The sequence below is a fragment of the Cryptomeria japonica genome, chromosome 1 (assembly GCF_030272615.1).
Source record: "Cryptomeria japonica chromosome 1, Sugi_1.0, whole genome shotgun sequence".
Taxonomy (NCBI): domain Eukaryota; kingdom Viridiplantae; phylum Streptophyta; class Pinopsida; order Cupressales; family Cupressaceae; genus Cryptomeria; species Cryptomeria japonica.
In genome coordinates, this window is record NC_081405.1 from 528,434,593 (window position 1) to 528,578,771 (window position 144,179).

General features: G+C 36.8%; 1 protein-coding gene across 9 annotated transcripts; it reads left to right on the forward strand.

Annotated features, from left to right (window-relative positions):
- Positions 1-6,161: 6,161 nt before the first annotated feature.
- On the forward strand, positions 6,162-111,372 carry LOC131059912 (lipid phosphate phosphatase 2). Of its 9 annotated transcripts, XM_059219547.1 has the most exons (10): positions 6,182-6,673; positions 6,780-6,845; positions 7,161-7,620; positions 38,331-38,576; positions 38,799-38,886; positions 38,997-39,106; positions 39,247-39,340; positions 70,096-70,284; positions 70,389-70,448; positions 110,605-111,372. In XM_059219547.1, exons 4-10 carry the CDS (start codon positions 38,361-38,363, stop codon positions 110,928-110,930), a joined length of 1,083 nt encoding a protein of 360 aa, XP_059075530.1. In that variant the 5' UTR covers positions 6,182-6,673; positions 6,780-6,845; positions 7,161-7,620; positions 38,331-38,360; the 3' UTR covers positions 110,931-111,372. The 9 variants fall into 9 exon arrangements, with proteins under 9 accessions (XP_057848964.2, XP_059075530.1, XP_057848969.2 ...); XM_057992981.2 differs by lacking the exon at positions 7,161-7,620 and having other exon boundaries at positions 6,162-6,673; positions 38,306-38,576; XM_057992986.2 differs by lacking the exon at positions 7,161-7,620 and having other exon boundaries at positions 6,743-6,845.
- The last annotated feature ends 32,807 nt before the right edge of the window (positions 111,373-144,179 follow it).

The window sequence follows — 144,179 nt, forward strand, 5'->3', positions numbered from 1 at the left end:
ATTTGGTGTTCATAGTGACATTCACTTTTCAAATATCAAGTGTTCTATTTTTATTTAATTCTATATATGATAAATAATGTGTAGTCTCCAAACATCATGGAATGGACAAAGATGGACATCATGTGAGATAGGGGCTTGCTATATTTTTCAAGATTCCTTAATTATTATGTAAGGGACATTAAATGAGAAGGTTACATAGAAATACTTAGTAAGAAGATAGTTTATATTCGATCAATTTCATTTTTATAACAGAATATGTGACATACTATTTCTAGAGGCATGAATATTTGTTATGGTTCATGGTTCTAGGTCTTACTTTTGGAAAACCATTTATGGTTTTTAGTTTTTAGTTTTTCTATATATTAGAGGTATCAAATGGTAGAATCATATAGTTTTTGCAGGTACACTAATGATACCAAATTATTCTTAGATTGAGGGGATAGTCAAATTATATTGATCTATTTTTTTTTTTAAGTATAATTAAGAGCTTAGATCTTTTTGGTGGAGTTTTTTTTTCTAGACGAGTTTTTTCACTTATATTTGATGTCACGTACATATCTTTTATGAGTTTGTTGATTTCTACTTGCTTCTCTATTATTTCATTGTCAAGGTTTATTGACTTAATCACATGTTGTTTTTAAATAATATATTATTACTGTAGTCACATAAATCTGTCCATTTTAATTAAATGAATATTTCGTATTTATTTGATTAAAAAATCCACTAGCCACCAGTTAATTAAATTAATATTTAATTAATTCATCCCCAAACATTCTTTCTATTAATTAAATAAATTATTCAATTTATTTTAATTAATTCATTAAATCCAATTCCAATCAATTAAATAAATAAATCAGTTTATTTAATTAAAACCCCTTTTCCTCTTTTAAATAAATTAAATAAAACATTTATTTAAATCATTATCCCCACCCCACTTGCATTTTCCTACAAATGCAACTTGCACACATATTTGAAATAAATGAATTTTTATTTTAAATAAAATCCTATTTTCCCTCACCCACCAAATCCACTTGCATGCCTAAACCCCTTCTAGATTCTTCTAAACCCTTCCTAATTAACCTAATCCATCCCCTAAATATTGTCACATTCCTAAGCAAAATGGAGTCACTTCTCAAAGACCCCAAAGTCTTTGATAACCATTAAAGGCTTTCAGCCTTCAACCACTTAATTCCTCAAAGTCTTTGAAAACCATTAAAGGCTTCCAACTTTCAACCACTTAATCCCCAAAGTCTCCAATAACCATTAATGGTTAATTCAACCCTCCCACATGGTTAAAACATTTGTTTTGACTCAACCTCTACCCAACCCAAGGGTCTCATCAAGCTTTTAATGCTTTGACCATGATTATCTCTTAATCATTTGCACAAAGGTTTATCCTTGGATTAACTCCTAATCCATTGGGTAATCCTAATTTAGGCTTGACTCTTAGCCTTTAGATAACCATGAGGTCTTCTCAGGCCTTTAATGCCTCCAACCTCTTCTTTCAACCCAACCCTATGTTGACATTTGTCACCATTTCATTGGTGCAAATTGTGCACATGGATTCCCAACTTTCAAGCTTGACCCTTGATTAAACCTTTCAATCCTGGCCATCCATTTCTCCATTTTTCCTATAAATAGAGCCCATTCCTTCATAATCCAGATCCTGAAAACTTGTATGCATCTAAGCTATAGACATTTTAGAGAGCATTTAGCATAGCATAACTAAATCTTGTCTTTTTGGTTAAAACACATCATTTTAGCATAAAAATAGCTTTTCTTATTTCATATTTGGAGCTATACTACAATCTCAATCCTCCATAAGCATCCATAGTGCAAAAAGCTGCTGAGAGCTACACTATTTTGGAACTTGGAGAGGAGAGGAACAAGGGAGAAGAAGCTAAGGCCATGCTAAGAGACAGTTGGAGATGTCTCATGATCATTTGTTCTATTTATTAGATATATTTAGCATGTCTCTTTTAGTGTCTCTTTTGGAATGCCTTCATGTGTTTGGTTTTTGATTGATTAACTCTAACGTCTTGTGTGTTTTGTGTTGTTTGATCAAGAACTAACCATTGTGCCATTTAGGAGGGCATCAATTACTATTTTTATTTTGTCATTTACACATAAAAAAGTACACATACCTATTACATTTAATTTCCTAGTTTTGAATTAACTACATTGGATTAAACTAGTTCTCATTTGATTAGCTTAGATTTGGGAAAGTGTATTTTCCCCTCTTTATATCTCTTTTAGATTATGTTTTGTTTTATATGTATTAATCATATTAGATTGATATGATTTTAATTTTTGAAAAACTATTTTTTTAACTTAATTATGTCGAGAAGGGTATTACACTCACAATGCACATAATCGGTTGAAGAATTTTTATTAATAAAAACTTCCTGTGATTAAAATTGACACCTGTCCTTGTAATTATATCAAGAGGCATAACTATTTGTCAATTTAATTTTTAAAATATTTTTAAAAAGATTGTCTTAAATATGAATTTAGAAATTTGTCATAATTGAAATATTAGGATATAATTGTTTTAAATTTTAAGAATATTTTATTGTGAATTTTTAAAATAGTTTCTATTTTTCTATATAAATTTAGAAACTTGTCATAATATATAAAATTTAAGATTTTGACATTTATTATTAGTAAATTAGCAATTATTAACTGATTAAGAGAAAAAATAAGCAAATTAAAATTTATAAATTATTTAACAATTAAAAAATGAAGTAATTTAACAAAAAAATTAAATAACTTAAATTAAATTAAATAATTTAAAAGAATTAAATTAAATAACCTATATGAAACTGAATTAAAAAACTTTAACAATCCAATACATAGTGCATGGTCCAATCAACTTATACTTGCTCGGCATTTATTTTATTAAATTTGAAAGATTTCCTTATTAATATTACTGTTAACTAGAAGCAAAAGTATATGTTGCAAAATTTTAAATAAAAAATATATTAACTACTTTCTAATAGTTGCTATTTCTATTTAAAAATAAATAAAATGAACGAATGAACGAAATAGAAAATGATTGACACAGTTGCAACTTTTAAAATAATCCTAAAGTAAATAGTTGCAAGTTTTTAAATAAAAAATAAATTAAATTAAATGGATACTTTTAATATTTGCAATTTTCTACATCTTTCTATTTTTTAAAATTAAAATAATTGAATAAATTTAAAAGTTGGAACTTTCTATTTTATAAAAATAAATGAATGAATTTAATAGTTGCAACTTTTTATTTTCAATTTATGAAAGTTTCCATCTCTAAAAATAATAGTTGCATCTTTCCATCTTTTTATTTTCAATTTATGAATGTTTCCATCTTTGAAAATTATAGTTGCAACTTTGTATTAAAATTTCTAGTTTTTTATATTTAAAAAATTAAAATAAATGAACGAATTTTAAAGTTGCAACTTTCTAAATATACTCTCATCTTCAATTCTCTATATGACATTCATTCATTGCATTCATACATTACATTCAATATTTTGTAGAAAGTAAATTCACTTTCACAAAATTGTAGAATTACACATTGTAGTAGAGCAATCAACCATATAAATAGAGATGTAGTAGACAAAGGTAATTTTCGATGTATATCTTACATTTGTTTTTAACTCGATTGCATCTACAATCTCAATATAACATTCATTCTTGCATTATTACATTACATTTTGTGATATTTTGCCAAGATCTAGAGGCAATGGAAAGCACAAATAAGAGAGAATAAAATAGATGAATAGAATAAATTGTATTCTATGAAGATGCAACATGTGATCAATTGGATCATCAATCAATCGATCAATGATTGCCCGTACAAACAATGTAGATGAGCTTGCTTATATAGGCAAGGCTATATGGATATGTGAGCACAGAAACATGACATGTGGCTCAATAAGAAATAATGGTAGGTATGAAATATGTGTGGTAGGTAGGAGAAACAATAAAATATTCCACATGAGGTGGATCACCCACCGAAGGTGGAGTGTAACAACAAGATCAACACCATAAAAGGTGGAAATTCTCCTACACACACTATCCCAATGTGGCACAAACATCCAAGTGTCTCATACCCAAACTACTATGAAATGCATTATCCTAAGTAAACTTAAGTAAGGTGTAATAATATCCAAGATGAATAATTATTTATACCAACACATTCAATATTTTGTAAGAAACGAATTCACTTTTAGTAGATTGTAGAATTACACATTGTAGCAAAGGAGTTAACCATCATAGCAAAGGAGTAATAGCCAATCATGCCATATTAGGGAGTTTTCCAAAACCTCATTTTTTTTGGAAGCCAACTCTACCAAATAGATGTAATATTGATAATGTACATAATTAATTAAAAACAATCACATAAATTATCATTAATAAATGTATAATTTTCCACCATATAATAATTACTAACTTGGACCTTGCATCGCTTTTTTTTGTTATAATAAAGTGAAACTTTACACATGTTTTTCAATTCTATTTTGTGTTTAACTTTATACATTCAACTTATATTATTCCTTTAGATATGACTTAGATTTATTATATTTTTATTTACAACCACTGTTGTATGGATTTTGTTCATCTGTGTTGTGCATTACATTCTAAAATTTCTTTAAAATACTCCAAATGATCTATTCAACCATTTCAATTCAAACTCATTACTAACAGAATCTCTATTATTATTTATGATTTTTTTTTTCATAATTTGATATCTCTTGGTGTATCTTACTTAGATTTTTAAAAATATAGGTATGCTAGTATATATAAAAAAGAAGACCTCGGTGATCGAGAATCTGGATTCCGAGGAGGACCCCATTGGGGACAAGGAGGAAGAGGACCCTAATACCACTATGGGTGCCCTTGATGGGGATGCTGTGGATGTGAATACGACTAGGGACCCCATAGTTCCGACCACTGTTGGTGCCGTTGACATGGGTAACTCTGAAATGCAAACCCATGACCCCATTGATGTTAAGGATACAACCCCTATGAACACGAGCATTGAGGGTCTTATGGGGGTGAACATTTTCGATAGCAAAGCCTTGGACTCTGGTAACTTGGACCCGAAGTTAAAAATGGTTGAACAAGTGATGCAATCTATCCCCCTGATGGGCCTGGTTAATGATAGTGATAACTTCCTTGCTAGTGGTGTGCCCAAAGAGACCGAAGAGACTACAGACGACATGGCTGCTGAGAACCCCCAGGATGTCCCTACTCTTCAACAAATGGAAAAACTGAGCACAGATGTGTTGGACATCACGTAGAGGATTGAAAACCTCGGCCCTGTGCTTGATTTGTAGTCTATCAAGGATGATGTCAACCGACTCAAGAACAAGATGGAGGCTTGGGAAGCCCAAATTACGAGCCTTAACAAATTCCATGTGCAGGTATTACGCAGCTCTGCGCTCACCCTCTCTTTGCAGAGGGAACGTTGTGCACTCGAAGAGGAGGACAAGTAGGAGGCTAGGGACCTCTACAAGTTCCTGTCCAATGAATGAAACAATGCCTTGGATGCCATCGGGGTGCACAAGGCACCCCTATAGTTTGTTTTTTGTTATCTGATGTTGTTTCTGATTTCTAAAGACTTGGTTCCTTTTTGCTGATAGTTGTTGTTAATTGCTGTTATAGTGCTGTTTCTACACTATGATTTTTAATAGTTTTGCTATGTAAAGGGTCAGTGCCCTTGTTCTCATTGCTTTATTAATAAAAAACACTCTCAATTTTTTTTATATTGAATCAGAGCAAGAAAGTTTACGTAGAGGTAAGCAATATCAAGTTGCCAAAAAAAGAAGTTATAATACTATCAATAGTCTAATACGATCTATAACGACTTACTATAATAAGAGTATAATTCCAAAGCTCTACTGATTTTATGATGTTTAATGTCATTATAATTAAACTACACAAAAAAAAAATAACTTCACATTTTTCAATTTTAAATAAAAAGACTTTATAAAAATAATCATAAACATTGGGAATGTAATTCTTTTATAATTCAATACCAGCACAATTTGTTTTAATATATGAAACTATCATATTAGAAAGACAATAGAGAATCTTTAGCCTGAAAATATTCCCTAACACAAGTAAAAACGAACAAACATTTAAATCAGTGATTCAAAAATAGAGCTTGCGAGACAGGACAAAAAAATTTGTTTCTGGAAGGAAGATTGTACAGTTCCCGTTGCTTGACGGTAACAACCTATTGCAGGTCATGCCTTACCTAGGCGCACGCTGATTTTTGTATACAACATCACAAAACAAAAGAAATAAAAGAAGAATAACATCCTCAAGATTACCTCAACACGTTCTTCGACACCAATCAAAACAGACCCACTTCTTTGAATTCAATGTGAAGCACGCCCATTTGTAATTTCACCCCTATTAATTGACTTCGAGGATATCTGAATATCGTAATTCCTCAGTCAAATCGTTGGTCCTGACAAGGTTGCTGTATCCTCCCAAAGTCCGCTTTCATGGTTTGGAGCATAGTCCGTCTGATGTTGAAATCAACATATTCAACTGTACCCTTTTAGACATTATCTCTGGGTGGATGCGCATTTGTAGGACCAAGAATTGTCTTAAAGTTTCCTGAGAATCTCTTTTTTGATAAAGCAGAAGGCTTCGATTTGGATCAGTGTTCGAAAAGGTATAACCATTTTCACATTCGTGCCATCTTGGTTCCTTTTTAAGAGATTTTTGGGTGTATTTATTACAGTTTGTCGAAGTCCTGAATTTAGTCTGTGTTGGGATAGCCAATTGCTAAGAAGAGCATTTGGGTGCCTCTGATACTCTGGAGGCCCGTCCTCGAAGATTTTCAGGTAAATTTTCTTTTCAATTTGCTAATCTGTCGTCTTTCTCTAGCATCTATTCGTTTTGTTGTTAGACACCTTGTTATTCTCTATGAATTATGTATGCAATTAACTGTAAAGGTAATTAATACTCTATTTAGGTCTGCATCAGTGCCAGGAATATGTGGGCGCATTTACTAAATAATGTATGCCAGTTGCATGTTTAGGACTCTATATTTTAGGAATCCACCTCATTTATTGTTGTTGGGTGCCCTGGGTAGTTATGCATCAGGCGTGCTGTACCTTTTTAATTATATTCTAAGGTGGGTATGTGGATTTTAGCAGTTTTATGAGGTTGCTTAAGGAGCCGTCATGCTTCTAAAAGCATGCAGCTGGGAATGACACGAGTGTTGCTAACCATCTACTCAGAAATAAGTAAAATTATCATCCACGAAAATATGAACGGAAAAGCACTTACAATGGATTACGAGAGGCAGTTACGAAGGGCTGCAGTGTAAGACAAGGCTGCCTGCTATTCAATTTTTTTGGATAAAAGGATGGAACACAAACATTAATGAAGCATCATTCTTTCCTCTGGTGGGAGACTTGAATATTTTTCGAATAGATCAGGCTATGCTGATTAACAATGACTTGCTTACTGCATGATTGCCATCTTAGCAGGCGCCTCTGCCAGGAATTATTGTTTTTGGAAGGATATAGGCTCTTTTAATCTTATGACTGGCTCAGATGTTATCTTTTCTAGCTTTTGTAGTGGAAGATTTTCCATGTAATTCTGTTGTTCACGGTATGTAGCTTTCACTCTATTTTGTTTAGCATTATAGGCATTTGTTCTTAAAAAAGGAGCAGAAGCATTTTGAATATTTATTATAATAGACATTCCTATACATTTTGTGGAATTCTACTAGTTATATGTCATTTAGTATAGCAGGGATTCTCCAAATAATTAAAGTAATGAATGACTGGCTGTCTGCATGTTTCCTAAGAATGTTTCCTTTTAGATCTATAGATGGGCTTTGCCAGCTGGAGAAATTTCTAGCAAAAGGAAAGGAAAGGAAAGGAAAGGAGCTTTGATAGTCCACGATGCCAGCAATCTGTATATGGGTCTATAGATGGGTTAGAGCAATATGGGACTACCTCGTACTCCTTGTGGGAGGCACCTAACTGTGCTACAAACGAGGCGTACATACCCTACCCCTTGTGGGATTTGAACTTGTGACCTCTCTTGCAAGGTTATAAGAGGGTCTATAGATGGGTTAGAGCAATATGGGACTACCTCGTACTCCTTGTGGGAGGCACCTAACTGTGCTACAAACGAGGCGTACATACCCTACCCCTTGTGGGATTTGAACTTGTGACCTCTCTTGCAAGGTTATAAGACATAAGAAATTTTTCTTTAATTGCCCCGCCTGTGAGGGTTCTCAATTTAGATAAAGGGAAAAGACAAGTGATACGGCAGTATGCAGCCATATTGGCTGAAATTTTGAAGGTCTCATGGGAGTTGCTTGTATGCATGCCCTTAGATGTTCTGAATATAAATGGTAGGCAGCAGCAAAGCTAATCCGTCCTACTGCTTAAACAAAGCATGCACCTATGCTCTAAAACTTAAAGAAGCAACATATGCTGGGAGTCTGGGAGGCAAATAGGTGTCCAATTTAATAGGAGTTGACTCACAGAGCTTGTGGCCTGGATACAACTTCTTGAGTTGCTTTTTGTTGTTCCATTGATAAGATAGTTATGGTGGTCATGGAAAAAAAGCTTTTTGAGTTGTTTCTTATTCTTAACCTCTTTATTTTTTTTTTTGTTATGGTGATCATAAATGTATTGAAAAAGATTAATTACATTGTAGTATTGAAATAACGATTTGATTCAAATAATAAGAATAGTAATTGTCTCCTAATTAATCAATTTAAATCATTATTTACGGCTGGGTAATCTCCCCTTCTAGATATAGGCCAGTTTAATAATAATTTATTACTTTCAATACATATATGATTTAAATTGATTAATTAGGAGACAATTACTAATCTTTTTATCCGAATCAATAATTTATTTGTTTCAATACATATATGATTTAAATTGATTAATTAGGAGACAATTACTATTCTTATTATCTGAATCAAATCGTTATTTCAACATGAATGACATAGGTAGGATTAAGGCATACCTGATGTTAGATGAGTGTAGTCTTGTGAGGACAACCTGCACCCAAAAAGAAGACATGAGAGGGGTTGCGTGGGTCTGTTGTCTATCAAGCCCAAGAAATGGTTGCTTCTAACCTCCTTGCTAGACTTGGTGGCCCATGTTGCTTGCCCTTCAAGCCCATTACCCATACACACAACATCTTGCAAGTTTGGCATGGAGAGTGCAATCTGGTTCCTTGACTCCAAGGGTCCTTATGATCACTTGCGAGCCCCTTGTCACCATTGGATTACACCTAAACCTTTTCTCACAAGATGCAGGAAATAGATTGAACCACTTCTTAAGTGCAAACATCTCATATGGAATATAACAACTTATAAATGTATATGTATATTCCTCTAATTAATATAGTTTGCTATATTAACGTTATTGTTATTACTTCTGTTTTTATTATATATATAATAACTCTTATCAATCCTTATAAAATTCTGCTTCTATTCTGGATTATAAATTGTGATTAATTCTTACATAATTCTGCTTTATTAATACATTACAGCTTAACTTTATTTCTCATTAATTATTAGCTTATAATCTTCAATAATGAATTGCTTAAATTATTAAGTAATGCCACATACCTTCCGTATGCTGCTTGCAAGTATAAATCAATTTCACTGAATGTTTGAGAGCCAGACTTATCGCTGCCCTTTCTTGCAGTTGGAATGATTGTCTTATATACTATTCAATGGCAATGAAAGTCATGTTGCAAAAGACATGACTCTTGGCTGTTCATAATCGCCACTTTCCTTGCACCCTTTCACATCTATTAGCCACCGATTATTCTCTTAATTAATTCTCTGTCACACGATAATAAACTGTGCATTCTAGGTTTTGGTTAGATTACAACTTAATCGAATAATCTCTAACATTATTTAGGGTTGGGTGTTTGTCTTAGATAGCAATTCCGATCTCTCTATATATTTATTTTATGCTCCCTTGGGTCTGCTAATGTATATTTTCATTTCACAGTAAATTAATATATTATCATAGAATTCAGACTGTTGTGCGAATGATTGTAACCTTGCTTGTATTATTCTTCTTCTTGCCGATTGATGTCATTCCAAACGTAGTGCCATATCCTTTTTTTCCTCCCCTTCTACCACCCCCGTGTCTTCTTCATATACCCCTTACTTGGTGAAGACGTGGCTTTTGGGTGGGGTCCTTTATTGAGGAGTGGCATCTCCTCATCTTCTTAACTGCCGCAACTTAATTATTTGTTTTTCTTAACAAATTGTGGTGGGTAAATTTTTTAATGTGATCAGTGACGCTGGTGCGACACGTCCTCCGGTACCACGTGGGCTGGGAAGAGACTAGACCTCATGACTGCATGCTTCACTACTCGAAGTTCTCACCAATCAAGCTAGGCCCCCAACCCAGGGACAAGACAGTTAATTTAAAGATTTGACTAATCTAAATTTATCGTTATTTTAATTTATTAAATAAACGGAGTATAGGGCGCTAGTTATAAGTGAAAGATGTTCTATATTAAATGAATTGGGCCTATTTATATTTGGATGCGACAATGGGAGATAAAAAATGGACTTTATTAAATGAAAAGGAAACATTGAAGAGGCTCAAACTTCTTGGGAGAGCTATAAAGGCAATTTTGTGGAGCTCATTTTTGATGCTAAGTTTGATATTTTGATATTGCCATTTCTTTTGGAGGAGATTGCTCTTATTTGGTTTGTGAGGACGAAACCCCTTGTAGGCAACATTCCCCATCTTATTGAGAGACATAATTCGGAGAATTTTTTGGTGTTTTCATTTAGGAAACATAGTGGAGTTCATTGCATTTCAGATTTCAGACATTGTTGAGTTTGGCATTTCTTATTTTGTATGAGAGGGCCAATTCAAGGAGATTGCAGAGGGATTTTGTTGTGGCTTGTGTTCTTTGCCTTGGCCATACTCTTCCTAGGTTGGGCCGTACTACTCTATAGCTGGTTGTACCCTTTGAACAGGCCATACTCAAGGAAGGGACATGAGACCGTTGGAGCTGGGCGTTTGCTGTTGGAGGTGTTTCATTGAGGATTTGGGGATGGTTTGCTGCATTATTTGTCTATCTTCTTCACGCCAATCAAGTTGGGAGTCTTTGTGCTAAGCGATTAGTATTTCTGAGTGTTATTCTTGCTGCAGTCCATTATTTTACATAACCAACAAATGGGCATGTTATATTTATGATTGTAATCAGCTTTGCTCATCTGGGTATCTACAGTTTTGTTTCTGCAATGTACTTTCAGTTATGGCTGATTCTATTCTATTTCTATTTGCTGTTAGAAAATTGTATCTGTTGCAATATATTTCTGCTTCTATCTTCTCTATCAAACATTTGCAAAACACAATCAAAAACAAAAAAAAAACACCAAAGGCAAATAGGGCTGCATATTACAGTGGTATCAGAGCAATGTATCCTGCCATCCTTGAGGGTATAATATGAGAAAACAGTGACACGTCAAGCTGGGAACAATCACCATTTCTGTTGCATTATCGTGGAAACAGGTCTTCTCCGAATATAATTGTAGAAGAAATGGCATTAGAGAGACATACCAAAAATTTGTTGGATGCCTTGGTGAGAGGGCAACAAGCGGTAGAACAAAGGGCACAACAACATAATCAACGTTTGGATCTACTAACAAAAAAGATGGCTCGACTAATGGACATAAATATTGGTGCCAATAATGGAGGTAACAATGGAGGCAATAATGGTGGTGTCAATGGCCAAGGAGAAAACTCAATTCATGGTGGAAATCCAAATCAGCAAACTAGAAGCATCAACTCAAGGCCTCTTATGCCTACCTTTCCACTTAGGCTACCAACACCAGTTGATAATGAGCCTCAGATCACTGGTTTGTAGGATCAGTTCAGACCTGATTGGAAGAGTGGAGGTCCTAAGCTCTAGGTTGCTAAATCATGAGGGACTATATTGATGCTAGAATGAAGCATAGACCCTGCATTGGTGATAGAGCACAAAACTATGATATGTGGAATGTGGTGGGAAAATTGACTTTTTGCTTATTACGATGGTTCACGGAAGACTTCAGCTAGAGCTTGGGTTCAGAAGTTAGACACCTATTTCCAACTCAACCCTATGCTAGAAGAAGAGGCCATTAAGTATGCAATGATACATCTTGATGGTATTGCACATGAGTGGTGGCATCATGAGATGATCACCATGGGACATGATAGGATTAGTTCTTATGTAGATATTACAGAGAGGTTAATTGAGAGATTTGATAAGAAAGATTTGGATTTACATTTCAAAGAGTTGGCATAGTTGAAGCAACGGGGTTCAGTGGATACGCATATTGCAGATTTTTAGAGGCTTGCAATGTTAGTCACTGATATTTTAGAGAGAAGACTCATGGTTCTTTTTAGGCATTGGTTGACAGATCCATTGAGATGTTGGATTAAGGCTCCCAATCCACCTACTTTACAGGAGGCCATAAAAAAGGCTTGACATGGAGGCTTCTACTTCTAGAAACAAATTTCAGTCCAAGGGATTCGCACATAAGGACGAAGACAAGAAACAATTTCAAAGGGAATTAAACCTAATTTTAACTAATGCAACACTATGCAATATCACACTATTTGCTATGCACCTGATAAAACTTTAAGCACATCTGAAGAATTTCCTATAATTTCACCAAGTAAGCCATTTTAATCTAACAATTACTCTAATTAATCAAAACTCATGTTTAGTACATTCTCTGTGATATACTCCCTTGCACATTTTATCAGGGATTCATAATGAACATGATAGAGAACAACACTTAACGTGAAATATGGCCAACAATTTCTAATATTTGGAATAACCACCATAAGGTTTAAAAGAAAAGCCAAGAGGGAGAATTATCAAATTCAACACTAAATCATAAAATGCATGTGATTTCAACAATAATTCAAGTGTGACCAAGGGCCACAAAATGGATAGATGAAGGAGTTTGGTGACTAGACTAGTCATAAGTAAATTCAAAATACAATGCTAGCCCTTACAACGGGTGGGACATTTCATCAAAACTGAAATAAATCATTAAATATGAAACACATTCACATAACTGAGTGACCAACATCAGCCACATCTGAGGGAGTAATTGCTACACGATACCCAGGGATACAACATCCCAGGTGCATTAAAGAACGCACCCAAGCACATCACACAAGCGAGTCGTCTGCAACTACAATACTATACAACATTTAAGCATCAAAACATGCAACTTTGTACTCAACTTGCAGACATTTTCTATTTTGATGCAACGCAATCACTTCATTATGTAAGGAGACATATGCAGGGGTATACTACCACGTCCACATGAAATACACTTAATACAAGGATTAGGCTAACTTAGAGCAACACATTCACGAGGAAGGTTGCAATCACAAGGATATGATACATAGGATCACCTTTATCACATGTTCTCAAAACAAGGCCAAGTCATGGTACATTTAGGCTCTAAGCCAAGGATACTTTACACATTGACTAATATAGAGGATGACTAACATTCAGCCACGCTGAAGTTGCCCACACAAGGGTTATGCATTCACTTTCATCACGAAAGTATCACAGGCTATGAGTAAATGATACCCACATACTTAACAAGGACAACACAATGGAGGCACTAGGCCACCTCAACACAATACTATTATGATGCAAAATTCTCTTCAACACTCAGTTACACACATTAAGCAAGGTAGGGTCAACATGAAACCACGGATCACAAATGTAGGATATACATGATGTAGATATCTTGAATAAACTTCTTCACAATTCCACAAGGCAATGAATCACACAGGTTCTAGTATGAATACAATAAACAATGCAATTTGGGGACGTAAGTAATTGACCCAAATGATCTATTATGATAATTCATGTATCTTTCACTAATCAATACTTTCATTTCACACATGTAACATTACATTCTTATATAGAGCAATGTACAATACACACCGAGCAAGTCTCACAATATCAACATATTTCTATCATCTCATGAACGAGAATCATACGAATCTCTTCATATTTATATGCAACACTCAAGCAATGCAGTTTACAATGCTTAATTCGGAGCCAATCAATAGATATTCAAGTTAAGCTAGGAAGTTCCATTAGTCACACCATCCAAGAGGCACACAAGAGCAAACATATTAGAATAATATCTTAGTTATTAATTATTAATGGTCAATTTTGTATTCTATTGTAAATATTAGATGTTTCTAATTTTGCTTCTGTTATTGATTGTTTCATAATGAAAAGATCCATCTTGTAACTCTATAAATGATTGTTTGATCATTCTTTTAATTCATTCAATTATTTTACCAATTGCCTGTGTAATATTGTATCAGAGTAAGCAAATCTTTTTTGGAAATTTTTTCCAAGTAATTTTTTTTTTCCAAAACTGTCTAAGGTTTTTAGTTTATTTTGGTGCTTGCTGTTGGCATATGTGAACCGGCATGAAGACATGATGACATTGTATGTTGTCATTGATGTCAATATGTTGGAGAGTGAACCGACAATATGCTGAAAAGTGAATCGGCACAATGTGGTGAACCGGTATATGTGCAAAGAAGTGAACAGGTATATTGAAGCTAAACAGTTGGCAAAGTGAACCGGTATAGTGGTATAAACCGGTATATTGAGCAATAGGTGAAGTGGTATGTTTGTCCAAGAGAATCGGTATGATGAAATGTGAACCGGCATATGGAATGTTCTCTATGAAGACTTAACATGATATGACTAACCGGTTGGTAGTCTTAGCTTAAGGGTTTCCGGTTGAAGTGTTCCAAGCCTGTGTGACTCAACTGATGACATTGTGTGATGAGTTAACATTGTAATGAAGATCCGATCATGTTGCCACGTCAGCTTGAGCGCGTGAAGGATCTTGCATGAAGAAGATTGATCCTATCTACCTCGGGAATATGTGAAGTCTCTCTATAAACGGTGGAGAACGCGTGATGGGTTACAAGTCGCCATGAAAGCGGTGAAGAATGAACGATGGAGAATGTCTTGAGATCCAATGCAATGTGTTCAATGGTCAGGATTGAATCGTTTGAATTACTTAATCTAAATGTTTTAGGGTTTAGGGTTTATGCTACCGACCTATCTGTTTCCTATAAGGTCGATGTTGTGTTTCTTTCTGAGGTTGTTGGCAAATGGTGTGTGTGTATCTAAGTGCAGAGATATGTGATTCTTGCCAGACCAGATGAGATAAGAGGATTGATTCCTGCATTGTGTGTGTGCAGAAGGAAGGAACTTAAGCGGATCTGCATTAGGCATTCAGTGCTATTATCAGATCATTGTAATACTTGTTGATCTTTAACCACTTGGAAAATCCCTCAACCGGGTAGCTTTAATCAGCTTGTTGTAAATCCTTTAACAGGGTGACTCAAACTAATTGAGTTCTTGAAATCCTCTAACAAGGTAACCTCTAACAGGGTTTAACCCTTAACCGAGTATTTAGCCATCCCTTAACTGGGTGATCCCTAACAGGATTGATTCTTAGCAGAACCTGTTGTAACAGTCTTTAACCGGACTAGGCTCCTAACAGAGCAGACTTCTAAAGAGTTCAAAAGCAACTTGTGGGTATTCATCCTCACCGTGGTTTTTCCCAGTTGGGTTTCCATGAGAAAAATCTGTGTCATGTGTAGTATTTTTCATGTGATGATTTAAGTGATTTGTGTCTGAAGGTAAATCAGGCTGAGCTAGCTGTTATTATATTTCTGATGATAGATTACCTATTCATGCATAAGGGTGAAATGGAAGTGTAGTATTAAGTTGAGTGGAAAGTTAAGTGATTAACCGGTTAATGCTGTCACAGTCATTCTTAGCTTTACCGGTTGCACTCTGTTTCAGATCGGGGTTATTGTCTGTCAAACATTTGTAGTGTTTGCAGTCAAACCGGTTTGTGAAAAGAATTTGTGACTGTACTGATTCACCCCCCCCCTCTTAGTACCGGTTTGGTACTTATTGTTCATCATTGAGTTATCACTTGCTAGCTCGAGGGTTTTAACGTGATTTTTTTCGCGTTTTTATTTTTTCAAACCCTCTGGTCACGTTCTGTCAATCTCTATTCTTTGTATCCACGCGATTTGTGTTCTGCCGTGTCTGTTCAGTTGACCCAAGCCGCGACCTTCGTCTTCTCTCTGCTTGTGTCGTCATTTGTTTTTGCTTGTGACCTGCGATTTCTTTTATTCGTGTCACGACCTATGTTCGTGGGCGACCTGTAGATTTTTTCCATCCATTTATTTCTGCTCGCGATTTCATGTTCGTGCTTGCATAAAGGTCAAAAGTCCCGATTTTATTCACGACCTGTGGTTTTACCTGCGTGACTTTTGTCTACGTTCCTCCATGTTTGTGTTTATTTTCGACGGCATTTCGTGATTCTGTGTGCTGAGCAACAGTTTTTATTTTTTTCTGCAAACCCGCGCATGTGAATTGCATATTTCATGACGTCCCTATTTTGAGATTTGGTGGCCGTGGTTTTGTGTCTTCAACGCCGAGGGTTTCCAGTTATCTTGTGCGCCTTTTTTCTTCTGCAACCTGTTCGTGCCGTGTAGGGTTTATTTTCGACCCTCTGTCCTTGTTTTTGGCGGCTAGGGCACACATTTCAAGAACTTTTCTTGGGGTTTTTTATCATGTTTGTTTTTTCTTTCAGCAAATTTTTGGGTGTCTGTTAGATTTTTTTGGGTCCTTAGAAATCCATACATTGGGATCCGTGCCCTTTTTTTAAATCCTGCCTCGAAATCAATGCAAGTTTTCTGCCTTAGTTTCGTTTGTTATGCGTCGCATTTATGTGATTTCACGCGTTGACAAACTCTTGCCTCGATAGTTTTTGCCATGATTCAGTCAACCAACTTTGATCTCCATTTTCGTGATGGCATCTCTAATGAATATTCTGCTCGAGGGGAGTTACAAATACAATGACAGAAATTATAATACACGGAAGCAACGGATGCTCACTATTTTCGAGTATCGTGTCATCGATTAGTTGGTTCTTGGAAAAGCCACCCATCCCTTTGCAAGTAGTCTTGATTAGACCCAGTTTGATGAGCAAAATCGTGAAGCTATCATGCTCATCAAGCCCTAGTGACCCACGATCAACTTCCTTAGATACCTATCGGCAAAACAACTGTCGAGATATGGGAGCATCTCAAGACACTGCATGAAACATCTGATAAGAGCAGAGCCTTCTTTTTGAAAAATATGCTCTTGTCTATTGTCATGGATGAGCGTAAATCCCTCCAGGAGCATCTCAATCAGATCAAAGACATCCCTGATTAGTTAGAAGCCATTGGTTGGGATATGGAAGAGGATGACATGGTAGTTATCGCATTGAAGAGTTTATCGAAGCCCTATGAGCATTTTGTCGAAACACTCAACATCACATCGTTCGGTGTCGATCTTAAGTTTGTTGATCTTTGCACTAAGCGTCTACAGCAGGATCGATGGAAGCAACAGTTCGACAGCTGTACCGGCTCATCCTCTACAGAACAAGCTTTTACAGCCAAATCCTTTCATAAGGATAAATGCAAAATTTAGACTTCTCAGTCTTCTCAGTGGAAACCCTTTGCTCCGTCATCAGAAGGCTTGAAGAAGAAAAGTGTTCAGTACAATTATTGCCATAAGTATGGTCATATGAAGCTTGAGTGCCGTAAACGCTTGGCTGCCCAGTCCAAGCAAAGTGGTTCAGAGCCTAAAGCTAATGTAGTGGAGCACACTGAGCAGAGCGAGTCTGCCCTTTACGCCTTCATGGCTAAAAGACCTGCAGACCATGTGAAGTCTTCTGCCTGGTATATAGATTCGGGTGCCTCATGCCACTTCACTCATCTCCGAGATTGGTTCATTGATTTTCAGCCAGCCTTAGATTCAGTTATTTTTGGAGCGAAAGAGTACACTGTTGTCAGAAAGGGCAATGTGCATATTTAGTCTAGAGGGAGGAATTTGATTTTCCTCAACATGTACTATGTTCCAGGAATGGAACTCAACCTTCTCTGAGTCAGTCAAATTCCGAGACATTCTCCTCGGTTCAATGTGACCTTCAGTTCACATCAGTGCAGTATCATTGATCGGGAGACTCATTCTACTACTGCCGTGGGTCTTAAGGATCATGGTCTATTCAGGCTAGTTGACTCTGGTGATTCTTAGGAGCTTGCCATGGCAGCCAAGCGCTCCTCTGTTAGTACACTCTGGCATCAGCTTTATGGGCACTTAAATGTGCAGTATCTTTCTTAGCTTGTTCGGGAAGATCTTGTTATCGAACTGCCAAAGTTCCAGACCCTGAACCTTGGAGTTTGTGGAGCATGTCACGCTGGCAAGCAACATTGGACTCCTTTCTTAGATGGTGACTCCTGGAGGGCTTCTAAGGTACTACAACTGGTCCATGTTGATATCTGTGGGCCTATGGCTACTCCTTTTGTTACTGGTTCTAGGTATTTTTAACTTTTTGTTGATGATTTTGGTCGAAAAATGTGGGTGTATTTCCTTCATCAGAAATTAGAGGTGTTTGTTTTGTTTCAAAAGCTCAAAGCATTAGTAGAAAAAGAGTTTGGTCAACATATTGTTACTCTTCGATCTGACAATGGGGGAGAATTCTGTTCTTCTACCTTCTCCCATTTTTGTGAACAACATGGCATAAAGCGCCAACTCACTACACCTTACACCCCACAGCAAAATAGTGTCGTTGAGCGGAGAAATCATACGATTACCGAAATGGTCCGGTCTATGCTTGAACACAAGGGTGTTCCTAAGAAGTTTTGGGTTGAAGCAGTTAACATTGCAGTCTATCTTTTGAATTGGTCTCCTATTGTGGTTGTGAAGAAGAGGACTTTGGAAGAGGCTTGGTCAAGCCGCAAGCCGAAAATTAGTCACCTGAAGGTTTTTGGCTCCACCGCCTTTGTTTGGATCCCTGATGCTAATTACATCAAGCTGGATGCTAAGAGCTAGAAACTCATGCTAACTGGCTACAATGATAATCATAAAGCCTACCGAGTGGTTGACATCGAGACAAATCGTCTCATCTTGAGTTGTGATGTGGTTTTTGATGAGGAACAAGGGCCATTTGAGCTCTCTCTTCCAGTTGTGGATTCAGAGGATCAACTTCTTAAGCCTCAAGACTTGGGTGTTCGTCTTCCATTAGGTCCACCAGATTGGAGGGCTCTAGCTGTTTCGGTTCCTTCACCTACACCGGTCCCTTCTCCTGCAAGATCACTGTTTTCTAGTACAATTGATAAATTAAATACAGGAAATAATAATGTACATGACAATGCATGCCAGACACGACAGTAAAATATCTTTATTCGCACATGCAATTATTATAGAGAAGAGACTAGAGATGGTCGGCCAAGGATTACAGTAGTCCCGACTATACTATACTACTTCCTTGGCACTACACAACATATTTAAAGAACCCGATGATGGCCGAGAGGAACACAACCGTGAACCAACCGACACATAACTACCAAGAGTGACAACTCACTTAATATAATTAATTAATACATCGGCAGATAACAAATAAAACCATAAGCATTTTATGCCATCTACAATTACCTAGACACGTAGCCGCACCACTTGACTTTCCTCAAGATTCATCTAATCTTCTATTTGATGAACCTCATCCTATTGCAACTCCTACATCCGATGTTGGCACTTCTACTCTTCGGCCTAAATGGTGGGCTAAGATGATTGCTAATCTTGATGATGATGAGCTCATCGAGGGTAGAACTGCTCAAAAGAAGAGTAAAAATCTTGATTATGTCAATTTTGCTCTCATGGCCAACATTCACAGTGTTTATGAACCTCAAACATACATAGAGGCGAAAGGGGTACCTGAGTGGGAACAAGCTATGGCAACTAAGCACCACAGCTTGTTGAAAAATAACACTTGGGTTCTGTCAGATCTTCCTCCAGGGAAGAAACCCATTGGATGCAAATAGGTCTATAAGGTCAAATACAAGGCTGATGGTACTTTGGATAAGTACAAGGATCGTCTCGTTGCTAAAGGCTTCTCTTAGCGTGAAGGAATTGATTACGAGGAGATCTTTGCTTTGACAGCAAATATGAGCACTATTAGATTAGTCTTAGCCATGGCAGCTTAGTGTGGTTGGAAGGTCTATTAGATGGATGTCAAGAGTGCCTTCCTGAATGGTGAGTTACAGGAAGAGGTCTACATGACGCAACCTCTTGGATTCAAGGTTGCCGGAAAAGAACACCAGTTGCTCAAATTGGTTAAAGCACTCTATGGCCTGAAACAGGCTCCTTGGGCATGGTACATGAAAATTGATAAGAACCTCACAGATCAGGGTTTCCAGAGGAGTCCTAACTCAAATTTGTATGTCAAGACTACTGGCAGTGATATCATCCTTTTGGTTATATATGTTGATTATATGATCATCATTGGCAGTTCGACATCTTTGATTCAAGGAATCAAGCTGAATTTATGCCAGTATTTTGACATGATCGACCTTGGGCTTTTGCACTACTGCCTAGGTGTTGAGGTTTGATAGCAGTCTCATGGCATTTTCATCTCTCAGTCTAAATATGGTAGGGCTTTGATAGACAAGTTCCCAATGCAAGAGTGCAAACCTGCATCTACACCTATGGAGAAAGGCTTGAAGTTGTCGGCCAAATGTGGTTCTCCAATTGAGAATGAATCCGGTTTTAGGCAACTAGTGGGCAGCTTAATGTATCTCACTGCTACTAGACCTGATGTGAGCTATGCACTGAGTAACATACCCCGCTTCATGATAGCTCCTACATCAGATCATTGGGCTGCAGTGAGGTGTATCCTACACCATGTCAAGGGCACTTCAGACTTTGGATCATTTATGGACGATGCAAAGATCCTAGACTCATCGGTTTCACAGATTCGGATTGGGCAGGCTCTGTTGATGATAGAAAGTCCACATCCGGGTATGTCTTTAGTTTGGGCATAGGTGTTGTCACTTGGACCAATAAGATGTAGCATGCCGTAGGTCTTTCCTCGACAAAAGTTGAATGTCGAGGATCGGTCAATAAAGCTTGTGAGGCAGTTTGGCTTCAAAGGATGCTTTCAGACATCCAGATGTCTCAAGCAAGTCCTACACCCCTCTTCTGTGACAATCAAGGGGTGCTCAAACTTGCCAAAAATCCAAACTTCCATGAGCGAACCAAGCATGTTGAGCTTCATTGTCATGTCATCTGCAAGCTGGTTGAAGATGGATTCGTGGATTTGCAGTATGTTCATACTGAGGATCAAACTACAGATATCCTCACCAAGTCTTTGAATCCGAATAAGTTTGTTAAGTTCAGGGGGCAACTTGGTGTAGTAGACAAATTGACCATTAAGGGAGGGTATTAGAATAATATCTTAGTTATTAATTATTAATGGTCAATTTTGTATTCTATCGTGCATTAGATGTTTCTAATTTTGCTTCTGTTATCTATTGTTTCATAATGGAAACATCAATCTTGTAACTCTATAAATGATCGTTTGATCATTCATTTAATTCATTCCATTATTTTACCAATTACTTGTGTAATAAAACAGGGCCACTCAAGGGCCACTAAACATATATGCTAAGAATTGAACATCGAGGAAGCCATCACACTAGAAGCCACTCCTTGGCACACGTGAGGGTCTAACTAACCTTTAACTAATGAGACCTTCTCAAACATATCATTGTAGGTCAAACAAGGTAACAACAACATCTGTTGCCAAAAGATTCCACACACTCCAACATGCACGACGACCCAACAAGAGCTCACAATCAAGGAGCAACACAACGACTATTGATCATTGACCACCTCAAGAGTCCAAACAAGGGTTTCTATCATTCCTTGATAGGTACAAAAGGGCCTTGGAAGCACTCTTCCTCTACATCATGCAACTTTGGTAGGTTCACATTGAACTCATTGAAAAGCTACACTAGGCACCCAAGTAACGAGTTGAACAACCAACTCGTAACTCGAGCACTTATACAACTATGCACTAAGAACAACAACTACAAGGGCAACAATATAACCAAAGATCCCAGTGTTGCAACTTGGCTTTGATACTAGTGCAATGCCTCACCAAGGAACCCAAGAGGAAACAAGCCAAGAAACCTAGAATATATTTTTTTTGAAACATTCTAGGACAACTTAGCAACCTTAATGCCAAAGATATGATACATGTCACACTTGTATGGCAACGTGCACACAAGTGTCACAAGGGAGGAGACGACACACAAGAAAATTTACACAAGACCTCACCATCTCACAACAAGGTGACAATAGTGGAAGACTAAGGAATGTGGAACCACACAACCACACAACATGGTGAAATGACATAAGAGAGAGAGAAAGGACAAGTCCTTGATGACGATCGACACACTACGATTGTGTCCACTCACAAATGACACTAGGATGGGATGAGGGACTCATCAACCTCCATTCAACATCAAACTTGGTTGACCAACTCAAGCCCAAACTCTTTTGACACATGCAGGAGTTCACTAGCTCAACTGCAAGCATACGATATCTTGCCGCAACTTGCTAATGCTCAAGCAAAAGTTTGAGCTCTCTAAATGCCAACCAATCATAGAGGAAGGCTTGAGACACCTTAGGGATGGTCAACAAGAGGCTTTGACCCTTACAGATTTTCACAAGAAGTTACAAGGCCCCACTCGACAAACAAGGCTTTCTTTCAGTCATAGGTGCGACAATCGGCTTCCTATGAACACAATCACTCAAATCAATGCAATCGACACCACAACTCATTGACAACACACTTGGACCACCTCAGAGTTTCCCTCGACTCTCCAAGACTTGATAGACAACTTTCGCGAACATGATACTACCTTCTAGGGCTTAGAAAAGCCCACTGACAATCAACTTTGGACTATATTGGCCCAAGTGGACTTGGGCGCTCATCGAGGACACTAGTGTGCCAGGAGGACATTAGCGCACCGTGCTAGAGTCCTTTGGGTGTGTTGTACTCCATTGGGTGTGTTAGTGTCTGTTGATGTGTGTTTTGTACACGACCAAACACAGAATAAAATACCTAAAGGTACCTTATCCTCTCTTGAGCAAAGTTTCTCGACTGCTGAAGATCTCGCCGAAGGATCAGTCAAGGCAACTCCAAGGTTCTTGTTTGTAGGTTCTCTACTCGTGGATAAGCTCTCTGTGGTATGATGTGATTTTGCTGGAATCACAAGGGGACTTACACTTGACTACCTAAACGTTTGATTTGCTTTGAATATTACTGGAACACAGGATTTCACTAGCCTAGATTTTGAAAAAAGAAAAAAGGATGAGGGCGAGGAAAGGATCTAATTCTGACACCAAGAGTGTAAGAGCAATGAATGACCTTTGATGAAATTCTAACTAAGTCTTGTTTTGACATCCCAGGACCATCTCCACAAGGTTAGTGCGATCTTCGGAGGAAAGCTTTATGATGTTCAAATCATCACTACAGGCATAGACACCATCAAGTTGATGCATGTCAATGAAGAAGCGACAATTGAAGTTAAGCTCAAGCTGAATGATTCCAGTTGACTACACAAGGCAAGTCTGCAATCAACAAACTGCTAGTAGTATGGATATACAAATTTCATCATCAATCAAACACATTTCTTCCACTCATCTAATAACATGAAATCAAATCTGAGAAGTATAAAGACCATGCAAATTGTTGAATCGACCCATAGATTTCACCATTTCTTCAATGAATTTTTACAAGTCTTTTACAACAACATCTTGGCAACAATCTTTGCTTTCTCTTCCTATTCTACTCTAACTGCTATTCTATTTGCTATTCTAACCTCTATGAACTAACTATTAACCTTCTAGCTATTAATGACTAACTATCTCTTTACAAATGAGGAGCCAGGGCTTATATAGTGCCCTCAATACAAATCAATGGCTTAGATCAATTTGAGATCAATGGCCGAGATTTTACAATGAAAACCCTAATTAGGGTTTGTTACAACAAACTTAATTCTGACCAATGAAATATTTGCATTATTTGGACACATGTCTTCTCTGGAATAATCGACCAATGGATAACCAGGGTAGGTACATCGAAGTTTGTGCCATTTTGATGAGTCAGGTACATTGAATCTGGACACGTTGAGGCGGACCAATCCGACTAGAGGAGTGATGACTGGGATGCCACCTTGTCTGACACTTGTAACTTGGTAGATATTCAATTTGATGTTGCTGAGAAGCTAGCTTTAATTAACTCTTCTGAAATTGTCTGCTTCTTCAACGAACCCTTGCTTTAACTTCCTTTGTCTTCGATGTGCAGGATGGATGGTGTACCTTTCCTTCGAATGTTGGACTGGAAGAGGTCGTCCCTGATGATGCTGGACCGGAGAAGGTCGTCCTTGTTGATGCCGGACTGGAGAAGGTCGTCCTTGTTGATGTCGGACTGAAGAAGGTTGTCCTTGTCTTGCCCTGGTCTTCTTTTAACTGCAAGACAAACAAAAAGATGATTAAGGACACATAATAAATTCATTTCAACATAGCATTTTATACCTTAAATCATCAACAAGAAGACATCAAAATTAAGTTTGTTCAAGAGTCTTTCCAGTGATAGGCCCTATAAGAATTTTGCCCTGGACCCTCTGGAAGGGTTAGGAACGAATTTTGCATTCCTGGCTCAAATTGTTCTCACTTTGCAACCGTACTTGCCTAGATACATGCCTAAGGACATCCTCATTCAGAACCAACACCAAGCTTGATGTAAATTTGAGGCAAAAATGGAGGTTTTAAGAATTTTGCTCTGGACCCTTTGGAAGGGTCAGGAGCGAAATTCAAGCTTTAGGTCTTAATTCCTCATCTCCTTCACTTCAATTCATCCTACAGGGCAAAGAAACATCATTTCAACCTCAACTACGCCTTAGGACTCAAAGTCTTGACTTGACACAAGGAGAAAAATAGGGATTTTGATGAATTTCGCTCTGGACCCTTTGGAAGGGTCAGGAGCGAAATTCCAATTTTAGCTCAAAATTCGCATTTTTGAAGGTGAAACATCTTTCCCAGGCATTCTAAATAGCTTCTCTCACCCTAGTCCAGGCCTGACTTAGCACAAAATTTGGAGAAAAGGATGTTTTTAGTGTTTTTCGCTCTAGACCGTTTGGAAGGGCCAGGAGCGAATTTCTTGTTTGTAGCTCATTTTTTCATCATTTCAACTTCAATCCACCTCACAAGGCAAGGAAACACTTTTCTTCTCTCATCCAACCCAAGTTTATCTTGATTTTGCAAGGCAAAATAGGTGATTGAAGGATTTTCGCCCTGGACCCTTTGGAAGGGTCAGGAGCGAATTTCCTCCTCTGGCCTAAAATCATCACTTCTGGAGACAACCATCAACTCAAGGGCAATCACAAGGTCATCTTTTACCTTGGTCTAGGCTTGGCTTGGCACAAATTTTGGAGAAAATGATGGGTTTTAGGATTTTCGCTTTGGACCCTTTGGAAGGGTCAGGAGCGAAAATCTTGTTTTAGGCTCATTCCTCCATCATTTCAACTTGAACTCACCTCCAAGACTAAGGACACATTGCCTCACTCTTATCTAGGCCATAAAAATCAAAATGTTAACTTGTCTTGCAAAGAAAGTAGGCGATCCTAGGATTTTTGCTCTAGACCCTTTGGAAGGGTCAGGAGCGAAATCCTTGTTTTGGGCCAATTTCCATCATTTTTTAAAACCAACTAACTTCAAAAGGGCAAGAACATGTCTCCTCGCACCCATCCAAGCCATGAAAACCTAATGTTTGACTAGACTTGCAAGGAAAATAGGTGGTTTTAAGATTTTCGCTCTGGACCCTTTGGAAGGGTCAAGAGCGAAAATCACTTTTTGGCTCAATTCCTTCAATACTTGATAATTATTGACCATTCAAGGACATGCCTAAGGACTTCTTTAATCATGATCCACACTAGATTTGGCATGAAACTAAGGGAAAAGATAGGTTTTACACAATTTCGCCCTGGACCCTTTGGAAGGGTTAGGAGTGATTTTCCTTTTCTAGCCCAAAATCATCATTTTTTCAATCCCAATCTTCTTTGCAAGGTGAAATTTCATCTCTTTTAACATGCCTTGGACATCAAAACTTGGCCAAATAAGGAAAGAAATGAGGTCTAGGAGGATTTTCTCTTTGGACCCTTTGGAAGGGTCAGGAGCGAAAATCTCATTCTTGACTTGATCCTTCATCTTTTCAACTCCAATCTTCTCTGGAAGGTAACAAAACATCATTCTTCACCCAGGAGACAAATATAGATTGTTTTCCACTTGAGGAACCAGATTTTAAGCCCATTCAAGGTAACAAATGAGGATTATAGTGAATTTCGCTCTGGACCCTTTGGAAGGGTCAGGAGCGAAATTCCTATTCTTGGCTAAAATCTTCATCTCATCCACCTTTACTCACCTCCTAAGGTCAGAACATGTCAAAAATCCCCCAAACATGCCTAAGGAACTATGAAATTGGTCTTGACAAGTGATAAATTGAGGTGCATAAGGATTTTCGCTCTGGACCCTTTGGAAGGGTCAGGAGCGAAATTCCTAATCTTGGCCAAAATCCTTCACATTTCTACGTTCCATCACCTCAAAAGTTAGAGACATGTTATTTCCTTCCCAAATTCACCCATGGAACAAGGTTGATATCCAAAACAAGGGAGCAAATGAGGCTTATGAAGAATTTCGCTCTGGACCCTTTGGAAGGGTCATGAGCGAAATTCCTATTTTTGGACAAGATCCTCACTTTTCAAGACAAGGACACATCAAGACTCACACACAATGCCTAATAAACCAACGCCCATCCAAAACAACGAAGGAAAATGAGGGTTATAAGGATTTTCGCTCTGGACCCTTTGGAAGGGTCAAGAGCGAAATTCCTCTCCCAGGCTAGAATCCATCATCCCAAGGTCTAAGATCTCCTCTCCAAGGCAAAGTTGCATCAAACCTTCTCAATTATGCCTCAAAAGTCTACAAACTTGGTCAAGCTAAGGAGAAAAATAGAGGAAATATGAATTTCGCTCTGGACCCTTTGGAAGGGTCAGGAGCGAAATTCACCTTAGGCCATGATCCTGACTTCATTTTTTCGCATTTCTTCATTCAAACAAGTGCTTTTGCCTTCATTCAAGCCTAGGAATGCGTTAGTTCTAGGTTTTGGTCAAAGTAGAATGTCTTATGGAGAATTTCGCTTTGGACCCTTTGGAAGGGTCAGGAGCGAAATTTGACATTTTGGACTCTCCGTCAGGATCATTTTATGGAACATAACATTTAAGTATAAGTTTCTTATATTTAAGTTATATTCCATATATACTTCCAGGATGTTTGAGAGTGGTTTCGGACCTCCAGGAGTTATATTGCAAAATCTAGTTTTTCGAGGATTCTTCAGTTTTCCAGACTTAGCCAAATTTCAGGATCAGGGCATTCCAGACTTAGCCAAATTTTAGGGCATTTGAAGATCAGGATGACATTCCAGACTTCATCACTCGCCAACTTGACCTAGATCGGACCTTCAAGAATAATACCCACTCACAAAGCAAGACACAATTAGCAACAAGAGCAAAACCAGGCCCTAAAGAAGACTCTCAAAGAAACCCTTACCTGGAGCACCTGCTGACTCCCCTGGCTCAAGCAAAGCCTACCATCCTATTGATCCCCTAGCGACACTCAAAATGCAAAGGCTAATAGACAAACCCTAAACACCTAGAAAGCAAACCCCAGAAAGCAAAAAAAGTAGGGGTCCCCATTTGCAATGGGCGATGTTTGAATACATCACAACAGTGTCCAAACTTGGCACTAGTGTCCTTGACAACCTTGCACCCGTGTTGTCATCCTCTGGAGGTGCATCTGTCCTGACTAGTGGGTGAACCAAAGCTAGGGATCAGTCCCCTGGACATCACAAACACGTTGGATAGACTAAAGGCGCCTACAACACTCCAGGAACAGGAAAACATCAGAAAGGATTGGGGAGGAAGAAGAGAGATCGACTCCCTCGGACACTAGATGCCAGTAACTAGCGAAAGGAGAGGATGGGGAGGTGTGTAATGAGCTCACCAACATCCTAAACTCCTACCCTAAGCAAGGACACATAATAACATGGAATTACAACACTTTTTTACATTCACAAAACTTAAAAAGATGCTTTGAAAGGCCTCCAATGGACCCATAATGACTCAAAATGACACAAAAGGCCACAAAGAGGTATGACAACCTTAGGTTGGGTTTCCAACACCCTCCAAGGCAACTTGAAACACCTCTAGGCTCATTTTAAGCCCAAAAGAAGTTTCCCATTTTAAGCCCAAAAGAAGTTTCCTACTAATGTTGTCTTACTTAAACATAAGGATCATAATCAATATACAAGCATTCGTGCTTGATTCCAACATTGAGAGAAACAAATCACTCTACATCCAATTACATAATCCATCCAAATAGATATCTTGTCAAAATAGGGTCCAATGAGTACATTCCATTACAATTCATGAGGAATCAAATGTCCTTTACAATAAGCAATTACATTTCATAGAAATAAATGGAAAGCATAAGCAAAACCATGAGAAGAATTGATTGAGCATGCTTAGTCCAATATCCTTCGGACCTTGACGGTGTATATGTGCCACTCGACCATGTGGAACCAAAAAGGTCCAGTCCCTCCATGCTTCAAGAGTCACAAAGGCCACACGAAAAGCAAGGAAGAGAGATCCAATACTCAATCCAAAGTGCAAAATACAAAGCATCAATGCATGAAGATACATGACATTAAAGCATGAGGTAAAACACAACATCATAGGCCAAACATGCATAGCAAATACATGGTCATCAAGTACTCAATACCAACAAAGAAGGCATATCCATCTTCCACATGCTACTTGTTGTGACCTTTTTCACACATCGCCCCATTGCAAATGGGGACACTCCCTTTTTTCCTGCTTTCTAGGGTTTTTGTTAGTGTTTGGTGGCGTGGCCTTCTGGTTAAGTTTTGCTCAGTTTATCAAGTTTTGAGCGGTTCGAGTCCTAGAGATTGAAAGCTAGTTTTTGCAAGCCAAGTAATACCAGAGTACGGATACAATCAAAGTGCCTAGAAAGGGCAAAGGACAAAGATCGCAATTGATTTGGACGAATTTGAACAACTTTCTATTTTTAGAAAGTTTGCTTTTTTGCTTTTTCCTATTTTTTAGGAAGTTTCGTTTTTGGCATTTTTAGCCCAATCTCCGGTATGGCTATTTTTAGAAAGTTTTCCCTATTTTTTAAGGGATGCCTGCTTTTTGCTTTTTTAGAGTGTGGACCTAGGGTTTGCACTGATACCACTGACCTGCTTTGATCGTGATCCAAAATTTCCAAGTTTTGACCTAAAAAGCTAGTTTGCTACATTTTAAGTGTCATGATGCTTCAGATGGTTTGCCTGGGTATGGATTTCAAATTTCAAGTCAATCTGGTTAAAATTGGTTAAATTGTGGAATTTTGAAATTTTCCAAAAATTTTCCTAAGTCTGGCTAATGGATCATGTTGAGTGTTATGGCAGGTGATGAAAACTCTGCCCAAGAGGTTAGCAATGGAGGTGTCTTCAAAGTCCGCCATGCTTGGTGGAAAGGCTTAAAAATCCGCCTTATGATGGGGATGATCAAAAGTCCGCCATGTTGGAGAGGTGCCTAAAGTCCGCCCTTGGAGATACCTTTCAAAGTCCGCCTTGGTGATGAGGCCATGAAGAGGGAGCGCAAAACTCCACCATTTGGAGGGAGTATAAAACTCCACCATGCTTAAGGAAGGGGCATCAAAGTCCGCCCAAGGAGAACACCTTCCAAACTCCGCCATGTGTTGAGGTCACTTTAAGGTCTACCATGCTTGGTGCATTAGGTCTTCCAAAATTCCGCCCTATGCCTTGAGAAGGTAACCAAAAGTCCGCCCATGATGCTGTGCAAGCCCCTCAAAGCCTCTCTAAAACTCCGCCCATGGAGAGAGCCGTCAAAAGTCCACCCCCTTGGTGATGTCTTTAAACTCCGCCTAGCCAAGGTATGAAGATATTCATGTCATCTAAAAGTCCGCCTTGGTTGAGAGGTGCCTAAAGTCCGCCATGTTGAGAGGTGTCTAAACTCCGCCTTGAGGCCTCTCTAAAGTCCGCCCATGGATGATGCCTTCAAAACTCTGCCGTCCTTGATGTCTCATTAAAGTCCGCCATGCATGAGGTCTTCCAAAACTCCGCCCTTGGAGAAGTCATCAAAGCTCTGCCCTCCAAGCAAGTTGCCAAGCCTTCAAAAGTCCGCCCTCCTTAGGGAAGCCTCTAAAGTCCGCCATGGAGGAAGCACAAAACTCCGCCTTGAAGCATGTCTCTCCAAACTCCGCCCAAGCATGATGATGGAGGTAGTCCAAAACTCCGCCCATGAGGATGTCCTCAAAAGTCTGCCTTAGGGTGAGGAGATAGCAAGCATGATGATGAAGCCCTCCATGATGCCAAGTTGAGGTCTTCCAAAACTCCGCCCTAGTCTTGGAGAGAGCTAAAAAGTCCGCCCTATGGAGATGCCTAAAAAGTCTGCCCAATGTGGTGATGAATGGATGTCTATGAAAGTCCGCCTTGATGAAAGACAACTAAGTTTGGAAATTGGAATATTTCGAGTGATGTCAGCATAATCTTGAAGAATTCGAATTGAGTTCTGAAAATAGAAAGTTTCTTGAAGGATGAATTTTGGAGATTGAGTTGATTTTAACTGGAATTCAAAATAGAAAGTTGCATTCAAAGGAATTCGAACTCAAGGATGATGACTATGCAACTTGAAGCCAAATTAGAAACATTCTCTGCAGACTCAAAAGACTAGGGAAGGATTAGAAACAAGTTTTGAAGAGATTTTCCGAGTTTCTAATTATAAAATCAAACCCTCATACAAATATTTCATTCACTCTCTCATTTTTTATACATGAGGTTCGAATTTCTTGAGCAAGTTGAGAGCAATTAAGAGAGGTTTTCTGCAGGTAAAGAACATTTTGAGAGAAGTTTTAAGAGTTTGGCAAGTTGAAAGAAGATTTTAAGGGTGATTCCAAGTATAAGTTTGAGATTTTCAACCATTTTCAACAAGTTCACATGCAGATTGAAGGGGATTCTTGACTGTTTTGAAGAGAAAATATACATATTTTCTGAAAATTTGAAGGTGATAGGAGTAGTCAAAGTCAAATTTCACTCCCGAACCTTCAAATCGGAGTGTTCACAGCTTGTTAAAAGGTAAAAGTGTTGAGGAAGTGGAGAATTAGAGCACCCTTTGCCATCAAACCTTCAAAGTTTACGCTCAAAATGAGGATTATAATTTAATTTCTTTGGGTTTTGCAGGTTTTGGATGATGGCTGAACGCGATCACATCATTTCATATCTGTGAGGAGTTATCCAGAGCTTTTACCCTCCTCTCGCGCAACATAAATTGGTAGCTGAAGGCGGGATCGTCATAGAAAACACAAATGGAGTTTCGAGCCAAATTCAGAGTTGAAGACAAGTCCATGAGCAAGGTTCGTCCAAGCATAGAGATGTCCAACATTTGGCTAAGTATGAGAAATACTTCATGAAGGGATTCTTCCTAAATTCAAGGCATCAAGAAAGAAAAGTTCCCATACTTGGTGAAAATATAGAATGGAATTGGAGCAATCAGGACTTCTTAAAGGATTTCATCTCCTCCTAATCAGAATCAAATGGTGACAAGAAGAAATCAAATTCCCATACTTAGACAAATTCTTCACACAAATTGGAGAATTTAGAAAAGACATCCAACACGCTGAGGTGGCGCCACGTCATCTTTCGACCAATCAGATTGCTCCTAGTCAACATGCCCAGATTCAATGAACTTGACTTGTCGGAAAAGGAAACTAGGCGCATACTTTAGTGAGAATGGCAACTGTGCCACATGTAATGTTCTCATTCATTCAAACTGATAGAGTTTTGAGAAACCCTAATTAGGGTTTATAACTTTCAATCTGGGCCCTTGATCACTATTTGATCTCGTCCGTTTATTATTTCGTGAGATGCTATATAAGGCTACCTCCTCTCATTTGGAGAGTGTGAGGTTTTTGATATATTGTTGCATGAAGGTCATTTTCAAATAATATATTGCATGTGCGTTTTCTCTTAAGGCTTTGTAATCTCTGTTGTTTGAATGATTAGCATGGTTTCAATTTCCTCAACACATTAGTTAAAGTTAATTTAGATTTGCTTTCATGTTGTTAGAATGGAATGAAGGATTTGATAAGTGTTAATTGACGGTGTATCTCTGCTCATACTTTTGGTGAATGGATGATTTCCATTTCACCGTGCAAAGTTAGTCTGAGCCTATCCTCTGTGCATGCCAATATATCAATCATAAGCACAATCTGTTGAAGATTGCACCCGCTTTGTGTAGTTGTCCTCAGTGTGGCGAAGCAAAGTGTGGTTTCTGGAGAGCACCCAGTTAATACTGTCTCCAGAATTCGTAGGATTAGATCAGCCTTCTGAAACCCTATCCCTTTTTCCTTTTCTTTCGAAAGTCTAAATCCCCGAAAAAAAAAAAAGAAGAAAGAGCCTAAAATTGATAAATCTAAGTCTAGAAGCTTGAACGACACTTGATAACGTAAGTCCCCCTTGAGATTTTCAGCATACACTACCCAAGTAGCTATCCCACTAAAGTTGCTTGTTCGCACATATAGACCTTGGAATCAGCAATGATTTTTCAGGAGAGGATAGAATACCTTTGGGTATCTTATTCTAATGTTTGGTAGATGATAAAACAAACACCAACACTACTCAACTATAGGGCTAGGTACTAGACAAAGAAGAGAGGGGGGTATCATTGCGTAGCTTGAAGGGATAGGTCACACAGAACTGAGTAGTCCTCTAATACAGACGAGGAGACTTGATCTTACCCAATACGACGCTCCACTTGCGAGTAGGTCTTCCCAAGTCATCCTTAGTATATACAAGTGCTCAAGGCATGAGAGAGGCATTAAATTATCTTAGTTAATTTTGTTATCCATGTTTTCATTAGGTATCACTTGATTAACTCCCCACATCGTGATTGTCAAGATGCCACTTTGGGCTAGGGACACGTTGGGAGCTACTACCATCATTGACTCTACTACCCTACCCAACTCACAAATGAGCCAATTTCCTCAATTCCGTTAATACACATGAAACGGGATCTAAATTGATCCAAATCAAAATTCATAACATAAATCCATCATTCCACATAACATCCCTTTGAAATTTCACAAAAAATCCACTTTCAAACTAATTCCAACTTTTATCAAAAGCTAGGTGAATAGTAAATTCCATCATTAAAGGAGCTCAAAAAAACCAAATTTTCAAAGTTAAATTCTAAAAAATGTAAAATACTCTTTTGGTCTATGTGCACCCAATAGGTTTTCACAATAAAATTTACAAATTGCCCATTCAAATAAAAATTGGACATGGTAAGGGCTCAAAACGCCACTTTCGTAAAAGTTCATTCACACAAATGATTTACAAATAAAAATGCATTGTTTTCAACTAATGAAATACAACAAATCATTATTCAATCAATTTGCAATCGTTAAAAATAAAAAAAGAAGGAAAGACTATGAAGAAATTAGGATCTTGTTGTGATGTTTTCATACAAAGCTCCATTGCAAATGGGGACCCCCACTTTTTTGCTTCCTAGGTTAGTTGTAGTCTTTAGCTATTAACCTTGTGCTTGAGGAGGTGTAGTATCTTAGGTAGCCAGGAGGTGATCAGGTCATTTCTCTCCCTTTGGGTGGAATTGTGTCAGTATGGCTTTTCAAGGCTTAGGAAACAAATGATTTAATGATGATAATTCCTTTTGATTATCATCATTGGCTTGCAAAATCAGAGATGAAGTGCTGGAATTTGCCTAAGGCAAATTGTTTTAGAGATAGTAAATGCTTGGAGGGTAGGTTAAGGTCCAAACTATCATGAAGAGGCTTAAGGCAAAATGATTGAGTTAGAAAATTTGACATCTTAAGGTCATTTCCTTTGCTCCCCAAAATTAGCGAACGTCTTGTGGGGTCTCAAATCAATGAACTTCCTATGCGGTCTCAAATCAGCGAACTTCTTCTGGGGTCTCAAATCAGCGAATTCCCTTTGGGGGCCTCAAAGCGCAAACTTTACCTTGCCACTTCCTTTGCTCACCCAAATCCGCAACCTTCCCTCAAGCTCTTCCTTCGACCTCCAGGAACTGCGATCTTTCTCCCATCCACTTCCCTTGACACCTCAAATCTGCAACCTATCTTGGCATTTCCTTTGATGCTCGAAAAGCGTGAACTTTACCTTGAAACTTTCAATGCTCACCCAAGTGCGCGAACTTCCAATATGCTTGCCAAGGTGCGACGTTCACCTTAGTATTTCCTTCGCTTCCACTCCCACTTCTCCCCCATTTCACCTTCTTCCTTCCTTTCATCCTTCCTTCACCTACACCTTCATCCTCCTTGCCATCCATGCTTCCTTTCGCTCCACTTCTACTTTCATCTTCTTTTTCCACTCCCACTTGTATCTCCTACCATTTCCATCTCCTTCCACTTCCTTCCTTACATCCCTAATGCCTTCACCATATTCTTCATCTATCCATCTTTCCTTCCCTTCCCTTCCACCCTTCCATCTTTCCTTCCACCCTTCACCTTTACCTTCAACTCCTTTACCACCCTCCGAAACCCCAATCCTATCCGGAAACCACATCCCTTAACCCCTTACACCACGGTATCCCTCACATCTACAGCCTTTGCACCCCCCTTTGCCATGGCATCTCTCACTGTCAATGCCTCCCTAAAAGTCCGATCAGGTAAGACATGTTCTTGTTTTGGTGAGTTGAATGCTGGTAAGATTCTGGAAGTTATTATTGTCTTAAGATTGGTGAGGTTTCTAAGAAAGGAAGGAAGAAATCACTTTCTTTGCCCTATGAGATCCACAAACATCCTTTGCCACCTGAAACCAATGCAAATCAGGCCTGTCTTAGACTTGAAACCTATCAAATCAGGCACATCAAATTGAGAAATCAGACATAAAGCAGGCCTGAGACACAAAATCAGACTTAAATTGATGAGAATTAGGTCAAAGGGAGAGAAATCAGATTCAAAATCAGATGTTTCCATGATCAGATGTCCTATATTTTGTTATTTTATCATTGTTCAAGCATTAAATGCTTTGTAATGGGTGTAACAAACCCTAGTTAGGGTTTTCTATCTTTTGATCTTGGCCATTAATTGTGAATCAATTTGAGCCACTCAATGTAATGGGAGCACTATATAAGGCTCTACTTCTTCATTTGTAAAGGTTAATAGACAATAGTTCAATAGGAATAGTTTAGTAGAAGACACTAGTTGATAGATGTTAGATAGCTAGAGTAGAGTAGGAAGAGAAGGCAAAGATTGTTGCCAAGACTTTGTTGTAAGAAGCATATAAACTTCATTGAAGATATGGTGAACTCCATATGTTGATTCAACAATTTGCATGGTCTCTACTTCTCATTTAATTTTCATGTTGTTTAGATGAACGGAAGAACTTTGTGCATGATCAATGGTGAAATTCGTACATCCATACTACTAACACCTTGTTGATTGTAAAGTGTCTTGTGTTGTCAACTGGATCCATCATAGCCAAGCTTAACTTCAATTGTTGCCTCTTCATTGATATGTATCGTCTTGATGGTGTCTATGCTTGTATTGGTGATTTAAAAATCATTAGCTATCCCTAGAAGATTGCACTAGCCTTGCGGAGATGTTCGCTGCATGTCAAAACAAAGCTTAGTTGAGTTTCACCAAAGATTGTCCATCACTCGTATATTCTTAAGATTACATTAACTCTCTCAACCTTTTATCCATTTTTCCTTTTTAAAGTATTGTAAAATCCTACTTTCTAGCGACATTCAAGCATTCAAGATTCAACGTAAGTCCACCTTGTGATTCCAACAATATCACATCATAACACTAAGTCTATCCAAGAGCACGTCAAGACTTGACATTCGGAACCTTGGGGTCATCCCATTTGATCACGTAGTTTAGCACTTTGGAGGATTTTGCTCAAGAGAGGATAGAATACTTAGTATTTTATTTTGTGTTGCATTGTGCATGAAAAACACATCAACAAATCCTACGTCAAATTTGCCCAAAATATTCAAATTTTAAATGCATCCAACACGCCAAATGAATCCACGAATTCTTTGAGCTGTGTAAACAATTCCTCAATCCTAATCCTATGCAAAATCCCCACAAAATTCCCATCACAATTCACTCCACAATCATGATTTGATAATTTAGACATAGGGAGGGTTTTTATGCTCTCCAAAATCACCAAAACTGGCTAAGTGTCCAAATGAACTAACTCCCTTATAAAACCCAATGGGCTTTTTGTAAATAAAATAATAAATAAATAGATAATTAAATAAAACTTTAATTCCCACATTCATAAACTCACCCCAATATGTCATACGTTCAAATAAACATAAATAACTAATAAGCCACAATTAAATTATCAAAGCATTAAATAACCATATAAATCACGAAACTCATTTCAACATTAAATTTTACAAAAAACGCAGATTGACATAAATTGCCAGATACTCTTCATGGGTCAATCACATAGGTGAATAAGGTTTTAAGAATCTTACTAAACACAATATCCGTTGTATAATGCTGGTATTAACATTGGAAATCATACTCGAATTGAGTATGCTGGTTTCGAGTTGAACATATTTTGCCAATGTGACATCTCCCCATAACCATTGTTGGGGTATGCTCAGACTTGTGTAGCTAGGTGAAGTCGATACCTTGTACTTGCAACCATTCAACACACATCAAGGGTACATGTGCCTATACATAATAGCCGAAGCACATACAATTTACCCGAACAAGGTTAAATATCACATATATAGCTTTTATTTCATTTAACTAAATTAATCACATTATCATTTAATTTCAACATCAACATTAATATCTCAAGCATCATAAATACAAATCATGTTATCATATCATCTCAACATGCATTTTAATGCCACAATCACATTTAATCCGTATTTAACCAGAATTTTGAACATCATCAAATTTAAGCATACCAATTCAGATAAATTGCCATTACTCGTGTAATAGATAAAATATCATTACAAAAGAGCACATCAGGTCCACACAAGGAACCAGGCACAATAATACACACGCATCTCAATGCAATAACATCAACGACCGGCACGTTGAGTGATCTCCATCTCAAACATGTGGTGGTCCATACACATCATGATACATAAAGGCACCCAATACAAATGGAAGCATAACATAGAATGATCTCATCAAAGCAAATTACAAACACAACCCATGCATCCCTAGATACATGGTCGGAACATGCTGAGCTCTATGCATCTCAAGGCTGCAAACGGGAGAGACATTACATATGCCCATGTAACTTTGAAATTGTGTTGTAATTCATGAATGTGAATTAATAAGATCTATTTTTGTTCTTCAATATATCTGATGAGTTTTGTTGTGTGTGTTTCTATATTTGGCTGTATGGTTGAACAGTTCATAATTGGCCTCTTTGCCTATGCTTGGATCAATGGGCTCAGATTGTAATATTCAATGTGGTTGCATTGGTAACACTGTCATTGGGTATAAATTTTTATATGGAAATAGACAGGTTGTTGATGACGATGCACTTGTTTGATCTTGAGCCCATCCTCCTCTTGTCTACAAGTGATCTAACTTGTATTACATAACAAACACTAGCCATAGCCTTTTGATTTAAATTTTCATACTTTACATTGCTGGTGTGAGTAGTTCTTTTCTGATCCTCCTCTTTCTATTATGGTCTTACGAGAAACTTGCATGGTTGAATAAACCCTTTTCTAGGCTACTTAATTGCTCTGTTGGGTATTGGTTTAACAAAATTATAGATGCTTTATATGTGCTCATATGCTTTTGTAAGATTTGACAGAGTTTAATTTATTCATATTGTTAGAAGATAGAGATGCTTTTCATTTCATCTATTTGTTAAACATGTTTGTTTGGCTTTATAGGATAAAAACACTTTTTCCTGTATTCGAATTACTCTAGTTTGACTCCATGTGGGTTATTGGCATTCTTTTGAGAGTCTGAGGAAGATTACTAATAAGTCAACCACTGAACTGTACTTAATAATATGTATAGCCTGATTACATATGTTACAGTATAATATCTTGTGACTAGAACCTTCTGTATGAATATGGCTGTGCAAGCAATTAAGTTTAAGCATAGTAATGCCAAACAGGAATGGTTTTTTCTCTAATAATACTGTCAAGCTTTATTCTGACTTTGAAAACGATTATGCTGTCTTTGGTTTCTAATCATTCTTTTATATGCTTGATAGTTTCTTCATTTTCATTGAACGGTAGGAACTCAAAGGACACAATCTTCTGTCAAAAATGAGACAGCAGCATGGTTCTAACTACTCGCGAAGGTCACATGGAGTTAAACTCCTGCGATATCATATGCATGACTGGATTATGATCATGGGTCTTTTGGTTTTGGAAATTATTCTGAATATTATACATCCATTTTATCGCTTTGTTGGGAGAGATATGATGACTGATCTTATGTATCCTATGAAAAGCAATACTGTTCCTCTTTGGTCTGTTCCGGTATGTATCCAGATTCAGAGTCTCGAGTCAATTTATTTGTAGTTGCAATTCCCAGCTGATCCAATTCCTTATTATAATTTTAAATGCATATGGACTTACAAGCTGAGTGAAATGTTTACATAGAAAATGATGTTTCGATTAATATGTATTTAATGCTCTTTTGTATCTTTAGTGGTTTAATGATTGCCTGATCAATGGAGAATTTGCTGATACAATGAACAGGTATATGCAGTGTTGCTACCAATTCTCATCTTTTTCGTTTACTATATTCGCAAGCAAAATCTTAATGATTTTCACCACGCGGTATTGGGTAATGTTTCTATCACTTCTCATGTTCCCTTAGTTATCTTTTGCTATGGTTTAGTACGCAGGAATTGCCAGAGGTTCTTTATGATTAAATTAAATGTTTAATCTGTTCAGGTCTTCTCTTTTCTATATTCATAACTGGAGTCATTACTGATTCCATAAAAGATGGAGTTGGTCGACCTCGACCTGACTTCTACTGGCGCTGCTTTCCTGATGGAAATGCAGTAAGAAGCCTTATGAATCCATCTCTCTCATAATTCATTATACAATTTGTTAAGATCATTAGCACTATTGTGCATCAGGTCATTTTAATGTTTTCTTGAATTGATTAAGCCAACTTACTGTTGATGGGGGTTTGTGTCAGACATACGACCCTATTACAACTGATGTCATTTGCCATGGCGATCCAGCAGTCATAAAGGAAGGACATAAGAGCTTTCCCAGTGGACATACATCATGTAAGTAGGGAATGTTTTGCTTCTCTGATACTTATAAATTTGCCTACATCAGATCTCATTTGCGGACATGATTCCAAATCTTATCCACATTCGTTGAGTTTATAAACACTGAAGTGCACATTAAATTCTTAAATATCAGATCAATTGGTTGTTGCTGCTATGTCTTATTTGCCACTTTTGAGAGAATTTTTTTTGTGGTTTATACAAAGGGATGCATCCATTTTTTGGAGATCTTAATTCATTTAAGGTTATAATAGAATTATATACTAGCTATTATGTGTTCACTGTATTCCTTTATGTGCTTACCTAGAAATGTAATGTCATTCGCTTACTGTCTTGGCTTGAATGTATATTACTTAATGCCCATAATGGTTCATGTACAGTCAGGAAATGATTGTGAAATGAAACTGGTTCAATTTTATAACCAAATGATTTGAGCAAGACTTTTGGATTTGCATGCTTCCTTCCATTAAAAGATTCATCATCAAGACTTTAATTTTTAAGCTCTTTCTTTTTATATCATTCACCTGTTATAATTGTTATGCACCTAGGTGCAATGTTTTGATTGTATTTTAAAAATATCAATATATATTTTGGCAAAATTATTTGCTCACTATATTTACAATCCTCTAGTTCCTATTCCTAACAACACAAAAAATAATGCTTGCCATTAATTAAGGTTTTGACTCATTACATGTAATACGCACCCTACTTTTTTTTGTGTTTTAACTTTTTTCTGATATAATGTTCTGCTTCAGCGAATAAGGAAATTAACAAATGCAGCACCTTTACTACTAACTGCTGTTATAGAGGTTACCCGATGACAACTATGCTCAATACATCAAATAGAACAATATTCTTCATAACCCAGATGGATTAATCACATTATTTTTATTCAACCATTATGCTCATGGGCTGCAATACAAGTTTCAGGTCTGATACGATTTATAGCAGCGAATATATAGGTTGTCTAATGCCCAGAAATACATAAACAGCAATTATATTTGAAATAGATACGTTAAATCAAGTTTCTAGATGGTGTATTACAATAACCAACACTTTTAACACATACCCGAAAACTGATTTTTTCTACAGGTCTGAAACAATCTCTTAACTAGCAAACTACAGTTTCGATAATAGCTCCAAATCTCTCCAAATCTGCACTGCTTCCCACAACAACTGATATCCCTGTCTTTGCAAACCCTAGGCATTGCCAATCATGTCAAGAAGCTGTCCAAAGTTCAAACCTTAGGCATTTGGCTCTCAAACTCCCATGTCCCTCCTCAAAGTGGTACGACCAGCCAAGGAGAAGGTATGACCAGCATTAATGGTGGAAAATCTGCATTTTGTTATTTCAAATCTGCTCCTTCGTACTTGTATTATTCACAATAAATCCTTTTTCAAAATGAACTGAAAATACAAACTGAAAATTATGCAAATAAAGCTCTTGAGTGAAACTGCCTCCAAATTCGCCAGGAAAGGTCTTTTACTTTTGCAATGGATGTCCTCTGTGAAGGTTATCAGCCTCACAAAGCCCTTGGAAGAACTCTGTTCAACCAGCAATATCTGTTCATCAATTTTTCAAAACATCATATCTCAAAATGAGCTCCAAAAGTCTTTTATCTCCTCCAAAATCCACGCCTTGCTTGGGAATTAGATGTTTATTTTGTTTAATTTAAACTCCCTTATGTCTCCCATATAAGACATCCCCTTTAAAATAAAACATTAATTTACCTAAAAATTAGCTCCTTATGTCCCCTTAGTGTTCACTTAAGTCACATTTTAATATATTAATAACACTAAATTAAATATTTAATTTAACCTTATAATATTAGAATTAATAAAATAAAATAATATCCATTGATTGAAATTTTGAAATTTTCATCGAATCAACATTAAATACAATCACTGACCATCCCAAATTGAAACCCTTGCCAACTGACCAAGTCGGTTGTTGTCGGCATAAATTGCCTATTGTTATGTTTGATAATATTTGTTATCCGACAAGGTATTAATTAATTGTATTGAGTGGGTTGTCAGTCTTGGGTGGTTATGTGTCAGTTGGTTGACGGTTGTGTACCTCTCGGCAACCATCGGGTCCTTTAATTATGCCATGTATTGTCAAGGAAGGGGGATGGTATTGTCGGATCTAGTGTAATCCTTGGCCGACCATCTTTGGTCTCTTCTCTATAATAATTGAATGTGCAAATAAAGATATATTTTCTGCCGTGTCTGGTATGCATTGTCATGTACATTATTATTTCCTGTACTTAATTTACCAGTTGTACCAGCAAACATTTTGGCGCTGTTGCGTTAAAAGAAATCGGGTCAACCTTGAGTAATTCATGTCCGTAGATCCCATCAAAGGTGAGAAGAGGCCACAAGGTAGTCAAGACCAAGCGATTAGGTGATCTGCAAACCCTCGGTCGGAGGGAGCATAGAGACGAGTCAAAGCCTAGAAGTACTCAGAGTGTTGGGACGCTGGAGGTGGACGTGTAGAGGACATGCGCGTGTCTGAGAGTGAAAGGAAAGCACCGGAACATAGCGGTCGGAACAGTTCACTTAGGTCCGACACACTTGGAAGTACTCAAAGTGTTGGGGACGCTGAATGTGGACGGGTAGAGGATGCCTGCATGGCCGAGAGTGCAGGGAAAGCACCGGAATGTAGTGGTCAAAATAGTCCACCCAGGTCCGGCACACAAGGCGAATACACACGTACCTTCCAAGTGAAAATAATGTTGAACACCCAAGAGAAGCAGAAACTGCTGAAGTTCACGGGAGACAGGTCGGAAGACCCGGTACGACATTGCAAAACATGCATAACCATTTGGGAGGCAAATGGCCATGATGACAGGTACTACTGGCTAAAGGCATTTCCGGCCACCCTTCGGGGGATCACCATTGACTGGTACACAGACCTCGACGTCCAACACAAGACGAGATGGAGTGATCTGAAGAAGGCGTTCCAGGAGGAATTCAAACTCTTGAGGGATGATAATGAGATTGTGGCCGAAATCTATAATACTAAGCAAGGGAAAAATGAGAGTGTACGAGCTTACAACCGTAGGCTCAAAGAACTGTTGAACAAGATGGAAAACCAGTCAGCCGACGGGTTGAAGAAGAGGTGGTTCACGGAGGGATTGATACCCTCACTGCGCAAGAAGATGAAAGTAGTGCCTCCATCCTCATACGCCGATGCGTACAATCGAGCGATGGACATCGAGAGTGAAAATAAAATCTCCTCTCGAGAGAAGAGGAAGACCAATGATGATGAGAGCACCGAAGGTAGTAGTGACGAAGAATCCAAAACCGTACGAGCCCTTCGACGGGATATGTTGAGAATGATGAAAGAATTGAAGGCTGAGAAAGGAACCAACAATGAAGGTAATGAACTATGGTGTATTGAGTGCAAAAGGGAGGGGCACATGAAAGATAATTGTCCTCGAAATATGTTTTGTGAAATTTGCCGAGTGCTGGGGCATTCAATCAAGGAGTGCTCGTACAATTTGAAGATGAGAAGTACACAAGTACTCTTCACACAGGGAGAGTTCAGCCCATCGAAATCACAGGATGTATCGCCAAGTGGTTATGACAATCAACGAGGGCGAAACCAAATACAGTACGACTCCAAAGGACGTCTTATCATACAGTGCCGACAATGTAGTGAATGGGGACACTTTGTGAGATACTGCCATAACAGGAAAGACAACATACAATTATTGTGCAAATGGTGTGGACCAGGTGACCATGAAGACACCAACTGCCCGAATCAGAAGGGTATTAATATGCTGGACATGGAGGAACAAGAGGACGTAGTTTTGGCAATCACAAGAGCACAAACAAAGAAGGCAATGTATTCAAACTCTAGTACGAAAAAGGAACAAGCCGAAGTAGAACAAGTGTTGGCGAAGGAACGAATAACTTCCAATGGAACTGCAAGTATGTCATTGCGGGAGTCAAAGAAGAACATAGTCCGACAGGTGCAACAAACAACCGTACCCATCAAGGTGGCAGACCTTCTTCAAACTATGCCGCAACTGAGAATGGCAATTGCCAACACAGTCGGTGACGACACAGTTTTCCAGAACCAATGTAAGCCACACAAGGAGGAACTGACGGGAAAACCATCAACCAAAGGGAATGAGTCCAGTGATCCAATGTTTATGGTGAGCATCGGAAGGAAGCCGATGATCGTCGAGATGGAAATAGTGGGGAAGAAGTTGACAAACACCATTGTTGATGGAGGCTCGGGAGTAAATGTACTGCCAGAAGACGCATGGAAATGTCTAGGGAAGCCGAAGCTTTGGCCGCCAACCTTCCACTTGGTAGGTGCTGATCAACACGACATCCAGTCGTTGGGAACATTGATGGCACAAAAAGTAATGATTGGGACACAACAATTTTTCCTGGACTTTGTAGTTATCCGGTTACAGAAGAATGCGTACGATGCACTCGTCGGGAGGGGATGGTTTGTTATTGCCAAGGTGAATCATAACTGGAAGCGAAACACTCTCTCGATCGAGAGTGACGGGAGGAAGCACATCATTGACTTGAGGAACTAGGCGGTGAGTGAAAAACTGGCACCCTCAGACTCTGAGTCTGAGGGTGGAGAGTTAGGTATGGACGAAGGAAGGAAAGGCATGAAACCCAACAATGAAGGGGTGCTCAAACCAGAAGATTGCTTTGAAGATGAGACGAGTTCTCTTAATGGATTATTCCACTAGCAGATGGAGGATGATGAAGTTTCCCACCCCGACTATAACATGCTACAAATTGGCCAAATTGAGGAAGTACAAAGTCTGTCGTACGATATTCATCTGTGCACATCCGACGTTGGTGTGTCTGGGCTGTATGAACAGTTACCAAGTGAGCTTGTACCGTATGAACAGAGGCCGCCGAGTGGGAATGGGGAAGTATCTAAGGTGTACGAAGAAGATTCACAAGGTGAGGATTTGAAATTGGATGCTGTAAACCCTGGTGGTGATGCCCCAAAGAAGTTAATACTATATGCTAAACAGTTCACATCAGCCGAAAGCAATTCAACCGTACGGTTTAGAGCAGACAAGAGCAAGTTGGCTCTTGAGGATCCAGGTTGCGTTGATGTGATGAGGTTGCCACACGAAGCGAAGAGCCCCAACTACACCATACAAACTAGAGAAGTTGAGTGTTGGAGATCCGTATGGTCAAGGGAGAGTCGGGGAAGCAGACTTGACAGCAGGACAAAATCGAGAGAGGGAAGGAACATTCCCATCCAGCCACAGGAGAAGTTGAATCCGTACGGTGCAGGTGAAGAAGCAGAAATATCGTACATTGTACGGTCGAAACACGAGCGCGAAGCACCATCCCGTACGACAAGGCGAGGAGTCTGTACGGCGTATGACAGAGCACCATTCTGTACGACACATGACAGAGCACCATTTCGTACGACGCAACTCACATGTACTGCGTAGCTCACCTGTACGACGTAGCTCACCCGTACAACATACCTAGTTCAATCAATCTGTACATTGTAGCTCATTCAACCATTCCGTACGGTGTAGTCCATTCAACCATTTCGTACGGCGTAGTCCATTCAACCGATCTGTGCAGCGCACAACATAAACCACATAGAGAAAAGGGTACGGTGTGCAGTGAAACCGTACGACGGATATTGTACATGAGACATCGTATGACATGCATGAAAGCCATACGAACATCGTGCATGAGTCATCGTACGGTATACAGGGATGCAATTAGGGAGAGGTCGTTCGACCATGCTGCAGGTACGACAACCAAAGGCAGAGGCCATACGACAACCAAGAAAAATCCGTACAGACCACAGGAGAAATACTGTACAGTCAAGGAAGCAATATATCAAAAACTCGAAGGCATCAACTTTGAGTTGGATGAAGGGAGTCTCAAGCCACACACCTATGCATCATACAACCAAGAGAGAAGCACAAGTCTGTACAATAGAACAACTCAGAAAACACAATTCTCGTACGGGAGAATGCACCTTGATCAAAATTTTGACTTCTTTGGCCTTGTTCCCGACGTCTTAAAAAAGCAGAAAATTGATGCACGCCATGGAGTTCCGTGTGGGTTTGAAGGTTGTAATTTGGTGTTGGCGGCGGGGGCGCTGCCCCGAGACCCCGCAAGGGGCGCTGCCCCCAGACCCTCGCAAGGGGCGCTGCCCCTTGACCTCGTTGGGGGCGTTGCCCCAAACCCCCATTTGATTTGGCAGGTAACTACAAGTTGGGGTTGTCCCATCGAAGTCGCTGTTTGTCATTAGTCTTCCCGAATATTACTTGATGTTTGCTTGTTGTCTGGAAGACGACTTTTTCTTTTGGGGGGGATGATGTTGTCGGCATAAATTGCCTATTGTTATGTTTGATAATATTTGTTATCCGACAAGGTATTAATTAATTGTATTGAGTGGGTTGTCAGTCTCAGGTGGTTATGTGTCAATTGGTTGACGGTTGTGTACCTCTCGGCAACCGTCGGGTCTTTTAATTATGCCATGTACTGTCAAGGAATGGGGATGGTATTGTCGGATCTAGTGTAATCCTTGGCCGACCATCTTTGGTCTCTTCTTTGTAGTAATTGAATGTGCGAATAAAGATATATTTTCTGCCGTGTCTGGTATGCATTGTCATGTACATTATTATTTCCTATACTTAATTTACCAGTTGTACCAACAAACATTGGTGCCCAAGTTGGTACTCACTAAAAATAGCAAAAATTGACCAAATGTCAAAAAAATGCTTCAGAAAGTGTCAGTAGGAATCTCCTGATGTTTTGAGCTCAAAGCAACACCTGGAAATGCCAAAGAGGTTGAATTGCAGAATCTCCAAGATCTGAGGAGTTCCTTAAACAGATTATATTACCCTATGGGGAACCTGAGGAATAGGCTAATGGTCACTAACTACCAATTGCTTAGGAAGGGGACATTCGAACACATGATCATGGATGATTTAATCTTTTGTCTCAATCTTTTTCACTTTTGTAATAGCCCTGATTTGTGAAGCAAATTCCACTTTGTATGCTGTTGAAAGAAACGTCCAATTGCTTGCTTCTTGTTTGGAGAAAAACTGTTATTGTTACTCCTAGTTTCCTATCTATAAAAAAGCTTCATTTTGTGAAGAGCATTTTAAGTGGAGGATATAGGATTTCAAATCTAAAAACTTTATTTGAAGGGTGTAGCTTATTGAACTAATTTGGAAGCCATCTATGGTGATTTTATGCATTTTTAGAAGAGCACGGAAGGGATTAAGTGCATAATTGAATAACCTCCTTGCTGCTGGGGTGTTAGAAATGTGATACATCTTGGGATATTACTGATTTTTGCCCTAAAACAACAATTCCAACTTAAGATGAGAATAGCAATATATTAATAAATATAATTTATCAAAACTGAAGACATTTCATTATAATATTCAACTTTTAATTCTAAGAATAGTGCAGAAGATAGAACTTATCTTATGTTTCTGCAATAACTCGCCTTCGGACTGTCTTGTTGAAGCTCAATAAAATTTAGATCAATAAATCATAGCATATTCCTCAGAGCAAATTATATTGTGAATTTCTTAGAAGTACTTGCAAATAGCAATATTAAGGTTGGTCATCCTCAATTTTGCTGAGACTATGTAAGGGGGACCATCCTTCTCCCAGTCCACCTTGGAGGGGGCCTATGCTCCTTGATTAAGCCCAAGAGAACAGAAGGTGGGACAATCCATCCATTCCACCTCTTGGCCTACAAGCATGGAAGGTTGGTCGTCTATTCCATCTTGGGCTGGTGTACTTGATAAGAGCGTGAGAGGGGGGACCATCCTCTCACCTCTCGTTGACTTGGAAGGGGGGCCATCCTTCCTATTTGCAAGACATTTCCTTTAGTTCAAAACTGATTGCTCAAGGAGTTTTCTGGAGCATTGCTGATTGCTTGATTTCCCTTTATCATCATTTCTTGAAGGATTGATGAGTGGATGCTTAAATGATACTTAAATGAATTGATGTTTTAATGATTGATATTCTAATGATTTTAATGATAGAATGGTTGATGTTTGAATGATTGATATTAGAAATTAGACTGATTGAATTGATAGAAGAATTGATTGTTAGTTTGTTTTCTTGATTCCTTTATTCCCAAAGGATGATTGATGGATTTACTGTGATGATTTGATATATTGGCGAATGATGATTGAATTAATGTTGGTTTCATAGAGTGATGAGTGATGATTGAGTGAGTATTGATTTGATGTATTGATGAGTGATGATTGATAAGTGATTCTTGAATGCTTGGAATGATTTCTTCTTTATACTTCATTGGTGAAAATGTCATCACCTTTTATAAGACTTGAGTCATCACCCTCCATTGCTGCCTTTTGAGAATAATAAATCATTTTCCAATTTGTTCTCTCTTGCTTTTCCTCCTCAAATGAAACCTTCTCCCCTTTATATTTTAAAATGTGAGGGAGAAGTCACACCTTTTCATCATACCCTTTGCAACTGTCACAACCTTCCACAATTACTTCCCTTTGAAAGAGTACAACCTTTCATAATTTCTGCCCTTTGAAATAGTCACTTCTTTATTTTCTTCCCATTCCTTTCTATTAATCCTTCCTTGATTCATATGCTTCAATCTTTCTTCCTTCCTCCATATCCCCTTTCATATGAACTCTTCTCCCTTTTATATCTCATGTTTGATGGAGACACTACTGTTCACTTCATGACTTTTGACCATTCATTAAGCTTAATTAAATTTTAATTGTATTATATTATGTTTTTATTTTTTATGTTATAATTTTTTTTTTTTATTATTATTTATTATTAAATCCTATTTCAAAAAGGGGACATTACATGGGACAGGATTTTATCTTTTTTAGTTCCTTAAGTTTCTATATGGGAACATGTGCCTAGAAACCAAAGGGACAACAATGAAATGTATAATACCTTTGGTATATAACTTTGTGGCTGGTTATCACCTTCATTTAGATTGGGATGAAAAAGCTTTCCATGTATCATGCACACAACAAAGATGAGATGTAAAGGACAATGGATGATAAGCCAACAAAAGATTGAGTTCCAAGGAATAAGGCGTTTGATGTCGTAGGCCAAGGAGAATAATGAGAATAAAAAAAGGAAGATGTCGAAGGAAGGCTAGATGGAGGTTAGGATAACATATTTTTCTGTATTAGAGGATCCATGTCAGGTCATTACTTGTGGCCCTACGGGGGATAATCATAAATGCAAAACATTTAAAGCATAATCTTTACAACAAGTTTACAGGGAAAATCTGTCCATATAAAATCCATAAAGGCTAACATCTGAGCACATGCCCTTAGAAGCAAACACTTAACATCTATATGGGAACACAAAATTTTGTATTTGACAATATGAATGGTTGCTACCATGTTATTTGATGTGATGCCCTGACAATTTTTATGGTTGTTGCCATGCTAATTTATCTGATGCCCTTGTTGGTTGGTTAAGCCTTGATGACTTGTCTTAGTAGGGTTCTAACAGTGGCATCAACACCTGCTCATCATAGGCTCACACAACTAGAATCATCAGATTTGAGTTAGTAATATGGAACCTTGGGTAATTGTTGGGCTAGAGAAGGATGTACCATTGATACAGAAATGTTATATTGTGTTAAGATATTCCATGGAGAAAACAGTACGATTTTTGTTGGGTAGGGGACTTTGCGATTTTTTGTATCATGGGAAATTCGCTTTGTTAATTTTAATTGTGTGAAAACATCCAATATATCAGAAGTTGTTTTAGGGATAGACCTTATATTCCCAACAGATGAAACAAGACACACTAACAAAAAGGAATTTAGCATTGATGATTGTACTTTGCTTTCAGATCACTTAAAAAATGTCATGAAACGTACTTAAACAGGGTCACTGGTGGTAGAAACAAATTTTGGAATTTTGGGTGAAAACTTTCATCCATATTGTATCATCACAAGGGCAAAGTTATAAAGGGATGATGCTAGGCCGTTCATTGGTAAAATGGAAAAAATTCAAGTGGTTAGTCCTTCACGCTTTTTATTGCAAGGCTTATGTTTTTATGTTCTCTATTTAGCAATGTAAGCAAGAAATAGTTTTTATTCTTTGGCCAACCTTACAAGCCCCATATACATTTCCCTTCGTTGCAAGAATTAACAGTGCTTTGAATAGGTAATAGAGTATGATAGGCAGCTTTAACTATGCAATTACCATTTCAATCATAAACCATTTATAATGTGTCTTTATGCAAAATATAAACCACTGCAATCATTATGTCTTAGTCAAGTGCTTGTTGCAGAATTTTTGAGGGCACCTTCATTGCCTTCACTGATTTTAAAGTCATTGGTCATCCAAGGGGTTGATCTTAACTGGTCGAAGTATTGAGTTCTCATTGTGGAGACCCAAGTTCAAATCCCAAAAGGTATATCTAATATGAAATTCTGAGTTGTGACTCTTGGTCTTCCATGGTTGGCTTCTAGCATGGAGATAGTTCGAAATAAGTGGATTTGTAAGTTGTGGCTCTTGGTTTTCCATTAGTGGTTTCTACTGTGGTTGCTTGGAAGGAGCTAGTATTAGTCTCATTGTTGCGCTCACAAGTGCTTGCGTTAGTCTCATGTTGATGTTTGTATGAGCAAAATATTTGTAAATGATTATCATTATAAAAAAATGTGATTGGTCGCATGATCTTAGGATCTTGCTTGGCAAATTGGGTTAATGTAGTCACTCATTATGGGTTGAGTTTGATTACCATATTCTGTGAGGCAATAGGACATGTTGTCATTTCTTCTTCCCAGAAGTAGAGATAGAGGGGCTATCTATTTTCAGATGTCTAGTTTATAATGAGATCTGTGGGAGCTATTGCCATGCACAAAGACTGAGGACAGTCCCTTTCTACCTTGTTCTATTCTTTAAACTGAGGTGCTTGGCCTTTACCTTTGAGTCAATTTTAGGCATTGGGCTATATGAGGGATTTAGGACCACCAAATGATAAAATTCTTTCAACCTGTTTCAGCCAATGATGGTGTCATGAACTCACTTTTTCCTGCAGTAACTAGGACATATGATAAGGGATCACTAATGCAATATCCCTCTAAACTGGTTCCCTGATAATAAGATCAGTTTGCCAAGGTTAAAAAATCACATGCAAAATGGCAAGTGCCATCACATGGATGGATTAGGCTTTTTGTTGAGGGTGTCTTGATAGAAATTGTTGGCATCGGCTCATTGAGGGTATAAAGCTAGCTCGGTTCTTTGAAATTATGAACTTAGCTATTGAAGGAGATTATCTAGTTATCATCTTGGATATGAGGAAAGGTCATGCTTTAAATTGGAAGTTGAATAATTTAGTTGGAGAAAGTGACAACTTGCTTGCTCATTTTAATAAAATAACTTTCTTATCTCTCATTACCATAGAGAAGTCAATTAGATTCGGGGCTACTTGGACAACTAAGTTGTTTTGGAAGCAGATCAAGGAGTTAACATTAGCTCTTGTTAAGAATTTGGAACAACCTGGGTGTGTTGATCTTAGGGGATGAGCATGGTCTATAAGAAAATTCTTTGTAATCTGCTATGCATTGAGATATCTTTGGAATGCCTTATAATGTTATTTGTCTCTCATGAACTCTCAATAATGTACATTCCATGTAATTGTGACATCTTGAGGCTTTTTCCTTAGCAAGATTTTGGTATGATGTCACGAGATTTGCCTTGTGTGAATTAACGAGGCTAGGGTGTGTTGAATGTTCTTATGCACTAGACAATTGAGGGGGGGGGGCATGAATTAGTTGTACATACAATTCTAAAATCTTTTCCTTAAATCAGATCCACAACAACTTAACTTTATCACTTACTCCACAGAAATATATGAGCATGGAAGAACATGAAAAACAAAACACATCATACACAATGAAACACCAATTTTTACTTGGAAAACCCTATTAAGGGAAAAACCACGGAGAATGCTATTCTCAATATATGAACACTTGTTAGGGTGACACCGGTTAAAGTGATTTTTACAAAGAAAGGCTCACTGCCAAAGGGCTCACGACCTGAAAGAACAAAAGAAATGCTCACTAGTGGAGGGCTCACTACCCAGATGAAGAAGAATAAAAGAGAAATAGTCCACCACTGATATACCTTTGACTCATTGCTTCCGGTAGCTGACACATGAAAGTCCACACCGCTCAATGCTTTTCACCAACTCAAACAACACTCATCAAATGATTAGGGAGATCGATCCTCTTTCATACACCTTCATCGCATACACATATGCCATGACTCATTCCCTTTCCATTTCACACACAATCTCCATTCTCTATTCAGAGATTCATTGTACACCACACACATACACACATCTCATCCTTGACAAATTATCCTTTATTTATATCATCCTCACATATGCAAAATCTCCCAAGGTTGGCTAAGCATCTCATCCAAACACAACAAATTAGGTCGGCACTAAACATTCCTGCGGTGGAAAAGAATGTAAAGTGGACCACAACACATTTTAATTGAGACCAAAATAAACATCATACACGTTATACAATGATCCATAATCATTTGAGCAATAGTGCTAAATGTAAACACTCGAGGTCAGACAAACCTAGAGTAAACACCATCGAACTTTGAAACCATGCTTCCGAAGCCCAGGAACTTGTTCCAATTGAATAGAATGAAGCTAAGGACGTTATAAACTTATTTCAAAACCGCAACCCCAAAAACCATAAAGCGGAGAAATGCGGAGCATGCATTTGGCACGGAAACATTACCAAACACCGTCACACATTGGTGAATGCAACTTCCTTTGCACAACAATCCAGAGCACCAAATTCGCTTCAATAATGAAGCTAAGGACATTATCAACTTATCTCCAAAACTGCAACACAAGAAACCATAAAGCGGAGAAATGCAGAGCATGCATTCTGCACAGAAACACTGCCAAACACTGTCACACATTGGTGAATGCAACTTCCTTAGCACAACAATCCGGAGTGCCAAATCCCAAATCTAGCATCTCTAAACACTTTTTAACAACATATCCAACCCGCATGAATAGATATACAATATAGAAGATATGCGGAGAAAATTTCTTAGCACAACTGCACATGAAACTCAACATCAATAGCTCGTTCTGCCGAAACTTACAACAATCTTCCCTCTTTGTGATTGATGGCAACACATCAACGACAACAACAATATCAACAACTCTCGTACCAAATTTTTAATGTTTTCCAATACATTATTCTCCCCCCTTGGCCAATTACTTGTTACTCATATTTGCTCTCCCATTTTGCCAATCTTTTCATTCTCTCCCAACTTCTTATTCTCTCCCCCTTGCTATCAAGGATAAAGGCAAAAACACCAAAACCATTAGCTCATTTTGTTCAACTCCTAAAAAACTCACAACTGCACTTAGCTCCCCCTACGAGGAAGTCCCAATCATTAGTCCAGAATAATAATATTCATGAAGTTCACTGGACTAATGCACCTCCATATGCATCTAGTTTAGAAAACGAGGAGCAATAACCCCCAATTTATCCAGGAGATATTGAAAAGTATCCTTAGAGAGTGCTTTAGTAAAGATATCAACAATTTGTTCTTTTGTAGGTACATAATCAAGCTTCACCTTATTCTACAAAACTTTCTCCCTCAAAAATTGATACCGGATTGAAATGTGTTTCATTCTTTAATGCAGTACCAGATTCTTAGAAATATTTATTGCACTGGCATTGTCACAAAAGATAGAAATTGGCTCATTAAACAATATTCCAATATCCTTCAAAGTTTGTTTCATCCTTAATATTTGTGTACAACAAGTTGCAGTAGCAATATATTTAACTTCAGTAATAGATAGAGTTACTGAATCCTATTTCTTACTCGACCAAGCAACCAACTGGGGTCCAAGGAAAAATGCACCCCCACTTGTACTTTTCCTGTCATCCACACAACCAACCCAATTTGGATTGGTATAAGCAATAAGAGTGAAGTTAGATCTTCTGGGATACCACAAACCATAGTCTTCTATTCTTCTTAAGTATTTGAAAATTCTTTTCAGAATAGCAACATGTGTCTCTCTGGGATCTTGTTGGAATCTAGATACAAGACAAACAACATGCATGATGTTCGTTCTAGTATCAGTCAGGTACAATAATCCTCCAATCATTGATATGTATTTGCTCTCATTAGTCTTTGGAGATTCAACATCTTTACTCAACTTACAACCAATAGCCATAGGAGTACATATAGGTTTAGCATTGTCCATTCCAAACTTCAACATTTCTTAACATACTTAGATGGTGAAATAAAGATACCATCATCCTTCTGACTAACATGTAAACTAAGAAAGAAATTCATTTCCCCAATCATAGACATTTCAAACTCTTTTTGCATCTCATTAGAAAACTTCTTGCACATACCATCATTTCGTCCAAAGATTATATCATCCACATAAACAACTACAATCAAGATATCATTCTCCTCAACCTTAAAAATAGAGATTATTGTCAGTAGTACGTTTTTGAAACTCTTGCGTCAGTAAATACTTGCCAAGCCTTGCATACCAAGCTCTAGGAGCTTGCTTCAATCCATACAATGCCTTTTTCAGTTTGCAGATCATATGCAGAGTGTCTGATAACTTGAATCCTTCCGGTTGTTCTATATACACTTCTTCTTTCAGTTCTCCATTCAGGAATGCAAACTTCACATCCATCTAATAGACCTTGAAATCCTTGTGTGTTGCAAAAGCCAGAAACATTTTGATAGCTTCCATTCTTGCCACAGGAGCATAAGTTTCCTCAGAACTTATTCCTTCTACTTGTGAGTAGCCTTTACATACAAGTCTTGCCTTATTCCTTACTATGTGTCCATCTTCATTCAGTTTGTTCCGAAATACTCATTTAGTTCCTATCACATTCTTTTCAGCTGGTCTTGGGACAAGTTCCCAATTTTTATTCTTCTCAATCTATTCCAATTCTTCTTTCATAGCTTTCATTCGATTCTGATCAGTTCAAGCTTCTTTCATTGTCTTCAACTCTGTCTTTGAAATTAAGTATAAGTTTACTTGTTCTTTAGCAGCTTTATTTGTTGTGATAACACGTCTATTTTTGTCTCCAATAATCTGTTTCTTTGAATGATTCTTTTGCACATAACTCAGAGTCTTAGGAGCATTTTCTGGAGCATCTTCCTTATCATGGAAACCACAAATCTCTTAATTCATCCACATGTAGTTTTCAGCAGAGATTACTATATCGCACCATGAAATGAAGCGATATTAAATGCAATTACCAGGAAAGCCAATAAATATTAACTTTGATACATCGATCTTATTATAAAGAAAGAGATCCTTGTTTGAGCCAGCCTCTCTAATTACTTCTGGCAAATATCAATATTTACGCCAATGCTTACAATGAAATGAAAGATACTTGAGTCTTGAACTGCTGATTAGTTGCTGATATGCAGATGACATTCGAGATATATAGAGGTGTTTGGTGTTGTATTGAATCCAAACCAATTTCCATCCCTTTCTAATACTGGTGCAAAGTGGCTTAGATTTTGAAACCCATGTGTTATCGTAATAAAATGTCCACAGGGTGACCATCCAAGACACCTAAAGAATGTTGATCCTATTGATTTTCCCCAATGGCCTTCAGTTTTGTGTTCTCAACTCCAGTCACTTGTGCGCCAGATAATGACACTTTTGTCATCCGACTGGCTTGCAAGAAAAGAGCCAATTGGATCCCATGCAACTCCTTTGACAAGGCTAGTGTGACTCTTTAAAAAAAAATAATAGAAGTTGCATCACTCATATTCCATATATGAACTGTGTGATCCAAGCTATAATTGGCTAGCATTGAATCATCTGGAGACTATATGAGATTCCCCACATCTGGAGTGTGGCCTCACATTGTCATCACAACTTTCCAGTTCTCAACATCTGGAGGTTCTCCGCTCCCAAATTCAGTAGTGCCAGACCCAACTTTCTTTTCGTGGATGAGAATTACCTTATCATTCGAACCTAAAGCTATGTGCCGATCATGCTTAGCCCATCTCACACAGTTAACATACCTGAAGTGGTCACAAAGAGTGGCGAGCAATGTGTGTCTTGCTTGATCATTATCAACTTCTTTTGCCACCGACTTCATGCTCTATATGTGAACCTTGTGATCTCTCCCAGCCGTGGCAAAATGCAAACCAGTGGGCTGAATGTCTATGTAAAATATTTGTAGGCCCCCATGGCGCACCCACTCCGGTTTTTCCACTATCATGCTTTCTTACTTTGCTGTAATATTACAGCAGTTGGAGTGGCAGAAGAATCAAATGGGTATTCGATGATGCAAATTCAGATCGCCATCTGTTCCAAAATTACATCACCGAATAGGAGGCAACTTCTGTAACAATCCATGCTATTTTTAATCTTTCCTTAACATGCCCTCATCGGTCGTTTTCGAACAGCAAAATAATCGAAAATGACGCCTTGATTTCAAATTTCGCAGAACCGTAGGCAGTAAAATTCAAATTATTTTCTTCCCTGTCAAATGACCATAGTCAAAACTGAGAATAGATGATTTAAGCGCCTAAAAAATGTTAACAATCGGTCGCATCTTCTTTCTTTTCACGCGACTTTGCGTCGATAAACATTACTGTTATCACCATTCTTTTTCAATATGTGCTGGAAATCTTTTTTTTTTCTCCTTATCACAGAAAATAGGCACAGGAAACGAACTCACTCTGATACCATGTTGATTTTGGTATATGCATGTCTGTAGATTTTTTTTATTCTCTATTTTGTCTACCTATTGTCTATTCATTCATTGTATGTGTTCATCACTTCATTTATATATATTGGTGGTGTCCCTTCACTAAGGGTCACCACTCTTGGCTCAATAATTATATTATGTTATTGTATAATATAATTATAATAATATAATATAATCTCAATATTAATAATATTATTAATATAATTATTATATCATAATAATTATATTATGACAAATATTATCCCAGTAAAATATAATAATTATATTATCAATGCCTATCAATATAATTATTATATCACAATTCTTATCACAACCTTTATGTTATCTATGTCGGCTTGTAGGAATCTGATCAACACTCCATCTTAGCTGATTAGGCCGATTCGACCACTTACACAATTGTCTTCCTCAGGCTAGAAGTGATAATTGACGTTGCCAATCTTCAACATCTTGCATAAGGTAGAATTGGCGCCCAAACTGGAGAGGGAGCGCTAGAATGGTACAAGGAAGGAATTTTCCTTCTAGACATGAATTGCTCCACAAAGTTAAATTTCCTCGCAAGGATAAGTTGAAAGGAATTTATTGCTAAGGGAAAAAAATTCAAAATTGTCCAAATTCTTCCTCCAAGATGAAATTCACCCCTAGCAAGGATAGAATGTCCAAGGACAAAATTGAAGTGAAATTCATGACCGACGAAAAATCCAAAATTTCAAAAAAAATTCCTTAGTTGAAATATGTTCAAAGACAAAATAAGACACAGAAAGCTTTGTATGGGGGGACTTTCTTGATTTTCCAAATAAGCCTAAGGAAGATGAAAAAATGTAAAATTTGTCTAGGGCATGAAGAAATTCCTTACTCAAGAAACAAATTTCCAAAATTTCCAAAATTTCCAAAATTTATTCTCCAGCTCAAAATGTGCGCAAGGTTGGAAGCAAAATGTGAAAATCAAGGTTCAAGAAAAAAAGTTCAAAATTCGAAAAATTTCTTCCTCAAGGTGGAATTGCACGTAAGATGATGAATTTGAAAGCATGAGAAAAATTGGCTAAGTGAGAAGATTTTCTCTCTCCAAATCTCAGAATAAGACAAAATTCCTTAGATGCAAAAAAATGGTCTGTGGTCAAGAAAATCTTTCTTTAGGACGAAGTGTGCACATAAACTTCCTTAAGGACAAAATCTCTCTCTACAAAAGATTTTCTCTCTCCTCGAATTCCAGACGTATAGGAATCCTTCAGAAGTGGAAAAGATTGTTAAAATTCTTCCAAGGTAGGAAAGTCTTCCAAAATGTCTTTTGTGAGCCTGAAATGGAAATATTCTTGTAAAGGATGAGTTGGCGACATGCAAAGAGAATATTCTGTATTAATGAAGCATTATTTGGAAAGTTATAAAGTTCCTATGATGGCGGGGTCCATTTGCATGGCAAGAATCTATTGAGTGCATGGTAGCATGATGGTGCATTTATTGCTAGTGGACATCTTGACTGAGTAGTGGCATACTTAATGCATGGCAGCTATCATATTCTAGGAAGTGATGGCTCATTTATTGCACGTTGGGTGGTTTTAGACATGATGGTGCATTTATGGACACCATTTTTGGCAAGAATGTAATTAATTGATAATGGGCATAATGGGTCATTAATGTTTATACCCACCTTGTTGCATGATGTGTGTGGAATCTTTTGGGTCAAACCCTAATTAGGGTTTGCTTGTACATATCAAGGCGGGAGGCCTATATAAAGGGGTAACCCCTTCATTTGTAAGGTAGGGAGATTTGTATGAAATTGTTGCAATAAGTTATTGAGATAATAACAGTGATGAAGTGTTCTCTGATGGTGTTCACTTAAGTTATTTTTCAATAATTGGATGGTTTCACCTTCCTCACTTAGAGTAGAAATTTATTTTCAATCATTTAGATGAACAAGGTTGATTGCAGTGTTTTAAGGTGAAGATCGCTTGGTCATACCTTTTGTTGATAGATAATTTTTATCAACAGTGCAAGGTTAGATTGTGCTATTTTATGTGTGCACTTAATCTGAATCGTGGGATGAAAATTGTTCCCCGATGGTATTCATCAATGGTTTAAAATCCTTTGAGCACAACCTTCGAAGATTGCACCCGTTTCATGTAGCTGTCTTCTAGTGGCGAAGTGAAGTGTGGTAGATCTCATCCAAGCATTGCTATCTATTGAGTTCTTAGCTTTAGCTTAGTCTTCCTAAACCTTTTCCCCTTTAATTTTAGTTCATTCTAGTTTAATTTGTTCGAAGTAGAAGCATCACAGAATTGCTATATCCGATGATGAAGTTCCATCCACAACAAAGAAGTGAAAGAATGATCCAAACGTAAGTCCCCTTGGATTACCGGCAAACATCAACCACACGAGCCTATATCCATCAGAAAGTTGGTAGTACGCAGTTGGAACCTTGGAGACATTGTATGATCTTCTTGCAATCTTAGCATACATATGATTTTGATCAAGAGAGGATAAGGTGACCATTGGGAAACTTTATTTGTGTTGGTGTGGTCACAAAATGCACGTCAACAGTACGGGTATGATTTGGGTTCGTGTACAACCTTGGGTACGGCTTGGGTTCTTCCTGGGTGCCTGGGTTCTCTGTGGGTTCTTCTGTGAAGGACCCACAAAGAACCCAAGCAACTAGGAAGCACCAAGGGCCGTACCCAAGCTTAATTTCATAAATTAAAACCTCACTATCACTCTCATAACTTTGTGACAACATTTTTTATCAGAATATGCCAGCAAGCAAGCAATTAAATATCATTTCAGTTGCATTTGTGAGCTATACGGATACCTATGAACACGGGGTTAGTAACCTTTATGTCAGCATTATTAAGATTGATTTCAGTTGATTTACATTATGCATATGTAGCAGCTGTTTGCTTATGTTTTGTGAAATCACTTTCCTTGTGTTAATGATTTGGCATTTTGTCAAATGTGTGAAAAATGAAATTGAACCAGCTTCTACACTTGGCACAACTAGTAGTAATGGCAATCCAATTGATTGTGATTGACCTTGATACTTCTGTTGAAGAAAATGAATTTTAAAATCGATTATAATTTGAATTTGCATTGTGTAATGACATTTTGAGACTTGAGTATTTTCATTTTTGCAAATTATGAATGAGCTACTTGTTGTGACGTTTTCACACATTGCCCCATTGCAAATGGGGACCCCCTACTTTTTAGGCCCTCTCGGTCTTTTGGCTTGCAGTCTCGTCAATCTCTCTGCGTTGCGGACGTTCGGGGGTCAGTTAGAGTTAATCTGCTTCTCTGTAGAGTGAATTCTATGAAGTCTAGGGCTTGTTTTGTCCTTTTTCTAGGGTTTTGCCTTTTGTCCTAGATTTTAGGGGTCCCTGTTAGGGTTTCGGGAAAACTAAGCATACGATTGGAATCAGGACCCTTCAAGGGACCTCCCAGTAAAATTTGAGCCCAAACGAAGCAAATTTCTATTTTTATAAAGTCCCTATTTTTTAGGGATTTTTCCGAGTCCCTGAATGTCGCCATTTTGCCAAAAATCAAACTCACTATTTTTAGTAATTTCTATTTTTAGTAAGTTTCTATTTATAGTGATTCATTATTGCACCCTGTTTAGAGATCTAACACTGACACCTGGAAAGTTTCTATTTTTGGAAAGTTAGTACTGGCAGGGTCAGTCAGATAGGGCGACAAAGATCAGGCAGTCACAGACAATTCTAATTCCGGAAAGTCAGACAGCGGACAGAGAAAGCCATAAATAGGTCAAGTACTGAAAATCCATGCCCAAAATGAAGAAGGCATTCACAGGAGGAAAAATCCATGAGTCCATGGACAGGGCCAAAATGCGCCCAAGGCTGGACTAGGGCGCCAAAATGAAGAAGCCATTCATAGGTGGAAAAATCCATGAATCCATGGACAGGGCCAAAATGCGCCCAAGGCTGGACTGGGGCGCCAAAATGAAGAAGCCATTCACAGGTGGAAAAAACCACGAGTCCATGGACAGGGCCAAAATGTGCCCAAGGCTGGACTGGGGCGCCAAAATGAAGAAGCCATTTTACAGGTGGAAAAATCTATGAGTCCATGGACAGGGCCAAAATGTGCCCAAGGCTAGACTAGGGCGCCAAAATGAAGAAGCCATTCACGGGAGGGAAAATCCATGAGTCCATGGATAGGGCCAAAATGCATCCAAGGCTGGACTAGGGCGCCAAAATGAAGAAGCCATTCATAGGTGGAAAAATCCATGAGTCCATGGACAGGGCCAAAATGCGCCCAAGGTTGGACTGGGGCGCCAAAATGAAGAGGGCATTCACAGGTGGAAAAATCCATGAGTCCATGGACAGAGCCAAAATGTGCCCAATTTTGGACTCAGGCGCTGAAATGGGAATCCCAAGGAGAGAAGGAAAATCCATGAATCCTTGGCATGGTGAAAATTTCACCCAAGCTAAAAAATTGAAATTTTGCTTAAGGCATGGAATCCAAGGAGTCAAGGAGGAATAAAAAGCAAAATGCCCCTCGGGCAAATTTTTGAATTTGCTATTTTTTAGACACCAAATCTCGACGAAGTATGGAAAATTTTATAGATTCGGAATCGGGATGAAATTCTCCATCCAATGAACTTGGCTCCTAAATCTTAGGAGGTTCCCTAAAAAATAGGGATGTTGAAAAGAAGACATGGAGAATTCACAAAACAACGAATTCCTTCTTCAGGAGGAATTTCCGCCACGACCTTGTGGAGGGTGCCAGAATGAACAGTGCACAAATAGATGAATTCCTTCATCGGGGAAGAATTGCACCCAAGAAGAAGAAATTCCAGGAAAGGTAAAAAATTGACTAAGTGTTTGAAATTTCTTCCTTCAAGACATAGTTCTTGGAAATCATGAAAATTGGCTAAGGTATGAAGAATTTCCATCCTCAGGGTAAGGAACAAATATCTTTCCAAAGGAGAATTCCTCCATAACAAGAAATTTCCCCCCAGGGAAAATTTTGAAAAATCCATTCTTGGGCATCAAATCACATCCAAATTTCAAAAGTTTTATAGATTTGGATTTGTAGGAGAATTCTCTTCCTCCTGGACTTGAAACCCTAATTTGTGCAAAATTCCTAAAAAATAGATGTTGAAAAATCATTGAAAATCTTTTCCAGAGCAAGGCAAGTTCAAAAACTTCAAGAAATTACTTCTAGAGTCAGAGATTCTCCCTCTTGGAGTTTTCTCTCTCCAGGGTTTTTTCCACCAAGTGGCAGCCGAGTCAACAAACGCTGAATTAATGAAGCATCTCTTTGCATGCAGCCATCACATTTATGGCATTATGACAGATTCGCCGTGCATGTCGCCGTCACTAGGAGAATGATGGGCATTTATGATGGTGTCGATTATATTCTGAGCATAATCAACATCATGGGGCACGTTTAATGTGCTAGTGGGCGCTATTTTAGGCTCTTTAAATTGATTGTATGTGGGCATGATGGGTTATTAATTGGAGATTCCCACCTTGTTGTATCTTGAGTGGAGAATCTTTTAGGGAAAACCCTAATTAGGGTTTGCATGTAATCATGGCCTGAGGCCTATATAAAGGGGTGATCCCCCTCTTTTGTAGAAAGAGAGAGCTTTGTATGATATTGTTGCGATAAGTTTTTGAGAAAATAATAGTGAAACATTGTTCTCTGATGGTGTCCACTTGAGTTATTTTTTCAAAACTTGCATGGTTTCACCTTCCTCACTTAGATTAGAAGTAGTAAAGTGCTTTGATTTCAATGGAGAATGTACTGGTGTCTGATGAATTTCCATGGTTCATACTTTTTGTATCTTGCTGATTGTAAGTTGTAGTGTAAAGTTAGCCTGAGACACTAAACTTGTGCTAAGTTCGGTTGTGGACAGTCGTTTGGATTGCGCCGTTTTGGGTATTCAAATGCACTTTCTCGATTTGAAAATCCTTCAATATCCTCAAAAGATTGCATCGGTTCTTGCGGAGTTGTAGTTGAACTTGGCGAAGCAAAGCTTGGTTTATTTGAAATTTGTCCACCATAGCACTATTCATTGTTATCACTGCCCTTAGGAGTAGATTTAGATCCTTCTAACCCTTTCCCCTTTACTTTCAGTTCATTTTAGTCCGTTTGAAGCAATAGCATCGCAGAATTGCCATATCCGATGATGGAGTTCCAGCCACAACAAAGAGGTGAAGGAATGATGCAAACGTAAGGCCCCTTGGATTACCAGCAATCACATCAATCAACTGAGTCACCTCCATAGCATAAAGGAACCTAGGAGTCGATTGTTTAAACTTCTTGCAATCTTAGCATGCAATCATACTTTGATCAAGAGAGAGTGAAGTGACCGTTAGGCAACTTTATTCTGTGTTAGACGATGTCATAAAAAACACGTCAACACTACCAAATATTCTATTTATTGGCAATTATGGATTTATGAGTATCACTATTCTTATAGTTCTACATTGATACAATTTATATTTTTTAATTTTGATGTTTGAACTTTGAACATATATATACGGACGTACCTGTACCCAAGGATTTTTTTTTTGCTGATTCCGTACTTGATTCGGTATCCGTAACTGTACCCAAATCGGTAACTCAGTATATTACCTTTGAAAGATGAACCCTCAAATACTCTAGGGGAGCTTTTGCATATCTTTGGCTAGTTCTTCCCCACTTTTCTATTATACACATAGGATTGAAAGAGTTCCCACTCCAATTTAGGCTCCTATAGAAATCTTGCCTTCACATCATGTGCCTAAGGCACATCAGAGACCTAAGTGGTATTATTCCACTTTAGATGGTGTACGTGAGGATGAACTTCTTCAATTAGATCAATAACTGCAAAGAAAAGGAAAACCAATTATCAGTTCTATTTATAAGCATGTTAATTTTGCTCTATCTTTCAATCTCTTTTAGGTTTTGAACCACAGTTATTTGAGGCAAAAGGGAAACAATAATGGGAAATTTCTATGGAGGTTGAGAATGATGTATTGATGAAGAGTTGTACTTTGGGAGTTGGTTGAATTGTCTATAGGTAAAAAGCCCATTGGATGCAAATGGGTCTATAAGGTAAAATGCAAAGGTAATGGTTCCTTGGACAAGTATAAGGCACATGTAGCTGTTAAGGGATATTTGTAATATGAGGGTATAGACTATGAAGAGATTTTGCTCCCATTGCTATGATGGTCACATTTTGATTGCTTCTTTGTATATTAAATGGATGTCAAAAGTTACTTACTAAATGGAGATTCGTATGAGGATGTCTATATGGTGCAACTTGAGGGTTTTTGAGTTGTTGTTCATGAACATTTGGTTTGCAAATGATTAAGTCCTTGTGTGGACTATAGCAAGCGCCTTGAGCATAGTATCTCAAAATTGATAAACATCTAAAAGGTCTTGGATTTAGGAGTCTTTTTAATCCAAGTCAAAATTGATAAACATCTAAAAGGTCTTGGATTTAGGAGTCTTTTTAATCCAAGTCAAAATTGATAAACATCTAAAAGGTCTTGGATTTAGGAGTCTTTTTAATCCAAGTTGTTATGTGAAATGCAATGATAATGATATCGTGATTGTTATTGTATGTGTTGATGATCTTGCCATCATAGGAAGCATAGATATTGCAGTTTGATGATTAAAATTAGAATTGCGTGCGGATTTTGACATGTTGGATTCGGGCCTTCTACATTATTGCCAAGTGGTTGAGTTTTGATAGTCTAATCATTGCATCATCATGGTTCAAATCAAATGTGTTACAAATATTTTGGAGCATTTTGGGATGATAGATTGTAACTCATCTTCTATAGATGGTTGATGGGTAGCTTTATATATCTTACATCCATTAGATTAGATGGTTTCTTTGTTATTAGCTATCTCTTTCAAATTTTGTCAAAAAGAGCTTTCTCATTGGTTAGCTTCAAAGTGAGCTTTGTTGTATGTCAAAGGTACTCTTGACTTTGACAGATTTTATTAAAGTACAATAAATTTTGCACTAATTGGATATACAAACTTGATTGGACAAGATTAGTTGATACTTTGTGGTCTACTTCTTGGTACATCTTCTCTTTGGTTTTAGGAGTGGTTTCACGCCGAAGTGAGCTTCGACAACCATAGATCTATCTTCCACTGAGGTTGAATATAAAGTTATTGGGAGTGCTAACTATGAAGCAATTTGGTTACGAAGGATTTTGATATATTTTTGGCTTTCTCAACATACTCCACTTTTTGTGATAATTAGGGAGTATTGAAGTTGGTGAAGAATCTAGTCTATCATGCTTGAACTGAACACACCAAGTTCATCATTACTATGGTCAACAATTGGTGGATTGTGAAAGCATTTCTCTTCATTTCTGCACTTCTCTAGAGCAATTTGCTATTTTAGTGACTAAACCTTTTGGTCCTATCTATTTTCTCAAATTAGGGACAAGCTTGGTGTTTTTATTGGTTTAGTCGTTAAGAGGGGTATTAAAATATTAGATTAATATTATAATAATTGTATATGTACACTTGTTTGTAATAAGCAATTGTAGATAGTTTGTCATAAGTTTTTTTCGATTTTTTAGTATGTAATTACTTCAATTTTCAGTATATGATCGATAATATGATGTGATGCCCTCAACTTGAGAAACAACACCATTTCCTCTCAATCCCATTCTTTAGTTTCTACCAATGCATGAAAGGATTTTTTTTGTGTGCTTTTATTGCTAACAATGAGGTCCATTGTGATGAACTATGTGCAGCGAGCAAAAACACTTTTTAGATGTCAAGTTGAAGACAAACAATGTATTGGTTACTAGTGAGAGTAGTGGCGAAAAATGTGGTTTTGCAACACATGATAAAGTCCATCCCCATGAGGATGGTGCGGAGATATATGTGTACTACATTGAATAAAAGATTTCTCCTTTTGAATAGACATGTATGTACCTATTCACAAGGAGTTGTTTAGTGTGACCAAGGTTTCTATTGAGGAAGCATTGAGGCCATTTTGTGTGGGATCATGCTCAATGAGTTCCCCACATTTTATGTGAACAAAAATTATATTGCAACCTAGACAAATGTTTGTTTGGCATGGAGGGGATCTAATAACGAGGCTACATTGTTGATAGGGATGAAGCTAGAAAAGATTCGATTAATTGAAGGTTGGCTCTGCTAGGACCCTCAAAGAGATTCGCATCTTCCTTCGTTGAATACATTTCTATCACAAGCTAGGGATTTCCCACATTGATGACCTTGGAATCAAGTGGCAAAGGAGGTGCTTAGGCAAAATTTATTTGGATTGGGGCATAATAACATGCTTTGCTAAGCAAGGGAATCGGTTTTGCTCATTGCCAATTGTCATTCCCTTAGATTTTTAAGTCATTTGAGATTGAGAAATGCTTTTGTTTAACACATGGTTATATCCTCATTAATAAGCACCTAGTTGTCTATTATAGTTAAAATTCATTAACATGGTTTCTAGATATCCAACATATTGTATGTAGCTCCTTGCCAGGTCAATGATCAACAAAGGATTACATAGTCCATTGTCAATGCCGAAGAATCCTTATGAATTACTCCCAATGGATTTAAAATCAAGAGTCATAGTTTAAAGACTCTCTGAGTACTCTACAAAACTCTGCAAACTCTTAGTCCTTGAATTGGCTGAGTTGAGTCAACCAAACTCTCATGCCTGGCTGAGTCTTGGAGAGTACTCGACTGAGTCATACTCCAAGACTCTCCAAGTCTCAGGCTCGTACTCTTGAGTCTTGAGCCTCAGACTCTTCTATCTGATGCTGGACATAATAGCCATGCTTTTTTAAGTGAATTTTCAACTTGTTTTTGGTCATTTTTTGCTCTTATCTTCTCATTTCACCCAATTAAGCATCAACATAGCAAGAAGATGATGTGAGAATAAATTTTTTAAGGATTTAAAGCTGATCAAATCATCAAACAAAAGCAGCAAAATTGGATGTAATGGAGGAGAACGAAGACACTTTTGAAGAAACAATCTATCATCATTTTGATATTGACTTAGCTTCTAGTTCAAGGCTTGAAAAATTAAAGTTACACTAGGAGGGGAAAGTCGAAGATTTAGATTGTACTTGGTTGTTGTTTTCATTTTGACATATTATCATATGTAAACAGTTATAATACTGTTATACATTTGTTATTTATAATTTTGTTGTATTACAATGTATTGTTTGACTTTGAAACTTTGAAATTTTAAGTTTTTAGAGTTTGAGGATCATATGACGTGTAATTTTTGAATTATAACAAATTGATAGTCAAAGTAGACTTTTAGATTATCTAAATGCATTAATTTCCTTTTTTTTTGTGTAATTATGAAGTTTTTTTTGCGGAGTTTTTTGCTGAGCCTGTGCTGAGTCACAAGTCCAAGTCAAAATTTTGGGCTGCCGATTTGAATCCGAGTCTGAGTTTTCAAACTATGATCAAGACAACCCACACCAAAGCATGGTCATCACTGTGTTTATGTTGTGGTTGACAAGTTCTTCAAGATAGATACCTTTTAGGAAGAGTATTTCCTTAGAGAGCATTGATGAAATCTTCAAGAATGTGGGTTAAATTTGTATTTCTACAAGGTCAATAGCTTTTTGAATATCTTTAGGTCCACTTTCTGGTCCATGAATGATTTCTAAATTTTCCAAGTTGATCTCTTTTCATTTGCAAACAAATAGATAGATGAATGTAGTTAATCACATGATTTTTCAACTACATAGGATGTATCATTCAAAACATCCACGAATGTAGATGAATCTACCATAATCCTGCAAATTCACAAACTGGGCTCCTCACAACTTGCTTTTACACAATCTTTTTCAAGTGTCTTGGATTCCAATGCTTGGTCCCAAATGACAGAGCCTTACCCTTGGCCTCCTAGAAGCCACCCCACATACAAAAAGACCTTGTCAAAGTAGGAAAATTTGCTGAACATATTCACCATATCTAGTTTTAGGTACACAACATTCTATTGAAGATCAATGCTGAGTAATTTCTGTTTTGACTAGCACAAGGTTTTGCATTAATATCAAGTTGGTAACAAGGTATAGTTGCTTTATAGAAGAAGAGACTAAAAGGGTTGAATATAAAACCTAAATCTCTAAAATACAGGACATAGATCAATACCAAGGAGGTGGGGGAAGATGCCTTTGAACTCAACCTCCCAACCTATCTTCGTTTTACTTTTCACCCTATTTTTAGTGTGGAAATTTTCAGGCCGTTCTTTCTTCCATATGGGAAAGATCTGATGTGGCAGCGCTGTTGAAGCTTATAAAGATGAATTCTAATTGTGTGAAACCAAATACAATAGAGCAGATAGCTGACATAGAGAAAAGAGATACAAAAACAAATTTCACTATATTAAGGCAGGTTAGGTCTTTTATCGAGGAAACTTTTCTATTAGGAGCTAGATTTGGAAAATATTTTTCATATTTCGTCCAACTCCAAGAGATACTCAAGGGAGGACATTTAGCTAAGTGGTGCATGAGACAACATTAATTGAAAAAGAAACAAAAAAATATTAGCTCATCTTGTTGAGTTTGCATTTCCTTCATGTTTCCCAGATAATTCAAAACAAAATCTATGAAGGATTTGACAAAGCAAAATGTCCCCCAAAGGACCATCTCAAAATCATGAACTAAATAATAAATATGTTGAAGTTCTGATATTTTTTTGAATTTTCTGAAATTTTGTGCTTTTATGATTTCCATAATGTGACAGATCCTCTCATTTCTTGAGGGCACACTTGTTGCATACCTCTTATTTCAGATTTCAATTTCACATTATATGTTTAGTTTTTTCATTTTCTGCTAAACCACTATAAAAGGAATAACACCTAAGTGTAAGAAGCAAGCAAGACATATCTTCAAAGAGATTGCACTGTTGTACATTGGTATCAGAGAGTCTTGTTCCATGTTTGTATGCACCAGCAAATGAGCACAAACTATAAGAAATATGGTCTCAAGGCAAATTATCCTTTCAATTATCTTCCTTATGGTTCAAACTAGAAAGGCTATTAGTTATCACATTGAAGATAGACATAAACTTTTGTGTATTTATTTTTCCTTGAGTTAAATCTTGGCTTCCCCCAATGGTGAGTTATTTAGTTTGTTTTGCCCGTCTTTACAAGGGGCTTGGTATACTGCTTACTCTTATTTTACTTTGGAGACTGTGAAAACACATTGAAGCTCCTGGAGGAATAAGATTTGCATATAAAGTCTGTGGGAACTATTTTCTCATCCAATGTCTTGATGTTGAAACAGTTTCCTTGGTTTAATACACATAAATTGAATTTTTCTAATTAGAAGAATATAAACATAACACATATTCCATTTTTCTGTATGGATTATTTTAGTTTGAAAGTGCTACTTGAAATTCTGTCTTGCTTTTGGAATCATTATTTGAAAATATGAGTTCTTCCTAGAGTCTGATGCAGAGCAGGTCAACAACTTCACAAAACAACATGAATCAATCACCTAAAAGGCTCACAAGACCCCAAAGTGGAAATCTTTCTCCCAACTCACCCATCTCTTTGCTAGGCTTCTTTGCAATAGGCTGGTTTGGGCACAAACTGGTGTAGGCTTCCAACTGATTCAATACCTCAAGGGCAGGCTTCTAAAACATCTTATGGCATCAAGACAAACACCTTCCATGCATTGGTATAGGTCTCTATCAAGTTTGGTAGTGAGACACTTCACAACCAGGCCAAACTCCTAGTAGCCCTACAATACTGTTGTTTCAGGCATAACTCTTTGTACAAACAGAATCAGGACAAAACAAGGGCATTTATGGATACCCATTTGGCTTGCCTACAATATATCAAGCCTGTTATAGGGGTTGTTTCAGAAAGTGCCCCTCTGTTTTTGACTGGTATTTTGGCAATTAGGCCTAATTAGGCCACTTTTCCAAAGCAAGTGCCAAAGATTCAAATGCCAAATTTAAAAACTCAATTCCACAGTCTGAGACACATCATGTAGGGCCCAAGGAAGTGGATTTAAACATCTACCTTCATTGTCCTAGTGCTACTCAACAAATTCACACTTCTACCAATACTCCCAAGTCTAACACATGAAGATGTTAACTAAAACTCGCTCAAAGGGCTTCAAACTTCATCACCTGCAAAAATGCTTCAAAACCAATCTGGAATACCCCTAGCCCATCCATCCCACTGTTTTGGGGAAGTTGGCAACGATGGAATGGAGATTCATTGATATTTCTCCCTTCAAACCCTTGAAACAAGGGTTTCTGGATTGTTTTCAGAAATGTTGCTGTAAAATGCACCGAACAAAATGAAATCTTATGAAACCAGTGCCAAATTAAAGGGGATTCGATGCTCTTTCCAATGCTACCGGTTTGAGATCATAACTCCTCCATACAGGCATGCTATTCACGCTGCAACAGAGAAAAACCAGGAATAATGCAGGAAAACAAAGCTTACTTTTATTGTTTCTCCTTCCAAATCAACTCAACAACCCTTGCCTCGAGTCAAAGAGGCAAAGTTATATGTTTTTCCAACCAACCAACATGGAAACCAACGTTCATAACCAACTTTTCAACTTGTGACCATTGGTTCTTCAGAATACATCACAATTACATCGAATGCAACATTATCACTTGGCTATACGTTTTGACAAACTTGACAAAACTCCACACCTGGACCCTACATGACTCATATACATCAAAAATGGTCCCAGAGGAGCTTATTACATATGAAGAAACACGAAACTCAACTTTAGACCTTTATGTATGTTGTTGACTCAACGATGACCAAGGTGCTCTTGCACCAGAGTCAAATGGGTGAAAATTAAATGTTTAGTTTGTTTCTGCTACTGGTTTTGTTGTTAAATTTATTGTTTTCTACATTTTTTGTTAACTCGTGTACTACTTAAAGTGCTTTCTTGTTTAATAGAATCATTGTGAGAATATGAGTAACTTTCCTAGAGTTAACTGGGTGAAAATTTAATTTTTAGTTCAGTTCTGGTACTGGATTTGTTGTTAAATACACTAGATTATTATTTATTGCATTTATTTCATATTGCAGGGTCATTTGCTGGTTTAGGATTTCTATCATGGTATCTTGCTGGAAAAATTAATTTATTTGACAGAAAAGGTCATGCTTCCAAACTCTGCATCATTTTCCTTCCACTATTAGCAGCTGCCCTGGTTGGTGTGTCAAGGGTAGATGATTATTGGCATCACTGGCAAGATGTGTTTGCAGGAGGTCTTATAGGTTGGCATTCTTTGTCTTGGTCATCATATATTTATTGGTTATGTATTTTTAAACGTCTTGTGTCAGACATTGCATTATATTCTTTGAAATTACTTGCTTCTCAGGAATGGTTATTGCGACACTATGTTATCGACAGTTCTTTCCAGCACCATATGATTTAAATGGTGAGGATCCCTTTTGTCTATTTTTATTTGTGTATATATGATCATTATTTATTTGTTTGTTTTATCATTGATTATTATTAGCATGTCAACAGTCAAAGCATATGCTTACTTTAAGGGAACCAAAAATGCATTTCAGGACTGACTTTATTGTTATTATTATTTTTGATCAGTAATTGTTATATTTGTATTTATTAAGAAATAAAGTCTTACAGATTTCATGAAGGAGCCGAAATTCTGAAAATCTCCCATAACTTTCTGCCAAAGTATTCATGTCCTAACACCCCCCATGTTGCCGTTCTATCCTAACACCCCCATAGCTATAGACATATATAAACATAGATATAGATCCAATTGTTTAGCATTGTTTAACATAATCGACTACTGCATACAAAAAGCATTGCTAAACAGATTCATTCTGCTATCACTATATCCTTGCCTTTGTTACGAGGAGATTGCCCCTGCTCGACTGTAGTATTGGAAGGTCCTGCCTCTGCGTGCTGCTTTGGAGGGAAGCCAATCCAAATGGTTAGCCTCGCCTTCTTTTTCGAGCCCCTCGGTCTTCCTCTCTTGCGGCGTGAGGAGGATGCTTCTGATGCATGAGGGGAACGCTCACTGTGATGTCCCCATTTCTACAGCTCCCAATGAAGATAACGAGGCTCCACAACCTTCAAAAAATCCTTTACCTCCGTGAAACCAATTTGGGTAGACACCCTATAAACCTCCTTATTACAATTTGCACTCCAGATGAGGAAGGGGTGCAATGGAAGAATGAATTCGCTCACTTGAAGCCACGCACCCCTAGGGCATACAAAGCCTTTCCCTTCGCGTGCCGTTGCTATCAAACTTTCAAAACCCCCCGCCATTCTTCTCTAAGGCAATTTTCAACCAGCCACCTGGCAGTTTCTTTCGTCTCTAGCTCAAAGCACCATGCAACAAACATAGATGCAATGTCTGCTTTGCATCGGTATTTGTATGGAGTACTTAGGTATTCATTGCCGAAAACAATCTTGACCCGAGTCAAGAAATCTTTTTGTTTCAAACTTGAATATGTTGGATAGCTGCTCATCTGAGATCAATCCCTAGTGTTAATTTTAACACTTTCAGATTGACATAACTTAGAATTTAGATTTAGTTTCTAATTAGTTTGTTTAACTGAAAGAAAATGACAACATAGAAATGAACAAATTGAGAGCAAGATACAGTTACCTTGGGAAAACCTCCTAGGAGGAAATACCCAACCAAAAAAGATCCTTAGATCTAATTATGGATTATAGTTATGTAATCATTACAACACTTATCTCATGTATTTGAAGGTTCAGATGTTGCTCTCACAAGAGGTATGAGGTGACTGCCTTCAACAATCACTTGCTGTCATATGAAGGATAGATGCTGCTGCTCCCTTACCCTAGATTGTAGGCCTTCAAGGAATTCGCTATGTATAACCTAGATGGCAGTCCTTCAAGCAGTTCACTTTGTATACATAAATGGTAGTCCTTCCAGTAATTCGCTGTACGTGTATGAATGGCAGACCTCCAATCAGTTCGCTGTGCATTCACTGAATTTTGCCAACACCTCAAGATGAATTTCCCACCTCCTAATGGTAGATGAAGGTTGCTGTAGTTGTAGATGACTGAAGTTCGCACTTAGGCAAGCATGAAGATTTTCGCATAAGATGAAGGAGCTAATTGACTTGAGTGAATAACAAATGAATCTTGATCTTTTATTTATATGGAGCGAACTCCTTAACTAGGTCAGCTTTTCCAATAATTAAACTTTTAATTATTTCCTTTTAACTGCCTTGTTAATAGGGTCGGCCCTATTGGATAGCACACTGAGTGTTTATTTGATATAGCGTGGGGGATAGGGCCACATTGGAGGGGAAAGGGGCCACCCCTTATTTGGGCGGATTCCAATGTTGCCCAAGGCAATATGAATCTGCCCTTCCCTAATTAATATCAACACTCCCTCTTAATTAGGGAGGAGAACATAACTATAATCTTCCATCTTGCATACACAAGCAAGGCATGGAATTACATAATACAATCTTCCAGCTTGCACACAAGCATAGACTGGATCCACCTTACATTGCCCGCAGAGGGTGGAGAGGATTATTTCGACCATCTTACATTGCCTGCAGAGGATGGTCAATCAATTACACTAATACCATCTTACATTGCCCACAGAGGATTGTTTAACAATTACACTTCACCCTGAGAAGTTTTTACAATACCATCTTACATTGCCCGCAAAGGATTGTTTAACATTTTACAATACCATCTTACATTGCCCGCAGAGGATGGTTTAACATTTTACAATACCATCTTACATTGCCCACAGAGGATGGTTACTAATTACACTTCTCCTTGAGAAGTTTACAATACCACCTTACATTGTCCGCAAAGGGTGGTTTAACATTTACAATACCATCTTACATTGCCCGCAGAGGATGGTTAATAATTATACTTCTCCCTGAGAAGTTTTGCAATACCACCTTACATTGCCCGTAGAGGGTGGTTTGATACAACACAACGTATTACTAAGATTGAGACTCCCTTTCAATTAGGGTTTTATTTTCCATAATACCAAGTTTGTCCCTGAAGTACGCAAACTTCACTTTGGATAGAGGCTTGGTAAGAATATCTGCAATCTGCTCATCAGTGCTGACATATTTAAGTTGAATAGCACCTCTTTGCACCATGTCTCGAATGAAATGATAGTGAGTTTCCACATGTTTTGACCTGTCATGAAACACTGGGTTGATGGACATCTTAATACAACTCTGGTTATCATAGTGAATAACTGAAGGATCCCAAGCCTAACCAAACAGCCCTGCAAGAAGCTTGCGAAGCCACACTGCTTCTCTAGAAGCTACACTTGTTGCAATATACTCAGCTTCAACAGTACTCAATGCCACTGAGGATTGTTTCCTGCAAGCCCAAGAGATTACTGCGGATCCCAAGCTAAAACAAATACCGGAGGTGCTTTTCCTATCTTTGACGCTTCCAGCCTAGTCTACATCTGAATAACCTTCCAAGGTTATTGGAGTGTTAAGTGGATATTTCAGCCCAAAACCAACTGTGCCTCACAAGTATCTTAAGATATGCTTGGCTGCAACAAGATGAACATGTTTGGGCATGCTCATGAACTGGCTGAGAGCATTTACAACAAAACATATGTCTGGTCTAGTGTTAACTAGATACATCAGTGATCCAATCAACTGCCGATACTTGGATGGATCTGCAAATTCAGAGTTAGCTGCAGAAACACTTAACTTCTTTAAGTTAGATTCCATAGGAGTAGACATGGGTTTACAATCCATCATTCTAAATCTTTTCAAAATGTCAATAGTATACTTTCCTTGACTTAGAAAATTTTCGTTAGATCTTTGCCATACTTCTAGACCTAGAAAATAATGCATTAGACCTAAGTCTTTCATTTCAAATTCTGAAGCTAATTCTTTCTTGCATCTAATAATAAGTTCATCTTTACCAGTAAGGAATAAGTCATCCACATAAAGAACTAGAATTAGCATTTCATCAATGGCTACCTTAAAGTATATGTTAGAGTCAGCATCATTTTTACAAAAACCTAGACTTAGCAAGTATTTATCAATTCTTTCATACCAAGCACGAGGAGCTTGTTTAAGGTCATACAGAGCTTTCTTTAACCTGCACACATGGGTTAATCTATCCTAAATCTCATAACTCTCAGGTTGCTCAATATAGACTTCTTCCCCAATGACACCATTGAGGAAGGCAGTCTTAACATCCATCTGATGTAGTTTCCAACCCCTAGCAGCAGCAATGGCTATTATAGTTCTAATAGAAGTATATCTAGCAATAGGAGCAAATGTTTCTTCATAGTCTATGCCTTCCCTTTGAGAAAAACCACGAGCTACAAATCTAGCCTTATATTTTTCAATACTACCATCAGCATTATGTTTAATTTTTAATAACCATTTAGAGGAAACAACAGATTTACCTTTGGGTCTGGGCACAATGTCCCACACATCATTCTTGATGATTGACTGATATTCTTCATCCATAGCAAGCTTCCAGGCATGATGAATCAAGGCTTCTTCAACATTGCAAGGTTCAGTTTCAATGAGATTGCACATCAAATCAACGTAGTTGGAGAATACCTGAGGTCTCTTAGTTTGATGGAAGGTGCCACTGGGAGCAGCAAATTTTTCAGCTTCTTGAATGGTGTTCCTTACCCAAAGAGGCCTCTTTTTGGTAACGACAATGTCACTAGGAATATCAGTGGGATTTATGGGCTCTGGTGGATCATCATGATTATCTTGAGGTGGAGGTTCCACTTGCTCCCTCTGAATCTCAGGGTTAGAATCAACATTTATATCTTGATTGTCATTAGCTTCATCAATAACACAAGAACCTTTTGATTTCTTAAAAGCAATATCTTCTTCAAATGTAACATCCCTACTTACCTCAACATACCTTTGACCTGAGATGTATATTTTGAATGCTTTGGAGGATTCACTGTAACCGACTAGAATGCCTTTCTTTCTGGAGGGTTCCAGCTTGGTTCGCTTTTCTTTGGGCACATGAACATAAACATGACTTCCAAAGATTCTGAGGTGACTGATGTCTGGTTTGGATCCTGTGAAAGCTTCTTCAGGGGTCATGTTCTTTAGAACACGGTGAGGGCATCTATTCTGGATATATACTGCTGTTCTGGAGGCCTCTGCCCATAGGGAGGTCTGCAAGTCTTGATCGTGAATCATAGCCTTTGCAGCCTCCACAATAGTCCTATTCTTTCTTTTGGCAACACCATTTTGTTGAGGATTGTATGGAACACAAAACTCCCTCTTAATTCCTAACTCAACACAAAACTCATGAAAGCTACTGGAGGTGTACTCACCTCCATTGTTAGATCTTAAACATCTAATTCTTTTACCAGAGGAGTTTTCAGTTAATGCTTTGAACTCTTTGAATTTACTTAGGACTTCATTTGATTCTTTAGATTTCAAGAAGTAGATCCAAGTTTTCCTAGAGAAATCATCTATGAAGATTACATAAATAAGAAATCAGAGTGAACAAGGTCTAGTTTGTTTAGCTCTATTTTCACTTTTATGAAATGGACTTTTAACATTTTTACCTATAGCACAACCTTTACAAGTGTTATCATGGATTTGACTGAGTTTAGGCATACCTTTGACTAACTTTTCAAGGGATGGAAGAGCTTGATAATGCAAGTGTCCAAGCCTTCTATGCCATAACTCACAGGATTCAGGAACCTCATTAATGAGTGCTTGGATAGGATTAGTAGAGAGTTTATAAAGACTTATCATATCTATGACCAATTATACGAGCAGATTTAAAACTAGATTTCTTAGGCCATGCAAGAACTTTTCCATCAGAAAATGCAATTTGATAACCTTTATCTTTTAGAGCAGAAATGGAAATTAGGTTTCTTTTAATTCCAGGAACAAACAAGATATCACTGAGGTGCAAGGAAATACCAGAAAATAAATTTAGAGAAGTAGAGCCAGAACCTCTTACCGAATAACGAGCGTCATCACCAATTACTACATGAAGGCTGGTATCCTTTTCTACTAAGTCTAAAAGATGATCACAGTAGCCTGTGATGTGTCTGGAGGCACCACTGTCAATCAACCAAGTATTGCTATCTGAAGGAACATTGCTAGACAGAGCGGAGATGAATAAAAAATCATCATTTTGTTCTGATACTTCATTTAGGTTGGCTTCACTTTGGTTAGGGTTATGCTGACATTCTTTAGCATAGTGACCAAATTTGTCACATCTAAAGCAACAGACACGTGAGGTATCTCTTGGTTTCATCCAAGGGTGTTGGGAACTAAATGGTCTGAATTCCCTATTTCTTTTAGGATAAGGTTTCTTCCAATTTCCCCCTTTCTTGCATTGAGCTGCAAGCATGTGATGATCATCTATATGGGAACTTTTGGTTTGCCCTCTTGTGATGAGGCGAGACTCTTCTTGGATACAGTCATTTTTAAGGCTATCAAGGGTGGGTAACTCAGTCCTACCACTTATGGTTTGGATAAATGACTCTCATGAGTGAGGTAGACCATTTAGGGCAATCATGACAAGGTTTTTATCTTCCATGTTATGGCCAATTAAACCTAGCTGATTCTTTAGTTCTGAAATTCTCATAAAGTAGGAAATAACAGAATCTTGTTTTGCCATTTTGATATTAAGTAGTTGTTGTCTTAAAGTAATTGCCCTACTGAGATTGTTAATTTCATATGTACCTTGTAAATGGTTGAACATTTCCCTTGCAGTGGTAAATGAGGCAATAGAGGTGACTAGGTGGTCTTTGACTGAATCAATGAGAATCTTCCTGGTCTTGACAACATTTTTTTTGAATTGTTTTAGCTCAGCTGCATCCGTAGGTTCAGTTAGCTCTTTTGCTTCTATGAATTGGAGAAGATCTTCTTCCTCTAGAGCCAACTTGATTTGAACTTTCTAGGCAGTAAAGTTTAGATTCCCATCAAGCCTATCTTCAACTTTCAACCCCATTGACCTAACCTGAAAATGAGACAACAATCTGGAAATAAAGTAGTACTAAATTCTGAAATCTGAAAGTTGATCTAGCCTATGTTGGCATTTTTGATGTTTATATTGTGATTGTCATTGATGGACACACACTTGTATTGAGATCCCCTTTATATGTACGAGCTCATGCTCAACCGGTATTTGTTCCAACCGGTATGTTGTATTCTAGTCTTTAGACTAGTGGTGATTTTGCAGAATGTGTTTCCCGGTCTGGAGCAGCATGTCAACCCCAAGCGGTTCGTAGATCACAAGCGGTACGAGGAAGCAAAGCGGCACAACACATTCTTACCAGTCTTCATTCTTGTCAACCTGGCAACCGGCATTTTGTATGACGGTAACACTCTGTGATGAGTTACCAACCTTCATTTTGTGATGAGTTACCAATCCACCGATTGTTTGACGGTGCCGACACATTGACAGTGATTCTTGTGTCGTGTTACTAAGTATGTCTAGATTCATTGAACCTAGGAAATTGTAATGTAATCCTATTGGACCGACATGAAATCATATTCCTTTAAAAGGACATCATGTCTAGGGTTTTTAAGTAGTTGAAGAAGTTGCGAATAGGGTTTATGTTGAGCTAGGGTTTAAGGTGGAAGTGGAGAGCGATCTTATCAGAGAAGATCGAGTTGTAAGTGAGAGAGATAGAGGAGACTGAAGTAATGCTAGATTGCATTAGTTATGAGCAATACTGGATCTAACCAAGCAATTTGTGCTAGTAGATAGATCAAACACTTGTTGATTACTCACATCTTTGACAAGTTTGTAGCCCTTAACCAGGTAGGCCTCAAAGCCTTTGTAAAATCCTCTAACAAGGTGGTTCACACTTGTGAATCTAAAATCCTCTAACAAGGTAGTCTTTAACCGGACTTATCTCCTAACAGAGATTGAGATTCCTGACGGGATCTGTTCTGGTGAAGAACATTGTAAGACCTTAACCTGTTTGACCTTAACCGGTCTGGTTTCTATTCTGTAGATAGTGACTTGTGAGTTCCATCTCACCGTGGTTTTTCCCAGTTGGGTTTCCACGTCAAATATCTTGTGTTATGGTTGTATTGCTTTTGTGGGTGAATGTTTTATTCACATTTTGGTTTGTATGTGTGATAACCGGTTTGATTGTCAGACTGCTTTACCGGTTTATCTTTAGACTGTGTAAGTGTTTGTGCAAAGATTTTTGGCATACTAATTCACCTCCCCCTCTTAGTATTCATCAATTGGTATCAGAGCCAACCTTTCTATAAGTTTAACCACTTGGAAAGAGATATGGGGGAATACACATTGAGGGAACTTACTCAACGGCTCACTAAGTCTGAGCAAGCCTATGATGATCTTATGGTCAAATACAAGGCATCTCAAGCAAAAAGAAGAGAACATGCAGAGAGGCTGATGGAACTATCTGAAAGTAGTTCTGAAGATGAAGCTAACATGGAAGCTATGATTGCTGAAGTGAATAAGCTGAATGATTCAAACTCCAATTTGAGAAAGGAGTTGGAAGGACTGACTATTCGGTTTAGCCAAGAGCTTCAGAACCGGAGAAAAGCTGAAGATCTGGTAAAAGACAGAGATCATGAGATCTCCAAGTTAAAACATGAGATTAGTGCACTAATTGCTCACCTTCATGAGAGCAGAATGGAGAAAGAAGACATGCAAGGAGAACTGAACATTCCCATCTCTGAAAATGCAAATCTTATGGAGACAAACACTGCTATTTCCAAAGAACTCTTTGAATCAAAGGAAATACTAGCTAAGTTTGGCAAAAGTACAGTCAGGCTAGAGCCAAAGCTTGAGTCATCTAGACCGGCAAAGAATACCAATGGTCTTCGTTTTTCTGGACATGAGGAAGGAGAATCCTCAGGAACACATGCTGAAGCATCAAAGAAGAAACCGACACTCAAAGGAAAAGGTAAGCAAAAATTCAAACCTGTTTGCTTTAACTGTCTTAAAGAAGGACACACTACCAATGTATGTAGGAGTAAGGCCTACAATAATTTTCCTTATTTTATCAACAATATACCTAGATCCAATAAGTTCAATGGTCATTGTTATGCATGCAACAAGTTTGGACATAGAGCATTTGAATGCAGGTCTGTAATGGATAACACTGGAAGATATTCTCAGAGGACCAAAGGAACTGGTCCTGAATCTTTTATGAACCGGAACCACAACCGGTTTAATGTCTTCAATCATCAGTCAAGAAGCGGTGGTCATTAAGTGGCAACCGGATGGAGAGAAAGGTGTATGATCTGTCATGGTCATGGTCACACTGCTGCAACATGCAAAAGGAAGAATGGAAACTTGTACAATGGACCTTGGAAAGCACCTGGACTTGTTTGCTATCACTGCAACAAACCGGGTCACATTGCAAGATTCTGCAGAAGCAGAAAAAGTATATTTGATGATATACCGGTCACTTAGGAAGGAGAAATAGAGGTTGAAAAAGTTTAAGAAGACATGAAGAAAATATGGAAGAAGAAACCAGTATTATTGGAGGAGGAACCGGTTCTTGCACCCAGTGTGGAAATACCGGAACTGGCAAACTAAGCGTCAAAGGCTTAGGGGGAGCAAATGGCAAAATGCTTTCGAACCCCCAGTTAACACCGGTAAAAGACCTTAACCGGTTTACTACACCTGTCGCCTGGCAGAAGACTGGAAACGGTAAAGAGGCAAATTAGGGTTTACACCCTAATATAGGAGCATTAATGATGGTGGGTGAGAGACATGTATAAATGCAATTTTCAAATCATTTCTCACTATCAGATTTTCGAGCAAAGGAAAGTTTTCAAGTGCAGAGCGAAGAGAAGGCGATTTGAGCTTAGATTTCAAGGAATTGGAAAGATTTGAAAGAGATTCAAATATAGTTTGCAATCGACAGTGGAGAACTCAAAGTGGTGATTTGGCATCCGACGGAGAGCGAAGTAAAGCAGAATCAGGAAGCCCTAAATTCGCGTTTGAAAGGTATTTTTCGTGTTCTTGAAATACTCTTCAATGGCTTCCGCATCTCATACCAGTTCAAGCACATCCATTGAGTCAGAAAATTTCATTCAGAGGAAGTCCAAGTATAATGCTTTGTCACAAGTCCCAGTTGGAGTCATAGTCGAAGAAGGAATTTCAGACTATATTGATTGCAAGATAGAAGACCTAGGGTCCTTAGCCATTCATACTCAATTAGGTCTATTTTGTGGAAAGGACAAAAGGATTAAACCGGAGTTTAGTATCTTAGAGAAGAAGAAACTCCACAATGTGGTGTATTTTCTGGAAGATTTCACAGAGGATCACATCAGAATCATCTTGAGCAGAGTCCATGGTGACAAGATGTACCTGGAGAGAACGCATGATATCACGCCTGAAGCAATTCATGCAGTCACCGGTTTCTGCAACACAGGGGAAGTGCCAACCCTGAGAACGGTAAGCAAAAGGGAAATGATCAAGCTCACCGGTTCGATAAGTGATTCACGAGGTATGACAGTTAATTCTATCAAGGATGAACTGGTAAAATACGCCTGCATGGTGATAGGCTACAGGACATTCTCGGCCAATAGGATTAATTCTGTATCTGCTGCAGCGGTAAATGCCGCTTACGCTTACCGGATGATTATAGAGGATAAATCATTTAACTTATGCACCGGTATGCAAAGGCAACTCTTGTTAAATCTCAAGGCAATCAAAAAGGACAATTCACTGAGATTTAAATTCGGACAACTGCTGGTAGGGTTGTTTTTCTATTTCCAAGGCTACTTTCCGGGTGTAGGAGATGTCCAGTGGTCCCCAGACCAACCGGTAACCAAGCAGATAAAGGAAAGTGTGCAAGCCATTGGAACCGGCTACCCTGAGATATTGAACAAATACTTTGATGAGTTCAGAAGAAGATGAGTCAGAGGGTGCGACTCTTAGGTGACATAGTGAAGAAGTATGAAGATGACATCTGTTTCACTATTCTGGTGGACAAATGTTTAATGGAGGCTGTTGAACCTAGAATGGAGGAAGTGGAGCCTATGGGCTATGAGGTCATGTTTGACATGCTGGAAGGGTATGCTTCAACCCTTATTGCCTCACCACTTGATCCAAAGGCGAAACGAACCGGAACCTACTTGGAGAGGATCACACTGGTTGAAGAACCATCGGTGAAAAAGGGAAAAGAACCGGCAGCCAAGAAAGCTAAGCCTGCGGGATCAGCACCAGCTACCACTGAGACTCCAAGAGTGACCAAGCGGTCACCGGCAAAGAAGAAACCGGAGGTAACACCGGCAAAAGTCTTAGAAAGAAAGAGGAAGACTAAGGCAAATGAACCGGACTTTGAAGAAATTGAGTCTGATGAACAGCCAAAGAAGGCTAGACAGACCAAGAAGGTGAAGAAGAATGAACTGACAACATCCACACTGGTAAATATAGATATCTCCTCTTACAAACCTTTGACACATTGTCAAAGAACAGTAAAGAATATTAGGAGAAAGTTACTTCATGATTTAATTGATTATTATGATGATTTCAATAGTGAAGAAAAAGATGAAGTATTGCAAGAAATCATTCTTTATTTATGCAAAAATGACCGGTCACCATCAGAGATTAAATCTCAGACACCGGATTCATTGTATAAAGCATTGGATAACAAATGGCGCATTGCCATTGAAAAGGAACAAGAGATTAGGGAGAAAGTTTTTGCACATTACTTCCCCGAACTCTCAAATTCAGAATTATTTGATGTATTAGATCAAAATAAAGGTCTCTTCTTCATAAGGAGAAGAAGACTCTGGTTGTTGGAAGGGAGGGTTGATGATGTAGAAAAGGATACACATCAACACATGGCCCATGCTATCAGCTCACACAAAGCTCGAATGGCCAACCTCCAAGCGGAAAAGGAACCGGTTATTTCCAAACCGGATGAAGTTTTTGATGAGGAAGGAAACCTGGTGGAGGAACCAATCGACACCATAGATGTCGATGCCCTGGATATAGAAGATGTCACTTAGGACATACCTTCTGAGGGAACTGAACAGGGGCAACAGGCCGATAAGGGTGGTGAACAAGCTATGGACACACAACAAGCGACAAAAGACAAGGAAGAAGAGAAAAAGAAGAAGGATGAAGATGAGAAACAGAGAAAGGAGGAAGAGAAAAAGAAAGAGGAAGAGGAGAAAAGAAAAGAAGAAGAAAAGAGGAAGAAGGAAGAAGAAGAAAAGAGGAAGAAAGAAGAAAAAGAAAGAGGAAGAGGAGAAAAGAAAAGAAGAAGAAAAGAGGAAGAAGGAAGAAGAAGAAAAGAGGAAGAAAGAAGAAGAAGAAAAGAGGAAGAAGGAAGAGGAGGAAAAGAAGAAAAAGGAAGAGGAAGAGAAAAAGAAGAGGGAAGAAGAAGAAAAGGAAGAGCAGAAGAGGAGAGCAGAGGAGAAGGAAAAGGCCGAAGAAGCCAAGGAACGTCAAGTGCCAAAAAGCTCTCAGTTGGAGACTCAGAAGGCAACCGGAAGTCAACCCTCACCGATTGATCTTTCTAGTCCTATCGATCTCCAATCTGCAAGCGAGTCAGAGCTTCTGCAGAGCATCAAGGTTGCTCAAGAGCGCCTTGAGATCATTCGGAGGAAAAAGGAACAAGACATCATTCAGGCAGCTGTAGACACACTTACCGGTTTAATCCCCGGTACTAATCTTCCTGACACTGATTCATCACTAGCACAACTCAAACTTCTGTGTACTGTAGTGGATGATCAGGTGCAGAGCCTAGAAGAAGCAGCTGAGGCCAATGTGAAGAAAGAGCACCAAAAGGCTCTTAATGTTGCTCTGGTGAAGAAACTGAATGAGCTTAGGACTGAACTGTCAAAGGATCAAAAGGACATAAGGAGTGCTTTGGATGAGGGAAACTTGCTACTCAGCAAAATCTGTCAACCTCATCTATTCTGTGATGATGTGCTAGCCAAGAAGCAACAGCTTCAAATGGACTTACAGTCCTACTTAAGCACATTCAAGACCCCTTCCGACTCCTTTGTAGCATATGGGCAAACCGTTCACCGGTTCCAGATCCAGTCAGCCAAGATAGAGCAAGAGATCAGCACAAGGTCTAGGGATTTGCATGAACTTCAACTGCTATTACTTCCATGACTGCAGATTCTTCAGAAATGCTATCTAAACCTGGATGCACTGACAGTCACCCAAGAACCGAGCACAATCGATGCCATGGAGGAGCAGGTAGCACAAATGCAGACAGAGAAGGAAGTGGCAACCTCCCTACTAGAGTATTGGTCTCTCTCCATGAAACAATTTTTGCAGGACTACAAAGCAGTTTTTGACAAGTATTATTCATTATTGTCATAAACTCTTTTATATATATATGGAAACAGGTTTTTGCAGCGGTACTTTGTCATTGTTGGCAAAGGGGGAGAAGTATATGGTTTTAAAATTTTGGTGGTCTTCAAATTTTGAAATTTTGATATATTAGGGGGAGAAGTATATTAGAGGGAAAAGTATCTGTTTTGAAATTTTGATATATGCTGTGATATATGCTATATGCTCTGAATGCAAAATTGCTATACACTCTGTTGATTAAGGGATAGTGTATATGCTTAGGGGGAGCAATTTTGTTAATGGCAAGTTTTTGTTGTAAAACACTTAGATGTCAAAATTTTATTTTCCTAAGTGTTGCCATCAATGCCAAAGGGGGAGATTGTTGGCAGTTTTGATGTTTATGTTGTAATTGTCATTGATGGACACACACTTGTATTGAGATCCCCTTTATATGTACAAGCTCATGCTCAACCGGTATTTGTTCCAATCGGTATGTTGTATTCTAGTCTTTAGACTAGTGGTGATTTTGCAGAATGTGTTTCCCGGTCTGAAGCGGCATGTCGACCCCAAGCGGTTCGCAGATCACAAGCGGTACGAGGAAGCAAAGCGGCACAACACATTCTTACCAGTCTTCCTTGTTGTCAAACCGGCAACCGGCATTTTGTATAAACCGGTAACACTCTGTGATGAGTTACCAACTGGCATTTTGTGATGAGTTACCAATCCACCGATTGTTTGACGGTGCCGACACATTGACAGTGATTCTTGTGTCGTGTTACTAAGTATGTCTAGATTCATTGAACCTAGGAAATTGTAATGTAATCCTATTGGACCGACATGAAATCATATTCCTTTAAAAGGACATCATGTCTAGGGTTTTTAAGTAGTTGAAGAAGTTGCGAATAGGGTTTATGTTGAGCTAGGGTTTAAGGTGGAAGTGGAGAGCGATCTTATCAGAGAAGATCGAGTTGTAACTGAGAGAGATAGAGGAGACTGAAGTAATGCTGGAATGCATTAGCTGTGAGCAATACTGGATCTAACCAAGCAATTTGTGCTAGTAGATAGATCAAACACTTGTTGATTACTCACATCTTTGACAAGTTTGTAGCCCTTAATCGGGTAGGCCTCAAAGCCTTTGTAAAATCCTCTAACAAGGTGGTTCACACATGTGAATCTAAAATCCTCTAACAAGGTAGTCTTTAACCGGACTTATCTCCTAACAGAGATTGAGATTCCTAACAAGATCTGTTCTGGTGAAGAACATTGTAAGACCTTAACCGGTCTAGTTTCTATTCTGCAGATAGTGACTTGTGAGTTCCATCTCACCGTGGTTTTTCCTAGTTGGGTTTCCACGTCAAATATCTTGTGTTATGGTTGTATTGCTTTTGTGGGTGAATGTTTTATTCACATTTTGGTTTGTATGTGTGATAACCGGTTTGATTGTCAGACTGCTTTACCGTTTTATCTTTAGACTGTGTAAGTGTTTTAGTGCAAAGATTTTTGGCATACTAATTCACCCCCCCCCCCCCCCTTAGTATTCATCAGCCTATAGCTCTGATACCATGTTAAATTTTACACTTTCAGATTGACATAACTTATAATTTAGATTTAGTTTCTAATTAGTTTGTTTAACTGAAAGAAAATGACAACATAGAAATGAACAAATTGAGAGCAAGATACAGTTACCCTGGGAAAACCTCCTAGGAGGAAAAACCCAACCAGAAAAGATCCTTAGATCTGATTATGGATTATAGTTATGTAATCATTACAACACTTATCTCATGTATTTGCAGGTTCAGATGTTGCTATCACAAGACGTATGAGGTGACTGCCTTCAACAATCACTTACTGTCATATGAAGGATAGATGCTGCTGCTCCCTTACCCTAGATTGTAGGCCTTCAAGGAATTCGCTGTGTATAACCTAGATGGCAGTCCTTCAAGCAGTTCACTTTGTATACATAAATGGTAGTCCTTCCAGTAATTCGCTGTACATGTATGAATGGTAGACCTCCAATCAGTTCGCTGTGCATTCACTAAATTTTGCCAACACCTCAAGATGAATTTCGCACCTCCTAATGGTAGATGAAGGTTGCTGTAGTTGCAGATGACTGAAGTTCGCACTTAGGCAAGCATGAAGATTTTCGCATAAGATGAAGGAGCTAATTGACTTGAGTGAATAACAAATGAATCTTGATCTTTTATTTATATGGAGCGAACTCCTTAACTAGGTCAGCTTTTCCAATAATTAAACTTTTAATTATTTCCTTTTAACTGCCTTGTTAATAGGGTTGGCCCTATTGGATAGCACGCTGAGTGTTTATTTGATATAGCGTGGGGGATAGGGCCACATTGGAGGGAAAAGGGGCCATCCCTTATTTGGGCGGATTCCAATATTGCCCAAGGCAATATGAATCCACCCTTCCCTAATTAATATCAACACCTAGAACGCTACCATCCGCTTCCAAGTAGTTAAAGAAAAGTTTGCCTCCATCTTGCTCCGTTGAGAGAGCTCTTACCCATGGATTCAACAATTGCGCTTTGACATTAATGATAAAAAACTTCGCCACCTTCTTCTTATGGACAGTAAGCCAATTGTACCTTTTGCCAACCAGGAAATCAATGCCAAGTGTATGAAAATTTATTTCCAGCTCGACTTTAGCCGTAAATTCCAGCATGGTAAAATCCATTAAATGGTCATGACATCCCGAAGCACATTGCTTTGAAGGTGGCCACCCAAATTTCACCTCCACCTACCAATTGGTACCTTAGCCGAGAAATGTGCCACCAAAACTTCTCGGGAGATGAGTCTCAGGTTCACATGTATATCGGCAGATTTGGGCTAGATATGCTTGATCACACAAGCATCCCACCATCAACTTTGCATTAATGGCAAAGTCCTTTCCCATCGATTTAAGCCAAAACATAGAAAAGGGAAATGTCTGTTATCTCCACCATCGAATCTTAGCTATCCATCCCCTTCGCCAAAATTTGAATTCAAAAAATTTCAACCACCTGACCATTGGGGCCAAACAGGGGAATTTGTGTTTTACCCTCTTGGAGTTTGAAAGCAAAAATGGCACATTCATCCGCTTCTCGATTGCCCTCTCTCTTGATGTGGGTCACTATGAAATTTTGAAAGGATGAGAGAAGTTGCCTAATGCTTTGGATGCCATGATCTATTTTCCAATTATCATCGCTTCCCTTTAAAATTGCATGAATAATAATCTGGGAGTATCCCTCCAAATGAAGGTTGGCCACTTTCAATTTTGCAGCCAATTGTACTGCAAAGAGTGCAGCGTTAGCTTCCACCACATTATTTGTGTTCCTGCCAATGTTTTGCATTCCCTTGGCTAAGATATAACCCTTTTCATCTCATGCAATACAACCCGCACTTGAAGGTCCAAGGTTGCCACAAGTTGCACCATCAAAGTTTATCTTGATCCAGTTCTAGTCTGGAGGAGACCATGAGATTATCTTTTCATTAGAAAACGAAGGATAAACCCTTGAAAGCCCATTAACGGGCTGACTTTATTGTTATTGCTTGTAAGAAAAATGTTCATTATGATATCAACGCACATCAGTGCATGAAGACTTGCTCAACTACTTACAAGATGGCTAGTACAACGTAGGAGTGGGCAGCAAATGCTTAAAAACTAGAGTCCATAAATAGAATAAGTATACATGCCTTCTGAAACAGAATGTGAATAACCACGCGACAATTCAGTTAGAGCAGATGCAAAGTCCAAACTTTAAGAGTGATATAGTTTGATACATCTCCTAATCTTTTTTTAATGAACATGACCATGAAGTCTTGGCCCCAAAACTCTGTAAAGGCTTAATAGTTTATGAGGCCTGGAAATTTGATGGTTAGTCATTGGAGTCTATGGAACCTATTAAAGTAATTATGTAATGTTTCTATAATGGTCATTGTAGCCTTAGTCATTTTGTTTCTTTTTAGAGTGTTTCTTTTGTGTTTCTATTATTGATTGTTTTCGTTATGGAAAGATTGTCTTGTATTCTTTATTTAAGGAGCTTGCCGTCTCATTCTTGTCTCCTTTTGTAATTATCAATTTAATCAATAATATTTACATGGCATTAGAGCTTCGGTTCTTTTTTGGCGAATTATTTCATTAAAAAAATTCATGGGTTTTCTGATTTTTTTCCACAAAAAGTCATGGAAGGGTTTTGCTTGGTTTTTCCACAAAGGGAGTTTTATTTTTGTTTACTACTTGTGATGGCTACGAGTAAAGTTTTTGAACAGATTGGTGGGTTTTGTATCATTTTCTCCTTAAAAATTGTTTATAGATTTTCTAATTTTTCTCCACAGAAAATCATGAAGGGTTTTACATGATTTTCTCTTAAAAAATCGTGGGTTTTCTGTTCTTTTTTTGCACAATAGTTTCACTCAAAAATCGTGGCTTCTTTCTTTGCTAGAGGGTTTTTTGATTTTTTCCGCAAAGAATCATGAAGGGTGTTGCTGTTTTCTGGGTTTTCTGATTTTTTTCTAGAAAAAATCATGATGGGTTATCTAGGCAAGTTTTGAGAAGCTGATCTCAATGTCTCTAGATAAATGGATGGATGGCTTTGTTACCCAACATCATTGGTGGAATGATTGTGGTAGACTTGGTCATAAGTTTTGCAAAACTAGGGAGAGTCTTAGCAATAGGCTCATGTCGTAGAGCATTCTGAGGAGAAGGGGGCAGCCTTCTATGCATTCGTGGCCAGATGACCTGTAGATTATGTCAAGTCTTTTGTAGGGTAGTTAGTAGAATGACCATTAAGAGAGGGTATTAAAGTAATTATGTAATGTTTCTATAATGGTCATCTTAGCCTTAGTTGTTTTGTTTCTTTTTAGAACGTTTTGTTTCTATTGTCGATCGTTTCCGTTATTGTAATGTCCTCATTTTCATGAGGATCAGTTCGTAGAGGGGTTTGGTCTATTACTTGACCTTCGTAGGTCAAGGAGTTGATAAGAAGGGCGCTTGGGCAGTTGCTTGTGGCTTCATGTAATGCTCGCCAAAATACCCCAGAGAAATAAAGCAACTAACTTATTAATGGAGATAAAATTTTTTTGAAATAACATCTAATACAACACATAACATCATCTATAAATTACATCCATTAACATCTAATCATTACGAACATGGATCATAATACATAAAACTAATTATGCAAGCAGAATAACATAACATCACTATCTTCTCCCTAGGGTATCTCAATGTCATTACTTATACTACCAACATAAGCAATAACAGTCTACTCATTTCCATTACAATACTTAAGATGTTCATTAACAATGCAATACACTTAATTCCTATCTTTCATGTTATGCAACTTACTATCTTTATCCCAACATGATAAGCTATACTTTCAATGCAACCCAATCCATATTGCTTAAGTTCATTTTATTAACCAATTCCAAAAGTTCCTAATCCCCTTGTATATTTCTTCCACTATCGTAATCACATTTCCTTTTACTAAGATTACCTAAATGCAAACTGTACATGATTCCTTTCTATTTATTACAATTAACCACAATAAGAATTCCATTACAACATCCAATAACATTAAGCTATTTCATTTCAAGATAAATCCTTCAATCCGTCTAATGACATGAATCCATTACTTTCAAGTATAAGAACATGATACATCTCAATATTCTTTTCTACAATCAAATGCTATGTCTGAAGGCAACATCCGCTATAACAAATACATGATCTATACATCAAGAGCATAGCTCTCCTAACACCTAATCTCATCCACATCTTTACATGATAATTACATTACAAATAACATAACATCAATTACATCCATCTGCTACAATAATCATCCATGAGCTGCGATGAAGAAGAATCCACAATCATGCATGAAGAATCCAAGAAGACATCCCAATGGAAGAAGGCATCAACTACCCAACCATGTGGAACCAAAGGAACCACCCCTCGTGCTAGGAGATGACACAAGGTCCCAACATACACTCTAGATCTAAGTTGACACCTTACAACCAAAGAGACTCAACAACTAAAGCACTACAACAATACATAATTATAATTCAATCATAAGGCAATCACAAATATGAACTCCCAGAGGCATTTCAATCAATCAAGATATAAACGATCAACAAGCATAGGACACATGTAGGAGTGGAGTGTCATCACATGCTATCCTCCAAAAACATAGAAAGCACTACCTTGAAAGACACAATCCCGATAGACATGTGGAGCCATCTCAACCTATGAGAGAATCAAGGGAGATTGACTTGCCATCGCAATGGCCTTCCCAAGCTTATCCTAAAACATCCTCCCTAGGATCAAGTCTTGGGGCTCACAACTATTAATTATCTTGATTAGATGAATCCTAATTACCCAACTCATCTAATTAATTATTAATGTTATCACTTGTTTACAATAAGCAAAACTTCCAATGTGCCCTGGTGGTCTAGACTCTAAGCATCCTTACAAGGAACCTCCTAGCAAACTATCTCTCATGACCCTAGTCATCACATTAAAGCCCACTACCCCTAACATGTTCCAAAACAACAACTACAACAACAAGGAGGCTCATAGCAACATCCAAAATAATCCATAAGCAACTCATATGCATTCAAAGCCATCTATAACAATCAAGAGCCTCAATGCAAAATAATGAATCAAAAGCCATCTCAAGGGCAATCAAAATCAGACATAAACATGAAATAGTCCTCTATAGCAAGGCTCATCAACTTGCTGGGGCAACACAAAACAAAAACCTCATAATCACAACATATCAACAAGTGAAGATGCATAAAACCACTACGACAAGGCATATCAACTTGCTGAAGCATAAAACTATATCAAATAACCAAATCAGGTAAAAATAAAATGTTGGAAAACATAAAAAAACTTCAACATAAGCCTCTGGTACAAGAACAGATTCAGAAAAACCAGAACAAATTGAGAAAACTGACCAAAACACACAATCTGAGCAAATTAGCGCATTTGTGACGTAGTGTCACGCATTTGCTAAACCCTGCAACGCATATACAAGACTCTGCAGTGCATTTACAAATTTATACAACGCATATGACAAATTCTATTTTGCATCCACTGAAAGTTACAATGCATATGATAACTAATACCACATTTACCAAATTCAAAATCGCATATAAAACACAGTGGAGCGCATATGCCCAAAACAAACTTGCCTTTGCAATAAGATTTAACGCATACGTTCTATTAGTGCATTTGCAAAAATCAACTCTCGAACTTAGAAAATTAGCGAAAAGAAAAGAAATTCAAGGACGCAATAATAACGCCTGAGTAAGGGCTCAATAGAGACGCCCAGGCAACACAAAGAGATTGATATAAACAAAATATAAAACCATAAACAATAATGAGAGTAAATACAAAACATAGCTTCACCATTCTCGGCCATAGCTCACTCAGGAAGAGATATAGAGAGCACTTTCCGAATCGAAAACACTTCCAAGACCTCAAAAGCACAATAAGGCTCTCAATACCAATGCAAATCCAAACTCAAAACACAAGCCATGAACAAGAATAACACAGACAAGATCACAGAGCCGTGCGTTCACGTCATGGCCAAAGTAATAGAATAAATTTCTCCCCAAAACTATATTATAAAACTATATGCTATAATTTTTCCATAAAATATTTAGCCCCAAAACAACAGGAAACTGTAGAGATAGATTTATTTTTCCCAATACACCTGGAAAACAATCTTTTTTGCAGACACGGAGAAAACAAGATTCGAAAAATAAAATGCAAAATAGAGATCCTCCAACCTGGAATTTGAAGTGATGGAAAGGAAAATTTGAAAAAGCGCAACAATCCAAAGCCAAAATCCTCAAACTCCAAATCAAATGCAGAAGAAATCTTCCAAATGGTAACCTGACACAATGCACAGGCTGCCTAATAAAAAGAATTGCATTCAAAAACCTAGCCTCAAAACTGGCCAATGAAAATAATCCAAAAACCAATAAATCTTACCTACCCCACCATATATTATATTTGACCAATAACGATTAACGGTAGGTAGGAAATATAATAAAACCCATTTACCAAGTATCAATAGAATGTAATTATAAAAATAAAATAAGTACTATTTACCAATGCATTAGTAATCTGAAATTGAAAGATGTAAGACACGAAGCAATTTTGAAACTAGAAAAGGAACAACAGCAAAATCACAAGGCACAAGATTTTACAAGGAAACCCAATGTGGGAAAACCACGGTGAGAAATACCACTAGGATCTACTGTCCTAATCTGGCCTCACAGTTGAAATGATTACAATTCTTTGGGCACCAACCCAATCAATCTTTAGGTACCAACCCAGTCAATCTTTGGGCACCAACCCAATAGAGTCACCAAACCCTTATAAGCACCAACTTCACACACATTTACAATTTTTCAAACTGAACACCAGTTCAGTATACTGAAAACAAATTAAGATATGAATGGCTGTGTTATTACAACCACTGTATGCTGCAACCAGTATTATCAAATGTATCACCAAGACCTTATACCAAATAAATTTAACCTACAACTCTCAACCTCTGTAAAAACAATACAGAATTCAGAACTTCAAACATCTAGATCATCTTCTATGTGTATATCTTTTCTGTTTATGTCTGTATTCATCAATTGATCAGCAACATACAGAAAGAAAAGAAATCTTGTGAATGATTCAGAAATTTACACAGAAATTACTGCATTATTACCCCTTTTTAGTGGTTTGTTCAAATATAGACAGATCCCGAAGTTTGACCACCATCAAACTGTGATTATCGTCAAATACTGTTTCTGAATGCATACATTTCTGATCTTCCAGAAATCAGACCTTTGAATGATAAGACCAGCCTGCCACCACCAATTATTTCGCCAGCACTCTGAATACAATATGCAATAGATTGTTCTCATAAGATTTCAAAGAATGGCTTATATATTTCGAAGTACTCTGATCAGCATTTTAATTCACAACACCACTAATCTTTTTTGATGCCAAGGCTTTTATAGAAAAAGATATAGTTACCAATGGTTATACATAGTTATTAGTTTTCCTTTAACTAATAACTAAATTCTCCAATACGAACTACTTGTCCTTTGCTTTTAGAAACAAACCATTATTCAAGTAATGAATAATGCAACTAACTCATACGTGTAAGACAGTTTCTCAACAACTTTTGGAAGTTGTAAAACAAGAACAAGTATGCTATTAAATATAATATAACCGACTTGTGTATTTAAAGACAAATATTCAACCACAAGTAAAGTTTCCAAAGACAGGCGCTGAAGACCAATTTAATCAGAATTAAAACAGAAACTCGTGCCAAGTAGCATAGAGTCAAGGTATTATAAATCTGTATTTCTGCAACTCGATTCTCTTTGATTTGGTAATAATCCATTGTAATCATAATACTAATCAGACTGTAATTCAGAGCATGTTGACAGGTTAAATACCATCACACAAATGCAGATGACATCAATGACAAATCATGCCAACAGTCTCCCCCTTTGGCATTGATGTCAACACTCCACTAAACTAAATCTGCAACATCACTAAATCAGCTTTGCAAAATCAAATCTGCCACACCAAAACAAAGCTGGAGCATATATTGGATTGTCATCCTATCATAACAACCTCACAACAGGATCAAAACTGTAGCATACATTTGAAGTCTGAAGTAAGAATAGAACTGAAACCTCAATCAATCTTGAGCCAAAATCTGAAAACACCGGTCAAACATAAAACACCACCAGATCTGGAAAATCTGAAAACACCAGTAAAGCTGCAAAATCTGAAAACACAAGTAAATCTGAAAGCAGCATGCAACCATCCACACTCTTCTCCCCCTTTGACATGAATGGCAAAGGGTGGGGGCAAAATGAAAAACAGTGAAAGACACTCCCCCTATGAGGATGCACAAATGAAACCAGAATTAGGGTGGCAAAGCCACCACACCAAGATGTTGACGAAGTGTTTCAAAAGTAGCTATAGGAAGAGGCTTTGTAAAGATATCTGCCAACTGCTGTTTAGTATTAACACAGTCAAGATAAACCTCATGTTCAACAACCTTTTCTTTGAAAAAATGATATTTGATAGAAGTGTGTTTCGTACGAGAATGAAGAACTGGATTCTTGGAAATATTGATAGCGCTAGAGTTATCACAAAATATAGGAATAGGGCTATCAAATACCACCTTTAAATCTGTGAAGGTTTGTTTCATCCACAAGACTTGTGTGCAACAAGAGGCAGCAGCAACATACTCAGCCTCTGGTGTAGACAAAGTGACTGAGTCCTGTTTCTTGCTCAACCACACAACCAACTTGTTCCCCAAGAAAAATGCAACACCACTGGTGCTTCGTCTATCATCTACACAACCTGCCCAGTCAGCATCTGTGTATGTAGTCAAAAGTAAAATCATCAAATCGAGGATACCATAAACCGAAATCAAGAGTACCTTTGAGATATCTAAATATTCTTTTAACTGCATTAAGATGTGAAACTTTAGGAGCAGCTTGAAATCGAGCAACCATACAAACTGATTGTATAATATCAAGTCTCAATGTTGTGAGGTATAACAAAATGCCTCTCATTGATCAGTATTTTGTTTGATCTATGGCTAGTGAATCATCATTCTTACTCAACTTGCAAACTGTAATCATTGGTGTGCTACCTAGCTTGCAGTTCTCCATCTGAAATTTCTTAAGCATCTCCTTGGTATATTTTGTTTGTGACAAAAGTATTCCTGCATCCAACTGTGACACTTGTAATCCAAGGAAATAGGACAATTCTCCAATCATAGACATTTCGAATGCAGTTTGCATCTGATTAGCAAAATTCTTACAAACATCAGCATTCCCACCAAAAATAATATCAGCAATGTATACAACTACAACAAATACCTGATCTCCAATAGATTTGAAATACAAATTACTTCCAGCATTCCCTCTGTGAAAGCCCTTCTATAAAAGATGCTGATTAAGCCTAGAATACTAAGCCCTAGGGGCTTGTTTAAGACCATATAAGGCCTTTTTAAGCTTGCACACATAATCTTCTTTATCTGCACATACAAAACCTTTAGGTTGTTCCATATAAACCTCTTCTTCCAAAAATCCATTGAGAAACGCTGATTTAACATCCATCTACTAGACCCTGAAGTTCTTATAAACTGAAAAAGCCAAAAACATATGAATTGCTACTAACCTAGCTATTGGAGCAAGTGTTTCAACAAAATCAACCCCTTCAATTTGAACATAACCCTTACACACCAATCTAGCCTTACTTCTAACAATTTTGCCATTTTCATTCAGTTTATTTCGGAAAACCCATTTTGCACCAATGATATTTTTTTTAGAAGGTCTAGGAACCGATTCCCAAGTGTTATTTTTCTCAATTTGTGCTAATTCTTCCTTCATTGCATTAATCCAATTGATATCTGAACTAGCTTCTTTATAAGATTTGGCTTCCATTTCAGACAATAAAGATAGATAAGCTTATTCATTATAATTAACAACTTTTCTCCTAGTTTGAATTCCATCATCTTTATGCCCAATTATTTGTTGTTCGGGATGATTCTTTCTAACAAACTTAGAAGGTTTCTTTTCATCAACATTCTCAAAAGTAATCACTAGTAGTTTCTGAATTAGATTCAACATCATTATCAGGAGTATTTGTAGAATTAGTTGCACCAGAAACATGTGAAGTATTATTAGGATTAACTTCTACAACAATATCAGATTCAACAACAGATTCTTCACAGTTGTCACTTTGAATATTCTCATCAATTTTTCAATTAACACATTCAACTATTATGCTCAATTTATTGTTACAACATTTGTAGGCTTTACTATGTGTAGAATAACTCAAAAACAACCCTTCATCACAACGTGAATCAAAACTACTCAAACCATGACTTCTCTTTTGATAAAACACTTCCTGCCAAACACTTTAAAATACTTCACCGAAGTAGTCTTACCATACCATAACTCATATGGAGTCTTCTTGCTATGTGGCCTCAACTGGACTCTGTTGAGAGTGTAAACCACTGTATGTATTGCTTCCACCCAAAACCTGTCTGATATTTTTGCTTCATTAAGCAAAGTCCATGGCATTTCTTGGTGAGTCTTGTTTCGTCTTTCAACCACACCATTTTGTTGTGGTGTCCTGGCTGTAGAATATTGTCTTTTTATGCCATGCTCTTCACAATAAGCCACAAAATCGTTAGAAAGAAATTCACCACCCTTATTTGTTTGAGACATTTAATATGAAAATCACTTTCTTTTTCTACCATAGACCAAAAAATTTTAAACCTATGAAAAGCTTCCGACTTTTCTTACAAGAATGTCACCCGTGTCATACGAGAAAAATCATCTACAAATAACATAAAGTACCTTTCATTTTTCAAGCTTTTAGTCCTTGTTGGACCACAAAGATCAGTATGAATTAATTCAAGAGGTTGCAAACTTAAATATTCTTTAGGCTTAAAACTGATTCTAGTTTGTTTACCTTGTTGACATTCTTTACAAATAATATTCTTAGGTTTAACAATCTTGGGCATGTCTTACTGAATTCATGGAACTTATCTTCACAAGATTATCAAAATTAACATGGCCTAGTCTCCTATGCCACATCCAACTCTCATCAACCTGACTTATCAAACAATTTCTATTTTTTGCTTCTTTTAAGTCAAAAACGTTACTATCAGTTCAATTTCCTTCAGCAATTAATTTTACTAATTTAGACTTTCTTATTTCACATGCATGTGCTTTAAAATTTAGAAAGTAACCATTGTCGCATAATTGGCTAACACTAAGCGGATTATACTTTAATCCATCAACATACCATACATTATCTGCTTCCAAAATGCCATTAACATTCAAAGTACCTTTACCACGGATTTGTATTGAAGATCTGTCACCGAATCTTACCGGACCATCACTCCAATTTGTAAATGTAGAAAACTTGCTTCTGTCACCTGTCATGTGGTTGGAACAACCATTGTCTACTATCCAAAGATTCTCTCTTGCTACATGTAGGGTTGTTTCAACAACAAGAGATCTTTTCTCCTTCCTCTAGACTTTCATTTCCTTTTTGTCTCCAGAATCTGTAAAACTCACATGACAGTTTGGTGCGATATGTCCAACATTTTGACACTTAAAACAAACCACACTAAGACTCCTGAGAGGATCAAATGAATTTGGACTAACAAAATTGATTCGTCTTCTAGACCTGATTTTGCAGTTGATTGCTTTGTGACCAAAATAGCTACAAAAATTACAATAGCCATAGAAAGGACAAAATCTTCTAGAATACCAATTATTCCTTCCTTGTGATTCAAAATTGTTAATTTTTGTACTATGTGAACTCTCACCTTTTTCAAAACCCAAACCTGATTGATTGTTAGTCTTTCTCTGTTTGACCAACATTTCTTTTAACATATCTGAACTTTTGTCAAACTTAGTTTGTTTTTCTGACATTATATTTAACTTTTCAATATCTTGTTTCAAAGAAACTATTTCACGTTCTAATTTTGAACAATTTTCATGTTTTAAAGAAAGTTCAGATTTTACCATCTCTACTCGTCTTTTACCTTCCTCAAGTTCAACTCTCAGGTTTGTGATAATCAGATTTTTGGCTTCTATATCTTTCAATTGTTGAGATCTTTCCTTTTTTAATCTGCCATTTTCATCTAAAGCACACATCAATTCTCCTTCAAGATCCACTTCACTTTCAGCATCACTACACAAGTTATTATCAATTTAATTTGAAGAAGAAGATCCTAAGGCCATAAACAAAGTTGCACAATAATCAGAATCAGAAACTTTGCTAATATCAGAATCAGAATTGCCTTCTTTAACACACAAGTTTTTCTTTCTCTTAAGAAACGAATGTTGCTTATAAGAAGATCGTTCCTTATTTTTCTTCTTAAAGCCTTCATCTTCATCACTATTAGAATATGGACACCTGGCTGCAAAATGCCCACTTCTCCCACAATTAAAACATTTAAGAGAAGTTTTTCCTTTAAGTTTACCAGCCCTTTTAAATTTTCTAACTAAGTTAGCCAATTGTTCTTCTAAATTATTTTATGAACTTGTGCTCTCTTCCTTTACCTTTTTACCAATTTTAAAGGCAACTTCCTTTCTAGCTTCTTCACCACCTGTCATCCTCATTTCATATGCGGTTGATATTCCATGAACATCATCTAATTTGAGTTTAGTAAGATCCCTTGCTTCCTCTATAGGAAAATTTTTTGCATCATATCTAGAGGGTAAAGATCGCAATACCTTTTGAACAACTATTGCTTCAGGCACTTTCTCAACTAAACCCTTGATAGCATTGACTATCTCGTCGACTCTGAGAAGACAATCTGCGATATGCTCTTCTTTCATTTTCAATTCTTCAAATCTGGCTTTGTAGGTCTGCAACTTTGCTTGCTTTACTTTGTCATTGCCTTCATAAATACCTTTTAGCTTGTTCCAAATCTCCTTAGCTGTGCTGCAATGCATAACTTTAACAAATTCATTTTTAGATAATCCACATAATATTGCATTCTTAGCTTTTGCATTATTTTCATAATCCCTCTTATCTTCAGGATCAGTTAAAGGATGAGTAGGCTTAGTATAACCATTCTCAACAGACATCCATACGTCAAAACCAATTGAAGCCAGATAACTTTCCATCCTAATACTCCAAAATGCATAATCAGTTCCATCAAAAAGTGGTGCTTTATTAGAAGATGCTCCTTCCTGACATGCCATGTGTTCTAATTGCCAGAATCAACTTAGACTTGTTAGCTCTTTTGCAAGTACTCACTCTAATACCAATTGTAAAATACAATAGTGCTATTGAGAAGGGGGGGGGGGGGGTGAATCAGTAGCACAATAACCTTAATCCTTTCTAGAAAATCAAACTTTAAATCTGAAATTGAAAGATGTAAGACATGAAGCAATTTTGAAACCAGAAAAGGAACAACAGCAAAACCACAAGGCACAAGATTTTACGTCGAAACCCAATGTGGGAACATAACGGTGAGAAAGGCCACTAGGATCTACTGTCCCAATCTGGCCTCACAGTTGAAATGATTACAATTCTTTGGGCACCAACCCAATCAATCTTTAGGCACCAACCCAATAGAGTTACCAAACCCTTATAAGCACCAACTCTACACACATTTACAATTTTTCAAACTGTACACCAGTTCTGTATACTGAAAACAAATAAAGATATGAATGTCTGAGTTATTACAACCACTGTATGATGCAACCAGTATTATCAAATGTATCACTAAGACCTTATACCAAATAAATTCAACCCGCAACTCTCAACCATTGTAAAAAGAACATAGAATTCAGAACTTCAAACATCTAGATCATCTTCTCTGTGTATATCTTTTCTGTTTATGTCTGCATTCATCAATTGATCAGCAACATACAGAAAGAACAGAAATCTTATGAATGATTCAGAAATTTACACAGAAATTACTGCATTATTACCACCTTTTCAGCTGTTTGTTCAAATATAGACATCCTGAAGTTTGACCACCATCAAACTGTGATTATCTTCAAATAATGTTTCTGAATGCATACATTTCTGATCTCCCAGAAATCAGACCTTTGAATGATAAGACTAGCTTGTCACCATCAATTATTTCACCAGCACTCTGAATACGATATGCAATAGATTGTTCTCATAAGATTTCAAAGAATGGCTTATATATTTCCAAGTATTCTGATCAACATTTTAATTCACAACACCACTAATCTTTTTCGATGCCAAGGCTTTTATAGAAAAAGATATAGTTACCAACGGTTATACATAGTTATTAGATTTCCTTTAACTAATAACTAAACTCTCCAATACAAACTACTTGTCCTTTGCTTTTAGAAACAAACCATTATTCAAGTAATGAATAATGCAACTAACTCATACGTGTAAGACAGTTTCTCAACAACTTTTGGAAGTTGTAAAACAAGAACAAGTATACTATTAAATATAATATAACTGACTTGTGTATTTAAAGACAAATATTCAACCACAAGTAGAGTTTCCAAAGACATGCTCTGAAGACCAATTTGATCAGAATTAAAACAGAAACTCGTGCCAAGGAGCATAGAGTCAAGGTATTATAAATCTGTATTTCTGCAACTCGATTCTCTTTGATTTGGTAATAATCCAATGTAATCATAATACTAATCAGACTGTAATTCAGAGCATGTCGACAGGTTAAATACGATCACAAAAAGGCAGATGACATCAATAACAAATCATGCCAACATGAAGGTCTTGGTTATTTCCCATGCATGCAGAGATAAAAAGTCAAACATCTCCAAGTGCGTTCTAAATGCATCTGAAAACCATTTTAAACATGTCATGGGTATAAGATATAACACCATACATGTAGAGCTCTAGCTTGCTGTTTGGTGATGGATCCAGTGTTGAAACTTGAGAATTACCTGTTGATACCAAAGCTCAAATGCATAGACAGCTGCAAGTAGTATGTATTAAGTACTATTCTGAAAAGTACAAGAATTTAGTACTGATTGTAGAACACATTTGTTACTTCATTAATTAAAAAAACAAATTATGTTAATGCATGGAATACGCATAGTCACATTCTTTTGTGATGCAGGAGCATCCAGGGGTGTAAACAATCTTGCATTAACCTAAAATATTTATTTAATCTGGTTAAGTTTGGTGAATAATTTTATTTTAACAATGGCTAAATGTAGGCTATTATGTGTCTCCATGTACCTTGGAAAGTGTTCAAGGGGACATAGGAGATGACATTATTTATTATTAATGGCCTATGTTAAATGGTAAATGTATTTTTCAGAAGTGGACACATGTTAGTGATAATTAAAAAGAGAAATGAAGGAATTTCCTACCTTTGTGCCCACTTTGGGAAGAGGAAAAGACTCGTTAACATATGTCAAGTGGTGGTTACAAAGGATAAAGGAACAGTTTCTCTCTTAGGCTTCCACTCTAGGGAAGTTGAAGAGTTACAAAGCAAATGGAGGGATCTCTCTCTTAGGCACCCAACTTTGGAAGTTGAAGAGACTTGCAATGTTTGGTCTTTTATTGGCTATGTGTAATGGCCCGCCAAGGAACCCCCGAGGATATGACTAAAAAGACATAAGAATGCATGGAATAATGTTTTTTCTTTTTTGAAACATTTAAGTTTAATATATACATCTTATAGAAGAACAATATCCCAAACCTCGATCTTACAACTTGTTGACTTGCGACATTGCACTAGCAAAAGACTTAAGCCACAAAATGTCTACTGAGCATAGGGGAAGGTATTCAAACACATTAGACAAGGCCTACAGAGAGATTTGACATAGACAAGACCCTTGTAGATATTACAAGAGCTAAGTTATGGATTCGTCCAAATTTCTTGCCCAATCCAAGTATGTGGCGTTTTAGAATCTATATTGTCTTGGAATCCATGTGGAATCGGACAGGGTTCCTGCAATTATTTCCTGAAACGGTTATGTGCTTTCCACCATGAATACCGACACATCCACAATGATGTGGCGATTCCATCGCTTTTTTTTTTACGTGAGGCACGAGTTTCGATTTTTTTTTTCACTTTTTGGATGAAATCGGGCCAAAAAGTTAAAACCCTAAACGCAAAAAAACGTATTTTTCATTTATTGTGTGTGGCTAGTAGCAAGCCAAAGGAACTTGACACAAGAAAAGAGAGCATGACGCAGGAAAAGAGGGCACGACGCAGCAAAAAAGAAACGGTGGGCAAGGCGTGAAGTAGGAGCAAGGTGTTGGGCGCGGACCAGGAGAATGACGGTCAGGTTGGGCACCGTAGGAGGTAGGCATTACATCGTTTTTTTGTTTCAATTTTTTTTTTCAACTATAGTTTTAGATTTTTATTATTTTTATTTTTTTGTTTATTTTATTTGTTTATTTTACTGCTTCTTTTATGTTTATTTAATTATTTGTTTGTTTAGAAATTTAATTTTGAAATATAGTTTTAATGAATTATATTTATACATGTTAAATATCTAAATTTAGTTTAAAGAAGATAAAATTATTAATAATTATGAAGTAAACATATATTATTGTATATTCTAATGATTTTATTTACAAACTTCTAAATCACAAACTAATTAAATATTCTTATTTATAAAAATAATAATACAAATTAAAATTACATAATTTAATTTTAATTTGTATTTTAATTAATTTTAAATAGGAATATTTAATTATTTTTTAATTTAAAGTTAAATTTGTTATATTTATATTATATATGATATTAAATTTGTTATATTTATATCATATATGATAGGTCCAAGTTTTGTTTAGCATATGGATGATATTTGGGATTATAAATTTAATTTTTGTTTCTACTTTTTAGGTTGCATATATGTATATATTTATGATTTTTTATATTTTTTTTACAAACATACCCAAACCCCCCTCCAAAACAATTTGCCGTACCGGCGTACCGTACCCACGTACCCGTACCCATATCGACAACTTCTACTCGGCAAACTAGGCCTTCTCCTAGGCCATAGGTATTACGGATATCCTCCAATGAGCACCAACTCACAAATTGATGCCATTGACACCATGCAAACTTACTTGAAACACACTTAGGACACGTCAGTGGTTCCCTAGAAACACCAAGCTCTAACTGACAACTTCGGTGAGGTCGAACAAGCCCTTTATGCCTCCGAAAACCTTGTCAGACAAACTGATTGGACATGGGCACCCACAAGGACACTATCAAGACACTTGCACAAGGACAATGTGTTAGGACACTTGCGTGCCAGAAGGACACTAGTGCGATATGGCTTAATCCTAAACTTGCACATTAGTCCAATTTTTGTGCTGTAGTCCTCTGTTTCAAGTTTCTTTTGTTGTCCTCTAGACACGCTAGTGTCCATGGCAGTGAGTGGACCGGTTACACAACATGGTTCCTTGGACACTACAAACACATTGGTGTGGTCAATATACCTTGATGACCCCTGAGAAACATGAAAACGACAAAAAGGTGTGGAGATGAAGTGCCAAACAATACCTCTAGTTACTAGGTGACAACTATGCACTAGGGAGGTGATGATGTTGACCCTAATTACCTCTAATCCACTCTAAACTCCCTGAACAAGATCCTAACACACTCACACAAGCCTGAACTATGCCTATGCCTCCTTGCAAGGGTTTACAAGGTTTTCTACATTGTCTCAAACGAACCCAGATTGACTCTAATCTCTAAACTTCACAAAACCGGCTAATACTTCTCGACAACATTGAGAGGGGACTAAATCACCCTATAAGTCTACACAAGACACCTTAAGATTTATTTTAAGCACCGAACGGAAGTGATAGTAAACTTGTTTAGTCATGCGTCTCTGGGTATTTCTGGTCTGAAAGTTGTGGTTTGAAAAGGGAGGACTCGGCTGTTTGAAGACTCATAACAGCTCCTTATTGCTTACCTACTAAAACTAAATGAAGCTGGAAATATGGTACTTTGAAACAGTGAGTTATCTGCAACAATAAAACAACGGGCAGCACTCTATGAAGGTCAGATCTAAATGCTTTTGTGTGGTGTAATTTGTCATAGGCTACTGTTACTTTTTATAATCTGCACTTGATGAAAATCTGATCTTTCTATATCAGTTCTATCTTTGTAATAACAGCAGCGAGTTATGAATTGATTGTTGTCTATTAATCAAATCAATGTATCCTTCTTTCAATGAATGAACACCAAATGCCATGAAAGTTGTGTTAAAGCTCTGCTAGTCGAGGTTATATGAAACCATTACAATTTGAAACAATATATCTGCAATCAAGAAACCTTTCATCTTCAGAATCATGCAAATTGTTTGACAAATCATCATTGGGAAATAGTGCAAAAACTGGGTACAAATTGGGGTAGGACAATACAGTGTTTGAAATCATAATATCAATCCAATGCATCCATTTTGAAGCAATAAAAATGTAAAATAGGGGAGAAATCAATTCCATACCTCAATCTTGAGCAAAAACTTCAAATTCTTTGAGTAGCAAAGAGAACTCACCGAGACTAATCCAAAGAGCTCCTACACACAAAAATCCTCTCAATAGATCTCCAATAATGATCCAATCAAAATTGCAATGTAGTAGGGCTTTCGAGAAGAAATTTGTTAATAAAACTATCCAAAGATCACTCTATATTCACCATATAAAACTCAATTACTATTCACCCCAACAAAAAACAAATGAAATAATCAAAATTATATCACATTTATAAATTCCCAAAAGGCACCACTAGCCTAACTATGCATTTGCCAACACGATGAATACACATAAGGTATGTTTTAACATTTAAATATTAAACTATAACTAAAACCATTTAAACTCATTTATATAGTAAAATTGGTGATGAAATGCAACTTAATCCTATATGCCCAAATAGATTTTATGGGACAACCACAAAAGATTGGGTTTTTTGGACATTACCAATTGTGGTAGTTGGGGCGTAAACTCAAAAACAGAAGGAAATTGTCCTCAATGAGGTATAATTGGTAAGGTTAGGTGACAGATTGGCCAGTGTGCTGTCTCTTATTAACCACCATTGGGTAAGGGTATGCTTAGATTTGTGGAGCCAGGTGGAGTTGATACCCGGTACTTGCATCACTCAACAAACGACACTGGTACCTATGCATAGACATCATGGCTGAAGGGCATATAAATATCCCCCAATTGTGGTCAACATCATTAGCATAGTTAGTACATCATAACAATTTCATATCGTCACGGGTATAATAAATAATTGAGCGTAACATGTATAATCAATTGCAACGTTAAGTGTATAATATCCTAAACAAAATAAAATATCGAAAAATATAGCTTTGCTACCTTTCAATAACTAATTAAGCTAACATTACATTTCAACATTTTACTTTGATATCTGAAAATACAATAATTCCAAATTACAATATTAATCTATCTCAATACACATTTCAAAGCCGAAATCAGAATTGATCCACATTTAGCCAATATACCAACATTATAGATTTAATATAAAAAACAAGTAAAATATCACATCTCATTAATCTAATGAATAAATTCATCCAAATATATATTAAGTCCCCCACATGCACTAACCCAAGAATACATGCTATCAAACCCAAGGTAATCATTGCAATAGTTGATAGTCCAACACATCAGAAGCCTTAAAACACCCAGCACACATTGAAGTAGACCACAAGCCAGGCACTCCAAAGCAAGACACACATGCACAACTCAGCATCACCAGAAACACAGTCCCATCATAACAAGATATCCATGCCTCTTAAACCCTGTGTTGTTTTTCTTGGTGGCCATGTTGTGGGATTTCCAAACGGCACAAAAATGCTATAAATTAGGGGCTTGGGCTAGTTATTTCATAATTCAAAGTTGAATCATTCATAGTTGGGAGAAATAATTCTTCATTTTAGAGTTTTAGAGGTGTTGCTTTTAGCTCTAGCTTGTAGGATTTGTAAAGCCCATGAGGCTAAAGCATTGTATTTTTCTAAATTTGTATTTCTTTTTATTGAGAAATATAAGGCAAGTTACTTTTTACAAACTTTTGTGTTATTCTCTTTGTTATGTTGTGTGTGAATGTTGGGTGGAGTAACCCCTCATCAAGTGTAATAGAGCATGAGTTTGGGTGTGTAAGGAGAGTCCCCTTCATCAGTGGTATCAAAGCATGTGTTTGCGTGTGTAAGGGGAGTACCCTTCATCAATGGTATGAGAGCCAATGTTCCTAAGCGTGCAAACAGAGCGCCAAACGTGAGAAAGTCTTGCACCAAAATTTGTGGGTGGACTGTGTGTAGATAGAGAATCGAATGTGAGGCAGTCTGGCACTAGGACTTGTGGGTAGAGTGTCTAATTTGTTGCAGAGTAGTGTTCCTGAGTGTGTAGACAGAGCATCGAATGCGAGTCAATCTTGCACCAGGATCTGTGGGTGGAGTGCATGAGTTGTTGTAGAGTAGTTTTCTTGAGTGTGTAGACAAAGCATCAAACGTGAGGTAGTCTTGCACTAGGATCTGTGGGTGGAGTGCTTGAGTTGTTGTAGAGCAATGTTCTTAAGTGTGCAAATAGAGCACCGAACGTGAGGTAGTTTGGCACTAGGATATGTGTGTGGAGTGTGCATATGTGCAAGTTGCAAGAGGAGTAATGTAGAGGAGTTGCGGAGTAAGAGTCCTTGAGTGTGCAAACAGAGCATGGAACATTAGGCAGTTTGCACCAAGACCTGAGGGTGTTGGTAAGAGGATCTATGGAGAAAGAGTTCCCAAGTGTGCAAATAGAGTGTCGAATGTGAGGCAGTTTGGACGGGAGCTTGAGAGTGTTGGTAAGAGAATCTGTGGAGTAGGAGTTCCTGAATGTGCAACTAGAGTGCTGAACGTGAGGCAGCTTGCACCAGGATTTGTCTAGAGGTTTTGAGAAATTTAAATGGAAAAGAGAAAGAAGAAAATGCCATTTTTTATTGGATGGATTCTAAGGATTCTTGTACTTGTGAGAAGAGAGAGGAAATTAAGAGATAAAATGATAGAGATGCAACAATAGCTAAATGATATAAGAGTAGAGATGAAAGAGGTGAGGGTTATTGTCTCTCTAATGATCTTTTGATTGAAAGAAAGAAGGAAGATGCAACAGAGTGCCTTGCATGTGGCACTGAAGAAGAAAAAGAGGCTATAGTAGAGGACTTGGAAGGTCCGATTTTTGATGAAGAAACCAATGAAGATGAAGAAGATAATGAGTTAGTAGCAAAGACATGTCAGTTGGAAGGCATGGAGAACGAGAACAAATAGATTGTGACAAAGACGAAGATGATGGACTTTGAGGGTCCCTTATTGGACTAGCAGATCAATGAAGATGAGGATGTCATCTTGAAAGAGGAGAAGAACCAATAGCCTCTTGGAAGCTAAACCTGAGAAGAAGGAAGAGATTGTAGTAGAAGCAAGTCTTTGTGAAGGCTTGGAAATATTGACAGCAAAAGAGGGAAGTGAAGAAAGAGTTCAGCAGTAGAGGAAGAATGGCTCAAATTGATTGTAGATATAGGAGCATGTCTTGTTGAAGGCATGGAAGAAGAAAAGAAAGAGGTCGCAGTTGTGGGTGGTGTTGCATTAGAAATCGAGGAAAATAAAGATGATGTAGTAGAAGTTGTAAAATGTCCTTTGGATGGCGTGGGGATGGTGGAGAATTTATAGGAGCCAAGTGTAGAGAGGTTGGTTGTAAAGAAAGAGATGGTAAAGGAAGAAAATATTGTTGATGCTAGAGAGGTGTATATTGAAGATGCAGAGCTTTGCAAAGAGGGATATGTATTTTGTAGATTTTTTATGATCATGATTTATCATTGGCCTATTACTTGCTTAGACTTAGTTTGATGTGGGTTTGGGGGCAAAACCAAAACGGGGTTGAGGGGTAGCACCCCTTACAGGGGGTTGGGGGTTGCGCCCCTTGTGGGGTCAAGGGGCAGCACCCCTTGCCAAGGAATGAGGGCTGCGCTCCTTGTGGGGTCAAGGGGCAGCACCCCTTATAGGGGTCTGAGCGAAGCACAAAAACCTTCATGGCACACACCATTTTCATATTTTTTGAAAATCCTAGATGGCCATGTCATCAACCAAACAAGCATTGAAATTTTTTAAGTTTAAAAAAATAATTAAAATGGCCAAGTCCCTAGGTCAAGACTCACCTAGACTTGGTGACTCTAAGGAGTCCATAGACTCGGCGATGGTTCCTTGCCGAGGACATCCTTTCTGCCAAGATACATTAATTAACTGGAAGTATCCTAGCTAACACAACATATATTTGTAATTTGCTCGAGACCATGCTTATCATGCATGGCCACTAGCGACAACACTGTTGTCAATATATGCAAATAACTCTTGTTTGATTATGACTAGAAAGTGAATCCTGTGCTGCAATATCTAGAGATTCATTGTCTCTCATTGGTTGTGCCAAAGACCAAATTGTTAATCATATATAATTTCTTTGGATAAATGTCTGAGTTGCCAAATTGAAATTAAGGTATGAGTAAATAGGTACGGTATGTCAGTATGGTGAAATTTTTTGGGGGGTGGGGTATGTTTTGGGTGTATTCGTATTAAAAACATGTAAATATCATAAATATATGCATATTGCAGTCTAAAAACAAGAATTGAGTTCAAAATACAATATATCATGCATATGCTAAACAAAACTACCATAAATGTTACAAATGCAGTTTACTAATTCAATGTCAATTTGTTAAAATTGAATGTTATGAATCATGATAGATATAGGCTGCAGAGTTCCGTGACTCACGGCAAGTCACGCGAGTCAGCGGGCCAGGTGACCTTGACCCGGGCTTGGACGGGTCAGGGGGCGTGACTCGCCTAACTCGCGGAGTCAGCGAGTCACTCCCTAACTCACCGAGTCCGATGGTCGTGACCCGGCCGGCGTCACTTAAAAAAGTGCAGTCAAAGAGGTTAGTCCAAACTATAATACACATTAGGGGGTTGCATTATTCGGATGTGGGGGGAAAGGGGATTTAGAAATGCCTGCCTTGGTAACTAAAATTGTCCTTGTCAAAGCTAAAGTTGGATTTGTAACTTTAGAAGTCAAATCTGCAAGTGCTCCTCAAATTTGTGGAAACGTGTGTTCTTCATTAAGCATCTGATGCTTTAGTAAATGAAACTAACCATACATTTCCAAAGTAGGAGATTTGTACATATGAGATCTATTTGCAAAGAGTGGTGGCTTTTATTTTCCCAGCTCTCACTCTGTGTGTTGAAATATCTTCTACTATAAATTAGAGGTGTTCTGAAACTTTATCTTTGGAATTCAAGGAAATTGTTTCTTTAGGTCCTAGAACTTGTCACGAGTGTCATTGACCTCCATTATCTCTGGGGCCTCGGCTTTTATCTCTTTGGTGCTGGATCTGCTAATGCTGCAAAAAAATTGGTAAGATTAGGTGATTCTTTTGTATTCATAGCTTTTCTCCTTGCCTTTTCCTGTAGATACTTGCTGAAATGATATTTTTTTCTTGCTGACTGTTGAGGATGGAAAGTCGTGGGGTTCAATCTTTGGCTTGACAATGTGTGGGCTGAAATTACTCTACTGGCTATTATTGGCTGGCAAGATCCATTTTGTAATGTGATTGCCAATAATATGTGTCTTGGGAGGAGCAAAGTCTTGCCTAGTGGACATGCTCATGCCAGATGCTGAAGTTAAAAGGGATGTTTCCATATTCTAACATCTGCACCCATAGTTTTAAAACTCAGTGAGTACTCACAAGGGTTTAAGGAAAACAAGTAAATCACGCTCAAACTTGCTACTTGGCAGAAACAGTTTTCAAAGAGTTTTTAGAGTACAATGGCCTACTCTGAGTGCATTTATGGTGTAAAACCTGCTCTGAGCACACTCATACTTTTTCATCTGCCCCATGCATTCAATTTTTCAATCGTGCATTTTCACTCAGTTGTGTATGCTTCTTCTCTGTTCTATGTGACCCATCTACTTGCACACACTTGCAACTCACATGCCTGCAACCTATGTGCCTGCTGCTCCTAGGAAAGGAACTACTTCTGCATTTGCTACTACAACCCAAGCCTGCAATGTTGCAATTTGCAATTTTACTCTGCTGTTCCAACATAACCCAGCCCAGCAGCTCTGCAGGTTTGGCCACCCTAATTATTCAGTTCTGTGTCTACAATTTGAGTATCATTTCTGGCCTATGATTGATTGCCTATATTTCAGAGGGATTTGGATAAAACTTACATTTTTTAACAGAATTTGAGTAATTATTTAAGCTGTTGAATCACTAAAACCAAGTCAAATTTGGTCTGCAAAGTTTTTGCCAAGTCCAAGTTTTCAGACTATGGATGATGTTATAGTGTCTTTAAGCTTAATTCAATAATGGGTGTATGAAACAAGTTTTAAATCGCTAAAAATCTCTAAATTTCAAGGGTTTTCTTATTTTGCCGAGTCACGAGCCGAGTCCGAGTCTGGGAACTTTGATATATTGTTTAATATTAAAATAATACAATCACTAATCAGCACTATATTGGCCTTCACTTCTACACCTTTCAATAGGTTTTCACAATAAACAACTTGCCTTGTGTATGGCCAAGCAAAACTCAAAAATATTTTTTTCTTTAAAAAAAGCAAAGGTAAGCCATCTGTTCTGTTGTCAGAAAACAAAGCAAAGAAAAAAGAAAGAAAAAGAAGAGGTAAGTAGGATTAAGGGAAAAATCAAATGTGGACTACTTTCCTTGACACGATTCTTTTACCAGCTAGAAGACCCGTGGGCTTCTTTACAATGCAAAAAAGATAACTAAAACCATCATCTCATCTTCTTCATGCCCTTGCTTTCTGGTTTATGTAGTATTTCTTAAATTTTAGGGTTTCTCTTGGTTGAAATTTCCTTGGAGTCAGCTTGACACATCTGGAATCACTTTGATATGCGCAAGAATAATTCCAATTGAATCTGAATGAAAAAAATCCATGCTGTCCGAATTCATAGGTGAATGGGATCTGATTCCAATTCTGAAATAAATTGTATTTGGAATCATCTAGGTTTTTAGCCGATTCAGTAACTTAGATATGTTAATCACGAATTCGCTTAATGATACAAAACAAACTACGAACTAGAGTGATCTTGTAGTTAAAACTATCTTAAATTATTTTTGTTGGATAAAACAAATTGCAATAGAATAGAAATTAGTTTATTGCATAATATGTTTATTTTCCCCCAGACCATGTACAAATACAGACAGATCAAAATTTAATAAATATGTGGAAGGGTTGCAACGAAAAAGCTCCCATGTTCCTAATAGGGGCCTTTCATTATTTGCTTCCATATTATATTGATTTGTAGCAAATCTCCTGAAACAAGAAATTTTGAATTAATTTCATTCTTTAGCCTATTATTCTGTTGTCGCCTCTGCCCTTCTTTTCCTTGTTGCTGAAGATTCGTTATTGCACATAAACAGCTAAAAAGTTTACTTGCTAGAATATATTGGCAGTTGACAGGCGGATAGTTATTAATACCAGAATTTGAACTAATGGGATATATTCCTTGAGATGAAATTCTTCTATGGTAAAGATGTTACAGTGCAGGTTCCTGCAAATGTATTGAATTCTTTCAGGTAGGAAACTTAATAAACTTGTCATAGATTTTCAGACATTGGTCTATGCATGTGCTAGTGTACTCATGGATTACGAAAATGTGACACGTTCTACTATAATCAGCCACAGGTGTTAAGTTTTTTATATATTAGTTCAATTCTAATTGGATATTGACCTGGCTAATTTTGAATACGGTCTAGCTTATTTCTAAAATATAAAACGCTGTTTGCAGGCTTTGAACCATACGAATACTTTCAGTTTCAATTCACCACTGTTGCACGTACACAGGACATGGAAAGTAGTAACAGGCAATTTAACACATCTCAGGACAGCCAGGTAGAGGTTGTTCCATATACTACAATGAATGGAGAACAGAGAGAAGGAAGTATAAACATGGCAACCAGGGGAAATGAACAATTTTTTGATATAGAAAATGGGAGGAGTCTGAGTTCTAAAGTCGAATACAAAGGAGATGTACAGAGTCTTGAGAGAGAGGCAGCTGTGGGTAGATCATCTACAGGGAGAGGATTGTACACAGACAGGCGGCCTAGCATGTAGCGAAGGAAGATTGAATTTGGTACATAAATCTTCTTCAGATCACTGCAAATCATGCATCACTTTTGAACTTGTCGAGGTTGATTTGCAATATCTCAGGGCTCAGATGATCCCAGTGTAAATTATATTTTACAGTACTTAATCTATGTATGAGTTTTCCACGAAGTTACTGGATTATACTGCCTAGTGTTTGCTGAATGTAAAGGTAATGTAGAATGTATTCAACAGTTATAGTGGGTAAATCTTTTTATCAACCTAAATGCAATTTAGTTGCAAATCACAGGACAGCTTGTCTGTATTACTACTGGTGATTGATGAGTTAACCCTATAATACTGTTGCTAAACATGGTTTGCAATATGTACACATGTAAAAGAGTTCTAGTTGTGTTCAAGATCGAAATGACTGAGATGCAGATTTCTAATGAAGTTTGATTTGACTTTTTCAGTTTGTGGTAATCCACCTCAATACCAGATTGTTCTTTCTTTTATTCTAAAATAAGTTATAACAATGTAATTGCCTGTGTATTAGTACTTGGATCTTCGTAACACCATCTCAAATACAACACTTGCAGTCTGAAACAACTTACAGATGATTTCCAATCACATAAGTCTTAGCATCAGGATTCAGATGCATTTGCCCCTTCTGTTGATGGATTTTTCATCATTAGAGACAAGTTTTAGGTCATTGCCTTTGGTTGAAACCATTTTCTTAATTTATGTTGTATTCTACCTCAGCTACAATATGTAGCTGTTATTCTTTGTACTCGAATCAAAAAAATCTTGGCATCAAGGTCTTCACCACCAAATGCAGACTTCATTTATCTGTATCAAATTTAGAATTACACTCTTCTATAAACAACACAGTGCAAACATGTGTGCACACACCCTCATCTGCATGAATGTGTACATTTATATGTGAACTTTGTATTCCATAAGCTGAGGATAGGACTATATGCATATAGTCTCCTTATCAAATAAGAGTGGTGATAATATCATATTACTTTAGGGTACACTTTCCTAATAGACCAGTAGTCCTATTTCAAATGTGATACAAATGAAACAAGGTTAGTTACCGTTAGACTACTCCATGATTAGATATCAAGTGAGGTTTTAGGTGAAGCATTTTATTGGCTTTTGTATGTGATAGTCGTAATGGAAGATAAAGCAACTGTTTTAAATTGTTTTCTTGCAAATGTTTGCTTTTTTTCATGGATGGTTTATTTTTGCTTCCTACGTCAGGTTGCTTATAAGCTAATTTATGGTTAGTGAGAAATTAAATTGTAAGGAATCTCAACAGCTGAATGCTTGAATTTGCATTTATATTTCTTGTTCAATTGCTTTCTTCCCAGCAATATATTACTCTATAAGCATCCTTATGTTAAAGAAATCGTCACTGCCACAGCCATGGTGAAAAGACAGCTTAGGAAAGAGTAATTTGTCGGTTTTGTTGTTTTTTTTTGACACTTAAATTGGGACTATGTGGCAAGTGGAAAGCAATTGTTATAATTGAGATAATATTCCTACAATGTTCAGTTGCTCTTCCCTTGCCATTTGTTCATAGAAGTGCACGCTTGAAACAGAATCACTATACACACACTTTTTAATGCTCAGTGTTTGGTGTTGAAATGAGATGCTACGTCAAAGTTTTATATAGCCTACCCCAGAATGATGCTTGTCATTTTAGGAACTAGTATATGAGCTTCCAATGCTTTTCATTTTTCTTTATACTTTAATCAGTGTTTTATAAGGGATGTGTTTCTGGGTCTGCGTGATGTCCTTAATGTTTTGGATTTTCCTTAGACTTGAGGACTTGGAGGAGATTTTCCCTTTTTTAAGAACTATTGTATGAACTTAAATGATTTTTTATTATTTTTTAATATTTTAATTAGTGTTCTATGGTGGATGTGTTTCCCGGGTCTGAGTGATGTGATGTTCTTAATGTTATGGATATTTCTGAGACTTAAAAGGACTTGGAGTAGATGTTCCCTTTCTTAATGAATTTAACAGTTTGTGCTATATAGTATATAAAAAAAAGACTTTTCAAGAAAAATTAAAAAACTCGTATAATTAAGAAATATTTTATAAATGCAGCACATCATTTATATTTAATATATATTTTAACTGCTTTTAAATTTGAATTTATTTATTATTCTTGATACCTCAAAAAACATTGATTTTAACTATCTTTTGTGCATTTTAAATTATATTTTAGTTTTGTTATAATCAAATTATTTGTTTTAAAAAAAAATGCCTACTTTGTTTGATAAAAAATAGTTGGAGCTAATAATAAATAAATTTGGTTATTTATTAGATGTAAATCAATTATTTTGTAAAGCATATGGCACGGATATAGAAACAACTTGGTGTTCAAGATAATTATGATATTTATGATGAGTATCATTATCTTTCGATTAGTTCTTTTAAAATGGAATAATTTTTATAAGATTCTCATTCAATATAATTTTATATTGTTTCTTTTAGATAGTAATTTTGTGAGTGAGTTTAGTTTGCAAGTTCAGATAGCATCAAAATATTGTTAAAATTTAGATATAGTTGAGGTGAAGACTTGTGAGTTGTAACATGTTCAAAATTTGATAATACATTATGGAGGTTTTGGTGTTTGGAGTTTCTACCTTGAAATGATTTTTCTCATGTAAATCATGATGTTATGTTTTCTTTGTAATAGGTGAACTGATAATTTCTTATATTCCTATCAAGATAAATGTAGGAAACATTTGTGCACATCTCTACTTCCTAACAAGTGGTTTTAGAGCTTGATTAGTTTTGGTTCAATCTATTGGATACATAATTTTTTTGAGTTAATCAAGGTTTGAGTGAAGGCTTTCATAGAGTATTTTGTATTTTATATTGTAGGATACTGAAAATGACAATAAACAATAAAATGGTGTTTGAATTCAGGTAAAGTTGTCTAACACAAAATTTTAAATGTGGAAATTGAAGTTGGAAGATTTGTTGATTGATCAAGATCTATGTGATGTAGTGGATGATAATGTTTAGAGGCCTATAGATCCAACTTTGGTTACAAATATGATGTAATGGATACAAAAGTTGAAGGCCTCTTAAGATTTTGTCTTGCAAACTTGATTATGATAAATGTCCATGAAGAACCTACTTTGGAGAAGTTATGGAAGAAATTAGATGAGATATATCAAGCCAAATCTCTAGTAAATAAGATTATGCTGAGGAAAAATTATTCCTTGAGAATATAAGGTGGACAAATCTTTGAGCATCTAGAAGCGTTCAATATGGTGGTGACTTAGTTGATCTTACTTGGGGTGAAGATGGATGAAGAAGAAAGGTATCAAAATTTGCTATGTTTATTGTTAGACTCATAGGATAGCTTGGTCATGGCCATTGGTAGCACTTTAATCACCTTGAAGATGAAGGATGTTATTTGTTCTCTACTTTTTGAGGAAATAAGAAGGAAAGTCTTTTTGAATGCAAAAAAAGATTTGAATGTTTGGAAGACTAAAATAATGAGGCAAGAATGAGAAGCAACATGACCATTCATGTCCAAGAACAAGGAGAGATCAAAATCCCTGGGTAAGTCCAAGACAATATGTTGGAATTGTGGTGAATCTCAACACTTCTAAAAACATTGTAAAAGAGAGGAGAAAAAGACACATGATTTTGATTCTAAATTCAAGAAGGAAGATGGGTATGCTTTTATTGCAGCCTTCACCACTAATGCAGTTGGTACTACATGGATGATTGACTTAGGTGCAATTTTCCATGACTCCAAATAGAAATTGATTTAGTAAATACGAAAAACATGATGGTGGTAAGGTGTATAGGGTGATAATTTTGTCCTCGACATTGTTGGCCATGGTAATATTTATGTGAAATTCTTCGCTGATAGAGTCAGGCAATTTGATGGTGTCTTGCATATCTCGAGACTAGTAAGAAATTTATTAGCAATTAGCAAGCTAATTGATGTAGGTGTACATGCATAGTTTTCTTAAGAAAACGTGAAAATGGTGAGAGATGCTATGGTGATAGCAAGAGGAAGTAGATTAGGTACATTGTACTGGCTTGATGCTTGCATGGTTGAGTGCAATAACACTTTTGGTAAGATTATGTGGAAGAATACTTCATAGGAAGAAGATATGGTTTCTTGTTTTGTAGATACTTGGGGGTTTTGAGTACCCATGGGTGCTCTATCTACAAAATTAAGATTTCCTGCAAAGATGACCATGTTATGGCATTGGAGACTTGGCGACATAGAAGAGAGGATTTACAGACCTTGAAAAATAGAACCTCATCAATGGATTGGATGATTGTAATCCTGAATTTGATTTTGGTGAGCATTGCATTTGTGGTAAGAAAAAATGTTCAATTTTTACTTGAGTTCTCATTAGCCTACACATATTTTGGATGTATTTGGTCTAACTAATGTTTCTTCTATTGGTAAATCAATTCATTATATTTCTTTATTGATGGCTTCATTAGGACATAAGTTTATCTTCTAAAGAGTAAAGTTGATGTTTTCAATTATTTCAAAGAAATTGAAGTAATGGTTTGTTGCAAATAGACCTTTGCCTTGTCATTGATGCCAACCCCTTTGTTTCACAAGTAGTCCAGAATCTGGAAGTTTTGGGTGAAGTAGTGTTTTGGGTGAAGTAGTATTGTGGGTTCGAACGTTGTGTCTAGAATGTTCGTGTGTTGTTCCAAAAGTGTTTTATGTTTTGATTCAGCATCAAAGTTTACCAGAAGACTTTTTCACGTACCGGCTATCCATCTATCTATTTACTTTGGTCCAAAGTTTTTTTGGTTTGGATTAAGTGCAATACATTTCATATTTTCGTGTTCAGTTGTATATTGGGTTAGAGGCATGTATACACGTTATAGTCTTCTTATGGCCGACTTTGTGAAGATGATTGTTCCATCTTGGTATATATATGATGTTTTGTTGAAAAGAATATGTGTGTGTGCGAAAGAGATATGATGAAGATGCGAATATGAATGTGAGTGCGACTTGATGCAAGGAAGTCTGTATAGAGATATTTCAGTGCAGAAGAGTAAATATAGTTGCAATGATCTAGAAGGTCTGGTGGTCAGGATATTTCAATTAGACTAGAGTTTGTGTTTTAAAAAGTAACTGTAATTTGCATTTAAAGATGCTCTTGTTCATACAATTTTCTTTGATATTGTTATTCTATATCTTGCCCTAAGTGCAATTAGCTTCAGGTTTGCAAGTCCCTTTTTTGTATCTTACCCTATGAGCAGTTAGCCTTGGTGTGCAAGTCTAGAGCATTTAGCTCTACTTTTTGTAATCATTTTCTATAGAGTGGATTATCTTGTAGATTAACTCCCACATTGGTTTTTCCTAGTTTGAGTTTTCCATGTATAAAATTCTAGTGTTCTAATGTGGATGATTTGTGTTCTTATCTTGTGAATCTAGTTAATATAAGTTTGCAGTGTGAAATTTTAATTTATGCTGATTCACCCCCCACCCCTCCTCTCAGCATTCATTGTGTGTTCAACAATTGGTATTAGAGCTAGTTCCTCTTGAGTAAGCTTAACCGCTTCAGGTAGATTTGAAGTATTGAACACTATGTTTGAAGAAGAACTAAATGATATGGACGCCATGGAACAGAGTGACTATGAAAGTGAAGGGGTAGTTGACATGGAATGAGAATTAAGATCCGCTCTTGCAAATCTGGATGAAAGTAGATTCAAGCTAAAGAAAGAAGAAGACAAGGTTGCTCCCCTGAGAAAGCTACTGGACGAGGAAAGAAAGCAGAGGGATGATCTTGACACTAAGATGAATGGTAAAACAAAGGATTGCACTAAGCTTGAGAAAGAGGTGCATAAGCTGAGAAAGGAGTTCAAGGAAGCAAAGGAACATATTGAGAAAGGTCTAAAGTTGAAAGGAGGAAGCAAAGTTCTTAACGTTGTGATTAACTCTAAAAACGAAGCAAAGACAAAGAAGGCTTGGGATATGAAGAAGTAGAATTCTCTGAAGGGAAAGAGAAGATCAATGATACTCTAGTTTCAAATGTTTGGAAGTCTCCCTCAATTTCTAATAGGTACACTTTTAAGGCTAATAGTTTCACTTGCAATAAATATGGACATCGAGCTAGTGAATGTAGAAGTCAAGTAAGGAGTCAGTCGAATGTGATAAGATGTTATTCATGCAATAAGATTGGGCAAAAAGGAAATGTGTGTAGAACTAGGATGAATTGGAATGGATACAAGATACAAATGTTGGACAATCATTTCATGGAATATGTTATTCCTGCAATAGATATGGCCACAAAGCATTTGAGTGCAGAGCATCTGATAGATTTGAAAATACCGAAGATATGGAAGTTATCATTAGAGGAGTCCAATTTGTTACAGTTGCAACAAAGTAGGACATTTGGCAAGAGATTGTAAGAAGCAGATCCAATATGTGTTCTAGACCAACAAAGAAAGTGGATATTAACCTTGAGAAGGAAAAGATGTAGAAGATGTGGGTAAAGAAATCTTATGGAAAGTCTAAGCAGAATACAAAGGTTGTATTGGCACTAACTGATGGTGCTACTCCCTTAAAAAAATAAGCTTGTATGTTGGACTAAGGGGGAGATTTGAAGGAAAATCTTATATCCCCTCAATTTTGGTGTAGTAGGTTAGAAGAAGGTTTTCTGGTGCTTTAGAGTGTTTTTGGGTGTTATCGAAAAAGTAGGTAAAAAGAGAAAGTGGTTTTTGGAAAGTACGCTCGTCCAAAAGAAAATATATTGAGAAGTCATTTAATTGTTTTGATCACTTGCGAAAACAAAGCTTGAAGATTTGTAGTGTGAAGAAGAGCTTAGTGCATTGTGCTAAGAAACCATTTCTTCGCGACATGTCAATTCCAGTTGTTGTTGACCCTGCCTTGAAACCCCAACCTATATTGAAGCCATATCCCCTCATCGCAATGTTGACTAATAAAGGAGTATATTCAAGGGTGCTTTCTCACTGTTTATATACTGAGAAAGTACGACCACGACGATAGCCATTTATACAACTTTCAGGGTTATGGTATGTAACAAGTCTTTTGATTAATTAATTGTATGAACTATTGACAATAACAATTTATACAACTTTTAGGACTATGGTATGTAACGATTCTTTTGATTAATTAATTGTAACAAGTCTTTTGATTTATGTGAACTTCTTTTGAATGAATTATTGGAGAATTTGAACAAGACAAGGAAGAACGCATATCCATTCAAATTTGGGTCTTTGATAATCTGCTTAGCCTTCATGTTCTTAAATCAACTTCTCAGTAGAGATGATGTTGTTTGGGAGAAGTCATTCCCAATAGGAATGCAAATGGGTCCTTGTGTTAAGCAATGCATGTGGGACAACAAGAAATATCGAAGAGATTTCAGTGGTTGGTTTAAAGAATTTCAATCTTCTATGCAACAAAGGTAGAGGTTTTCATCAGATCATGTGAACAGTTACAAAGATACATTCACTTTCGTTGCTAGCAAAGATAAATGTTATATATTTGTAGTGGAACAACGAGTTGGGTGGATTGTGAAACTGCCTTATGAAGTGTCAAATGAGGAGGCAGTAGTAAAAATTGAATAGGTAAAGAATTTGGATAAGGATTTGAATGAGGAACGATTTGGGACTGTAGAAGAAATTGAAGAAAGAGAGAGAAAGGAGAAATCCACAAAGACTTTGAACAAAAGGATGTTTGCAATATTTACCAAGATGGGGCTTACAAAATCTGTGCAAAAATATGCACCTGAATCATCTAAGTTTGTACCATTTCCCTCTCTGTTTAAGTTGTGTGTCAGAAGTATCTGAAGTGTGCATAGTGAAGTTGTTATTGCAAAAAAGAAGAGGAAGCCCAAGAGAAAGACTAGGGCTTAGAGAAAAGAAGAAGAATCTGATGAAAGCACCAATGAAGAAGTTGAAAAGGAAAAGTTCATTATGAGTCCTAGAAAATCTAAGCCCGAAGCAACCACTGTGAAGAAACCTCTTGTCACGAAGCAGAATAAAGAATCTTCCTTCAGTGAAGAGAAAGGGAAGTCTGAGGTAGAAGAAGAGAATCCTAAGGTAGAAGTTTTGAAGTTATAAAGTTTTCTTAGTGCCATTGTTGATAGTCATTCTTTGAAGTAAATTTTAGAAAATTATGATGAAGTTGACACTATAAATAAAGCCATCATGCAAAAAGTTGTAATTAGAATTAGATGCTTGATGTTGTTTGATAAAACATTAAATGAGATCAAAGATGAAATCCCGGATAAGCTTTATGAAATCTTAGTGATAAAGAGACAATATGCAATAAAAAAAAGAATTAGATATCAGGATTGCTACAATGGACATGGTTTGTAGTTCCTTGAGCAGGAATGCCAGATTGCAAGTTTAGTAAGCATTGATATTCAGTTCCGTACCAAGGAAGGAGTTAACCTAATTATGGCCAATGATCCAAATGATATTAAAAGGATAAGGAAACAAATAGATGATATTGCAGAAAAGATTGTTCTCTCTCTTTCTTCTTAGTTGAATAGAAGTCCTCTAAGCAAATAGATTTGGGTGAACCTAGCAGTAGTTGTGTTGCTTAGGTATCCAGAGCAAATGTGTTTGTAGCTTATGTGCCCATGAATGAACAGAAATCAGTGCCAATCATTGTTGATGTTTCTGATTTTGAAGTTGAAAAGGTAGAAGGGAAGAAGACTGAGCAAGAATCTGAAAATGTATTTGAAGACTTGGAAGATTTGTAAGGCGGCAATGCATTAGATTCCTTGTTGCAATCTTATGGGAGTACGTCTGAATGATAAAATGTTAAAGCAGATGATGAAGATAAGCATAAAGAAGAAGTCGAAGGAGCTGAGTTTGAAAAGACTCTAGTTGTTCTATCTGCTCCTATTTCTATTATCTCATCCAAATTGTTACAATTATTTGTTTAGTAAGGTAAATTGGACATTAATTCGTTATCCCCCGAACAAATGTTGTTGCTTGGAAATTCTTTATTGTCTGAGGCAAGAAAAAAAGAGCATTGTTTCAAGAGATTTACTAGAAGATATGTCGAAGTTTCTCCATGAGAAACTTCCAAAAGTCAAAGTTGAACCTTGGAATGATGAAAAATCGATGAGAAATGCCTTTAATAAGCTGAAAGCATGTGTTGTGGATTTCAATGGAAGATTTTCTAAATTAGTTGAGAAGAAGTTTTTGTTTCATAGGTTGTAGTCTTTACAAGCTAAGTGTATTGAATCTCATCTCTGGTTGAAAGGAAAGATAGTTTCTCTTGATGAAAGTATTGATCATGCTATTGAGACCTTTAGAGTCAGTTTGTCTTGGCTAAAGGCCACCAGAGATGTTTAGAAGAGAATTTCAAAAATCGAATGTGCTATCCTGGACATCTCACAGAGTTTTGACCCCCAATCAGATGAAGATGGGTCTGAAAGAATGATTCCTCGGCTGAACAAGGACTTAGAAATTTGGAATGTTAAGAAGGAAGTTGTTAAGGAATATTTAGACAGGTTGCATGATATTGTACAGATTCACATCTCTAGCATGCTAAAGGTGATGAAGAATGTGAAGAAATTATTTGATACTGTGTCCTTTCCTTTGAGTTGTGAAGAAGTTGAAAAGTGCATTTTAGAATTGGAAACTCAAATCAGAGTTCTTGACTTTGTTGATATAGATTGGAATGTTGTTTTACAACAATTGCAGTTAGTGCATGGCGAAGTTATTGCTCCAGTATTTCAAGATGCTTGATTTCTTCTATTTTAAATTTCTTTAATTGTGTATATGAGTTATTTTTCTTAGGGGGAGTTCCTTGCATCCTTTGTCTTTGATGACAAAGGGGGAGAGACTAAATGTGTTAAACAAAAAGGCAAGTTCAAGTTGTATTTTTAATAATTGGTTTGGCAAGTCTGTTTTGGTAGGTGTTGCCATCAATGACAAAGGGGGATATTGTTGCACATATACCCATGTCTTCTCATTAATGCCAACTCATTTGTTCTAAAAGCAGTCCAAAATCTAGAAGTTTATTAGAAGAATTGTTTTGGATGAAGCAGTATTGTGGGTCTGGAAGCTGTGTCCAGAATGTTTGTGTGTTGTTCCGAAAGTGTTTTATGTTTTGATTCAAGGTCAAAGTTTACCAGAAGACTTTTTCATGTATAGGCTATCTCTCTATCTATTTACTTTTGGTCTAGAGATTTTTGGGTTTGGATTAAGTGCAATACGTTTCATATTTTTGGATTCGGTTGTATATTGGGTCAAAGGCATGTATACATGTTATAGTGTTCTAATGGCCAACTTTGTGAGGATGATTGTTCCATCTTGGTAAATATATATATGATGTTTTGTGAAGAGAATATATATGTGTGTGTGATAGAGATATGATGAATATGCAAATATGAAAGTGAGTGCAACTTGATGCAAGGAAGTTTGTCTAGAGATATTTTATTGCAGAAGTAAGAGTAAATATAGTTGCAGTGATCCGAAAGGTTTGATGGTCCGAATATTTCAGTAAGAGCGGAGTTTTTTCTTTAAGCAGTAACTGTAATCTACATACAAAGATGCTCTTGTTCATATAGTTTTCTTTGATATTGTAATTCTATATCTTGCCCTTAGTGCAGTTAGCTTCAGGTTTGCAAGTCCCTTATTGTATCTTGCCTCAAGAGTAGTTAGCCTTGGTGTGCAAGTCTGAAGCAGTCAACTCTACTTTTTGTAATCATTTTCTATATAGTGGGTTATCTTGTGGGTTAACTACCACTGAGGTTTTTCCCAGTTTGGGTTTTCCATGTATAAAATTCTGGTGTTCTTATGTGGATGATTTGTGTTCTTATCTTATGAATTTGGTTAATATAAGTTTGTAGTCTGGAATTTAATTTATGCTGATTCACCCCCCCCCTCTCAACATCTAGTGTGTGTTCAACATGGTTGATTTGTAGACTAAAATAGAATTAAGTGCTTATGAGTAGATAATATTAGTGAATTTTGCTCCAATAATATTGAAACATTTTTTAAATATTGCAATATCCAAAGATAGAGGACAACTCTATATTTTCCATAGTAGAATGGAGTTGCAAAAATAATGAATAGGATCTTGATGGAGAAGGGTAGAAGTATGCTAAGTGGTGTTGGACTAGAACAAAAATTTTGGGCTTAAGTTATAGCCACTGCTTACTACCTAATAAACATGTTTCCTACAACTCATGTTGACAAGATGCTAATTGCCAATGGAGACATGGTTAGGTCGCAAGCCTCCATGTCAAAGTCTAAGAATTTTTGGTTGTGAGACACACCCATTATTCTCATTTGGTACAATTATAGTGTGAAAGGATACAAGTTTTGGAATCTTATTGCACAAAAGATAATTTATTTCAAAAAAATATTATTTTTAGAGAAATAAGGCTTCGTATATGTTACAATGCAACTAAAACAAAAGGAATAGAAAATATATGATTTAATTTTCCTCTATGCCTAAGAAAATTGAATGGAAGCCCTTAGAAAGATAGAAAGCTGCTTAGAGAGCTCCACGAGTTTTGAATCATCAATGGAAGAACTTGCATTTGAGTCTATTCAAAGGTCTACCAGGTATAAAATCCACCAGAAAGGTACGGATATTCTCCAAATGGTTGAGGGTGTTCTTTAAATGATAGCATTGATGAATCAATATCATTAGAATAAGGTCTAGGTATGAATGATTAAAAGTTCTAGAAAATGGCCATGGATGAAGAGATGACAACTCTTAAAAAATAATGATACATGAGATCTTGTATTATTGCTTGAAGGATAGAAATCCATTGGCAGCAAATGTGTGTCAAAAAGATGGTTTTTATGTCATCATAGAGAAGTATAAAGCATGGTTGGTTGCGAAGAGTTACTCCCAAGTTGAGGGACTAGATTATGGTTAGATTATTTATTTATTTATTTCTGTAGCTAAAATGATGTCCATTTATTTTTTCATTTTTTATTATATCAGATTATGATCTAGAAATGGAGAAAACGGATGTGAAAATAACATTCCTTCATGGTGATTTGGAGGAAGAAATTTAATGACACAAGCAAAACATTATAGTGAAAGGTAAGAGTTATTTGGTTTGTAAGTTAAAAAAAATCCTTGTATGATTTAAGAGTCTTTAGATGTGGTACAAGAAGTTTGATACATATGTGTTGAGTTTGAGATTTGTGCAATTTAAATCTAATCTCTATGTGCATTTCAACTTTTATAGTGATTGTTTCTTGGTTATTGTTGTGTATGTTGATGACATGTTTATTGGTAAAGGAAAGAGATTGATTGCAGAATTAAAATCTTAGCTCTCAACAAAGTTTGAAATGGAGGATCTTGGTGTAGTAAGATACATTTTGGGAATGGAGATTAGAAGCAATAAATAGAACAAAAGGATTTGGCTAGCCTGAGGTAAGTATGCGGATACTATTATGAGAAGATTCAATATGCAAGATTCTAGACAATTATGTTCCTATTATAATTAGAGTAAAGTTGTCTATCTTGCACTATTCGACAACCCCATTAGCAATGAAAGACATGAGTTAAGTACCATACCAGAGTGCAATTGGTAACCTTATATTCTCTATTGTCAATACAATGCCAAACATTGTCCAAGTAGCACTCGAGAGTTCTTTCCTATACACATCTAATCCAAGAAGAGAAAATTGGGATATAGTAAAAAGGGACATCAAATAGTCATGAGGTACTTTAGAGTACTCTATATATTTTAATGGTTCAAGAGACCAATATTCCTTGAATATTAGAGGTCATGTGTATTTAGATAGGGTTGGTGATGTTATTAGGAGATCCATTGGTGCACATGTGTTTACTTGATTTGGTGGTGTAATTAGTTTGATAAATGGTAGGTTGTGGTTGCTTTGTCCATTATAGAAATAAAGTATAAAACAACTTGTCATGCTTGTAAGGAATCCATTTGACTTAAAATGTTGTGTTAAGATATATAGTTCAAACAAGGTGTGGTGACAATGCATTGTGATAGCTAGATTGCAATTATCATAGCAAAGAACCCAACATTTCATACTAGGACCAGGCACATTGATGCATAACATCACTTCATGAGAGATATGGTTGAGGATGACAAAGTGAAGTTGGAGAAGATAAAAACTTTGGCAAATGTTGTAGATGTATTAACAAAGCCCATGAGCATTGGGAAACTCAAACAATGTTCCTAATCAATGGGCCTCGTGGCCCCCAACAGCTAGTTGTTTTCTTTAGGATCTTGTGAGGTGTTTGACAAGTGGAAGAATGTAAAAAAATAGTGTATAAACCTTACATGATAAAAACAATATGAAACAAGAATAGTTTTTTACTGACAAGTAAAGTGGCTATCTTGAGAAGCATATTGCGTGGAGATAAGGACAAGTTGATGGTCAAGATTTTTTATGATGAGTGTTATTATCTTTTTATTAGTTGTTTCTAAAACAGAACCTCTCTTTTAGAAGGTTCTCACATGCTATATATAATTTTCATTGTGTGTTGTAATCTATTTCAAGATTTGAGAATACATTGTGTTGGTTGTGGAGAGGGGTTTTCTCTCAAAAGGATTTTCCTCACATAAATCACAATGTTATGTTTTATTGTTATTTTATTTATGTTACTTGAGTTTATTTTATTTTATTTATCTTATCTTTGCAATAATTGAATTTAAATTTATATAATATTCTTATCAAGAGTAGTGAAGGAAGCATTGCCACACACCTTAGCTTCATGACAATTTCATTGGTCAATTTATTTTTTAGGAAGCCTAAATAATTGTATATAAGAATTTTGTATTTGTGATAAAAATTTGTTTAATAAAATTTAATAGATAACATAATCATTTGATTAGTATAATAAATTAGTGTTTTCATTGGTTTTGAATATATTTATCATGATCAACAAACATAGAAATGAAATCTAACATTGACAATTATCAAACAAGCATTGATATTATAATAAAATAAAATTTAATTCTAGGCTAAAAATCCCTGCTATTAAACTATCAAAATAAAATAATAACCTTATTAAAATAATTAAAACAAAAAAACAAGTTTGAAAAATATTAGTTTTCAATTATTTTATATATTTAATAATAAACATACCATTAATAATGTTATTCAATGGCAATATAATACTTGTGATGTTTTATTAAATTAAAAAGTATTAAAAAATTGTAAGGTGAATAAAACACTTGTTTTATTATTAGAGAAAAATATAAAAAATTATCTTTTTTTAATTAAAAATAATTATAGTTAGAGTAAATGCTAAAATAAATAGTATGTATAGTAAATAAAATAATTTTAAAGTGAAAAAAAAACAAAAAAACAAAAAACTCTTAAGTAAATAAAAATAGTTTAAAATAGATACATTTAAGATATCTATACTAGTACTTTAGATTTGTTACATATATAAATGACTACATAAATTTTAGTTTTTAGATAAGAACTTTTTTTATTTTAGCTAACATTGTTTACTTCTTTTTGAAGATAAATTTATTTTTTGATGAGTAAATAGTGACCACAACGATTGCTTCCTTATTATTTATGAGATTGAATAGAATCACATAGTTCTTCCTTACAACTCATAAATGTAGATTATAAATCTTAGAGTTTATGTGTTGTATATAGGATAAGATTAAAAAATTCTCTTGTTAACCCATATAGTATATTAATTATTATAGTGATAGTAGATATAAAAAACGAGCTAAATTATGTATTATGAAATCAAAAGATGGAATTGAGTGCTATGTTCCCAACTCGTTATTGGAGCTATATGATATTAGTGTGTTGATGAGTAAATAATGATCACAAGAATCACGTCCTTAATATTTATAAGATTGAAGAGAATCGCATAGACGTTCTTTCTTACAACTGATACATGTACATTAAAAATCTTAGAGGTTCTATGTTGTATAGAGGATGAGATTACAAAATTCCCCTTTTAACCCATATGGTAGGTTAATTAATATAATGATACTAGATATAAAAAAGAGTCCAAGTTATGTATTATGAAATCGAAAGATGGAGTATAGTTCTATGCTCCCAACTCAATTTTGATGAGTAAATAGTGATCATATGGATCACCTCCTTAATATATATAAGATTAGATATAATCACATAGTTGTTTCTTACAATGGTTACATGTAGATTAGAAATCTTACATGTTCTCTGTTGTATAGAGGAGGAGATTACCAAATAATCTTGTTATTTAATATTATTATAGTGATACGAGATGTAAAAAGGAGCCAAGTTATGTATTTAGAAATTAAAAGACGAAGTAGAGTTCTATGCTCCCAACTTATTATTGGAGTTGTATGATATTAGTGTGTTGAGCCAAACAATGCCTTTAGTGACCATGAATCCCATTGCCTACTTTAGCAATTTTGATCCCCATGATGCTTTTTGCCTTTTGAATGTTTCATTCTAAAGAAACACAATAAAATGAATAGCCACCATTTCCCACTCATCACATCATTTTTTATAACTATTGCTCTATCAAGAGGAGACAATCTTGAACCAAAAGTAGCTACTTGAATTATGTCATTTAGACCCCTAAGAAATTGATTTCAAATAGAGCATCTACCATCTTTTCACCATTTATTTTGCTTCCCTTGGGTTAAGTAAAACAACTACAAATATTAAAAAGATATAATTCACACATAAATAGGTTGTTTGAAATCATGAACTCTTATCCTCAAATCCATTGTATTGGATACAATAAAAATGCCCTTCTAGGTTTAAATACCATTTTCAAATTTTTTTTATTGATGCAAATAAGGAATGCCATATTTTATTGGCCATTGATGAATCTTAGAAGTGTTTTCATGATAGTGATTTGGGTTAAAAGGGCTTGAGTCCCATTTAAAAGAATGTCTTCTAACATTATGGAGAGATCCATTATAATTTTAAATTATTTCACTTGTCCCATTACTTCAACCTCAATCTTATTGTGTAGATTTGATCTAAATTAGCATAGAGTTTAGAAAATTTTACTTTATGTGATAATAAAATTGAGCCAATTTGTATTTATGAAATGCACCCCTTAATGATTGTCCATGATTGTAAATTGATGTAGTTAAAAGTTGATTGGTCAACTGACCATAGCCTTAGTTGATTGGGTTTTTAGTGTTATTAGTTGACTTTCCATTTTACTTTTGAGTTGACTATGTGTCCACACTAATATTCATAAATAATCCTAATCCATTTTGATTAAATGATTTACCAAAACTTCTGCCTCTTCATTTAATTTCTCTAAAGATATGTTGAATAGTAAAAAAATTCCATGAATCCAAGAGGGACCACAAACATTAGAGAAGATAATTAATATTTCAATTTATCAATTTTTTATAGTGCCGATTAACACCATTCTCCTTCAATATCAACTTTACAAATTTCATATAGATTACAAATTTGCAAGCCAAGGACAAAGGCTTGGTCTTTTGTCTTATTGTTTATTCCTTGATTTTTTGGATGTAGCCCCAATCAACCTTCCCTTATCATCTATTAATACACAAATAGCTCCCAAAGTTTCAAGTTTTTTTAAAGTTCCATCAAAATTCAACTTTGGCCAACCTTAAGGGTGAGGAATCCATTTCATTCTTCTTTGGTTCAAGGTATTCATTTTCATGACCCTTTTTTTTCACTTTTGAAAAAGCTATATGTAAAGGAGGGGATTCACTACCCTCAAGAAAATGTAGTATTGAAGAGAAAATAGCCCTCAATTATCTCACATGACAAGTACTGCACTAAAAAAAATGATTTAACAAATAAATTAAGAATTTGTATGCTAAGAAAGGAAACTTTTTTGTTGAGTTTATGAAGGTATAGAATATAAAATCCTAATTATAGTTATCTATAAAAACATAAAAAAAACTATAGACTATAAAAATGTGAAGTATATATGAAAAGGAGTTTATCACTATTCAGATTAGTCATTGGCCATAGACATCAGCAAATCGTGTGGATGACAGTGCATTCATGATGTCGTCTAACTAGAATTCACTATTAAACTTTTAGGTTATTGTACTTCAACCTATCTCATATCAAAACCTACACTAAGGAAGAACAAGAAAAATGTTACAGGTTGTATAGGGGTTTGCCTCTTAGTCAAACCCCCATTTTGGTCTTTTGACTTCCATAAATAAATGATATAAAGATAATTGAAATAAAATAATTTCAAAATAAATAGACGTGTAATAGAACAAACCCCATAGTGGAGGAAATTCCTAATCACAATAAATATGTAATGTATATAAGACTCGAAGATTGATAGAGCCAATGCAAGCAAGGATTACCAATAGTTTTGTGGCTCCTCCCTTAAGAAATATGATAGATTTTACAACACAAATGGAGTGGAGGAGTTCAAACTATTGTTGTAATAGAGAGATGAGTATTTTGATAGAGTTTCTATGACTAAAATAGAAGAGCTTCTTTTTGTGTCCAGAGAGTGAAAAGTTGTTGAATGAATGAATGAAAGAGGGTTTATTTGGAAAAACAGGTGGGAGGATCGATTACACTTTAGTGTTGACATTAGGACATACATCATGGATGAACGTGAAAGATTCATGTCTGAATCTAAAAATTCTTAGGATGTTAGGACACCAATTAAGGAAATTTTGCTGATTTTCAAACTATTAGTTGTGGACACTTCATCTTTTCCATCATGATGTCAAAATCATAAAGTTCTAGACATAGATTTTATCATAAATGTTGCGGGTGCAATGCATAAGTGTGAAATTATCACCGTGTGCAATTTTTGACACTATATATTTTGCCCCCACTTTAGTGAGTTGATTGTCCAAGAGAATCAACTACACTAAAGTAGATGATAAAGAGACAAAAACCATTAATTCCTAAAAGAGGATACTATACTTAGTGGACACGGAGGCTGACCGAACAGATTTGTTGATGCCCTTATTGTTTGAGCTCAACAAAAATATACAACATTCAACATGAAATCTTGTAAATTTTTATGGTTATTCAAAAGAATATCCTGCACAAGTTTTAAACGTGTCAGTTTTCCAAAATTAGAGGAAACTACCATAGTGACAAATGATAAGAAAGTTTATTTGTTAGAAGAAAGTTGTGATAAGGGAGGGTGAATATATGACCTCTCATATTTTTGCCACTTGTAAGTGGGGCAAAATAGGAAGGTGATCCATCTCTAACCAAAATTGCATGAAAATAGAGCAAAAGTTTGACTATACAATCCAAAATTGATCAAAGATCAATTTTATTATTCATGACAAGGATTTTTGTTGTGTAGTGGAAGTTTCCAACACAAATGTCTCACAAACTAGGATCAACGAGTTTCAATAAAATGCACAGAAGGTTGAGGTGCCAGATGAGGTACACAAAATTTTTCCTACTTTGAGTGAATTTAATAGGCTAATTTTAGTTTGTGGGCCCCACAACATGTGCTAGTTCCAATAAGTGTGCCAACATATGATTGGTGTGTAGGGATCTAAGGTTTCCATTGGCATCCATTTGATGTGCTAGCATTTAGGGGACACTGACATCCTTCTCTGGCATTATCATCCTAGAAGAAGCACTAGCATCATAGCATAAATTGGAAAATTTGATGTTATGAAAATGCTTAGAATGTGTAGATCGTGGCAGTGTAGAACAAAGAAGTAAAATTTATTGTAATTTTTATTTTACAAACTCTTTTTACTAAGTGCAAGCATGGTGGAGGGGTTGTGCTCTCTTTATTGCGAAGCCGCATCAGGTAGCTCATTTTAGCATAGCTCATGCATTTGAGGTGGCCGAGCCTGTGGTGAATTTTTCCCAAATTAGACATGTGGTTCCGTCTTGCCATGCTAATAGGAAATTGAAACTCCCAACTTTAATCTCCCAAAAAAGAGATGGTCATCATATTGATCGATGTCTATTACATCTTACAACTATGAATTCAAGACAACAAGTGATTTATCAGGAGGCTCAAGGAACCATCATCGTGGACCAACCTTAAACCACACGCACTAAGCAATATATTAAGCCTAGAGAATGTCAGTCAAATCTAAGTGTTTAACACTTTTAAGCCTTGAAATCAAAGCTTAGTGTTTGTGATTTAAGTCGTCTGATCATCATACAAGAGGCACAACAATACACTACAGGTTATGTTGTGCTAGAGGACATGACAAGACACATTTACATGTGTTGGCTCGGGTATAATACATCATGATAGCCACAGTGGCCTTGAGCATTGCTATAGATGAACGAGGCTCACACCTTCAAGAGGGCCTCGTCTATGAGATTAAAGAGATGGAGGAGATGCATATAGTGTTTGCATGGGGCCAAAGCATGCTTACCCATTTCCATCACGGTCTCGGTCGTTACATACATCATGAGGCGATGAGTCTCATGGCATGCACACTTTTACATGTATGGGCCTTCAAGCCCATCATGTGCACTAGGCGTGTTAGTTATCTTCTGTAGGTTGTATGTGATGCACCTAGGGCACACACACACACCTTAGTGTGAGACTGGGATTCGAAGATGTGTTGTTTTGGTGGTAAACCATAAATTGATTAGGAAGCGCCGATATCATATGGAAATCCTTCAAAGGGATGACTACGTGGCCTACTCATAGGACAAAGCTGGTTCGCATGCAGAGAGACAGACTGCTAGCAAGGCGCTATGATCATATCATAGTGCCCTTCTATAATCAGAAAGTTACATGACAAAAAAAGGTGGGTGGAGCATATGTCTCGAGTTGCACCTATTTATGTCTAATCTCATTGGAGCGTGACGAGAGTAAGTGACCAGACTCAAACCACGATCATAGAAGTCTCTCTCAATTACTTAGATAGTAAAGGAGAGAACGTGATGTTGGCCTTCAACGTGGATGATGTCGGTTTGACACTAGGTTTTCCTCATTGGTGGTGGTATGTGGGTCTAGCACACATTTTCCTATAGGATCTCGAAGGGGATCCTAGTGCGCAAAACTCTAATAGAGAGGAGGAGGTCATGGAGAAGGCACCACTAGAGATTGAGGAGGCTAAGATCATGACAAAGAGTTGCCTCTCCTATCAGAGCACCAATAGTTTATGTGTACAAGCAATTAGTCCTCTTTTGGTTACTATGACAGGATCAAGCAAGGTCGAGCAGTTGGCCTACTGCTCAAGATCTAATGTGGAAATTTTGTTAGGGTTTAAGATAGATTAGAGCAAAGAATAATAGGAAATATAATGCAGCATAAAAGAGGCAAATATGATAAATCACGATAATACAGATTCAATGTGGTTCATCTAATATGGGCTACATCCACATAGAAATAACCATCTACTTTTCTAGTGAAGAGAAAATTACAATCTGATGATATTCCATATTACACAACCACTTATTTCTCAAGTCTTTGATAGTAATCCCTTGTTAACTGTTTTGGAGGAAAACATAACTGACAAAATCACCAAAATATAAGTCCAACATCAATTACCACATACCAACAAATTCGACGACCCATGTAAAGATTGTATTATTCTTCAGTATGATAGAGTATATATTGCTATTTTATTATGTGTTCATGTACTTTGATTTATCACAAAGCAATACTTATGTGTGTTATGTTTTTAGTTTTGTAGTGTTTACACGAGAGTGACTCAACTTCATGGATTTTTATTGTAGAGATGGTCCCAGGTCTATATCCTCAAGATAGCTGGATGACATGTCCAAATATTTGAGCCTATAGGATGGCTTAGGGTTGCATACGAGGAGATCCAGGTACAAGAGATGCAATGGTCCGCTGAGTGCAATGATGTATTAGCGAGATCAATGGACAATTGAGTTGTAGACTTTGAACAGTGAGAGAGATCCGGAAGAAATGAGAGAAAAGAGTTTCGAAAGGGCACGTAATGCTCTACAGAGATAGATCAATGACCTTAGGGCTCAAGTTGCATGCAACAGTGCCCCTACTGTTCTGCAATACAAAAGAGTGCAACAGCTTATGGATGATCTCACACATGCACAAGAGTGAGAGGAGAGGCAAAGGGAGTAGTTGATGAACCTCAGAGAGCGTATTATAAATTTGAGAGATGAGTTGCGTGGGTTACATTCATGGAACATGTTAATGATACACTTGTGTTCGCATGTCTCTATTACAAACAAATTCCCAAAATATCACACCTACGATAATAGACAACCAATAGCCACAACAATAAAATAATAATTCTGACATGGTAATTCTTCAGCTTCTTGAATACTCCATAACTCCGCGATGACTCTTCCAGTCACATAATAGGACAACCTTTCACCTTTCAATATTGGGTGCCTAATTCATGACTATTCATATTTTCAAAGTGGATTCCTAAAAAAATCGTATCTCATTTTTCCTTGTAAGTGTCACCAACATATGTTCAACTCTTTGCAATGCAATTACAATTTGTCATAGAAACAAATATTAAATGTTTATCTTTTCATGTACTCTAGAACACTTTCCGAAGAACATGGAGACATCTAAGAGTGACATAAGAATGCAAGATTATTGCCACCTATCCTAATAGAAACATAGTAGTATCTCATCCTTTTAGCTCGTCAAGGGAGCTCATCCTAATTCTCTTCATAATCATCATAACAAAACTCATCCATCTAGATCGTCAATAGAGCACTCACATGTTTAGATGTGACACTGAGTTTCCAACAACTCAAGGTATGCCAAACATTTTTTAATTATATATTTGTAAGATATGTTAGGAGAAGTGAGGTGTATATGACAAAACATCTTTTCACATCCTAATATTTTATGCAAAAACATTTCATACATGTATCAAGGATTTTACCCATATTTATCCCCCTGATAACCATATCATAACTTTGTATTTAAGCCTCTTGATATTTAAATACTACTAGAATATCATACACCTCTTTAAGGAGAAATAAAATGTACGAGTCCTATTCAAGTTCATATCTATGTGTCCTATTGAGAGAGGTGGGATGGTGGTCATCAAAGTATACATCTTCAAATCCTAATATTATATACCATGACTTTGCATATACTCATTACAACAATTTTGCACACCTTTCTCTTACCAACAAGCATATCTTATATTATTGTCTGATATTAGACAATTGCATTTTTTTTAATTCTCTATTTATATTATTAGCTAAATATTCAAGTGTATAGGCATTTCTCTCTAAAGTCCATGCATAAAGTATCTCTACTTAAAGTTCATATTTTTTTAATATTGATAGGTAGGTTTTAATAAATGACATTTATTTATGAGTTGTAGCCTCCTCACGTTCTTAATGGCATTCAGGTTGTCTTCTTATGTCCATCTCAAAGTCAATATATTTGATTGTTATATATCTAGGTTTAAATTAAATAAAATCACCACCCTTCACTCAAAAAGGATAAATTTTCATCTTGCAGCTAGAACTTCCAAATACCAAATAAGTCCTTCTTCCCTTACTTTCTTTTTTATTCGATTTGGTAAATTGTCAACTTGAAAAGTGACAAACTTGATGGATGCAAATAAATTCATCTTGTAGGGTCTTTCAAATGATTCCAAAGTTAAAATATCATTAACGACAACATTGAGATTATTTCCTAGCCAGTGAAGCCCCCGTGGGATTTCCTTAAGTCGATCCTTTTAATTATAATCACAAATGATGAAGATTTCCCTTCCAAAAACCATACCTAAGGCATTTACCCTTATTCAATTGTCACTCCATGTGTGTGTGTTGGTTTGTAACATGCAAGGTTCTAAATTTATAGAAATTACCATGCAAAATATCTAAGAGTTTGTTTCCTAATATCCCCTCATCTTATTATGCACATCAAGATGTGGTAGTGAGTAAAAGTTGTTACAATGTGTTTGCTAATATCCCCTCTATTGGCAATTGACACTCATCTGGTGGATACTAATGAATGAATAATGGATTAGGGTTGTTATTGATGGAAAATTTTCATGGAAATTCTATCTGATAGTTATGGTTTTTGGTAACCGACAAAGGGAGTGATCTGGTAATCTGTCACCGGTATCTCAAGGTAGCAGAGAACTTTTGGTTCGGAATCTTTGTGGTGATTTCAATGTATAGATTTGTGCATGAGATGATAGGGCCGACATGTAGAAGTCATTTTGACATCATTTGGTTGATTTGCATATGTTTTAGAGATCTGGTTTAAGCCGACACCCGGTTACATGTTACGTTGGATATTATGGATGGCCGACTTGATGAATGTTTTATTTTGTGATTGTGGATATATATGACCAATGTACAAGATCTTTTTGGGATGTGTTATGAGCGAATAGTGATTGAGAAACCTATTTGGTGCAGTTTCACGTGTGCATTCTTGATCCGGTAGCTGATTGAGAAGCAGAACATGACAGAGTTGCAGAGCTGTTACAATCAGATTTTTTGCACTTAACTGGAACTCATCCAGGAATTGTTTGATGCTATTTTGGAGTTCAATTATTGTAGTTGTCATTGTAAATGATCTCTAAGTCAGTGAGACTTCCATAATGTAATTAAACCTTTGGTTCTAGGCAGTGTGCCTAAATGCATGTGCATTCCCCTTTTGTAATATTTATGTACTCTTGATGACAGTATATGAATATTGTGGGTTCCAATACCACCGTGGTTTTTCCCTTTCTGTGTTTCCATATAAAAATCATGGTGTTATGATTTTGTGGTTAATTATCTCGTGTTTCTGTATTTTACTTTCCTACATTTGCTTCCTGTGGTCTGAGAATAAGTTTGAAAATTTATTTACCGGTAAAAAACTGATTCACCCCCCCTCTCAACGTTCCTTGATTCTAACAATTGTTATTAGAGCCTAGTTCCTCTGAGGAAGCCTAACAACTTGAGGAAGATCTAGAAATTGGAATCCATGGAATCCGGTTTGCACAGACAACTTTGTATGGCACTTTGAGGATCTTGATGCAACACGAAATGAAATAAGTTCCTTAAAGAGAAACTTGAGTGCAACTGAAGACTTCATTAATGACTTGAAAGATCAAATCAAAACTTCAAGAGATAAGATAAAAGAGTTGAAGGAGAAACAAGAGCAAAGCATTGAAGACCAAAGAAAAACCGAGGAATGTGAAAAGCTTGCTAGAGAGAATGTTGTCTTGAAGAATGAGATGCAATCCATTGTGATGAATCTGACTAAGGAGATTTAAGACCGGAAGAAGAATAAAGAAAGTCTGACTCAATCATTGAAAGGCAGATCAGATGAATGCTTTAGGCTTATGAAAATGATCAGTTGAAGCTTGAGTTGACACAATCAAGGAATAATGATCAAGAACTTGAAAGACAGATTGTTGCCCTAAGAGATGAAGTTGCTACTGCAAATGAATACAAAGACAAATTGAGATGCTAGCTCAACAAGGCTGGATGAGATGCTAGATAGCCAGAGACATGGAAAAGACATGAGAGGACTTGGATATGAGAAATGAGAATTCTCTGGTTCTGGACAGAGCAATGCAAAGCTTAATTATTTGAAAAGAAAAAATACTTCGGTAAGACAACCTAATGCCTATAAATTCAATGGTTACTTGCAATAAATTTGGTCATATGGAAAATCAATGCAGAAGTAGGGTGAATAATGGAATGGATAATCCAAACAATGTTCCTACCTTTACCGGTCAGTGTTTCATATGCAACAATTTTGGTCACAAGTCAAACATGTGCGAAGAAGTAATGAATAATTTTTTAGAGCAAGAGATGCTATGCTTGTGGGATGTTTGAAAATATCTCTAACCAATGCAAGATGAGACCAAATCAGATGAATTTTAGACCTATGCAAAGAAATATTGTTTGTCATGCATGCAACAAAACCGGTCGCATTGCAAAGTATTGCAGAAGCAAGAATATGAACAAGAATGCTCTGGTAGACAAGAACAAAGCTATTAAAAAGGGAAAGGAAAAGGTAGAAGAGATCAAGAACAAGCATGAGAAGATGTGGGTCAGGAAAGATGAGTGCAAGGTAGCCAATGGATCTACACCTGAATCTGGTGCATGATCTTCATTGGGTAAAGAAGGCATTTGGCCTTAGGGGGTGGCATTCTTCATGCAAAATCTTGAAGAACCCCCCTAAAGAGATCTATGATCGATCAAGGTTGATTGCAGATGCTTGGAGATGATTATCCATAATTCATCATATCGATCTTGGAATCCGGTGGATTGGATTATGTGGAACAGGACATTTGGTTGAACTTTACAGTTGTATTTATTTCAGCTTAAAGTTAGGGTTTACAGAGTTAAAAAGGGAAAACTATGAATCATTTCTCACATTGTGAGTAATGAGTTGAAGCTACAGAGCGAGGCAAATTAGATTTCAAGTTGATCAAAAGGCTTGAGGTGATTCAACAAGAAGTTCTTGTGCATCTGACAGAAGAAAAAGGTATTTACCAAAGTGTGTTCATCCTTTGAACCCTAAATTTCTTGAAATGACATCTTCTTATGTTGATACACCTTTGGTGGTAGAAATTTTTGAGTGAGCAAGGCCACAATTTAAAAGACATCCATTTAAATATGTTGAGGATGATCGCAATGGTTCTTTTTTGTCTGTTCCATACATAATTCTACACGTTCACGATGTTAGGGCATACATTCATTGCACAATTGAGGAAACCAGAAGTAAGGATTTCCTAACCTTGCATATTGAGCACATAATGGATGAAGTTAGAAACCCCAAACTAGAATATGCACAATTACAAAAGAAGGGTTTCGTGTAGTTTGTTCATTTTCCAACATTCGATGAGGATGAATGGGTAAGATATATTTTGAGTCGTGTCCACAATAAATTTATATGACTGGACAAACCTTATAAGATAACCAAGAAGGCCATACATGCAGTCACATGCCTGCACCAAACCGGTGGAAAACCTAATTTGAGGAAGGTAATAAACCGAACCATCACAAAACTAACCAGCGCTCAATTTGACAACAAATCAATGACGATTGATGATATCTTAGAGCCTGATGTTAAATTTGCATCAATGATTATTGGGTACAAAAGTTTATCAGTCTAGCATATTGAATTCGGTCTCCGGTAATGCAATATATGTAGTCTATCAGATGGTGAAAGAGGATATGGAGTATGAATTATGCACAATTCTTCTTGAAGAGCTCTTGAGCAATCTGAAGACTATCAAAATAGACAAGCAGAATGTTTTCAAATTTGGTTCATTAATTGTCCGCCTAGCATTGTACTTCATGAATGAAATCTCTAGGATAGGCAGGGTCCAATGGGCATATGACTTACCGGTAGCCACTCAAATCAAACAAGGTCTGCAAAGATTAGGAAATAGGGAGAATCAGACAACATCCCTGTGGAGTTTCTTCAAAACCTTCCAAGGAAGAATGAAGAATAGGGAAAGGATCCTTAAGGAAGTGGTGGACAAATATGCAAATACTATCTGTTTCATGGTCAACAAGGACCAATGCCATATGGAGGCAGTTGATCCAAGGCCAGTATGGATAATGCCAATGGGTTATGAGGTTGATGCTCAAACTATTGAAATCTATGCTCAACATCTCTTGAGAAAACTGGTTGACCCTCAAGAACCAAAATTTGGCACATTCAAAGAAAAAGATATGGAACTACATAAGAAGTTCACTTAGCCCGAAAGGAAAAGAAAGGTAACAAAAATGGTAGAGGCAGTGGTTGAGCATATGGGCTTTACAAGAGAAGCTATCAAGAAAGCTAAGGAGAAGAAGGCTTAGATGGAAGCAGAGATGGAATCAAAGAATCCTAAGACTGAACCGGTTCCCTCCAAGTCAAAGCCTAAGGAGACTAAGTCTTCCCCTACTCTGGTGAAGACATCAACAACTCAAAGATCATCTGGAAAAGGAGTGTTGAAGAAGAAGCCAAAAAGAACTTATGTCGCTATATCTCCTGTTGCATCTGAGACAGAGTCATATGAGGAAGCCGAGAAAGCAAAGAAGAAAGGAGAATTTGTCAAAGTAATTAGGAAACCGCGGTTTGGTGGTGCTCAGCCAAGCAAAAAGACAAAATCAGAACCTTCTCTAACTGGTAGGCCTAAAAGAGGAAGGAAGTTGAGGATAGAGCTTGATGAAGATCTTGAATCTGGCAAGGTGGGAGGTAAATACACCATCATTCCCCCATTAATTGCAAAAGAATTGATAGATGAAATAGTTATTGATGGTAATCTCAAGAATATTAGTGCATCCTATGATAATCTTGATGAGAATGACCAAAGGGAAATTGAGGAAGTTGTTGTGTTGCATTTGCATAGCTTCAACAAATCATTAATTGAACTAGAACGTAGCATTCCAAAAGATTTATATAACATTCTTGATGCTAGAAGGCTAACTGCAAGCTGATTAAATAAGGAAATGAAAGAATGTGAATTGATCAATATCAGTGCTTGTATCTCACAAGAATTTGATAGACTCATGGAGCTAGCCAACAAGAACGAATTCTGAAGCAAAAACAGGGTAAATAGGCTTATGGTTGGCAGGGTTGAGAAAGTTAGAAAAGAAACTGAAGAAATATGGAAAAGTTCCTAAAGAAAAATCAGTTTCCAATGAACCCTAAGTATGATGATGACTCTCAGAAGGAAGATACCTCTCATTCCGAAGATCGAGCCAATACAACCCTTGACGCAGAGGATAGTCAAAATCATCTGGTTGACCATCCAAAGATGGTGGAAGGGAAAGCTAAAGAGGCCAAGGAGACACCAAAAGATGATACTGCACCAAGTGATGACACCAGTGCACAGGTTGAAGAAAAAGAAATGGATTAATAAGAAGTTCATACTAAGAAGGAACTGGAAAAGGATACAAGTAAAGAGGAGTCAGATAAGGACAAGCTACAAGATAAGGGCGAAGAGGGAAAGCAGAAAATTGATGATTTCCCTGTAATCATGGCAATTGACACACTGAAGGATAAAGGGAAAAAGATTTTCCCAAAAATCTCCATTAATTTTGATTAACCTCTTGACATTGGATAGATGTCTCCAACTAAAAGGTTGATGTTGCAGCGGTCCAGGCTCAAGCTAGTCAAGACTTCGTTAAATCAGAGACTGGAGATAACAAGTTGATTGAGATGACTATAGGTGTTCTATAAAAGGCGGTACTAGAACTGCAATTAGATCCAAATTCTAACCCCTCCGAGAAGCTGCTATAGTTAATCAATAATATCATTACCAATTTTGAGTCATTGGAAAGGCAACCACCAAGAAAGTATTGGACAAATTCAAGGAGGTGCGTATGCAAACATTCTGAAAGATGATTGAAGATGAAAGAGTTAGATTGAGCAAAGGACTGCAAACAATCTCTGAGGCATTGAGTGAAGGAGAAAAGATATATAAGTCATGCCTTTTATTGCCCAAATTCACATCAGATATAAACAAGCAAATCGGTGTTTGCCAAGGCAAGATTGATAGTATATCTCAATCGTTTGATTCCAATGTAGCCCTTACCAGCAGCATAGAAAAACAAGTGATGTCTCTAATTGATCAAATCGCAAGCCTAAATTCAGAAAAGAAGAGAATTTTGAGACGGGTTGGTGAGCTCCGGAACCTTATTGCTCCCCGAATGGAAACCATGTTGAGAAACAAAGTTGATTGCATGAAGACAATGGTACAACCAGTTTCGACATAATTGAAAGATGTGGATATATATGCCTATGTTTTTAGTGCTTTTATCACAGTATTGGACAACTTGAAGAATGGGTGGGATACCCACTTAGGATGTTTTAAGGCCATTTTTGCATATATCTTCAAGTATGTATAATATCTTATATATATCCTTGTATACAAGTTTATGTCTAGCACCTTAATTTTGGCATTTTTGTCAAAGGGGGAGAGTAGAGTGAAATATGTACAAAGAGTGATACAAGTTTTTGGTTGATACAAGTTTTGGGTTTTTGGTCTAAGGGGGAGCCCTAGAAATTTTGATCCGGTATACAGGTTGACATTTAGTCATTTTTCACGAGTGTTGCCATCAATGCCAAAGGGGGAGATTGTTGGCAATTGACACTCATCTGGTGGATACTAATGCATTAATAATGGATTAGGGTTGTCATTGATGGTAACTCTTCATGTAAATTCTATCTGATAGTTATGGTTTTTGGTAATTGACATAGGGAGTGATCCGGTAATCTATCATCGATATCTCAGAGCACTTTTGGTCTGAAATCTTTCCTGTGATTTCGGTGGATAGATTTGAGTATGGGATGATAAGGCTGACATGTAAATGTCATTTTGACATCATTTGGTTGATCCACATATTTTTTAGAGATCCGGTTTAAGCTGACACATTAGTTACACGTTACATTGCATATTATAGATGGCCGACTTGATGAATGTTTTATTTTGTGATTGCGTATATATTTGACCAATGTAGAAGATCTTTTTGGGATGTGTCATGAGCGAATAGTGATCAAGAAACCTATTTGGTGCAGTTTCACCTGTGCATTCTTGATCTGGTAGTTGACTGAGAAGTAGAACAAGAAAGAGTTGCAGAGGTGTTACAGTCAGACTTTTTGCACTTAACCAAAACTCATCTAGGCATTATTTGATGCTATTTCGAAGTTCAATCATTGTAGTTATCATTGTAAATGATCTATAAGTCAGTGAGACTTCCATATTGTAATTGAACCTTTGGTTCTAAGCAGTGTTCCTGAATGCATGTGCATTCCCCTTTTGTAATATTTATGTTATCCTGATCACAGTAAATGAATATTGTGGGTTCCAATCCCACCATGGCTTTTCCCTTTCTAGGTTTCCATGTAAAAATATCGATGTTATGATTTTGTGGTTGATTATCTTGTGTTTTTGCATTTTACTTTCTTGCATTTGCTTCTGGTGGTCTGAGAATAAGTTTGAAAATTTATTTATTGGTAGAACATTGTTTCACGCCCGTGCCCCCCCCCCCTCAGTGTTCCTTGATTCAACACCCTCGTCTTATTATGCATGTCTCGATATGTGGTAGTGAGTAAAACTTGTTACAACACAAATTAAAAATGATAATTAGATTTGATTATTTTGGGTGTTTTTGAGTGATGATATGTTGAGAATATTGAAGTTGGTCTTTATAAGCAATTGACAAAATGTAGTTTAAAATATCAAACACAAAGAATGTAATGGCTAGAATCTACATACAATAACTTAATAAATTAAATATATTATTGAAGGTTGCACCTTTGAGCCCTACAAAGAAGTTAGGCTTTATACATGTGAATAATAATATGAATGGATTTGCATAATGTTAAAAGAATATAACTTAGTAATCCATGAACACTCGCATACACTTCTTAAATTATTTTAAAAAGATACCTTGAAAAAAAATTGTAAAAATTTTATAGTCATCTAATTGACTAATTAATTAAGAATTACACATAAAGACATTTAGATAATGTTAAATATATACATTTAATCTACTCTTATACAATTACAATACTTCATTTTATATTTAAGATGAAAATAAAATCTCTACAATACAAAAATATCTTGAAACCCTATACTTCATACAAACCCCTAATAACCTAGAAGTTTAACACCCGAGAGGCTGCCCATTCCATTGGCATGATCATCAACTTCAAATCCTTCATGCATAGATCACCTCTTTATGTGGTGTAAGGATCAAAAATATTTTTATTTGTTATCACTCCCATCTTAGACATTGATTATATCATTATATTTTGTTTTACAAGGCAAGGAAGAGCCCACAAAATTTATTTTCAAAATGGTAGCCAAGGGATGGCACGAGACCGTAGTGTTTGAAAATCGGTCACCGCATTAATTACATCACAGCCATGTTCATCATCCATCACCAAAATTACATAATGATTTTCTAGGAAAGATCTAATCAAATTGGATAGTTGTAAGGCCTTATCAATTCATTAGTGGTGCTTTGGGTCGCGTGGGAAGGTAGGTAGGAGTGAACAATAAAAAAACGTGAGTCAAAATTTTAGTGATCAAGGTTTAGGGATATCAAGGAAAAGGTACTCAGGTAAGGGATAGTGAAAACAACAAATTTCAAAGGTAACTTAACATAAAGTATTGTGAAGTAGATGTTTAGCTACAAGGCATACTAGTACTACAATGTATGGAATACTAACAAAGGCAAGGGATGGTGGAAGTTAGAGGAAATGGATGCTAAGAAAGAAAAAATTAAAACCCAAATAAGAAATGGGAGAAAAGGTGGGGAACAAATGAAAGGTATGATTAAATGAGACAATTTGGTTTTCTAACAAGGACAACAAAAAAAGGTAGAACCGATAGGAAAGACAAGGGGAACTTTGAAACCTAGAGATTTTGAGACCTTTGAAACTTCTATCATGTGATAGGCAAATGAGAAAAGACAGAGAGAAATATTTATGCAAATTTTGACTAAGGCGGACCCATTTGGATTTTTCTCGAATTACTTGTAATTGATGAGCTAAACAAGACCAATATACTAAAATATCCCACCTTGATCTGGATATTTATTTTGGAGTTTTGGCTTCTTCTTTTTTCTGTTTTTGTAATTTTTTAATTATTTGGGTATTTTTCATCTAATAATGAAAGCTAAAAACTGAAATTAAATAACTCTTAAAACTATGAGATAAATTTATTTATCAAAATGAAATATGATTTGCATTCAATTCAACTTCTGAACATACCCCATTCAATGCCTAGGGTTGTCAGGCAACATATCACTCCAAACGTCCAGCTGGAAGATAATTTTGTTGATGATTGATGGTCAGCTATCGATTAGAAGTGGTACAACCTGACTTAGGTTTTGAAAATGATCTGAAATTGCACTTCCAACTACCACATTGGCCCTACGAATGGGACAACTTGATTTTGGAGATGGTACGACCAACAATGATGATTCCAATGCCTCTAACTTACAATTTTAACCCTTCAATTTGATCTCCTCCAATCTCTTGAAATTTTGATCACAATTTGATGAATTTGGATCCAATGAAATGTAGATATAACCTATAAATGAGATTATCCAACTGAGTGCTCTTTGGTGATCTTCCACACCTACAAACATTGTTCTCTCTATGGGATTTCATCCTTAAAAAGCTATGGCTTTCACAACCAACAAACCCTTGCTTCAACTCTCCTCATGAAATTTGTAAATGAGAATGAATAAAAACCTCTCAAATGAGTTTTTATATTTCTCCCAAAACCCACATCCCACTTGGATTTTTAATCATTTAAATTATTTACTTTTTGATGTTTTAAAAATCTCCAAAGTTGGGGTCCACTTTATGAATTATTAAAAAGTCACTTTATGAAATGACTTAAAAATCATTTTAACCCCCTTTATGTCATCATACCATAAAGTCATTTAATATAAGCAATATTATTAAATTCAATTCTTCATAATACTAATAAAATAAATTAAATCATTAAACCTTAATAAATGTCAATAACAATTCATAAGGCTAATCCTGCCAACTTTGCATACATAGCCATGATGCCCACTAATCATTATGTGACAATATAAATAGTAAGTATGATTCAAACATCCAAGTGACTTACTAAAAAAAGTGTGTATAAAAGAGTCTTGAATGATCCCAAGAAGGCATACGACAAATAAATTGAGACATTGAGTTAAAAAATTATGCAATTAACACCCAAAAGGTTAGGTGGAGAGCCACATAACACCCTCAAAAGTGTCTCCTGTTCACCATATTAGCCTATGAAAACAAGGGTTGATAGGATAATCATACAAACAATGTTGATGCTTAAAAAGGGGACATTACAATCCGCCCTGAGCCTTGAAATTACTTGTCCCCAAGCAATTCACATTTGTATGCCATGGTCCAATACCAAGATCCCAAATGACCTTGTAGAATGCTCCACCGTATTTCTATTATATCAGGTGCATGAGACTAAACTCAACAACTTTGATATTCACCATCAACATCTGTAGAAATCTACCAACCAAATGAATTCTTGATTCCCACAACCATGTTGGAAGTCCACCATTCCCAATTCCCGTTGACTTTCGTTACTTCACTCGATTAGATATATCATTTCCCATATACTCATGAGGTATATCATCATATGGATACCAAAATATAGCATCATTGAACATGAACCTAAGTGTACAACTATCCCTCCTCAAGCTAACCTTGTTGGATATCCATCCAAAACTGAATTGTGTCATACGGTCTTGATAAGTGTCCATCATTTTTATAAATTGCATCCACTCTAAGCAGCTAATATAGATCAATTCAGCACTGAACCTAGTAAAAATCATGCTTATGGAACATTGTTGTTGTCATAAAATGATATAATGTCCTCAACATTCACCCACCATGGGCTGAAGTGACAAAGCCATGACCCCAACATCATCCAAAAAATTGCCAACAATAAGGTACAA

Bases quoted from the DNA above. Each gene is read 5' to 3' on its own strand.
- LOC131059912 (XM_057992981.2), top strand. From the start codon at position 38,361: ATGAGACAGCAGCATGGTTCTAACTACTCGCGAAGGTCACATGGAGTT. The intron at 39,107-39,246 runs GTAAGAAGCCTT...GGTTTGTGTCAG, and splicing joins GCTTTCCTGATGGAAATGCA to ACATACGACCCTATTACAAC. The intron at 39,341-70,095 runs GTAAGTAGGGAA...TTCATATTGCAG, and splicing joins TCCCAGTGGACATACATCAT to GGTCATTTGCTGGTTTAGGA.